Source organism: Diabrotica virgifera, chromosome 1, assembly GCF_917563875.1.
Source record: "Diabrotica virgifera virgifera chromosome 1, PGI_DIABVI_V3a".
NCBI lineage: Eukaryota > Metazoa > Arthropoda > Insecta > Coleoptera > Chrysomelidae > Diabrotica > Diabrotica virgifera.
In genome coordinates, this window is record NC_065443.1 from 140,292,728 (window position 1) to 140,413,453 (window position 120,726).

The 120,726-nt window shown below is 32.8% G+C and overlaps 2 protein-coding genes across 2 annotated transcripts; both read right to left on the reverse strand.

The window, feature by feature from the left end:
• Positions 1 to 215: 215 nt before the first annotated feature.
• Positions 216 to 61,927, reverse strand: LOC126891709 (UDP-glucosyltransferase 2-like). The gene is made up of 6 exons (XM_050660974.1): positions 61,708 to 61,927; positions 50,948 to 51,382; positions 31,846 to 32,018; positions 14,524 to 14,743; positions 9,531 to 9,750; positions 216 to 495 (listed from the first exon to the last, which is right to left on the reverse strand). Exons 1-6 carry the CDS (start codon positions 61,922 to 61,924, stop codon positions 216 to 218), a joined length of 1,545 nt encoding a protein of 514 aa, XP_050516931.1. The 5' UTR covers positions 61,925 to 61,927.
• Positions 61,928 to 67,201: 5,274 nt separating this feature from the next.
• Positions 67,202 to 67,669, reverse strand: LOC126879285 (uncharacterized; the record flags this gene model as incomplete). Its single annotated transcript, XM_050642362.1, has 1 exon — positions 67,202 to 67,669. A coding segment is annotated over one exon (468 nt), but the record flags the coding sequence as incomplete, so codon positions are not given.
• Positions 67,670 to 120,726: the final 53,057 nt, after the last annotated feature.

Sequence of the window (120,726 nt, forward strand, 5' to 3'; positions counted from 1 at the left end):
ACTTTTCCATAAGGAGTGTTGCGGAGTCCTTTGGTTAATTTATTAATATTTTTTATTTCGATAACGATTTCCGAAGTGGAAGTCAAAACGTCAAAAAATTTAATTTCCATCTTAAATTGTGGCTTATTTCTCAAGTAAAATAGTAAATGGCACAAGATGCCACAAAGAAATAGCTTCAATAATAACAATACAATACAATAATAATATTAAATTCTTTATTCATCTTTTAGTTTTTCAGTGTTTCTATAGAGAAAATATTTTATCAAACTCAAAAATTTTAGCATCAACCATAAAATGACAATAATAACACTCGCTAAAAATAAATATATATCCAGAGATGATGTAACAAAATAAGACATATATCTAGAGGCTGGATCCAAAATATGAGTTCCATTATTCCTGATTACAAATTCCACCCAAAATACTGCCCGTTCAAGTGGAGTTTGCGGTTGATCCTTTATAATGTGTGACAGTTTCTTCGCATTCTGAAGATATCTAAAACAGTATAAAAATAATTTTACCTTAATATAATTAATGAATTAAAAATAGGTATTTTTGGTATCAGATACAAAACATTTTAAATTAATACAATTTAGGCTCTTACAATACAAATTATTGATACTGAAACTAAAACTTTTGATTATAATCTTTAGATTAAAATAAATTACTATTAGACAATGTGATATGCATATTCAAACTCTGTTTATTATGTTAACTTAGATTTGTGTCGTCATGTATGATGAGTTGATGAGGTTAGTATGTTCTTCGACTCTTCTTCTTTTTCCTCTTTGTAAACAATTTGCTTGTTTATTGGTGGATTGTTACGTCTTTGGAAGGGAAGCTTGTCACTCCATCTTTGTGTGGTCGTCCGATATTCTTCTGCCTATTGGTAATTTATCTCTTGCTATTTTGACCACAAGGATCTCTCCTTTTATGCTTATGTAGTTATTCCATTCTTTTTTCTGTTTAGTGTCCATTCCTTTATACAATGTACGTTACATTTTATTCTAATGTCTTCACTCGTCTTTCGATCTCTCGACGTACCTATTTCCTGTAATTCTTCTCAGTACTCTCATCTCCAGTGCCGGATTAAGAATCCTGAGGCCCCTAGGCAACCCAAGCTATGAGGCCCCTTAAGAAACCTAGGTTTCTCCGTTTTTAATAATTTTTATTTTTGAAAATGTCCGTTCTCCTGTTGCGAAATAACCTAAAATGACTGTGAAGCAGGAATAAATTGTTTTCCCTGCAAGTTTGAAGCTGGGCTATAAAATATTTGAACTGTTCTAGTTCATTTTCAAGTTCAGATTCAATATCATTAGGATAGTTTTTATGTAGTTTTGAAGCACACTCCTTTATTTGAGTATCACTCAATTTTGGAAAAACAGAAAAGACCAAATACTGAGTTCATTGACCCATACACTGTCAACCGACGACTCAGCTCAGTAATTAGAGTATAGTAGAGAATATTCAGAGTATTGTAGATCGCAGGCCCTCTGCTCGTAATAAGCAAAATTATCTTTTTGGAATTTTAAGAACTCCAAAAGTCAATTTAGAAGCTTAACTGCAGTTTGAAGTTCAATCTCTTCTCTCTGCAATGATTTACTGACAACGTTGATGCGTTCTAAAATTGTTACCCAAAACTCATTCATTATGAACGTTTCTTCTTTTTTTGGCATTTCTTTCAACAAATACTTAGCCTCATGAACTGTTTCAGCTTGCTGATTAGTGTCTTCAGCAAGAGTATGAAGAGCAGATTTGAAAGCGTTTTAACATTTAGGCAAAGGTCTTATGGCATGTGCTGCTTGTTCTTATAAGGACTAGATCGTGGCGAATGAGATCGCTTAAGCATTTGATCATAACTTCCCAACGGTGGGTAGAGGACGAAAAAAAGTTGTACACAGACTGAACAAACCTAAAATACGATATTCTATTTGAGGGAAAATACGTCAGCCAATCTCTTTTAATTTTTGTTCTACTGATTTGTTTTCGAAAAATCATAGATTGTATAAAAATCTTGTAATTCCTTCAAAATTTCTTTTTGTCGCTGAAACACTTCCATCAAGGTTTTTACATTCTGAAGACTTTTCCCAATCCAAAATGTCCATACTTCTTTAGTTAGTGTATTCCGTAATCCTATGCCGTTTTCCGAATTTAGGACCCAATTTATCTGTAACTTCAATTTTTAACGTAGTTTCGGTTTCTGGTTCTTTAACTTCTTGAACTGGAATATAACTGTCGTTACATCTTTTTTCAACTTCTTCAGTTAGGGAAGCTATGTTTACCTCAGTTATTTCTATTCCATCACGTGCATTTTCATTGGTTGCTGCTTCACTATCTATGGATTTCCGTGTGAAACTGAGTTTAAATAAGTTTTGTTTCTGTTTTGGATTTTGTTTAAGGATCTTTTCTTTCTCCTGATTTTTCTTGCGATTTTTATCTCACTTTCGATTCTTGTTTCCATCTGTAGTACTGGTCCTTCTACCAAAGGGCATTCATTAGCGATGTATTCCCACAGCATATACTTTCTATGTGAACAAAAGTATGCATTATAATGTAGCTTTATACGTCCACCATAACTTTTATGGTATTGCGCGATATTTCAACATTTTTTCGTTTTGGACCCCTCGAGGCCCCCTTTGGGGCGGAGGCTCCTAGGCAACTGCCTATTTTGCCTAATGGTTAATCCGGCACTGCTCATCTCTGCCGTTTCCAGTAGTCTACGTGTTGTGACTTTGTCGGGTCTTGTTTCTGATGCATATGTCATTATTGATCTTACATTTGCTTTATAATTTCTAAACTTCATTTGAGTGTTAATATGTCGGTTTCGCCATATAGTGTTATTAAGACATCCTGCCAGTCTATTTGCTTTTTGTACTTGATTTATCAGTTCATTTTCCAGGTCTCCAGCTTGGCGATGTAATAGGGAACTTGCACATTTTTTTTATTACATAATAATGTTCAGTTTTAATTTCGAAAATTTCATGCTTCAAAAACTCATAATAACTTAGAAGTACAAATTTAAGATCTTCTGTGATTTAATAGTTCAAACGACCCGTGACGTCACATAGTTGTACTTTATTTATGTTTATATTTATGGTTATATTTAGGTATATTCTTCTTTTTCTCTAGTTTATTGGCCTCCACCTACTTGGGTATTTGGCCAGTTCATCGTCGCGGAATAAGGGAAAAATATTTATATTCTAATGAAATTTATCGTATGTCATTGTAATAATATATGTTTGTCATGTTTGTTAAGATTGGAATTTGATACAGTTTTTGAAGGAAATGAAAGAAGGTTTACTATGAAAAATAAAAGAAAACACTATAAGTGGTTGTTTAGTGCCATTTTGTAAAAGTACAAGTTTTCTATGTATTTAAAATAGTTAAAACGATCATAAACACTTGTGACTTCACATAGCTGTATTTTCTACTACGTTTATAATGTCTAATGTAAAATTATATATGTACAATTTTGTTTACTTTGTTGGTGCAGAATGTAAACATACAACTATAGGACGTCACGACGCGTTTTGGGCTAGCCAAAAGCGGATCCAGAGAGAGGGCCATGGGGACCATGGCCCCCTCCGAGAATTAAAAAAATATATAAATTTAAATATTTGCAGTTCAAATGATTTTAGTTTCAAACACATACATATATGTACAAAACAAAGGATAAATATATCTTCTGGACTAGAATTGAACAAAAGCAGTAACGGAAGCTTCAAGAATAACATATAGGATGTTTTGTAAATCAAAATGTTGATAATCTTACAAAGTGCAAATTGTTAGAATGACCTTGGCAGCAATCAAAATGATATCAATTTCTATATTCTGTACACAAAAAAGAATAAAGAAGAAAAAATGTGGTCACCATAAAGGAATGACAACCCAAAGCCTTGTCACGAAACCTTCATCTTTCGCCAAACTCATAGGCACAGACGAAGTGCCCATACAAACCCATGAAAAAACATCATACCACAAGGATTCAGGTTGGGCTGGATTTTGTACAAAGTTATCGCAACCTGCAAAATTAATTCATTAACCAGATATACTCTCAGAGGTCTAAACAGATAAAAGAAAATAGGAGAAAGACTACGACCAATATTAGAGTCTATAGTGTTCTTAGGTCGACAAAATATTCCTCTAAGAGGCCATCGTGATGATGTCCTTCTGCTTCTGGACGAAAATGCTGGACCTATCAATGAGGGAAATTTCAGGGAATTGTTAAGGAATAAAATCACATCAGGAGATACACCTATCCACAGCATCTTTCCGAGCAACCTACACATATTGTGGTGAAGAAATAATTGAACAAATAATGAATCAGGTTCAAAGTTCAAATTGTTACTCTGTTATATTTGACAAAACGACCGATGTATCCCACCTTGAACATATTTCTCTAAAATAAATTAACTAATAACGGAAGAATCCCGAGTCCTCCAACAGGAGATGAAAGATGCAGCACAGCCAAGTTTTAAGGAATTTATGTCAGATCAAGCGGAGAGAAAGAGTGCTAGATTCGGCGTGACCACAGAAGTTCAGCAAGATCTGTTTAGTGTTCCAGAAAACGTTTCTCTAGCCCACTGTGTTGCCCAAGACCTCGAGATGACTAAAGGAATCTCGTCCGTATTCAATAGAAAGTTCGGCCGCCTGGACGAGTTAAGAAATCAGCAGCCTAAAATTGGAAGAGTACTGCGATCGGAAGATGGTCTTCGATCTTTGCTGTATATAGTGACCAGGAAGTCTTATACGGACACGCCAAGCTACGAGAACATATGGCGTGCTCTAACTAATTTGAAGAAAATCGTGTGTAATTATGACATCAAAAATTTGGCTTTACCAAAAATAGGCCTTGAGTAGAAAATCTGGATAGGAAGATTGTGAGAAGCATGCTTGAAGTGGTCTTCAGAGAAACTGGCGTACGAGTTACTGTGTGTTGTATGAACCCGAAGACGTCGTACCCTTCAAAGACAGTAGACTGTTATTTCTTCTTGAAGGGTGTATACAGAGCTGGAGAGTCGTGTAGATTCCGCCATCCTGGGCCTTCATCTAGAGTTGCTAATCGGGACGCTCAGATCTTAAGAGGGGAGCAGTGTAACGAAAGAGAACTCTTGACCGACCCCCCGTATAACAGTACACAAAGAATGACGTAATCGAATGTTCCGTGGCGGGGGGAGGGGTAAAGAGCGGTGTTCGAGAACGTACCTCAGGTAGGCGGGCCGAGGCGATAGCTAGAGATGAGTGTGGATTGTTCCAGAATAACGGCTGGGCTATAAATAGGAATATATTTTGTAAATAGAGTTTAGTTTTTAGCTAGCGTTTGTAAAAGAAAACTTGTATAAATACTCGTAAATAATTAATAATGTCTTATATAAATACGAAATCACTCGTTTTATTACAATATTGATGCCATAAATTTGTATTTTACATCTGATTCCTTCTTTGCTGATTACTATTATTTTAGTTTTCTGAGTTGAGATTGAGACACTTTTGATGATTTTGTCCAAGCATAGGGCTCAATAAGTCCCGTCCTATTCCACTGCCTACCCAATATATCTACCCAATAAAACTTCGCCTGTAGTTTTTTTCGGCGGATCCAGTAGCTCGGCAGAACGGGTTGTCGGTGTCAATACCTGGTATGCATCCAGTTTAGCATCCTACTGCTAGACTTTAAACTAATACAACTCATAGAAACGCGATTACGCTTCAAAAAAGCTTCTTCTTCTCGAAAGACTAAATAGAAGAATTATACATCATTCGAGAAAGTTATATTTATCGACCATGTAAATTAGCAATATTGCTAATGATGTTCAGACTGCGGCCTATTTTCATTATTAATTTTTTGTTCAGTACAAGACAATAAGACTTCCGATCGCGTCCAGCTTATTCATTATTTGGACCAATTCCTCTGATTAACGGAGGATTAGGGTATTGTCCGCAAGTACTGTGGCCTCAATGAGAGCCGACAGTATGGTTCTTATGGGTAGTTTTAGGATAAGGATATCCTCTGGTTCAAAACTCAGTTGACCAGTGAATTCCTGCCTTACACCACTTAGCACATTGCAATGGCATAGTATGTGTATGGCAGTTTCGTCTTCCATTTCGTATTTTCTGCACTATGGTTGATTTATCTTACCCAGTTGGTAAGGCAAATACCCCTGTGGTGCACTACAATAGGTGGTTTCTTAAAAGGCAATGTCCAGTCACCATTTCAGTGACCATTTTGATTTCTCGTTTATTGAGGTTCCCGTATGGGTCGAGAATTTTTTTATCGATATTTTTGATTATTCTTTTAGTCTGAATTTTCCCTTGAGTGGCTCTCCATTTCTTTTGATGATTCCTTATATTTAATTTCTGAACCTTGTTTTCATAGCCTCCTTAGTGATGTAACAGAAAGGTTCTGGGCCTTCAAAGGTTTCTTTCGGGCCTTATGTTGCCAACATATTTGATCCTTCATTACCAATTCATTACCCATTGACCCTGCACTTATATTAAATAAACTTAATTTTCTCGTGCCAGGTTGTTAAGGAGATCTGTAGCGGGACTCTGTAACTTTTATAGCGAAAGCGTAAGCGTGATTTCCGAACGCTGTAATCAAGTTATACTCTGTAAACTGCTGTCGGATGACGTCGGCAACACCGAATGGAGTTCGGAAGTACAGCGAAACGTGATTATTTGTGGTTTCGTTTCACCACGTTTAGCGCTTAGAGTGACGTTTAGAAGAAGAATTTGACAATTTTACTTGGTTTTGAGGTTGTTTTTTACTGCGTTTCGTTTTTTTGGCCGTTGTTGTTTATAAATACATAGTGTACTCGAGTTTTCAGTTTTCACAAATACATTTTTTTAACATGGAAATATATATAATGTTATTAATCAACGGTTGCAATTCATTAAAAAGGTAATGGAATAAACCTTTATTTAATCTAAACAACTCTATGAATCGTAAATCCGGCAAACCAAAATAATCACTTCTATCCCTTAAAAATCTACCTTCTTCACGAATCAGCCGTAACTGATCCCTACGTTCTTGTTCGGCGAAAATTATTAAATTTATAGGCAACATTTTATTTAATTTCATCAATAAACACTTGTTTTTGTTTACCTTATGCTTTTTTGGAATTATAGGTTAGTTAAATCTGTCAAATGTGTAGAATCACATCACATTTCCACAGGCCGGAGTTTATCTATGGCATAGAACAAGACAATTATTACAGAACTCTAAAATCTTGAAACGACGTGCTGTGTTGCCGTTAATTTTTACCCAATCTTTCGTTTCAATTCGGTCCAGTTCGTAGAGTATTGCGATAGTATAGCGAAGCGAAGTCACACAATACAGAGTACGATTCGAACTGAACCGTTGCTTTGCTACGCTTCGCTACGACTTGCTTACGCTTTCGCTATAAAAGTTATAGAGTCCCACTGCTGTACGTACAGTGCTTTGTGACGCTGCAGGCTGCTCACGATCTGGCCTATTTATTATAATTTTAATGTAAAGAAGGCCCTTCTTTTATTATGATTTATGATGTTCGATTGTTCTAGACTTCTAAGTTAAATTCTATTAAAGTCGTAAATATTATTTAACCTTTTTCGAGATGTTGTTGTTTATTTCTAGAACATTGTAATAATGTATAAGTTGGGGTTTTTGGAATTAGTAGAGCAGTTGTGAATTTGAAAACGTCGGTGTACTTTGATATGTAACGGGCGCGGTATATTTTTTTAATTTGTAATTAGATAAATTATTAGATTTATTGTAATAAATAAATTAGATATCGTAATTAGATATTGTAAAATAAAGGATATAAATTCTGTGTTTTTCATTTGTTCAGAAGTAATTTATTAAAAATAAATAAAGTCAACTAAAACTAAACATTAGTGCCTAAAAGATCATAGAAAAGTCAGTTTTGTAACATTGGTGTCAGAAGTGGGATAAACCAAATTCGAGAAACACCTGACCTCACGTTTGAGGAGTTCATGGGGCCTATGGAGGTACCGGTAAAGCGAGACATGGTGTTACTAATGAAGAAAAGCGAGATCTACTCGTACTTCCCGATGACTATTCACTGGCCCATACCATCCCGGCCAGTATCAGAGACGCATGAGGGATGGCATCCGCCTTTCGAAGGAAGTTTGGTTGAGTTGCAGAACTTCAATTCTAACTGCCGGCTCCTGGCAAAGCATTGAAACTCCAAGATGCATCACGTTACCTATTCTATCTGGTAACAAAAGACACTGTCCTTGACCAACCTACCTACCAAGATGTATGGGATGCATGAATTCAATTGAGAGAGCACGTGTTGGAGTCCGACGTGCAAAAGTTAGTCATGCCAAAGTTAGAATGCCGCCAACTAGACTGGAGAGTTGTCCGCAACATGGTGAAAGAAATCTTTAAAGACACCGAGGTCCAAGTTTTAGTCTGCTGCAATCCGCATAGTTACTGGTGCGGAGCGAAGACCGTCCCTCGCCACTTTTATACAACTGGGAATTGTAAAAGAGGGTCCAGTTGCAGATACCAGTTGCAGATGATGTTCGATTGTTCTAGACTTCTGAAGTAAATTCTTTTAAACTAGTAAATATTATTTAACCTTTTTCGAGATGTTGTTGTTTATTTGTAGAACATTGTAATAATGTATAAATAGAGGTTTTTTGAATTAGTAGAGCAGTCGTGAATTTGAAAACGTCTATGTACTTTGATATGTGACGGGTGTGGTATATTTTTTGAATTTGTAATTAGATAAATTATTAGATTTAGTGTAATAAATTAATTAGATATCGTAGTTTGTAAAATAAAGGATATAAATTCAGTGTTTTTCATTTGTTTAGAAGTAAGTTATTAAAAATAAATAAAGTCAACTAAAACTAAACATTAGTGCCTAAAAGATCATAGAAAAGTCAGTTTTGTAACAGCTTCTTAGTCCACCTATTTAATATTGATGGAATTTAAAAAGGAAGTAGTCTTATTCTTGTAACGTACCTAGGTTTGACAAAAATTTTATTTATTCTGATTTTTTTTTTAATAATAAAGCTTTAGATATTTTAAAATGAAAACAAAATTAATAATGTCGTGAGAAGAATAAACGTCAATCATTCAATTTCAATATTCTTTCAGTATTCTTTATTTTAAAATAAAAACGGATATTTCCCTGGGTTGGCTGTATACCATATAGTTAAATAAACTCTAATATCGAATTAAAACAACTTCTAAGTAGTAGGTATAATTTAATAAAATGCTATAAAACCCCAATGGATTGCATAAAATATGTTCAGAATGGACGTTTTAGGGCCTTACAACGATTACAACCCGTTTCTGACCTTACAACCCGAAATTACAACCATTGATTGGTTCTGGAACTAGTTAGCAAGTATACGAGTTCACTGATGATGAACTGATAGGTCCGAAAACGTTAGTTCTGAACATATTCTATGCAATTCATTGGGATTTTTTAGAATTTTATTAAATTGTACCTACTACTTAAAAGTTGTTTTACTTCGATGTTAGAGTTTACTTTATTTTAAACTTTTTTATTTCTTACTTAGGATTGTGAAGGATTTCGTTAATTTTATCCAATAAAGTATTTGCAGTCATTGTCACAAAATCGACTCGAACACCAATTCCCTTCTTTTCTATTATGTTAACATTTATATATTGGTCAGCAAAAAATGGTATTCCTACTACTGGGACGCCATGATACGATGCTTCTGCTGTACTCAAAGCTCCACCGTGACTAATAAATAACTTTAAATTGGGATGCGCTAAAATAAACATATTTTAAATTTATTAATATATAATCCAGGGTATATATAATCAAGGTACGAAGAACATATCGGCATGTCTAGTACCTACCAAGGAAGAAAAAACAAAAACAAAATATGTTAAAGATGGAATGCAACCATAGATACGTATTTCTGATTCATTAGTCGTCATCAGTATGGTATAACCAAGTTAGAATAGGTGTATGTTAACTTGGGAAAGGATCATTACAGGAGCAATGCAACCAATTTGTGGCAATAATGTTCGAAGATCCTGAGGATTCCAGAGCAACAACTAACACATCCACCGAGGAAGCTACAGCTGCCTGAGGAAAATAAACGTTTCAAACAATCAAACAAACAACAAGGAAAATAAGGATAACTAAATGTCTTCGACGTTAAACTTAGTTTTGGAGCTCTATCTTCTTCTAAAAGTGCCTCTTCCGGAGATGTTCGCGACCACATTGACCCATCTTATTCTACTTACGGCAGCTCGAAATAGATCAGTTGACGTTAGACCAGTCCAATTTCTAAGATTGGCCAGCCAGGATATACGCCTACGTCCAGGGCCTCTCCCGCCCTCAATCTTGCCTTGTAGAATCAACTGTAGCAGTCGGTATTTTTCATTACGCATAATGTGGCCGAAGTAAGCCAATTTTCTGTTGTTTGCGGTGTTAATTATTTCTTTGTCTTTTCTTAGCCTCTGGAGAATAGTTATATTAGTTGTGTGGTGTATATATGAGATCCTCAACATACGTCGGTAGCACCACATTTTAAACGCCTCTAACCGTTTTATGGCATCTTCTGTCAGGCTCCAGTTTTCAACTCCGTAGAGGAGGACACTAAAGACGTAACATCTAAGAATTCTTATGCGTATGTTGATACTTAAAGAAAGTTGCACAGAATTTTCCTAAGACTGTTAAAGGAGCTTCTGGCTTTTTCAATACGAGTTTTTATTTCATAGCTATGATCCCAAGTATCTCTAATGTTACAGCCGAGATAGCATATTTTCTGTACTCTCTCTAGGGGTGTATTGTTTACGGTAATTTGGGCGTTTATGTTGGTGTTTTTACTAATGATCATTATTTTTGTCTTCTTACAGTTTAGTTTTAGGCCGTATTTGTTACATGCTTCTACAACATTATCCATGATCCTTTGGAGCCCCTGCGCACTATCTGCCAGCAATACTGTATCGTCTGCATAATAATATTATTTATAAGTTGTTCATTTACTGCAATACCATCTTCTGATTCGTCCAAGGCCTCTCTAAAGATTTTTTCAGAGTATATGTTAAACAATGCTGGTGACAGTATGCAACTTTGTCGAACTCCTTTTTCGACCTTGAAGATTTCAGACAGTTCATTTTCGAATCGAACTGTTGCTTTTTTTGGAGATATAAGTTTGAGACGAGTCTTATATCGTTACCATCAGGTCCTTATGTTTTTAGGATATCGATTAGTTTTCCATGTGGGAGTTTATCAAATGCCTTCTCGAAATCTATGAAACATGCATATACATCGCAGTTGACATCCCTGGCTCTCTGTATTAGAACTTGCAAGCTGAAAAGTGCTTCCCTCGTTCCGAGTCCTGCTCTGAATCCAAATTGAACTTCACTCAGCTGTTCTTCTAATTTGGTGTATATGCGCGAGTGAATGATAGTAAGGAGTACTTTAAGTACATGGCTCATCAAACTAATGAATCTATGTTCTTCACATTTTTTAGCGTTGGCTTTTTTGGGAAGTGGAATGAATATTGATAGTAGCCAGTCTTTTGGTAAGTAATCAGTCTCGTATATGTTGTTGAATAACTTCGTAACAGCTGTAATTTGGTGTGCCTCTAATAGCTTTAAAATTTCACCATGCACCTCATCAGGTCCTGGTGATTTCCCATCTTTAATCCGCTTAATGGTCATAGTTACTTCTTCGTTTGTTATTTCTGGGCCGTAGGGATTGTCTATTTCATACGGATTCGTGCAGCATCTTCGAATAATTCTTGCATATATCCCTTTTTATCCCATAAAAATCTTTTTTTTGTTTCTGTATAAGAAATAGTCTGTAATTCATTTGATAAGAGTGAGACAATAAGTTTGAAGATGATAATTTGCTTGTAAAAACTTACCTTGTAGAATCCATATCGCGATTTTCGAGAATGAGTGTCAGTCCTTGTGTTAGTTCAAGTAAATTATTTGTCATCATTGCGTTGTAATTTTCGAAAATTATAAGTCCTGCTTGAAAGACTCCATATAGTTTATTTGATTGTAATAGTTTGAGTTTCTTTGATAATACTCGACATACTATAACAATATTTTTAGTATTAGGTTTGCATCTATTAAGCTTGCCTCTGTTGAGTTTGCTTTTATTGAGTTTGCTTTTGTTTGCTTTGAGTTGATTCTGCTTTAGTCGATTCTATTTTAGTTAGGTTAATATTTATTAATAAGGTTGTTTTTGACATCTTTCTTGTTTTCAAAATATTAACGTTTTAGCTTTAAGTACATTTCTTGTGTTTCTGTGAGTTTCCCGATTTGGGAATTTTCCGCTATGATAAATCCCGGAAGATTTTTACGGAACTGTTGGCAATCCTTTTTTTTACTTTATCGTACTACATACGCAGTATGAGTATAATAGATAAAGTTATAGGATCGTGCAAAAAAAATTTTTTCAGATTTCACTTTTTTTCGACGTTTTGAGTCCCCCTGAGTCTAAAAAGCAAATAAAAAAAACATGTCGGAAGTATGTACGTATGTCGCCACCGCCCAGCAAAAACTACTGGACCGATTTCGATGAAATTCGGTATGAGTAAGTGTAAGAGAATTTTGTCGAGAAACTAAGCTTTTGAAAAAAACCTCTCAAAGGGGGGCCGAAATAGGGGGGTTAATTGGGCCAATTTTTGCAAATTTTGACCGAAACGAATGAAATCTAATTTAAAGTTAGCTCATCGATAGGTAAATAGAAATACGGAATTTGACATTTCCAAATCCAAAATGGCGGCCAGCATGGCCGACCGCCCACCCGATACATTTCCCTACCAATCTAAAAACTTGTTCAAGATAAATTTAATTTGAAAAAAGATTTACATAGCCTAAAGATGGGGCTATAACAAGAATATTATCGTTTTTCAGAAAAAGTTATGGGTTGCCTATATTTAAGGGGTCAAAATTTGACATAAATTTGAACTAAATTTTCTCAAAAATGACTCAAGGAATTTGTTTATTTTTTGATATATTTTTGATGTCCTATCGGTAAATTGAATAACATTGGTCAGATTTCTTAACTCTTCATAGGAGGGGAGTTATGAATTTTTTATAAAAAAATATTCGAGTGCCCGTAACTACCTCTGTAATAGAAACTAAAATTTTAAATTTGGCAGACATATATAGTACTTTGTTATCTATTAGCACAATAAATTTTACCCACAATATGGCTTCCGGTTTAACCGGAAATGAAAAAAAAATCTTAATTTTTTGCATACGCCCTCTATATTTTTACATATTTTGAAATAATGTAGAATTATCTTTCCAATGACATAAAACTCGTTGCTGTAGCTCAAAAACTCGAAAAGTTACATAAAATTGAAATTTTGCTAGAATCTTGTGTGTGTCCCCTCTCACGCGATCATATCAGAGCATTATTATAGGGCAGTCAATGAGGGTATTTGGCTCCGAATTCCATCCTACTACATCGATGTACTTGATATTTTCACAGTAAGTAGGGAATAGCTCAAGAAACAAAATCTACCCTATATACTATGGCGCTTTTATCTTGGGGCAATTCCCACCCCTTCAAGGGGGTGGAAAATTTATTGGTCAAAATAAGGATGGAAGTGGCTAGAGAACCTATTTTTAAGCAAAAACTGATCTATACTTTTTTTTGAGAACTCAATACTTTTTGAGTTATGAGTAGTTGAAAATTGGCTATTTTCATTTAAAAATGACACGTTTTCGGACGTTTTTTTGTGAATACCTTAAAAACTATGCATCAAACTAAAAACACTATATAATTTTTTTTTTAATTATAAATAACAAGGAGATTCGTTCCGTCGTAAATTTTCTATTTATAATACAGAAAGAGATATGGTAGGTAAAAAGAGGTTGTTTTTTGGTGCATGCTCAAAGTGCTCATGCTTTTGTAGTGTTTGAAAAGGCCTTTAAAACGAGCACCGTTAAATGTCGGTTACATTCAAACTAAGCGAGATATGGTGCAAAAAAATATATGACTAATGTACTTTAAGGAAAAATGAGAAGTACATACATTTAACCCTTCATTCACCAGAATTTAAATGCATTGTTTTTCTTTTGCAATACCTCTTAATATAGTGTTATTTCTACTTTCAAAAAGTTGGACGGGTGAAAAAAATAAGATCAAATTATAGAGCGCATTTTTAAATTTTCTTAAAATTCTTCCTTTTGCTCCATGCAATTCGAAAATAAAAATGTTCTATCCCCGAGAAGTGGTGAATAGAAGATAGACTTTGAATTAGGAGATTGGGCTTTGGGCTACTCCCAAAATTTCATTACAATCCATGCAGTAAAATGAAAATATTGTAAACTATTAATTTCTCAGAAAAATGGACTAATTTGAAATGAAAGTATGACTAATATTCTATTGATTTATGCAATAATCTATAGTGTGTCCCCGAACATTTTCTCAAATGCGGAAATTATTTTTTTCATGCTCCACAAACAAGTGGTAGGGTGTTCTAATATTATTTCCAAAAATTGGTTGCATTGCTCCTGTAGCGAACAGTCTCCAAGATATTGTAGTGTTTCAATATACTTACCTAATAAATCCCGTTGTGGTAAAAACTTTTTGATGATAACATTTTTGGGAATATTCTTTAAACCTGCTTCAAATTTCCATAACACTGTTTCTTTTAACTTTCCTAATGCATCTAGGATTGCCTTGCGTTTATCTTCTCTCATTAAAGATGATTTAACGTTTGTTCCAAGTGAAAATAAAATGACACCTTCTTCGGTATTATCCATGATACGTTGAAGATCCTATAACATTTTGCAGGATAAACGTTTAATAAACATCATTTTATTTTTTTTATATCTTTTTTTATACCAGCTCCAGAATGACTGAATCGATTTTGCTAATTTCAATTTTGAAATATTTGTAGTCCAAGGGAGGTTTTAAAAGGTGAGAAAATGTGAGTGAATTGTAAAGAAAATATTAAAAACACCAACGTTACTTTTATACAGTGATGAGCGCGCTAATAACCGACAAAATAACGCAAAAGATGAAAAACACATTAAGATGTGAGACAAAAAGAAATGAAACTAGTGAAGGTGAGAGATTTAGCGATAAAAACCTACAAATTTATATTCTGCTTATAAGGTTTGTTCGTAGAACGATCAGCAACCGTTGCCAACGTAGTCTACGAACTCGAACTGTTAACTGCGCAGCGCTAACTGTTAACTGCGCATGCGTCTGATGGTTGGCAACGGTTGCTGATCGATTGGATCGTACTACGAACAAACCTATTGTTTCCCACCTTTAGACGTATCGGACGAGTTTGGCAACTGTCACTATGGCAGTGACACCTTTAGTTGACATACTCTAATATCGCTAAATTTCCCAGCTCGACTAGTTTCATTTCTTTTTATCTCACAACTAAATATGTTTTCCATCTTTTGGATTAACTTTGGAACAAACACTTATATTAATCAAGTCAAAATAAAATAACTGACCAGTGTATGTTTCCACAATTACTTCATATTTAACACTAGCTGACCCGGCCACGCTTCTCTGCGGTTTGGTTATTAGAAGTACGATTAAGAGCGTAGGCGCAAATATTTTACATCTAGCCCAGCATTTTCTTGCTTTACACGGCAAATTACGTGTAGTAAAATTCTCCCTGGTATTGAGATGTAAACATTACTTGACAATGACATGATCAACATTAACTTAGAGATGGATTTTGAATGTTAATTTCTTGGATAACTGTTACTTGTATAATCGCTTAAATTATTAATTTAGTTAACTAATATGATTATTTTTTCACTAACTATGTATTAAGGGATTACAGTAATTTATATACTATACAATAAAAACTAATATCTAATCGAGAAAAGGTGAAAATGATAATGTGATTATTTAATAATATATTGTTACTATGGAACCCTTAGATACATTTTGAACACCTTAACAAAAAAATACTTGGATCACAGAATATATCCCGGTGTATTCTCTGCTTGGATCTTCCATAAATAATAAACAATAAATATATTTTTATTAATTTCACGTTTGAAATCAAATACAGTCCATCTAATTTACTTACCGTTGCACGTCATTATTTACGTTAGAGATCTAAGTTGACACTGTTGCCCAAATACAAAAAATTATTGAATTCATTTTATATGAAATACATCACACAATTTTTGCGGAAGTGGATTATACAGCAAAACAAATTAATATTCAATGTAAATACATAAAAACTTTAGAAATAGAAAACAAGAATTAAGTTATATTCTTACGTTAAAGTACATAATAAAAACAGTAAATATAATGAAACAAATACTTATAGTAAAGAATATAAACAAATATGAAGTGTCATCACCGCAACTGTCAAATAAATGTTACCAATGTATGCCAAAATATCACCCTCGTTCGATTATAGTTACAGTGTATTCCGAACAAATGTGCTTCATAAAAACGCTTTATGATCCATTTATACAAATTAAATGAAACATATTATTGTGTATTTCTTTAAGTTAACATTAATAGAAATTTTTAAATATTATTTCTACGCGCATATAATAAAATATGCCTAGTGGCTGTAACGCCAGTGTACTCGGCAAAGTGATTCTAAAAAAGAACACACCTACCGCCGAAATATTTCTTGTTGGTATCATGTGACCTCTCGGACTATGACGCGGATGACGTGCAACGGTAAGTAAATTAGATGGAGTATATTTATCAAATAGGTACACTATGAATATTATTTAATAAACAACTCAAAATATTCCTGAAGCAGTGTCAAATATCTAGTAGCCTTGTTTGTCATTGTCTTGTCAGCACATTCTTTTCGACTGAGTGCGTTGTAGCGAATGTTCGATTTGGAAAATATCACCACTGACATGGCTTTCAATTTTTTCGAATCCTGAAAAAACTAATAAATATTTTTGAAAAATTTAAACGCAGAATGAAATACTAAATTATTATCGAGGGCCGAAAGTCGCTTAGAATCAATTAACAGTTATTTGGATGAGATATTTGAAATTAAAAATTACACTAAATTTTCTCTTTTTTTTTCACCCATGTAACTTATCCACAGAGAACGACAGTTCTCACCAGTGGCGCACAACACCCCTACAAGCGACACTATATATACACGAAATTTTCGATTTTCTAAACCTGACTGAATTGAAAATTGGGCCAAATCCCATCTTAAAGTTTAGGAAAAGACTCGTCCATCCATATGTTACCTCTCCATTTTGGTCCAAGGGTGTGGATTTTACGGCCCTTCCCATTTAAAGCCTGTTTTTCGTTCTCGTCCCCAAAACTCCCAAAAATTTCAAAAATTTAAGCCCGACCTTTGCGGCTTCTGATAGCACAGATCATTACCTTTCCAACGCATGTTTAATTTTGAAAATCGGTTATACCATTCAAAAGTTATCGAGCTCAGAAATATGACTCAATTTTTATTTAAAAAATGGAAAATGTTTGTGGATATGTATGTATGTATGTATGTATGTATGTATGTATGTATGTATGTATGTGTGTGGAAAAGTTACACCGATCTGAATTTTTTTTTCTGTGTTTCAAGAAGGTGTGAGGGCCGATTCAGAACCGGTCTAATTTTTGACTTCTGACTACCAGTAAGCCAGCTAGAGGACTAGGTAGATACAAAATAGCATATTTTTTGGGCGTATATATCTTAGGTTCAAGGAAAGACAGGAAAACCGCAAATACACCAAATCAATAGGGTTGAGTTAAGCTTTCAAGTGGCGCTTAAGCGATCAAGCTGAAACATACACACTGCTCGCCATAGCCAAAAAACTGAAAAATTAAACTTTGAAAATTTTGGTTTTTCGACAATTACTCAAAATTTCAACCTACGAATTACACCAATAACTGAGCGTTTGTAGAAGGACTCAGGACGCGTCTAACGGTGTATATCTCATATCTGGCAAAATTCGAATTTTTAAGTTATAGGCTTCATAAATATAATCAAATCTATTTCTTACGGGAAAAACGGTTTTTCAAGCTCAATAATTCCTGTAATACGTTCAGTAATACTCGATCTTGGATGCTGGTCAGATACTACTTGTCAATACGTTTCAAATTCATGTTTAGTGATCAACATCAGGTAAACCGTTCAGAAGTTATAGAGCTCCAAAAGTATAATTAGTCCAGGAACTGAAATTTTTCACTTCGCAATTTTTACAGAATGGATAGATTTGCTTGAAAATTTGACAATAAGTAGTGGATAGTCCAAGGATCAAAATCTATATGATGCCGAAAGACGCTTTTACCATGGGGTTGTTGCCACCTCATCTCGAGGGTGGAAATTTTTTATTATATTTTGACCGCAAATGCTGGTAAAAATATTAATTATAAGCAAAAAATGTTCATTATACATTTTTTTGATAAAATTAATAGTTTTCGATTTATTGGTTATCGAAGCTGTTAGTTTTATATCGAAAAAATTACCAGAGAACGGCAGTTCTCGCCAGTGGCGCAGAAATACGCCCCCCTACACGCGACACTATTATATACACGAAATTTTCAATTTTCTAAATCTGACTGAATTGAAAATTGTGCCAACTCCCATCTTCAAGTTCAGAAAAAGACTCACCCATTCATATGTCAACCATCCATTTTGGTCCAAGGGTGTCGATTTTACGGCCCTTCCTATTTAGGTCTGTTTTTCGTTCTGGAACCCAAAACTCCCAAAAACTTCAAAAATTTAAGTCCGACCTTTGCGGCTTCTAATAGTACTGATCATTACCTTTCCAACGCATGTCTAATTTTGAAAATCGGTTATACCATTCAAAAGTTATAGAGCTTAGAAACGTGACTTAATTTTTATTTAAAAAAGGGAAAATGTTTTTGGATATATATGTATGTGTGTTTGAAAGTTAAACCGATTTGATATTTTTCCTCTGTGTTTGAAGAGGGGATCAGGGCCGATTTAGAACCGGTGTAGTTTGTGACTTTTGACCACCCATAAGCCAGCTATAGGACTTGGTAGGTACAAAACGGCATATGTTTTGGGGGTATATATATTCGGATCAAGAAGAGCCAGGAGAACCGCAAATACATCAAATTAATAGTGTTGACTTAAGCTTTCAAATGGTGTTTAAGCCGTCAGAATCAGACATACACACGGCTCAGTATAGCCGAAAAACTGAAAAACTAAACTTTGAAAATTTTGGTTTTTCGACAATTACTCAACATTTCAACCTACAAATTGCGCCAATAACTTAGCGTTTATAGAAGTACACCAGACGAATTTAACGGTGTATACCTCATATCCCGGAAAATTTGAATTTTTTAGGTTATAGGCTTCATAAGTATGATAAAATCTATTTCCTGTGGGAAAAACGGTTTCTCAAGCTCAATAATTCCTGTAGTAGCTTCAATTTTCATACTTGACTTTGATTCATCAGATACTACTGGTCAATACGTTTCAAACTCATGTTTACTGATCAAAATCGGTTAAGCCGTTTAGAAGTTTTTAAGCTACAAAAGTATAATCCAATTTACGATTATTCCCGAAATGGTTTATGTAGTTGTAGTGGTTACGACGCTAAATTTGATCTGGCAACGGGCAATCCGACTTCATTTACCGGCCATCTCAATTTTTTTTCAATCTATTTCGAATAAAAAAAAATCTAGTGTACATTCGATGGACACTAGATCATTTGGGAGATAATGCAACAAAGGTGACCATTTATAAAGCTTGACGTGTAATAGAAGAACATTGCATTCAACTTCATACATTTAATTTATAAATAACTTTGAAAAACTCCTGATACAAGAATAAAAAACCGCTAAACGCCGTAAAAATGAGTGGCGCATAAAATATTCCAGCTACAAAAGATCTGATATGAATATTACGTGGCGCGAAAATGGATTTTCATTTGATGCAAAACAAAATTCTAGTTTTATTTTAAAAGATTTTTCCATAATATTTGCTAAATTTGAAGTAAACGCGCCACAAAAGAGTAACTTTGATACAGTTTGAATTTTGAAACTCTTTTGTGGCGCGTTTACTTCAAATTTAGCAAATATTATGGAAAAATCTTTTAAAATAAAACTAGAATTTTGTTTTGCATCAAATGAAAATCCATTTTCGCGCCACGTAATATTCATATCAGATCTTTTGTAGCTGGAATATTTTATGCGCCACTCATTTTTACGGCGTTTAGTGGTTTTTTATTCTTGTATCAGGAGTTTTTCAAAGTTATTTATAAATTAAATGTATGAAGTTGAATGCAATGTTCTTCTATTACACGTCAAGCTTTATAAATGGTCACCTTTGTTGCATTATCTCCCAAATGATCTAGTGTCCATCGAATGTACACTAGATTTTTTTTTATTCGAAATAGATTGAAAAAAAATTGAGATGGCCGGTAAATGAAGTCGGATTGCCCGTTGCCAGATCAAATTTAGCGTCGTAACCACTACAACTACATAAACCATTTCGGGAATAATCGTAAATTGGATTATACTTTTGTAGCTTAAAAACTTCTAAACGGCTTAACCGATTTTGATCAGTAAACATGAGTTTGAAACGTATTGACCAGTAGTATCTGATGAATCAAAGTCAAGTATGAAAATTGAAGCTACTACAGGAATTATTGAGCTTGAGAAACCGTTTTTCCCACAGGAAATAGATTTTATCATACTTATGAAGCCTATAACCTAAAAAATTCAAATTTTCCGGGATATGAGGTATACACCGTTAAATTCGTCTGGTGTACTTCTATAAACGCTAAGTTATTGGCGCAATTTGTAGGTTGAAATGTTGAGTAATTGTCGAAAAACCAAAATTTTCAAAGTTTAGTTTTTCAGTTTTTCGGCTATACTGAGCCGTGTGTATGTCTGATTCTGACGGCTTAAACACCATTTGAAAGCTTAAGTCAACACTATTAATTTGATGTATTTGCGGTTCTCCTGGCTCTTCTTGATCCGAATATATATACCCCCAAAAATTCAAACTGTATCAAAGTTACTCTTTTGTGGCGCGTTTACTTCAAATTTAGCAAATATTATGGAAAAATCTTTTAAAATAAAACTAGAATTTTGTTTTGCATCAAATTAAAATCCATTTTCGCGCCACGTAATATTCATATCAGATCTTTTGTAGCTGGAATATTTTATGCGCCACTCATTTTTACGGCGTTTAGCGGTTTTATATTCTTGTTAAACTAAACATTACAGCTACTTTCGGTCCTCGGTAATAACATAACATTTCATTCTGAGTTTTATTTTTATACTTATTAGTTTTTTAAGGATTCGAAAAAAAATAGCAGGGTAGTCTGCTATATCTAGGGCCTACGGTGTACAATGTACAAGGAAGGTAACAGGGCCAGTTGCTACGCTTCAACCGTCTATTATTACCCCTGGTTTTACCCAAGATACTCATTTTATTGAGGCTGAGTCGACCTGGGGCCTATACGCTGTGAGCTCGTACGTAGAGGGGATATTTACAAATTCGCGAGCGCCAGTAGTGGCAAGTCTGTAAACGTTTACCGGAAATTTGACATAAATGTCAAAGTGATTAATTTAAAATTAAAAGTAAAAACATTAATTATAAAAAATATTAGTTGGTCAAAGCTGTGGTATATATTTTTACCTTAAATATACTTACGTTTTAAAAATACTGAATTTAAGTTTTTCTAATGTTCCGTAATATGTAATTATAAATTAATCTATTAATCTTAGCGCCATCTACACGATAATTGTGAAAGTATCCGAAGTAAGAAATTCATATTTTATCAATACAACCTCAAAATGATTAGCAAAATCTTAAAAAAATCGATTACAATTTAATTACTTTTTTGCGTTGTAAATATTAAGCGATAACAATTAAATAATAAATTTAAAAATTACCGGTGAAAGTTGAATTAGTAATCCGGTAGGAGCGCCACCAGCGAAGCTCAGAGCGTATTGGCCATGAGCCGATGGGTAGAGGGGATTTGACAGCTTTCTCCAGCGCTGTTAGTGGCAGTTTTGTGCATTTATCTGATAAATTTAAATGGCGCGCCATGGGTAGAGGAGAGGGGATTTGACGGTTTTCGCCACAGCTGTTAGTGCAACGTTGCCACATTTAGTATATTTCTACTATTTTGGTAGATTTTTGATATTTTTTAAAAAATTCTAGTAGGCAATATTTTTTAGTAGATTTTTGGTATATTTCAACATTTTCTTATGACTAAAATAAAATTTGCTTTTTAATAGTATTTACCCCATTTCTAAATTAATTTTTAGACATTTTGTTACAATTTCCCAATGTCATTACCGAAAATAAGATTCAGGGGTGGGATTCTGTGTACAATCGCTAACACCAGGTTTGTTCCAACACGACCGAGAACCGTCAGGAAACGGTAACGATCCTGCGCAGTAAAGAAAATCCGTTCCAACAAAAATATGATCGTCATCGGATCGTCCTTCCCACTGTTCCAACAAGAATTGTGATCTTTCGGTGACGGTTTCGTGATGATCATTTCAGTAATCGGGCAAATGCATAATGTGCTGGTTGGACTGACTTGAGCACTAGGATTTAATTCTTTAAATTTTTTGAGCCTTTGATCGACTAAAAGCACACAAGCTGTCACCAACAAAAATGACAAATATATGATTACCGTCATGGGACGATAACTGGGCGATACAATTACGAACATGCGCACAACAAACGGTACAAGCAGTTTCGTGACGGTTTTTGGGCCGTCCAAAAGTTTATGATAGAAAGCGAAGTGTAGATATCTACAGTGCACGGAATCTAGCCCCAGGACGTAGATGATGAATATTAAACAGAAATGAAACTGGATTCTGGTGTAACAAACTTGCAGATTTCAAGTAGCAGTGCAATCAGTACCTATTTCAGGTGTTATTGAAGAGTTCTGGTATTCGGTGGTCGGTGAGCCTGTTAGAAGCTAACGATGGAAAACTAAAATATCTAAGGCCCGGTCTTTTCACCTCCGAATAAAAGTTATTCGGAGGTTATTTGACAGATTTACATGTAATCTGCCGGATAAACTTCCTAATAAATATTTATTCGGAGGTGAAAAGACCGGGCCTAATTATAATATATGTAACTTTGCAAAACAACAAATGTTGTGTTTGCGTGTTTCTAATGTAAAATGCGAAATAATTGTTTGAAGAATGTGATCCAGATATGCAGATGTTAAAATCAGTGGATGACAAAATATTATATATAAATATTAAATATGAAACTGATAAAAATTAATTATAGTTGGTCATTTTGTTCCCCAGTTAAAATATAAAAAAGTTTGGTTTTTGTTTACAAACAGTCATATTAATTTCTAGTTAAACTCCCTCTGTGGCTCAGTAGTAAGAGCGCCTACTTTTGGATCGAAAGGTCCGAATGGTCGTGAGTTTGAATTTCACCAGGGTAGAGAATTTTTCGTTTATTATAAATTAATAAATGAAAATAGTTTCTATCCTTGGGGGATCGGTACCCACCGGAGGGACCGCAGACGTTCGGATACAATTAGCGTCTCTGCAAAGACAATGACATCGACTTTCCAAAGTAACAAGACACTTACTCAACACACACACTACACATAAAGTCTACTTTACACTACATGATTTATCACGTGATTTATCATATGATTTTGCCCATGACGAACCGCATGACAATGCTTATGATAAAACACAATGCTTATGGCAAAATCATATGACAAATCACACAGTGTAAACATGTAAATTTTACTCCATGACCAAATCATATGACAAATCACATGATAAATCATGTAATGTAAAGTCGACTTAACACTAGCTACCTAATTGATAAAATCCACTGTACCATCACCATGCCAATGCCCATTAGTTGTCGAGGCATTAGCTAAAAAAAAAAAATTTCTAGTTAGTCAGCTGTTATTTTTATTATAAAAAGTCATAAATTATATACAAATATATTAATAAAGTTTTATAGTATATTTTAGTTTTTGATAAGTAGATTTTAGTAAGCTAAACTTACAGTAGATTTTATAAATAAAATGTGGCAACGCTGTGTTAGTGGCAGTTGGCAGTTTTGTTTTGTGCATTCACAAACTGAAATGGCGGGTAATATGGATTTTTCAAAAAAGAAAACAAGATATTGCAGCTGTTGTATTGATTCATGTAAAAATATTGAATATAACAGTACTGGATGCAGTTATTATATTCGGAAACATTGCGTACATGTCCTGTATCAACTAAATCCTTTCCTTTTTTGGTGTTGCTGATTGAAATTGGATATCATGGGAAATAAGACTGAATCCAGTATAATGTTTAATATCCATTTTGATAGAATTCAAACAAATTACAATTCATACAAATTGCAAATTTTAATAATCAAAGCAGTAAGCACACAAAAATAAACAGAGGTAACCTTTAAAATGTTAAATAATTCATATAAACTTATTCTTTTTCTCAATGGTCTCTTGCGTAAGCAGTCATCCAGTCTCACTAACTTATATATTAAATATTATAATTATAATGAATAAAATAAAAAAACATAATTAATTTTACTATTAATTCTGTGTATTCGTTTAGTAATCAGGTAACAATAATATTTCAGTTCATAATTTCTGTCTTTCTAGATAAGTATCTATTTTTCTCGTTTTGTATATTTCACATACATAAATTTTATCAGAAAAGTATAAGTTTCAAACCGCGAGATAGCGCTACCGTCGAAACTCACAGCCAATAGACATTTTAAAAATGTCTAGTTGTTCTTGCCGGCGAGTCGAGCATACTACCGCCTGAGATACGCTGGCCATATACTTTGCAATTATCAACATTATTAGTTATTAAGGGGAACTGGGGAACGTAGCAAAATGCAAAGTTTTGACGCATGTCAAAATTTTCAATATGCTTTAAATATATTAATTTTTTCGAATCCTGAGAAAACTTATAAATATTTTTGAAAAATTTGAACACAGAATGAGAGATTACATTATTACCGAGGGCCAAAAGTCCCTGAAAACGTATATATGCAGCCGTGTGATGAATTACCGAAGTTATTTTTAACGTTTGCATTAAGAGGATGGGTACGTATTTTCGGCTGCAATGCTATTCAAATGGGGATTCATTTTTTCGGAATCCTGAGAAAACTAATAAGTATTTTTGAAAAATTTAAACGCAGAATGAAAGATTACGTTCTTACCGAGGGCCGAAAGTCCCTGAAAACTTCTATAATGTTTGTACAGAAGTGAGAAACTAAGAGAAAATTTAGTGTGATTTTTAATTTCAAATATCTCATTCAAAATAAACTTTTTATTTATTCTAAGGGACTTTCGGCCCTCGGTAATAATTTAGTCTTTCATTCTGCGTTTAAATTTTTTAAAAGTATTTATTAGTTTTTCCGGATTCGAAAAAAATGGACACCGTGTCCGTGGTAATATTTTCCAAATCTATCTTTGTCTTACAACGCACTCAGTCGAATAGAATATTGTCAGTCAGACACTGACAATCAGTGACAATATTTAAATATTTGACATGGCATCGGGAAAATTTTGAGTTGTTGATTAAATAATATTGATATATAATGTATTTGATAAATAATTGATTTAAGAGGTGAACTTAATAAAAAGTTATTTATTGTGTATTATTTGTAGAAGATCCAAGCAGAGAATACATCAGGATAATTATATTCTGTGATCCAAGTATTTTGTTGTCAAAGATGTTCAAAATTGTAAGCGTTCCATAGTTACAATATATTATTAAAAAATCACTTTAACACTTTTCCTCTTTTCTCGATTGAGCATTAGTTTTTGTTGTACATATAAATGATTACAATCACTGAATACATAGTTAGTGAAAACATTATCACATTTATTAACTGGATTAATAATTTGCAATTATACAAATCACTGTTATCCAAGAACATTCAAAAGCCATCTCTTTAAGTTAGTGATGACATTTTCAAGTAGAATGACATTCTAGTAATGTTTACATATCCATACCAGTGTGAATTTTACTACACGTAATTTGCCGTGTAAAGACAGAAAAAGTAGGGATAGCCGTAAAATATTTGCGAATTATGTACCCATGGCCTTCATACAGCTATCTTCATAACTATAAAACGCAAATTCGGTGTGATGGATCATCCACCGTTATGAGATGAGTTATTTCTTAGACGTTATAGACGGAAGAAAACATTAAGTTGTCTAAAAAGAGAACCTTATGTAGAATCAGTACAAGTTGGAGCGAGAAAGAGAATCACGAGAAGTTGGTATATCTACCTACCGGCTACCGATGACCGAACAGCTGTTCGCTGTTCGGTGTGGTTCGGTGTTGAATCGTAAAAGTAGATAGAAAGAAGTATTTATACTAAATTTACATTCAAGATGCAGTAGAAATAAACAAACCAAGACACGTTAAATGCTACTAGGAGCACTCCCTAATCATAATTTACAATGTGTAAACTTTGGAAATCATGATTTGGGATTTACAATGTATATAAATACATTGTAAATTACGATTCGGGAGTGCTCCTAGTAGCATTTAACGTGTCTTGGTTTGTTTATTTCTACTGCATCTTGATTGTAAATTTAGTATAAAACAGTTGGATTTGGATGTTTATAAATATGTAGAAATTTCAATTTGTATCTCTCGATTTGATTTTTGTATAATTTTTAAAATTGGATTACCCTTCTATTTTTAAATTATTAGCTTTCTTTTTCATTTTTATTATTCTTTTAATTTTATTACCTACGTGTTTTTAATTGTTATCTTAGGTCTATGTTTTTGATAATTTTGTGCTGCTTTATATTTGATATTAAATTTAATTTATTAAAATAAAATGCCGCACAAGGTCCTGGGACAACCTGAAGCAGCGTTCTACGTTAAATATTCACTTGATTTCTATCTAAAAACAAATCAAAACATAAACCTAACCTGACAATCCTTAACATAACTACAGAGTTATCTCATAACTTGAGGTTTAACGTCGCGTTATAAAGTGACAGTTGATATATCAGATAACTCAAGAACTGTCAAGAAATAACGCAAGTAGTTAAGTTAAATATGATACATCACACCAATTCGAGGATTATAACTTAACTGCAGGATAACTTTACGTTAAGGATAAGTACATAATTTCGGTCATCCATGACAGAGCTGGTTGTTTATTTTAATAAGTTACAGGGGTGAAAATAAAAGAGAAAACTTAGTGTGGTTTTTAATTGCAAATATTTCATTCAAAAGAAACTTTTTATTTATTCTAATGGACTTTCGGCCCTCGGTAATAAAGTACTCTTTCATTCTGCGTTTCAACTTTTCAAAAATACGTATTAGTTTTCTCAGGATTCGACAAAATGAATACATTTAAAACACATTTGAATAGCATTAGTCAAAAATTTTGTTCCCATCCCCTTAAACCGTCCAATATTTAGTTATAGTTTGATCTAAATATGGTAAGTTACCATAAATTTAGAATTGTTTCATTAAATTTATAGTTATTAAGATGTATTAAGTTATTAAGATGTTTTGCATTAGGTACTGCACAAATAAAACTTAAATTTTCAACTTTATCGCAGAGAAAATGTTGAAAAATAGTTTTTATTGTTGTAAATAAGAATGTTTTAATAGTTATTTTCCTAACAAGTGCAGAAAGTCATACTTTTCCACACGCGATTGCAGTTTGCCGAACGAAGCGAAGCGGAGTTCGGCAAGCAGTCGAGTGCGGAAAAGAGACTTTCTGCAAGAGTTAGGAACAATATTTTTTCTACGAGCATTTAAAAATGACCAAATCTTGAATTAATATAAAAATACATACACAAATTAAATCTTTGACAAGGTTGTCAAAACCAAACTTTCCATATAATTGGTTAGCATAACGACGATCTAATAACACCGAATTAAATTCAATGCGGTGCCTAAATACCTGTTATGTACAGGTTTTATTATTTTAAAGGCATAGCAACGATGTCAAACAAAGCAATTATTGTCAAGAAGCACGTCACACACTTTAAAATTTATCTTTACTAATTAAAAAATAATTCAGTGATTTCGATGGCATCAAGTGACGAAGAACTACCTCCATCTATCCTCGACGTTGTCAATTATCTTAATTTGTTACCGGAAAAATCAGCAAACAGGTACAAGAAAGAATACAATATTTTTATGAGTTGGTGTAAAGAAAAAAGTGTAAATAGCTTGAAGAAGTGTTTTTGGCTTATTTTATTAGTCTATCCAAAATCTGCAAACCAAATACTTTGTGGTCCCGCTATTCCATGCTCAAGTCAGTATTAAAAATTGAAAAAATGTCAATATAGGCGATTATTTTAAGTTAACAGCATATTTGAAGAAAAAAGCGTAGGATTCAGTTGTACGTTCAATATAAACATTGTAAATAATAAATAAATATAATTAAAATTACATATTTTGTATTTGATAATAATAAAATTGTTAAAAAGTTGACTTAATTCTTTGACAATGTTGTCAAAACCAAACTCTCAATATAATTAGTTAGCATGACGACGATCTTGGTTTCCATGACGGTGGATACGCGTGCGGAAAAGTAAAAACCGCGTGCGGAAAAGTAAACCGCGTGCGGAAAAGTAACACGCGTGCGGAAAAGTAAAACTTTCTAAAACTAAAATGCGTGCGCGAAAGTAGACATTTTTGCACGCTCGTAGAAAAAATTATTTTTAATTATAAACATATTTTCTATTTACGAAATTGTTAGAAAAAACACATTTTTGTTTACACACTTTCTATACAACTATACCCTATTTTTAAACTAGGAGGAGTAAACTCAAAAGCAAATCCACACCCAATAATGTCACTAGAAAAATAACCAGACACATCTTCTATTTTGGTTGATCAATTTGGCCTTCGACGGTAATCCATAAAATATTATATTACTAATACGTGGCTTCTTCTTCTTTACGTGCCATCTCCGGGACCAAGGTTGTAAATTATCATTGCTATTCTAACTTTTCACACTACAGCCCAAAAGAGTTCAGTTGAGCTGCATCCAAACCATTCTCTGAGGTTTCTCAGCCAGGACATTTTTCTTCTACCTATGCTGCGCGCCTTCCTTGAAACTTTCCCTGCACTATTAATTTTAGTTCATATCTGTCACCTCTTGTTATATAACCCAAGTAATGCAGTTTTCGTATTTTGATGGAATCCAGTATCTCCCTGCTGTTCTCTATTCTTCTTAGTACTTCTTCATTGGATATTCTGTCTGTCGGGAAATTCTCAGCATTCTTCTATATGTCCACATTTCAAATGTTTCCAATCTATTGAGACATTGTTTATTAAGAGTCCATGTCTCCACACCATACAAAAGGACAGAAAATACATAACACTTTAGTATGTACTCGTTTTCTAAGATTTAGGCTGAGGTCTCTACTACATAATATTTTTGCTTCATATTATTGAATGCACTTCTAGCCTTTTCTATTCTAACTCTGAGTTATTTGGTATAATCGATTGTTTCATTAATGTTTGTCCCTAAATAGTTATAATTCTGAACTCGTTTTATCGTCATATTATTTACGTGTAGATTGATGTATCTAACATTTTTCTTTGATGTAACCATGATTTTTGTTTTCTTTCTATTTAGTGACAGACCAAATTCTTCACTTGTTGCAAAACCTTATCTAGTACAATTCTTTGTAGATCTGTAATATTTTGTGCTATTAGTACGCCTCTAAAGAGTTCTAAAAATAACTGTTTTTTTATATAAATACAGATAAAAAATCTTAAAATTAAAGGAATAACACAGAAAATAAAAAAGTCGCCGATATAACTTAATTAACCTCTGAATTTTAAGTGTAAATAGTGTCAAATGTCATAAATGTCAATAGTGTCAAATTTTCATAGTGTAGTGGAGTAAACTTGCCTGCGGTTTTTCCAATTACAAACAAGCATTACACCGCTGTGAATTTGAATTGCTCCTCCTAGTTTAAAAACGAGGATAGATTTTTCCCTTTCTGTTCGTTTGGGGTTACCTTCTATTCAGGGCCGTCCTAATCCGGGGGTGTAAGGGGTGCGACTCACCCGGGCGCCAAGTTCAAGGGGCGCAAGCCGAACACTTGCTAGGCTCAAATTTGCGCTTGTCCTTAAAAAACTACAAATAACAAACATGTACAAGTGCACTTTCGGTATTTTTTACAAAGGCTATTAATGCTTACTACACCTACGATATAAGTACAAATGGAATATGAAACCCATTTAGATTATTCTGACATAATTTCAAGAAGGTGACGCGTAGGTACACTATTTTAAGTAATACCAGATAAATTAAGATTATTTCTAACAGAACATGGACCAGTGCAAATTAAAAGATCTAAGTATCCTGTAGATAGCAATAACAGGCCCTTGCAGATACCTATTATACAAAAAGTTTAAAAAATAAACGAAATTATCAAAGGAGATTGTCTTATATATATTCTGTATCTAATAGTGATTCTGTATTTTGTTTTTACTGTAAGCTTTTCAATGCCAATGTCACTGCTTTTAATACCCACATTGGTTTCAAAGACTGGATACATTTCGAGATATTTAAAAGACACGAGAAAAGTTTTGGTCACTTAATTTATGTAAAAAACTATTTATGTCTAAAAAAAGACTTACCTACTATTAGCCATACAATAGACTCTCTGTCAATCAAGCAGCAGTTGAACGCAAAAGAAAAAGGTGGACGGCGGTTTTAGAAAGAATTATCGAAATATTAACATTTTTAGGACACCAAATTTACCATTAAGAGGAACCAGTCAAAGGTTGTATGAATCGGATAACGGTAACTTTTTAAAAATTATAGAATGTATTACCAATTTTGATAATACGCTGACGGAACACATTGCTCGAATTCAAAGTGTTCAGCATCGTATGCCCCATTATCTTGGACATAATATTTAAAATGAATTGATGAAGTGTAATTGGTGAAAAAATTAAATGCACAATTATTGTTGATCTGTTAAAACAATCTAAATATTATTCTATAATTTTAGATTGCACACCTGATATTTCACTCAAGGAACAACTTACTATTGTGTTTAGGTTCGTTTATCTCAATTCGTCAACAAAGCTTGCCGAAGTTAGATTTGCATTGTTAGTTGCATTTTCTAGGTTTTTTACTGGTTACTGATAGTTGATACTACGGGACAAGGATTAGCAAATTATTTGTTAGAATTTTTGAAATGAATGAATATTGATTTAGATGATTTACGAGGCCAAGGGTATGATAATGGGGCAAATACGAGAGAGAAAAAAACCTTAGAATTGTTACCAATATTTTTTATAAATAAAGACACAACTCCACTCGATATTTTAAGTTATATTATACTCTAATAATTGACTTTCTACATGTCTAAGGATATATTTAACACTTCCAGTAACACTAGCTGAAGGAGAAAGGTCTTTTTCTAAACTTAAATTGATCAAAAATTATCTGCGCTCAACAATGGGTCAAGACAGATTAACAAACCTGTCTTTAATAAGTATAGAAAAGCACGTAAATTAGATATCACCGAAGTAATAAAAACTTTTGGCAACTTAAAAGCTAGAAAAGTTGACTTTAATAAATAGTGTTAAAAGATTTATCTTTTTTGAATACTGAAACCATGTTTTTTTAATATATAAATAAAGAAAGCAAACATATTTAGTTTTAATTTTAGCGTACTTATAACCTATATTCCTAAGTATATAATCTTCTGACAAAAGGGGGCGCAAAGTTGAGTCTTGCACCCCGGCGCCGTGTATGCTTAAGACGGCCCTGCTTCTATTATTAGCCTAACCTAGTTTTTTCTATGTTTACTTGCAAATTATTTAGGCTCATTTGTTAGTTTTTTTTATCAAATAAACTTTTTGTATTAAAAAATGTCTCGTTTTTGTTAAACATTATGTTCAATTAAAAAAGGTTTAGTAGGTTACCAGAGAAAACAAAATAAGACACAAGATTGCTTACCTCTGGCAGTGTTTTTGCTGGTTTGATGTGTAAACCACCTACTGGAATTATGTTTGGAGATAGAGGTTGTGGATGGCTAAAACCTTGCATTAAATTACACAAAAGTAGAGAAATAAGATTCTCAAGAGAATCTAAAGAGTCTATTTGTTCTCCAAATATTTCTTTTGCTAAACCTGAAAAAAATATAAATAAAACAATGAGAAGAATAAGAGCTAGCTGTCGGCTAGGTGTCTCAGTCGATTAGCAGATATATTTCGTACTATGTGGTTTACTAATAAAGAAATATTTTCAACTAAACACTATAAAATAACGCAAGGTACGATCGTGATAGATGAACTTAGGTAGTTGCATAATGCAGACGACATAAGGTTTGTTCCAAGACAACGAAAACCGTCATGAAACTATCACGAAACTGCGCGCAGGGAGCAAAATAATACGTTCCATGGGTTATTTTGTTTACTGCGCAGTTTCGTGATCGTTTCATGACGGTATTTCGTTGTCTTGGAACAAACCTATAGTATTGATAACAAGAAAAAAAGAGAACTGTTAAAAGGATTTAACCTTTTTGAAAGAGAAGCTAAGCAGTACGGTCTAACAATTAACGAAAACAAAACAAAATTTATGGAAATGAGAGATACAGCAAATGAAGAACAGGTTTTGAAAATTAGGATAAATAACGACGGAAAAGAATATTGTTTCGAGAAAGTGAAAGAATTTGAATACCTAGGGATGACTGTAACAGAGAAAGGAGATGAAGTTCCAAAAATTGAAAAAAACAATTACGAAGGGATGACGAGAAGGGAGCATTGAGCAAACTTTTAAAAAGTAGTCTTATCTCAAAAGCAGCAAAATTGCGGTTATATAATACGATGATACAACCAGGCCTGCTTTATCCATTTGGCAATATAGGCAGTTGCCTAGGGCGGCAAATTATGGCAGAAGGTGGCAAAAATACTGTACAAAAAATATTTGTATATAAAAATTAAAATCAAATAACATTCGACTGGAATAACAGATCCCTAACAAGTAATAATTTTTCAGAAAAATTTTGAACGGTGAAATGAAGTTCAGGAATTGGCTTTCTACATCGAAAAAGTGTATTTTTTATTCCTTGCCGTCTATTTCAGGTGCAACCAACTTCTTTCACTACAGGTTTCAATTACTGGAAGAATGCTGGCGTCAGATTAAAACAACATGAAGAATCAAAGGACTACACGGCAAATATCTTGAGTTTAGTCAATCGCGGTAAATTAAAAACCAGAATAGACTATTCCATTACAAGTACATTCAGAAACGAAGTACAGTACTGGCGCAACGTTCTGCAACGTGTTGTTACAACAATAATTACACTGACCACAAAGGGACTTGCAGTGGCGTGCGGTGACTTTTTCGAAAGGGGAAGCGATTCAATAAGGATATAAAAATATTTTCTTAAGGGTCGAGGGTCGAGCAACTTTCCACCTGATAACACTCTGATGCGCAGGGGCTCTCTATCAGCAAAGTACTTAATTATGTGAGACGTCCTGCGTACAAGGACTCACACACTAAATCCGTGACGCGTGAATGCGTGAGGCACTCTATTCTCGCTATTTCTAGTGACTAGTGACCTATCATTGATCTGTATTGCTAGCTCGGACCTTGAGTCCTCGCGCCGGGCTTGGTTTTCTAAAGAAGAATGAAACTAAAATGAAACTTATTTATACTCGAGGTCTATTCTCCTATCAACTTCTGATAATTGTTGAATGCAGTCTTTTTTAATGGATAATAGGGCTAACTTTCAAAGTCTGTCTTCGCTTGTTGAATTTCTTTTAAACTCTTAATTTGAAACTTTTAATGCATCTTAATACTGCAAAACTTCGTTCAACTGATGCACTTGTGGTTGGGATAGTTAGTAGTACTAATTCACACAACTTGACCACTTCACACAGCGACTTGTTTAAACCAGTAGTTATAAAGAAATCCCAGATTTCTGGGTATTTCTTTATCATTCATGTCAGTTGTTTCATAAATGATACTTAACTGAGAATGCAAAGCTGGGATATCAAAAAATTTTCATTATTTAATCGTAATGACATAAATTCCTCTGTGGGAAATTTTGATGAATTATAATTAGAAATATTAAGATTATATATAATTCTACAAATTTTAAATCATTAAAATTTTGAAAGCTAGAATTCATTTGTTGTAGAATATTATCAAAAGGTCTCTTTGTTTCCTCTGTTTTCTCTGTCTCTCTGTCTTCGAAATTATCAATCTTCATCATTTTTCTTTCATGTTCAAACCCCATATGTTCAGTTTTATCCCAAATATTTTTAAACTGCTCTCGTTTTTTTAATTATCGTATTAATAAAGTCATCAATTTGTCTTATACAAAATGCAATACCATTTGATTTCTGTAAAATGTCAAATAAAAGATCAGTAAAAGGAAATATCTCTGCAAAAAATTTAAATCGAAATATTCTTTAAGCGAATGTATGTAATATCTAAGCACCCCTTAGCAGCAGTAACAGTCGGAGCATCTCACTTTCGGGAAGGTGATACGACGAGCGCTTCCATGGCATACCAAAATTCGCGCGACTAGTGGGTGCGGTCATTGAACCCTGACCAATTTTAAAAGGGGCAACTGCATGACAAGCGGCGATTTTGAGATGCGCTTCTGCCAGGAGTGGACCAAATAGTTGAATTGTGTGCATATTGAGTTCGTTCGTACGCGATTAATTTTTAATATTTTTCGATGCCTATTGGCTAGGAAATATGTAGATTATTTGGATTAGGGAAAAAATTTTATTATTAAATATTAATTAATAATATATTTTCTTATATCGACGAATAAATAGGGAAGCGGCGCTTCCCCCGCTTCCATGGACCGCACGCCTGGGGACTTGCCATTAGAGGAGAAATTTCAGTTATAGGATCAGTTCAAAATGGCAACTTTTTAGGTTACAGACAACATAGCAGAATTTGATCCTTTTTTACGCGAGCACCTTACTAAATTTGGAAATATTGGTCAAGGGAACTGTAATTATCTGTCAAGCACTATATGCGAGGAACTAATAATTTTGATGGGAAGAAAAGTATGATGAACGATTGTTGGCGAAGTAAAGCAAGAAAAATACTATTCTATAATAGTTGATTCGACACCAGACGTGCCTCATGTTGATCAGCCAGCATTTGTTAGGTGTGCTCAAATAAAACATATAAAAAATAATAAAGAGAAAAAGAAATAATCAATTTGACGAGGTGGTCGATGATGAACTAAACTTTTCAGCTAGTGATGAGATGAAAATCCAAACATTCTATATTATAATCGACACTTTGAAAAAAGACCTGAACAGACCTCTGGAATCTTATCGACTTATTTATCAACCTTTTCGTGTTATATCAGATTTGCCAAAACTAAACAATGAAGAAATTATTAAAGAAGCTGAAAATCTGATACAAATTTATAAAGACGACTTAGATACATCATTCATATATGAATGCATTCACTTAAAGGGTCATTTGGATATCACAATAAAATCAGCAATTGGCATATCTAAATATTTAAAGAAGAGTGGATTGAAAGATATTTTCCCTAATTTTGACATTGCTTTGCGCATTTATTTGTGCATCCCATGTGCTAACGTGTCCGCTGAAAGGTCATTTTCGAATATGTCCAGAATTAAAAATAATTTCCGATCAAGTATGACGCAAGAACGTCTTAACAATTTCTCGATTATGTCAATAGAAAGTGACGTATCAAAGGCGATAAATTATAACGACATTATAGATGATCTTGCAAAAAAAATCAAGAAAGAAATCTATTATGTGATCGAATTGGAGTGACAATTTTTTCTGTTATATGTATAATATAAACATCGTAGTTTAAATCCATTTTTAGTTTATTCTTATTTAAATAAAATATTCTGCTTGCAATTTTTTTTTTCGCATAAATGGTACATGTTTGAAGGGCGGCTACTAGAGAATTTCCTAGGGCGTCAATTGACCTAAATGTGGCCCTGGATACAACCTACAGTACTGTATACTAGTGAGTGTTGGGTTCTGAATAAGAGAGAAGAAAATGCATTGGAAAGATGGGAACGGCGCCGGCGCGTGCTGAGAAACATTTTCGGTGGTGTGAAAGTGGGAGAGAATGAATGGAGAAGACGGACGAATTCGGAAGTTAAACAACTTTTTGGGAAGCCAGTAATCAGCCGTATGGTTAAAACTAGAAGACTTCGCTAGCTGAGACATGTGGAAAAGATGTCAGGGGCCGATGGACAAAGAGTATATTGTTAAGAGGCGAGGAAAGAAGAAGGAGCAGGCGTTGTAAATTGGAAGACAGCTGCGGCTGCCCTGGACAGAGTAAAGTGCAGAAAGACAGCCATGGGCTCCTGATGCCTGCAGTGCTGTTATAATATATAATAAAAAACATTATACAACTCAAAGGATCTGTAACTAATTAGATTGGAATTTCGCGGGCGAAATAGATTCTGCCGATAGATTAGTTGTATGATGAAAGTTAGGACCACACGATAGGTCCCGGTAAATTCTTATTTTTCACACACTTTTTAGCGTAAGTTTTCTAGCTAGAAAATACGAAATATCTTACTCGCACACACTAAATAATAATAAATATCATCACTATTTAAACAATAATCTTATCACAATTTACTTTAACTACAACGTTTTCCATCTGTTCCCATTACATGAAGATTTTCACTGAAAGTTTGATATGAGGCGTTGTCAAAAAATAGATTATGATAATAGTCCATTCAGTGACGGTAAAATATTGCAAAACTTCTGAATTTTAAAGAACCGCTTGGATTGACATGATATTATGTGGTACACACATAGCTAACATGTCAAAGAAAAAAGTGATATTGTGCCGATGTACACTTTTGCTCTGGGGGTGGATACCACCCGTTCTGGGGGTGGGAAAAAACGTACGTTTAAAATAAGTCCGGAAGTGGATAAACTGACTAATTCTAAGCAAATTTTGTTCTATAGAGTTTTTTTCCTAAGTCAACACTTTTCGAGTTATATTATTTGTGAGTGAATATGCTAATTATGTTGGTATGGTTAATTTTTTAAATAAGAGGAGTATATACAAAAGACAGATTCACACCGAATAGTGTCACTTGAAAAATAACCAGATTCATCTTTTTTTTTGTTGATCATGTCGGCCTAAAACAACTGTTTTTATATAAATGTAGAATATGGCGGAAATACAAAAAATCGTCGATATAACTTAATTAACCTATGAATATTAAATGCCATTAATGTCAAAATTTCACAAAAAATGTTAATAGTGTCAAAATTTTATAATTTAGTGGAGCAAACTTGCTTGTGGTTGGACCAATTACAAACAAGCATTACGGTGCGGTAAATTTGAATTACTCCTCCTATTTAAAATCCGAGGTATAGACGGTTTTTCACAAACAATTCAAAAAGTAAAGTATTTTATCGAAAAAGTATTGCTAACAAAATATAGCTTATAAAAAATTGAAAAAAAAATGGTGTATGTATGAAGTCTGTAGATCCAGTAGAACCAAAGTTGTACGTAATGAAAAGTTCAATCGTCAAATACCAAATCGGATATTTCAACGTAAAATAACCCAAAAATGCAGCACCTCTCATCACAATTCTATTAAAGTGTTGAAAAAAGCTTCATTTTTTTGTTTTAAAAAAGATTCTAGAATCAAAAATAAACAAGTTACGCTCAAAATAAAGTTGGTTACTTTTCTTTTGTAAAAAAAAACGTGAAAATCGCACCTTAATTGACATCCCAAAATAAATTAATCGTGACTGCTTCACAAGTTACTTTACTTATGTATTGCTTATACAGTGCGCTGGAATAAGTGTTACCCCCCCCCCCCCCCCACCCTATTAACTTATTAGTTTTTAGCACATTAGCAAAATGCTCGAATAGGTCGATTTTTAAAAGAATCAAAGTTTATTATAGCATCAATGTTTCGAACTTTACGCGATCCCCCTTCAGGTGAGAGGCATAGCTTTGTTTTTTTTTAATGAAAAATACATCACCTCATTTAAAAGCTTTTGAAATATTGATTACAAAAATTTATAATACTTAAATTCTTTTTGAGAGCGTAGCCGCAATATTTCGGCAGAATTCTTTTTAAATGCATTAATTTTTTTCGAATCCTAAGAAAACTAATAAGCATTTTAGAACAATTTAAAACCAGAATGAAAAATTACATTATTTCTGAGGGCTTAAAGTCCCTTAGAATAAACTAAATGTTTATTTTATAGAAGTTCTCGGGGACTTTAGACCCTTGATAAAACTGTGTCTTTCATTATGTGCTTAAATTTTTCAAAAATACTTCAGGATTCGAAAAAAATAAATGCATTTAAAAATAATTCGACTGAAATGTTTCACCCACGCTCTCAAAAGATTACAGTATTATAAATTTTTGTAATCAGTATTTTAAAAGCTTTTAAATGAGGTGTAACATGATGTACTTTTCCAGTTAAAAAAAATCAAAATGATGCCTGTCACCTGAAAAGGGATCGTGTAAAGTTCGAAACATTGGTGCGTTAATATACTATGATTCTTTTAAAAATCGACCTGTCCGAGTGTTTCGCTCATGTGCTAAAAATAAATAAGTTAATAGGGCAGGTAACGTTTATTCCAGTGCACTGTATGATCTGTAAGTTACATCGCGCATCGGTTCAAAGGGCTTAGTTTTGAAAAAAATTGATTTTATAGTAATTTTTTTTAATTAGAAAAGATAATTTTTTTCAAAACAAATTAAAAAGTACTATACTAAAATCACAATAAAGATGCACTAGAAATAAACAAACCAAGACACGTTGAATGTGACAAAGAACACTCATCATGATTCGGGAGTGCTCATCATAACATTCAACATGTCTTAGTTTGTTTACTTCTAGTGGATCTTTATTTTGATTTTAGTATATTGATACCAAAAATCTCAAACAGTAAATAAATATAGGTTTGGCTTTTCTGAACATTTTAGATTTTTTGTTTTTCTGTAAGATAGAAATTGGTTAAGATATGACTGTTTAAAATTTGCATACAACCCTGCTTAGTGACTCGTTTAAAACGTTTTAACTACAGCCCTTTCAAAAATAAGCTCTTTGGCGGCCCCCGTAGGGGTGTTCATTTCAAATATATATCGATGTTTTTTGCGATGCATCAATCGGAAAGCTTGCATCGATGTTTTTCGATAGATGCGCGTGCGCGTGTCAATTATTATGTGACACGCGCATGCGCAGCCGCCATGTTGAATGAAAACGGGTTTGAAGTTAGAAAAATGAGAGAAGAAGAGGTAGTTAATGCCATTATCCGCAATGGATAAGGCAGGAGAGAAAAAAAGAAGACTAAAACAACTCTGCTCTTGAGCTAAAACAGAATGAAACAAAGAGATGATTGGTTGGAAAAGATGACTTGAATATCCCAGCAAACAGACTTGAGCCCAATTACGTGATAATTACGTTAAATTTACGGCAAATTTCAACGAATACGTAACTCGGTGATTTTTGAAGGGAAAAAACGTATTTTAGTGCCAAATCATTCACCTATATATTAGTGCTTTCTTGATACATGTTTGACATTAGAATAATATAAAATCATAATGACGAATATAGTACATGTTTTTTATAATATTTGTGAATTTTGGTTACATCGCAAAGGTACGTTTATTTCACGTAATAATCACGAAACAGAAATAACTTCCTTTGGTTAAATTTTGAGGAATATTTTGGAAACAAAATTTTACAACGGTGTTGGTTAAATACGTATCGCTTGAATTTTACTCATTGTATTTTATGGACGTCGAAAAATTAGATGTATTTCACGTAAAAGTAATGTAAATAATACCAATATTTAAACAAAAAGTTTATGATTTCGCTTTTAAGATCATTTAGCATAACTATTTCAATCCAACCTTGATTTGAAGCTATTTTTTTCTTTAAAAATATCACAGGAGCTAAAATGATATTGAGTCTTATTTTCAAATCGCGCGCGGTGATGAAGTACTACCAAGCCTTTCTCCTCCTTCAAATACCATCACGTGACTAACATAGTTGGTTCGAAAGCTAAATTAATCGATTTATCGAATAATAGATACGTTTCGATAGGGTTATTTTTTTTATATTATTCTGATAATGAAATAGAATTTTAGTAAGACCAATTAGTTAATAGTAGAAGAAATTTAAAAACAAAAAGAAAATTCGTAATACTAATTTAAAGTAAGTAGAATAGTTTAACTGTAATTTAAAAATAATCGATTTTTATAATCGATGATCATTACCTCTAATAGCAGCTTCTCTGGGCGTCTCTGCCAGTCTCTGGCTTCTGAAGGCTTCTCACAACAAAAAGTGAAACGTGAAGAGCTTTATTTCCCTCGTTTTATTTTAGGCGGGTTTATTTATAGTAATGTCTTTCGTATTAACGTTTACCTCACTGCTCGAGGGTTGAAGTGCCATGATGCAATTAGAAAAAACAAGAAAGTGTCGAAGTGTCCTCCTCGAAATAAAAAGTGACCTGTGTTGTGTTTTTTGTTGGCAAATTTTTTAATGTGTCTTTAGGTCGGTACCATCTTTGATTCATTATCTTGTATAATAATTATACAGGACAAATGTTTTAAAGTCTCTAAATTCTAGTAAATAAATACATTGTTAATACTTTATATGCTTGTTTTATTTATATCATATTATGAGGATAATAATTACGTGATTCATAAGTTAATTAAGGTCGAATTATTTACGTGAACCGAGGACGTATCTTTCACGTGAATACTAATATTATATACATTCCCTAAAAGATACGTTAATCAACACGTATTTGCAACGTGAATTTCCCGAAAGATTTTATTGCTATTTAAGGTAAATAACACGTCTCTTGAAGACGAGTTATTCACGTAATTTAAAGACGTATTTTCAATGTGACATTCCAACCAAATTTTCACGTGAAATTCACGTAAGCAATTTACGTATATTGGTGACAAATGTACCCAAAATTCACGTAATTAACACGTCGGTCTGTTTGCTGGGATGACTAGTTTATTCGATGCATCGAAAAAAATACATCGATATATCATAAATATTCACTGTATCCGATGTATCGGATTGATTCGATGCATCGAATGGTAAATATCGATGTTTTTCGATACATCGATGTATATCGAGCATCCCTTTGAACCGATTAAACTTACAGATCATATAAACACTAGCACTGTTACTAATAAAACACTCGTATTCTAAGGTTATTCCGTATTTATATCTAGAATAGTTATTCTAAGTATAAGGTGGATATAGTACGAAAATAATTTGTTACTAATAAACTCTGTATAAGTTAGATATAAGTATTCCAACTTTATTCCGAAATAATAGTTTGGCAACGTCGCAATCTTCTGCAAAAATGCATAGAACAATGATATATTGTGTCAAATATGTCACTTTTGATTTTTCACTGTAACTGACAAACCAAATTAACCTAGGCGAAATGTTTTTTTTAAATCCGTGTAAAAATGAGAGCTTTTCAAATACCAAAGTAGATTTAATCCACAGTCAGTATTAACAGAGTTATTCAAATTGTTTATAAGCCAAAATTGACTCTACTTTTGTAAAATGTTTTCGGAATGATAAAAATGAGCTTTTAATATTGATTGATTTTTTTAAATACGTTTAAAATACCAGTATTCTTTTGTCATCTGGTTTCCACAGAATTGCTGTAATCATTATTATTTTCTGAACAATAACATTGCAAAAAAAGCACTTTGGGATAAACAAATTGAATAAAATTTAAACTAATTGACGAATCATTTTAAATTTTTTGTGCATTCTATGGACTGTTTGACTCAACTTTTCATGCAATATCAAATTCAAAGTGAATCACCTATTAAGTTTTCTAAAAACCTTACACCATCTTTAGAAAAACTGATATTTAATTCTGAATTCCTTATCCTTATCGGTGTATTGTGAAAAGGGATTTATTCTATCTTTGAAGTTTCCTTTTCGTGTATTATCTATCATGTTAATTAAATTATCAACTTCTTTGACAGCCGCAACACCCCTTAAACACATATTTTTAAAACCTTTTTATATACTTGGCTTGGTTGGTGTCACGGACTCCGCAAATTTTGTAATCCATTTTAACAATAGTTCTAGAATTCTAGACTAACTAGGTACTTGAAATTTTCAGGATAGCTAAGAGCTGACTAACAATGCAATATTTAACTGCTATTGTATGGATAAATGGATTCTTTTTTAAATTTCAAACTGTTTTAAAAATGTGATTTTTATGACATTTTATATTATTATATTATAATTACTCACAAAACAAATCAAAAGATAATAAATTTTTGCCTCTGATGACATTGACATTCATAAAATAGGTTATACCAGACTTAAACAAGGGTGTGGGTCGGTATAAACTTATACTAAATTTTTATACCAAGTATAACCTATATCTAAGTTATTCCATGTTTATTGGTAGTGATTTTGCCTATACCTGATATATTCTCAGTATAACTTTTATACTTGGTTTATTAGTAACAGTGTAGGTAAATAAGTAAAGTAACTTGTGGAGCGGTAATGATTAATTTCATTTGGGATGCTAATAGAGAACTTACACATTTTTGTTTTATTACATAATAATGAGTTTAGTTTAAAAATAATAAGATTTTCCAAATTTCACGCCTCAAAAACTTATAATAATTTATAACGATGTAAAAATTAAAAATCTTCTGTGTATTTAGATCATTCCAAACGATCCAAAAAGCAACCCTTGTCTTGTGACGTCATATCGTAATATTTTGTAATGACATTTCTCCTGTCTCATATAAAAGTATATACCATTTTGTTTACTTTGGAGTTTGATACAGTTTTTGAAGAGACATTATTGAGTTGTGTGTATATTTACTATGGAAAATAAAAGTGAATAGGTAGTATAAGTGTTGTTTATTACCATTGTGTTAAAGTACAAGCACAAGCATTAACACTAGAAAGTCGGGCTTAGCTTACCTACCTAGAATGCCGGAAGGGATCATTTTGGCCCCACGTCCTTTAATCAATTAAAACTCAGTTTAAAGAAATTAAATCTACTCTAGACGATAGAATCTGATTTTATTTTTTACTTTCATTGTTTAAGGTGATACAGTAGCGATCAACAGGTAGCCAAAACGCCTTCCAAGATTGCGGCTGTAATTTTGAATATTTTTTCGAGATATTTGGCACATGTATTCGTAATATAATAAAGAATGGCAGTACAGAGCCCAATTTGAAAAATATATTAATATGTGGAAATTACTCTGTAATTAAATACAATATTAAAAAAACGAGCCTGTACCACCATTAAGAAGGACAAAAAAATACACTTTCTTCAAATAAACTTTTTTATCCGATGCCTAGATTTTGTGTCATTTTGGAACTACTAATAAAATAAAAGATTTTATTAGTTCCAAAATGACACAAAATCTAGGCATCGGATAAAAAAGTTTATTTGAAGAAAGTGTAGTTTTTTGTTCTTCTTAATGGCGGTACAGGCTCGTTTTTTTAATATTGTATTTAATTACAGAGTAATTTCCACATATTAATATATTTTTTAAATTGGGCTCTGTATCACCATTCTTTATTATATTACGAATACGTGTGCCAAATATCTCGAAAAAATATTCAAAATAACAGCCGCAATCTTGGAATGCATTTTCGCTACCTGTTGATCGCTACTGTTTCCTCTTAACACATACGGTGCCTATCAAACACATTCGGAACACCATACAGTTTGCAGTTTTTGATATTTGCCACACATTGCCTTGTTACAGTCGCGGCAATGATTGGAAGTATGATTTCCTTTACAAAATATTTTCAACTGATATTTTTGTCGTTTTTGGATAGTAACAGTGATAGTTGTTGGTAGACCTGGTATTGCTAGGCGTAGTTCCAGATTTCGGAAGGCAAGGTATGGGGCCCATAATAGGGATGTTCACAAAAAATTAAAAAGTCATTTCAAACATGTAAAACGATTAAGAAACACCCTAGGAATAATTGTCCAAAATTTCAACAAAATTGAAAAAGCCTTTCTATAAAAAATCTTTATTAGAAATCTAGCATTATTTTAAATTTCAAGAACGCTTCTCTATTGGCCTGACGTCACTAGTTGCATACCCCAAGCGCGCGCCATTCTCATAGTGTTACTGTTTACCTGTTTCACGTTTCAGGTCATTTTATTTTGTTCTCTTCTTGTTTTATCAGGGTTAAAATGGAGTTTTATAGTGAATTTGTTTAGTTTAAAGTGGATAGACTGTTTGTAAGGACATATTTTGGGTTTTACAAAAATAAACAAATAAAATGGAAGAAGGTTTTCAGAAAGCCGATTCGTATAAACTACCGACTGTAGTGTAGATGTAACAATGGTGTATGATTTATTGGCATCTTGTAAAAAAATAAATCTACCACAGCTTTACTGAGTGTATATTCCATATAATTTTCCATGTCTTCTTTAAGCTAAAAAAATAAATGCTTAATACTCCACAAAAAAAATAGAGAAAGTTGTATGCTTGCATTGTACGCATGCATATTGTATACATACATTGGCTGGTTATTACTTTACCTTGGTTAGGTGTATTAAAAATATTTTTATTCTTCTTCATGTGCCTTGTCCGTTGTGGACGTTGGCTATCATCATGGCAATTTTAATTTCATTTGAGGCGTTTCTGAATAACTCGATCGATTTTTGTCCAAATCATTGGCGTAAGTTTTTAAGTCATGAGTGTCTTTTCTTCCGGGTCCGCGTTTGCTCTCTATTTTACCTTGCGTTATCAGTTGGAGTATACGATATTTATCATACCTCATGATATGACCGAAATATTTAAGATTTCGTTTCTTAATTGTAAAAGAGATTTCTTTTTGTTTTCCCATTCGACGCAATACCTGTACGTTGGTGTGGGTCGCCCAGGATATTTTGAGGATACGTAGGTACACCCACATCTCGAATGCCTCTAGCTTTTTCATTAATGTTTCCATTATTGTCCAGGCCTCTGCGCCATATAGCAAGACCGGAAATAATAACATTTTAGCAGCCGCATTTTTAGTGGGAGAGATATTATGTCGCAATGGGTGAAAATATTTCTCATGCATGTTGTTAAATGTTGCTATGTCCTTTTCAACTCTAGATCTTATTTCGGTTGTTTCGTATTTCGAGTTGACAACTGTTCCAAGGTAAAAAATATTTTTGAACTTGGGTATTATACATTTTCATTTCAACCAATATTTTCACTAAATTATTAATGATTTTAATATAATATAAAGTCATACCTACATCCACATGTAGTTATTTCAAGGTTTACTTTTACTGTATGTATTATTAGAATCCCGTTTTTAGGAATATCCCAGTTTAAGGAATACAAATTTGAGGTCCCGAAACTTTTTCATTTACTCTTTAAGGGGGTAGGTGCAAAATCTTGGTCCAATGCTATTTAAATTCATTCATTTTTTTCGAATCCTGAGAAAACTAATAAGTATTTTTGAAAAATGTAAATGCAGAAAGAACAATTACATTATTACCAAGGGCCGAAAGTCGCTGGAAAACTTCTATAATGTTTATTTTATTAAGTTAGTTCTTTAAGTTAGTTATTTTAAGTTCTAGCTGCAACAAACCATTTATTTTTCTGTTTTAAATACTGGAACGGTAATAAAAATCTTGTCAGAACTGTTTTTTGATGTATTTACACACCCAGGAACAAAACACTACTTATTTGGCTTTATTTTTAATAATGAAATACGTAAAAAACTGCGCACATTCAAATACACTGAGTAAATAAGTATACAAAACTAGTCGTCGATCAAAGACGTTACGACTGCTGACGTCACAGACCGTAGCCTCGCTGCAGGGTACCGTTTTTCTAGCCTCCAAGAAAAACAACATTATGAACTTATTTATCTTAAAAAATATACATTTTTAAACAGTTTTATGATTGTTACGTTATTATATACCTTGTAATCTATTGAATTTAACTATATTTAAAAATTAGTGAACATCCCTATTCTTCACACAGTCGAAGAATAAACTTACAAAGACTGAGTCTACTTCCAGTTATTTCTTTATAAATAATCCATGTATTTATTGCTTCCAAGTCAAGAGTATTATAAAACACGTACATAGGCCATCGTCTTGAAGTTACTTTTGTAGTTTAAAGACGCATTATTTGGTCCTCTACACCCACAATTGTATCTTTGTGTTCACCAACAATTTTATCTTTATTACGTAGATGATCAGTACCAGCGTTGATTGAGGTTAATCAATGGTAACCATTTACAATAGACATACATAAATATAATTTTACCCATCCGACAGGAATTTGAAAGAAAGGCTCGTCGAATTTCCCAGAAAACGATAATAATTTACACAGGGCCAATTTGGCCCCTTTAGACTTCTATGGTAGATTTGTTAGAAAAACCATTTAATAAATTTAGTAAACAAAATTTTTTGTGTTAAATAAGTCTTTGTATCAAAATATTAATAGTCATAAAATATGAAATTATTATTGCCTCAAATAAAAAAACTACAATAACTTCAAATCGCAACATGGGTCAAATTGGCCCCTCCGACTTTCTAGTGTTAGAAAACCTAAGATAATATTTATTAGATTACCAGTGGCTAAGAAATGGCATTTAATAAAGTGGTTAATGCATGCTCAAAGGACATTTAACGGGTCTACCCCAAAATCCCGACAACCAAAATTCCGACAGCCACAATTCCGACGGCCAAAATCCCGACACGCCAGAATCCCGACAGGCCAAAATCCCGACAGGCCAGAATCCCGATAGGTTTGATAAGTTTCTTTTTAACATATAATAGAGAGATTTTGCACCTCTTAAAATAACCGCTGATTTTGGCTCCGCTATGGTTAACTTTATTAAGCATAACGATTACGGCAACATTAAAAAGCAGAGTTTTTGCAGCCTGTCAAGTAGGTTTTTCGTGTCATCGTTATCGTTATTTAAACATAACCTCACTTCACAACGTTATTGTAATTTTAAACATATACTTGAACAGTTTTTGATATTTTAATTTATAGGTAATCAAAATTAAAATCTGTAAATGTAATTTTACTGATTTTTTTTTACATTCTGGCAACAAAGCAATTTAACCATTACTATAACGATAACGATAAGCACTACTTTAAACCTCCGTAAATTACGGAATCCCTTATGTTTAATAACGATAACGGATCATATATTCGCTACTGCGCAGACGTAGTATAACGATAACCATAACGGAATTGCAAAATAAGAGGTGCAAAATCTTTCTAATTACATTTATTTTTTGTTTTTTGTTTATGGCCATCTGTTTTTTTATTTTTTGTTACTAAACAAAAGTATTTTGTATTAAAAGTATTAAACAAAAGTCGGAATTTTTACTTATGCGAGGATTGTTGCATGTCGGGATTTTGGCCTGTCGGGATTCTGGCGTGTCGGGATTCTGGCGTGTCGGTGTTTTGGCCGACGGGATTTTGGCTGTCGGGATTTTGGCTGTCGGGATTTTGGGCGGCACCGCATTAAACACATTTTAGTTTATTTTCAAGGTCTTCGTGTATGTGAAAATAATTTTAATGTAAATATTTAATGTCTGTTGTTTGCTTAACAGTTTTTGTAATAAACCAAGTATATTTTGAACAAGAAGAAAATATAATTTTGTTATATTTTTATATATATTTACCTACACAATCTTTTTCTCGAACTATCCACAGAGAACGACAGTTCTCACCAGTGGCGCACAACACCCCTACAAGCGACACTATATATACACGAAATTTTCGATTTTCTAAACCTGACTGAATTGAAAATTGGGCCAAATCCCATCTTAAAGTTTAGGAAAAGACTCGTCCATCCATATGTTACCTCTCCATTTTGGTCCAAGGGTGTGGATTTTACGGCCCTTCCCATTTAAAGCCTGTTTTTCGTTCTCGTCCCCAAAACTCCCAAAAATTTCAAAAATTTAAGCCCGACCTTTGCGGCTTCTGATAGCACAGATCATTACCTTTCCAACGCATGTTTAATTTTGAAAATCGGTTATACCATTCAAAAGTTATCGAGCTCAGAAATATGACTCAATTTTTATTTAAAAAATGGAAAATGTTTGTGGATATGTATGTATGTATGTATGTATGTATGTATGTATGTATGTATGTATGTGTGTGGAAAAGTTACACCGATCTGAATTTTTTTTTCTGTGTTTCAAGAAGGTGTGAGGGCCGATTCAGAACCGGTCTAATTTTTGACTTCTGACTACCCGTAAGCCAGCTAGAGGACTAGGTAGATACAAAATAGCATATTTTTTGGGCGTATATATCTTAGGTTCAAGGAAAGACAGGAAAACCGCAAATACACCAAATCAATAGGGTTGAGTTAAGCTTTCAAGTGGCGCTTAAGCGATCAAGCTGAAACATACACACTGCTCGCCATAGCCAAAAAACTGAAAAATTAAACTTTGAAAATTTTGGTTTTTCGACAATTACTCAAAATTTCAACCTACGAATTACACCAATAACTGAGCGTTTGTAGAAGGACTCAGGACGCGTCTAACGGTGTATATCTCATATCTGGGAAAATTCGAATTTTTAAGTTATAGGCTTCATAAATATAATCAAATCTATTTCTTACGGGAAAAAACGGTTTTTCAAGCTCAATAATTCCTGTAATACGTTCAGTAATACTCGATCTTGGATGCTGGTCAGATACTACTTGTCAATACGTTTCAAATTCATGTTTAGTGATCAACATCAGGTAAACCGTTCAGAAGTTATAGAGCTCCAAAAGTATAATTAGTCCAGGAACTGAAATTTTTCACTTCGCAATTTTTACAGAATGGATAGATTTGCTTGAAAATTTGACAATAAGTAGTGGATAGTCCAAGGATCAAAATCTATATGATGCCGAAAGACGCTTTTACCATGGGGTTGTTGCCACCTCATCTCGAGGGTGGAAATTTTTTATTATATTTTGACCGCAAATGCTGGTAAAAATATTAATTATAAGCAAAAAATGTTCATTATACATTTTTTTGATAAAATTAATAGTTTTCGATTTATTGGTTATCGAAGCTGTTAGTTTTATATCGAAAAAATTACCAGAGAACGGCAGTTCTCGCCAGTGGCGCAGAAATACGCCCCCCTACACGCGACACTATTATATACACGAAATTTTCAATTTTCTAAATCTGACTGAATTGAAAATTGTGCCAACTCCCATCTTCAAGTTCAGAAAAAGACTCACCCATTCATATGTCAACCATCCATTTTGGTCCAAGGGTGTCGATTTTACGGCCCTTCCTATTTAGGTCTGTTTTTCGTTCTGGAACCCAAAACTCCCAAAAACTTCAAAAATTTAAGTCCGACCTTTGCGGCTTCTAATAGTACTGATCATTACCTTTCCAACGCATGTCTAATTTTGAAAATCGGTTATACCATTCAAAAGTTATAGAGCTTAGAAATGTGACTTAATTTTTATTTAAAAAAGGGAAAATGTTTTTGGATATATATGTATGTGTGTTTGAAAGTTAAACCGATTTGATATTTTTCCTCTGTGTTTGAAGAGGGGGTCAGGGCCGATTTAGAACCGGTGTAGTTTGTGACTTTTGACCACCCATAAGCCAGCTATAGGACTTGGTAGGTACAAAACGGCATATGTTTTGGGGGTATATATATTCGGATCAAGAAGAGCCAGGAGAACCGCAAATACATCAAATTAATAGTGTTGACTTAAGCTTTCAAATGGTGTTTAAGCCGTCAGAATCAGACATACACACGGCTCAGTATAGCCGAAAAACTGAAAAACTAAACTTTGAAAATTTTGGTTTTTCGACAATTACTCAACATTTCAACCTACAAATTGCGCCAATAACTTAGCGTTTATAGAAGTACACCAGACGAATTTAACGGTGTATACCTCATATCCCGGAAAATTTGAATTTTTTAGGTTATAGGCTTCATAAGTATGATAAAATCTATTTCCTGTGGGAAAAACGGTTTCTCAAGCTCAATAATTCCTGTAGTAGCTTCAATTTTCATACTTGAACTTAGATTCATCAGATACTACTGGTCAATACGTTTCAAACTCATGTTTACTGATCAAAATCGGTTAAGCCGTTTAGAAGTTTTTAAGCTACAAAAGTATAATCCAATTTACGATTATTCCCGAAATGGTTTATGTAGTTGTAGTGGTTACGACGCTAAATTTGATCTGGCAACGGGCAATCCGACTTCATTTACCGGCCATCTCAATTTTTTTTCAATCTATTTCGAATAAAAAAAAAATCTAGTGTACATTCGATGGACACTAGATCATTTGGGAGATAATGCAACAAAGGTGACCATTTATAAAGCTTGACGTGTAATAGAAGAACATTGCATTCAACTTCATACATTTAATTTATAAATAACTTTGAAAAACTCCTGATACAAGAATAAAAAACCGCTAAACGCCGTAAAAATGAGTGGCGCATAAAATATTCCAGCTACAAAAGATCTGATATGAATATTACGTGGCGCGAAAATGGATTTTCATTTGATGCAAAACAAAATTCTAGTTTTATTTTAAAAGATTTTTCCATAATATTTGCTAAATTTGAAGTAAACGCGCCACAAAAGAGTTTCAAAATTCAAACTGTATCAAAGTTACTCTTTTGTGGCGCGTTTACTTCAAATTTAGCAAATATTATGGAAAAATCTTTTAAAATAAAACTAGAATTTTGTTTTGCATCAAATGAAAATCCATTTTCGCGCCACGTAATATTCATATCAGATCTTTTGTAGCTGGAATATTTGATGCGCCACTCATTTTTACGGCGTTTAGCGGTTTTTTATTCTTGTTTTTACTATACAATTAAAATAAACTAATCATAATAATAAATATTTATGTTCATTATGTTCAAAACTACTTCCGTGCTTGTTTTGGACGTATGTTTTTTACCCCCAAAAAGGGGTGGTACTCATCCCCAGGGCAAAAGCACACATCGGCATAACATCACTTTTCTTTAAATGCCAAATTTCATGTGAATGAAGCGGTTCTTTAAAATTCGGAGCAAAACCCGATAGTAAATGGACTATGATAGATTTTTAAAAAGTTGTACACTTACCCTCGACAACTTTGTTAAAATAGTATTTTCTTACTAGGTCCTCAGCTCTTATCCAATAAAAGGTTATGAGTCGCTGAACAAAAGTAATTTCTTTGCCGTATTCTCCTAAATAATATGGAATATAAGATGGCGCCGCATCGTTTCCAAAAGTTTCCGAAATAAACTGAGGTAGTAGAAAAGCTGTTACTTCCACTGCAGGAGGGTAGTGGAATCTTTGAATTAAGGGCAAAGTACATGGACCGCAGCTATTGTCAAATATAATCAAATCAAATTTATAATCCTTTGGATAGTTTAGAATTATCTTTAGAGCATCTGAGTGCAGTATATAGTTGCAAGTAGTAAGGCAGTAGTCAACATATACCAGCATATGCTTTAAAACTGTCATCTCAAAAAATGATTGGAAATCTGTTTCGGAATTAATCTTATCAACGAGACCTGAAAAATATAATTTGATTCTATCACTTATTTTAAAATTTAAAGTTATCCTACAATAGTAATTGTTTTGCAATGGTTAGGTAATTGTTTTAGTAATTGTTGTATTGCGAACTAAATAATTCTTTGATAGAAAAAAACTAGTTAGTTTAAACTACATTCTTCAGGTACCATCTCCGCGACGGAGGTCGCCAATCATCATAGCTATTCGAACTTTAGAGACAGCTGCTTTGAAAAGTTCATTTGATTTACATCTATACCATTCGCTCAGTTTGCGCAACCATGATATTCTACGTCTCCTTTTGTTTTTTTCCTTGGATCTTTCACCGCATAATGAGTTGGAGCAACTTGTATCTCTCTCCACGTGTAATATGTCCGAGACATTCTGGTTTTGATTGTATTTAATTCTTCTATGTAAGAAAATATTAAGTAAGAAAATTTCTGCATTAAGTTACTTCGATTTAACAATCAAATACTGGTCTAAAAAGCCTCCCCCACCTTATATTCAGATTTTTGTAATACTTGCAATATTAGCAAAATGATTAAAAAACCACCTCAATCGGATTTATTTCAGGCTTTAGAAACATCAATAATTCTAACTCCTTTATATTCTGTACTTCACACACTTGGTAAAACTACCCTTAATGATTATACCCCAAAATACCCTAATCACCTACAAAATATACCGATGCTTCAAAACAAAATGATGGTGTGAGCTGTGTCTTTTATTTATTCTCATTAGATGTTAAAACAAAATTAAACTTAATTCCAACAATATCAATATTTTTAGCACAAACTATTATAGCTATCATAGTTTAAATAAATATCATAAACTGAGAGCAAATCATGCTCTTACTCCATCTTACATGCATAGAATCGGCTTGGCAGATACTCCCTATTGTACTTGTGGCAAAATCGGAGATCTTGACTTAAATGTCATTTACAGATAAATAACATAAACGACCTTTAATGGAATTAAAAAATTTAAAATGTTGTTTCCCAAGTTGTACACTAGGAATAATTTGTTAATTTGGTTTGAAAAAATTAAAAAAAAAATGATATATAAAAAATAACATATAATAAAATAATAATAAAAAATAAATAAACAAAATAATTAAAAAAAAATAGAAACAAAAAAAAAAGAAAACAAAAATAAAGAAGCAAGTAAAAAAATAGAAATAAAGAAAATGATTACCACAAATTAAAATATATAATAAAAAAAATATAATATAATAATATGTTGTATCAAAAAAACAATATTGTAGTACAGTAAAACCTGTCAGTAACGGCCACTAAAAATGAAAGAGCTATTGGCCGATATAGAAAGGTGGCCGCTATTGCCAATTTTTGTAGTCTACATATAATTGGTTTGGGAAATTTTTAAACTGGCCGTTAGGACAGGTGGCCGATGTTGGCAGGTGGCCGTTAACACAGGTTTTACTGTACTTACGTTATGAAATAAGAAATTTATGACTATGAATCTGCAATGAATCACAAACAAGCCTGGCTAATTGGCTCTGCCAAAGCCGTTTTTCAAGCAAAAAAAAAATATATATATAGCTATCATAAAAGCATTAGTCCTGTCGCCAAGGGGGTACAACGGCCTCCTGTATTTAGATGGACTCCAAGTTTTTTTTAATGTATTTTGACCGGTGGAACACGAATTTTTTGGGTAACAGTTGATCCGAATGACGATAAGATTGTTATAAACAAAGAACTTGAGGAATTACATAACAGCGATTTTTCGCAAAACAAAACTTTTTTATATTTTTTGGGTCATTCTAAGCAAAAAATGTTCTTACAAGTTTTTTCGTAGGGTGCACAGTTTTCGAGATAAATGCGGTTGAACTTTCAAAAAAACGAAAAATTTTCAATCAATTTTTGAACCCGAATAACTTTTAATTCAAAAATATAATAGGAATTCTAATTACAGCATTTGAAAGTTCAAGTCAAAGTATACGAGTTTTGATTATTTGCATTGCTAAAAATTAATCTTTATATTGTTAAACAAAGCTATAAACAGATAGTGTTTGAGCGTTTTGACGCATGCTCAATGCATGCGTTGTAATGCATGCTACGTAGAAATTGCCTGTTTGCGGGCGCTTGTCTTGTACCTTCTGGCTCGCTTTTAAATGAGAGATGCATTGAAAATATCACTCAAGCTCTATATGTTTATAGGTTTGTTTAACAAAAAAAAATTAATTATTAGCAATGCAAATAATCAAAACCGGTATAATTTGACTTGGACTTTCAAATGCTGTAAGCAGAATTGCTATTTTATTTTTTAATCAAAAGCTATTCGGGTTCAAAAATTGTAATTTTTTGATTTTTTGAAAGTTCTGCCGCGTTTATATCGAAAACTGTGCATCCTACAAAAAAGCTTGTAAGAACATTTTTTGCTTAGAATGACCCAAAAATACAAAAAGAATGCTTTATTTTGCGAAAAAACGCTGTTATGTAATTCCTCAAGTTATTTGTTTATAATAATCTTATCGACATCCGGATCAACTGTTACCCAAAAATTCGTGTTCTGCGGGTCAAAATACATAAAAAAACTTGGATAAGTCCATCTAAATAAAGGAGGCCGTTGTACCCCCCCCCCTGTCGACAGCACTACATGTCAATCCGCCGAAAATAAAAATCTCAAACAAAGAAACACATTATCCGACTCATTATCTGTCTTCAAAAGTTTGTCTAATCAACTATACGACAATTCTATTAAGGCAAATCCCTACATCAAATAATTAAAAATACTATTATCTAATCTAACAAATACGTGGATAAAAGTTCATATTAATTTTGAAAATAATGAAAAAATAGATCAGTTGGTAAAAGACAGCATTTTCAGCGGCGACGAAACAGTGAAAAAAATTGGATTTCAAGAATGCATAACCATAAGTAAAGCTAGGGCTACATGATAACTGGAAATTTAAATGGAATCAATAATAGAAAAGACTAAGTTTTCACTCTAATGGCATATAACATATCCCACCAGAATGAAAACAATGGGAACCATTTTGATTTACATTTACTCTGTGTGGAGTATGAAGGGAACCAGTCTCGTTGGAACTTTACCGCGCTGAGCAGATGTGACGTGAATTGTAAATTGTAGAATTCCCTCATCTTCCTTAGTCTCAGCATCCGTATGGCTTGCAAATTGTAGAAGCCTCGGAGGTGTAACCAGAGAAGGTTCCCATTGTTTTCATTCTGGTGGGATATGTTATATGCCATTAGAGTGAAAACTTAGTCTTTTGCTAGCAGTTGCCGCTAGGGCATCTATGCCATTTCTTTCGTTGCAGTTCGGGACTGCACGCTGGGGTTTGTTTTGGTTGGATCAGGGAGAGCAGCATATGTGCCTCCTGATGAGAGACTAATAAGTTTCGAAACCGGTAGAGGTGCTTGCAGCACTCTCTGATTGGACTGGAATATGGTTCGGCTGTATTTTCGTTTTGCAACGAAATTGAAAATGGTTATTCCTTTTTGATTTACATTTACTCTGTGTGGAGTATGAAGGGAACCAGTCTCGTTGGAACTTTACCGCGCTGAGCAGATGTGACGTGAATTGTAAATTGTAGAATTCCCTCATCTTCCTTAGTCTCAGCATCCGTATGGCTTGCAAATTGTAGAAGCCTCGGAGGTGTAACCAGAGAAGGTTCCCATTGTTTTCATTCTGGTGGGATATGTTATATGCCATTAGAGTGAAAACTTAGTCTTTTGCTAGCAGTTGCCGCTAGGGCATCTATGCCATTTCGTTCGTTGCAGTTCGGGACTGCACGCTGGGGTTTGTTTTGGTTGGATCAGGGAGAGCAGCATATGTGCCTCCTGATGAGAGACTAATAAGTTTCGAAACCGGTAGAGGTGCTTGCAGCACTCTCTGATTGGACTGGAATATGGTTCGGCTGTATTTTCGTTTTGCAACGAAATTGAAAATGGTTATTCCTTTTTGATTTACATTTACTCTGTGTGGAGTATGAAGGGAACCAGTCTCGTTGGAACTTTACCGCGCTGAGCAGATGTGACGTGAATTGTAAATTGTAGAATTCCCTCATCTTCCTTAGTCTCAGCATCCGTATGGCTTGAAAATTGTAGAAGCCTCGGAGGTGTAACCAGAGAAGGTTCCCATTGTTTTCATTCTGGTGGGATATGTTATATGCCATTAGAGTGAAAACTTAGTCTTTTGCTAGCAGTTGCCGCTAGGGCATCTATGCCATTTCGTTCGTTGCAGTTCGGGACTGCACGCTGGGGTTTGTTTTGGTTGGATCAGGGAGAGCAGCATATGTGCCTCCTGATGAGAGACTAATAAGTTTCGAAACCGGTAGAGGTGCTTGCAGCACTCTCTGATTGGACTGGAATATGGTTCGGCTGTATTTTCGTTTTGCAACGAAATTGAAAATGGTTATTCAATTTTGGAATCAATAATGTCTAAATTGTCTGAAGGTACACTTTTTTAGATACATCTGAAAATCCCGCGATATTGTTCTTCTATCTCTCGAGTAAAATTTGGCCACGTCTGTTGCCCCGCACATCTATATAAAATCAATTTAATACAGTCGGATTTGTGCGAAAATTACAATGCAACAAGTGACTTGGATCATATATTTTTGCGTGTGACCAATATGTGATACAAAGAAATCTATCAATATTCAGATATTGCAAGAAAACTTTTATCCATCGTATAATCTTATGAAAATACTAGCTTTGAACAAACCGTAAAATGTAAGTATTCTTCTAGATTATGTCCAGTCATGTAAATTGAAACTTTAGATTAGGTCTAGATTTGCAACCTTTGTCTTTTAGGGCCAAACCAGACGGACCACTCTGCAGCGCTACTCTGTGGATCCACAAAGCAGCTTCCGATGAATGGCCGTGGGTTCTTATGTGAAGTGGACGTTGCACCCCAGACGAGCGACTGTGGCCAGCCACAGTCGCCGACCGTCACTGCTAGTGGCGTCCACTAGTGGCAAAACCCATTCAGACGGACCACTTTTGTAGCTGCCGCAAATGTTTACGAGAGTTTATAGGGTGAGCACCTAAAATGAATTTCGATGCGGAACGGTTTTTGATTGAAGTGCAAAACAGACCGGCTATATGAGATACTAGAACCCGAGGGCAGATTAGTAGGGTATTAAAAGGAAAAGCGTGGGACGTCATCTTTGAATTATTTGTTTCTAATTTTAAAGAGGGTAGCCCTATCGAAAAGAATAAATCCCGTAAGCAATGTTTTCTCTATTTATATTTACATTTTATTATATATTGGATGCATTTGAACTGAACAAAACAAATACTCACAATCTTGTTTGTTTATTTATGTTAAATAGTGGGGTTCCATGCTAGGCCAAAACAGGTTTTATTGTTTGTTGTTGAAAACAAAACGATAAGATATCAGTTAAAAGAGGGTTGCAAGCTATCATGTTTAGATATATTCAATGTCATCATCTCCTTAAGGGCCTCTTTCACTCAGTTGTCAGGTTGTAACAAACCATTTTCCGCCTGTAGGATACCAGATGTACTGGTTGATTTTTTATGTGCTTCTTTCTGTGATATAGCTGTTTTTGTCTGGTTCTTCTTAATTACATTTATGGAGTTTATTGGTATCTTTTCAAAAGCGTTGAAATTTTATAAAATATTTGAAACTATGGACATTAAAAACACTGATTTTCACGAACTCACTTTAAAAAAAAAATAAGCGGGCAAGTTTTTAATCATTTGAACAAACTTACTGTTTTTTCTCATCCATTACATTAAACGCCGCACCCTTCGAAACGATTCACTTCACAGCGTAGTCACCGGCGCTAGAAAATCGCCTGTTTCAGCCACTCTGTGGATGCACAGAGTAGCGCTGCAGAGTGGTCCGTCTGGTTTGGCCCTTATCCCTGGTAACAATACCCCTTATTCCTACTAAGTCTGTGGTTAGTCACCCTGAACGACCCCTAGGTGCGAAAATTTTTTCACTGCTCTTCCCTTGATTGTTCGATTAGATTCGCTAATAGTATTTATTAGTCCAGGGTAATAAGGATTTTCTCGGAACACTCAAAGATCCAGGAAGCTGATTACTTTTTTAGTTATTGTAGACCTATAGGAAGAAAACCTACCTGTTTCCTGCCTAGAGTTCGCGTCCGTTTTTTAATTATTAACAATTTAGTGCAAAAATCGCGATTTTTTCGATTTTTTGCACTCTATTCAAAAACTAAATAGTTGACATAAAATTACAAAATTCAGTTTTTTAGAACATTGAAAAACCTAAAAAATGCCGATTATTGAAAGTTAAAAAGTTAATTTGTTGCTACGCAAACTGCAAAATAAGTGAAAATGGTTATTTGTTAATACCTTTTAATAAAACTGCCTTAGAACTTTAGTGTTTCACCCAAAGGTGGACATTGGGGTACTTAACAAACTCTCAAAATTTGAGACCGATCCATTAATTAGTTTAAGAGTTATTCTATTTGTTTATCCCAGAGACCTTTATTTTGCAATAAGATAAGACAGAAAATAATGAAGATAGTGCAATTCGGAGTATGCGAAATGAAAGTAGAAGAGCGATAGTATCAAAATGTATTAAAGAGAGATAAAAAAATAATTAACATAGTCAAAAATCCTAATGCCAAATTTTTAAAATTTTGTAGTTTATAAACATTTAGAAAACTTTAAAAATGTTGTCCGTAGAAACAATCTTTTTATACAATGCGTCCATAAAGTAACGCATAAATTCATTATTTCGTAAACCGGCGACTTTGAGGAAAAATACCGAAACAGGTAGATTTTTATTTTTAATTTCCGAGTTTTTGGCATATATATCATACTAGTGACGTCATCTATCTGGGCGCGATGACGTAATCGATGATTTTTTTTAAATTAGAATAGGGGTCATGTAATAGCTCATTTGAAAGGGTATTCAATTCTATATTCAATAGTGTAAAGATTAACATAATTATTTATACAGGGTGTTCAAAAAACATTTTTTTAATTAAAATAATTTAGACAAAAAGAAGAATGTATGTAATTTATTTAATTCAAAATGCGTTTTACTACTGTCAGAAAAGAGGAACAAAAAATTATTTGACAAATAAACATTGATTTTCGCTTAAACGAAATGTTCAAACTGGCAAGAGGCAAGAGGCAAGTAGGTGGCAGCTTTAATATTGAATTTAAGCGAAAAGCAATATTTATTTGTCAAATAAACATTTTTTCCTGTTTATTTGACAAGATTAACACGTATTTTGAATTAGAAAAATTACATACATTCTTCTTTTTGTCTCAATTATTTTAATTAAAAAAAATGTTTTTCTGAACACCTTGTATAAATAATTATGTTAATGTTTATATTAGGGAATAGATAATTGAATACCCTTTCAAATGAGCTATCACATGACCCCTATTCTCATTTAAAGAAATCATCGATTACGTCATCACGCCCCGATGGATGACGTCACTAGTATGATATATATGCCAAAAAATCGGAAATTAAAAATAAAAATCGACCTGTTTCGGGATTTTTCTATAAAGTCGCCGGTTTAGGAGTAATTAATTGATGCGTTACTTTATGGACGCACTGTATATGCGAAAAGATAGTATTTTAACACGAATTTTCAAATAAAAAAATTTAGCCTGGGCTTATTTGGGACAAAGTTAGCCATATGTTTTTTTTTTTAATTCACAGCTAATTTGTTTATAATACTTAAGAAATCTCATTAATGCCATTTTAAAGAATGGGATTTGTATTTTTTCTTAAAAAATTTGCACAAACATTATACGCTCTGAGCTTCGCTGGTGTCGCTCCTAGCGGTTACTAATTCAACTTTTACGGGTAATTTTTAAATTTATTATTTAATTGTTATCGCTTAATATTTACAACGAAAAAAAAATAATTAAATTGTAATCGATTTTTTTAAGATTTTTCTAATCATTTTGACGTTCTATTGATAAAATATCAATTTCTTACTTCGGATACTTTGACAATAATCGTGTAGATGACGCTAAGATTATAATAGATTATTTATAATTAGATATTACGGAACATTAAAAAAACTTAAATTCAGTATTTAAAACGTAAGTATATTTAAGGTAAAAATATATACCACAGCTTTGACCAACTAATATTGTTTATAATTAATGTTTTTAATTTTAATTTTAAATTAATCACTTTGACATTTATGTCAAATTTCCAGTAAACGTTTACAAACTTGTCACTACTGGCGTTCGCGAATTTGTATATATCCCCTCTACGTACGAGCTCACAGCGTATACCTTCACAGCACCCTCTACGATTTTTCAAAAATGTAGTGCAAACGATTACTAGGGGGAATCTACAAATCCAGCGAGTTAAAATACCGAAAAAGCAATTTCAAACGAATATAATTTGCTGTATCTTCAGATCAACTCAATGGATTTTGATCTTTCTTTTTTTAATTGGTATGTAATTTTTACGTAGGTACATTACAAATATGCAATTTGTTTATAAATTTATTAATTAATAAACAGTCCAATTTGTTTAAACAATTCTTGAAAAAATATTTTTTTACAAAAATCTATTTTTTTAATCATAGTATCATTAATGATTACAGAAAAAGTTAAAGTACACTTTAATAAATAAATGATTTTTATTTGATAATTATTTAACTTTTTCTATGATTAATAGGGATAGTATGATTCAAATCATGGATTTTTGGTAAAAAACTATTTTTTCAAAAATTGTTTAAACAAATTAGACTGTTTATTAATTAATAAATGTCTAGACAAATTGCATATTTGTAATGTACAGAAAAATTATATACAAATTAAAAAAAGAACGATCAAAATATATTCAGTAGATCCCGAGATATAGATAATGATCTTAGTTTTAAGTTGCTTCTTATAGTTTTTGAACTCGTGCATTTGTTGGCTCCCAGCTCCCCCTTCACTTACCACGACTAGTCACCAATTAAACTACATTTTTAAAAATTCGTGTATAATGCCAGTTTTTCTAATATGTAAAATGACTTTTTCTACAGACAATATTTTTAAAGTTATTCTAAATGTTTTTAAACTAAAAAATTTCACAAATTTGGCATTAGGATTTTTGACTACATTAGATAATCTTTTTATCGTTTTTTAGTACATTTTGATAGTATCAGTTTTCTACTTTCATTTGGGATACTCAGAATTGCCCTATCTTCATTATTTTCTGTCTTATGTTATTGCAAAATAAAGGTCTCTGGGATAAACAATTAGAATAACTCTTAAACTAATTAATGGATCGGTCTCAAATTTTGAGGGTTTGTTAAGTACCCCAATACCCAATTTTGGGTGAAACACTGAAGTTCTAGGGTAGTTTTTGTAAAAGTTATTAACAAATAACGATTTTCACTTATTTTGTAGTTTGCGTAGCAACAAATTAACTTATTAACTGTCAAAAATCGGCATTTTGAATGTTTTTTTAATGTTCTAAAAAATGAAATTTTGTAATTTTATGTCAACTATTTAGCTTTTGAATGGGGTGCCAAAAATCGAAAAAATCACGATTTTTGCACTAAATTGTTAATAATTAAAAAAGGGACGCGAACTCTAGGCAGGAAACAGGTAGGTTTTCATCCTATAGGTATACGATAACTAAAAAAGTAGTCAGCTACCTGGATCTTTGAGTGTCCCGAACATGGTCTATTTCTAGCTTATTACCCTGGTCTAACTGGTGTATGGTAGGTTTCTTGTTCACTGCCTTTTTTGTGAGTGTTAATGTTGAACAAGATTCGAATAGCTCAGAGGGCTATGGAGCGCCAGATGTTGGGTGTCTCCCTGAGGGATCGAATCCCAAACGAAGAAATACGTCGTAGAACAAAATCAACAGACGCTGTCAAAAAAATCGCGTCGCTAAAGTGAAATTGGGCAGGACACGTCGCCATATTGTAAGATGGACCGATGGACAAAACGTACTGTCGAATGGAAGCCACGAGAAGAAGCACTGCGGAGCAGAGGACGGCCACCAACCAGATGGGCCGACGATATGAAGTATGTTATCGGTAACTGGATGAAAGCCGCGCACAGAACAGAGACAGATGAAAAGAGCTGAGGGACACCTATGTCCAGCAGTAGACGCGTACAGGTTGATGATGATGATGATGGTAGGTTTAGTTGGAGGAAATATTGCTGGCTAAATGGGCACAGTTCCCAAAGGCCATGAAAGAAGAAAAAAGCGAACCATTTGTTTATTCCAATAGTAGTTGAAGAAATAGAAGAGAATGTGAGATAAAAGTGTCTAGCAAATGTGAATAGTAATAGGTAACATCTAATACTTTATACTATGTATAACTTTATACTGTTTTTCCTAAAGTCACAAGTATTTTTATTAAATTTACCTTTGACATCGATGGGATGATAGTTTTTGAATAATTTGTTCTCCACTGGTGATCCAGCTAACATGGTTATATTGTGTCCTTTTTTTAAAAGGCCTTCCGATAGTTCGTAATTCCATATTTGATGACTTGGACTCGGATTATTACTAACGAAGAGAATATTTGAGCCAAAAACTGAATTCAAACTAAATAGTAAAGAGACGAGCTGTTTGAACTGCATACTTTAAACTGCAGGAGCTGATAAGAAATGATTTAAAAGTGTTTTTGCGAAGGCTATTTATTAAATTGTGGAACCATGGACGTACGTGAAATATTAATGTTAATAAATATTAATGGAATCTTAAGTTTTGGACTAGGGGATGATGGGGTAGTTTTTGAGGATTGGTGGATTGATCAGTGTATCACTCTGACATTCATTGTCGTTACAATTAACACATTCCCTTCCAGCTATATTTTAATATATAAGTCTTCTACGTGCCACATATACTGTAGGTTTTTTGTATACAAAGCCTTGCTTTTTGGTTGTTTCGTTAAAATTAATGTATATTTAAGAAACCAATCTTACATATATCTTCTAATCCACGTTGGTCTTTTGTGTGTATTTTAAATACAATACAAAATACTTTTCTTAATTAAAAATTTTGGATATAATGAAATATAACGGTACTTTAAGAATATCACAAGGAAAAATTCGTGTAACTAGCTGTATACCATAAATCACAAAAAATAAAAACCTTATCTTTTAAAAAGTACCTATATTTAAAATCTCTAAAAAGGGTAATATCACAACAAAGCGTTTTCGGGATCAATATTCCATCATTAGTGTTATCACCTAAAATAAGTATAGCTCTATAAGTAAAGCAAACGTGAGGTTAAATTTTCACTAAGGTAAAAAAGGTTAATAGATAGACAGTAATTCTTACAGGTTAACATGCTCTAAGCAACCAAAATATAAATACTCAAGGGTAAATACCCTTGTAAAAAATATATGGGTAAAAAAAATCTGACTATATAATATAACGTCAACATTTTAAAACAATTCAAGGGTATTTAGCCGTATATTTTGGTGGCTTAAAGCATGTAAACTTGTAAGTATAACTAGGTATCTATTAACCTTTTTACCTTAGTCAAAATTTAACCTCACGTTTGCTTTACTTATAGAGCTACACTTATTTTAGGTGATAACACTGATGAAGGAATATTGATTCCGAAAATGTTTTGTTGTGATATAATCCTTTTTAGGGATTTTAAATATACCTTCTACAAGATAAGATTTTTATTTTTTAAAGGTACTTTACACTTGAGCGAGATTAATATTTTTTAACATACCTCGTATACGGTTGATAAAATTTGATAACTGATGATTGCATTTTAGGTTTTAGACTATACAGAGCAGTTTATGAAGAATAACTTTTTTTTGTAAAATTGATAATAAAAAAGTTTCCCATATGGTTCTAAGTTACGCAGACACACTGTATAATTATACAGTTTGTCCCTGTAAGTTGTATCCATATGGAAAACTTTTTTATTATTAATTTTACGAAAAAAAGTTATTCTTCATAAAAGGCTCTGCATGGTCCAAAATCTAAGATTCAACCATCAGATATCAAATTTTATGAATATTATACGAGGTATGTCAAAAAGTTTGAATTTCACTCAAGAGTAAAGTCGCTTTATTTTTCACAATATTGAAAATTGCTTTTATGAAAAGTTGTTTGGAGTTAAAAACTATATTCTAATATGTAATTACATCCTTCTAATTGATTTTTTTTTTAAATTATGGATAACTAACATTATTTTCAGTAATTTTAATTCTAAGTCTTTTATTATTAATTTTACGAAAAAAGTGATTCTTAATAAAAAGTTCTGCATGGTCTAAAATACTCTAAATCCTAAAATACAACCATCTTATGTCAATTTTATACGAGGTATGTCAAAAAAGATAAATTTAGATCAAAAGTAAAGTACCTTTATAGTTCAAAATATTTCAATTAGAAGGATGTAATTACATACTGAAACATGGTTTTTAATTCTTAATACCTTTTCATAATAACAATTTTCGATATTGTGAAAAATAAAGGTATTTTACTCTCGAGCCAAATTCATATTTTTTGACATACCTTGTCATTGACTTGATAAAATTTGACATAAGATGGTTGTATTTTAGGTTTCAGACCATGCAAAACTTTTTATTAAGAATCACTTTTTTTCGTAAAATTAATAATAAAAGAGTTATCAGAATTGAAATAACTGAAAATAATGTTAGTTATCCATAATTTTTCAAAAAAATGGTTTTCAATTAGAAGGATTTAATTGCATATTAGAATATAGTTTTTGATTCCAAGCAACTTTTCATAATGACAATTTTAAATATTGTGAAAAATAAAGCTACTTTACTCTTGAGTGAAATTCAAACTTTTTGACATACCTCGTATAATATTCATAAAATTTTATATCTGATGGTTGCATCTTAGGTTTTGGACCATGCAGAGCTTTTTATGAAGAATAACTTTTTTTCGTAAAATTAATAATAAAAAAGTTTTCCATATGGATACAACTTACATGGACATACTGTATAAAATCGAATGAAAACAAAGTTGCTCGTTCCGTAGTGATTGTGAAACTGAGTTAAGAAAGATTAACAGATTACAAAAAATATATTCCTCGTGTAAGCATTTTGTCAACCTTCACCTGAAAAATGTTTTCGATGATCATGAACGATGTTTTAAATTAATGCCATGCTCATCCTGTAATGACTGATATAAATAAAAGAAAGAATCGTGAAGAATATTTCACAGAAGTGTCAGTGCCTTGGGACTTGGGATTTCCAAGCCAGTTCCTGTTCACACAGCGCTCAAAAAAATTTAAATGAATGAAACGATTCGATCTAATTAATGGAATTTCCTCTTATCATAATACGTAAATAAAATGGTGGAAAAAAATTAACAAAAAATAACTACAGGAAAATTGTACCATTTTACTCACTTATCAGATTTGATGAGATCAGATTATAATTTTTACGATTGTACAATGTTGCCATATCTTCGGACTTTCTTAGGTTATTTCGTGTGAAGGGAGGTAATAAGATAAAAAAAAGATGACAATGAGAAGTAACTATGTTTAAATTAGTCAGAACCCTATAGAATATTATTTTTTAAGCTGTCAAAAACTAGATTTTAAAATCGTTTAAAGAAAATAATTGAATCGATTAATTCTGAAAGGGCCTAAGTGCAATTTCCGCCATTTTTTATTATGCTAAATTAATTATTGGTCTAAATCCTAGCGTTTGGTGAAGAAAAGAACTAAATTCGATTATTCCTTACTTGTATTTCTGGGTGAGAAAATAATGGTTTAGTACAGAAAGGACCTAAGTAAACTAACTTAGCCCCTTTAAGAAATAAATATTAAAACTGTGTGTCGTGCTGTAGTTGATCTTGCGCTATGTTTTGTTTTGAAATGCATCCCTTGTGTGTCGAAATAATTTTAGTGATTTAGTGGCTTCGATACTGTGTCTTTAAGAGTAATATAATATTCGCATTTTGTGGCAATATGTCTAGATGGGACGAAAATACGAACCTTCACTGAAAGTGAAGATGAGCTGTCTCAATCAGATAATCTTAGAAAAAGACAGCGAAGTGTGAGACCTAATGATAATTATCAACGAAATTTAACCAAAAAAGCTAGATTAAAATTCAGAAGTACCCACACAGAAATTATTGCTAATTCAAGTGAAAAAAAAGCAAGTTGACTGTAAAATAAACTAAAACTAGTGAAATACTGGATTTGCAAAGGCTATTTGCAAAACCTTAACCAGATAATCTTAGAAAAAGACAGTGAGATGTGAGAAATGGCGATAATTGTCAAAGAAATTTAACCAAAAATCTAGAGTGAGCAGTATTTGAAATTCAGAAGTACCTACACAGAAATTATTGCTAATTCAAGTTCCAAAAGCAAGTTTACTGTAAAAGAAGTTAAAACTAGTGAAATTCTTGATTATAAGCAATGGTGGCCTAAGTACCTAATATAAAAAGACAAGCCTGTCCACTAAATCTCAAAAAAAAATATTGCTCGATGTCAAAATACTTCTTTTGCTATTTAGATCTTTAATCATTATGTATATAGCTCCGAAACTTCAGGTTATGTAAGGGCGTCGGAATATAGCAATAGGATTTTTGGTGTTAATCACTTTCATTTGGCTTTACCGAAACACAACAGCCAATTTAATATCGAATGGACCAAAATACCAGTATATCCTGAAGACATGGTGCCAATTTTGGAAGCATAGATAATGAAATTCCTGGAACACCAAGAAATCCAAAGACAATTTATCTTAATAGAACTGAAAACCATTTTTTTCGATTTTGTTTTAAACTCTGTAAAATAATGTTTTATATCCATGTTGTATGTTATATTATTACTTCAGTTTTGGTTAAATATATTTTTGTGGCTCTTTTACACAATAAAATTACTATGTTAGAGGATTGATTATATAAAAACCTATAAAATTAAATTTGTTTTATAAAATGTATATTTCCGAAAGGATCTAAGTTAATTTTTTTGAAAAATTCGTACAATAAAGAAAATTAAAAATTTTAGATTAATTTGAGTAATACAAACCTTTAACCGAACCATACTAATGAAAAAAAGAATAAAAATTTTAAAATATCAAGAGGTTCAAAAGTAAACAACATTTTCTGTTTGTCTCAAAACTTCCTAATATCACTTAGTCCCTTTAATAAATAATTGATTCAATTATTATAACATTCATTTAAACATAAATATGTACTTCTCATTGTCCTCTTTTATCGTATTTTTATCTCATTACCCCTCTTCACACGAAATAACTTAAGAAAGTCCGAAGATATGGCAACATTGTACCTAAAGAACCTATAGACATAGGCAGCGGAATAATACAGGGAGACTCATTAAGTCCTATGCTCTTCAATTTAATCATGAATGAAATCATAAAAGCGTAAACAAAGGAAGAGAAGATAGAAGTAAAAATACTCTGTTGCGCAAACGACAAAACATTGATACCCCAGAATGAAGATAGCCTCCAAAGATTAGTCCACAGATTTAACATAAGAGCAAAAGAATTCAATATGACACTTTCATCTCAGAAAACATAGAACATTATAGTCTGGGCAGATTATCGGGGAATATGCCATTTTTGGGAAAAGTTATTTACAAGCAATTTTATTACTGGAATTGAACCTTATTATTCTATATATTAATATTATAAGTACGCAAAGTCTGCAGATAGTATGCTACTTTTTTTATACACAAAACGGCGCCCTCAAATCGTGTTTTTTTTCAATTATTGCTCTATAACTCCAAAGATTTTAACTTTACACCATCATCATTCTCTTTGCCTTATCCCTATGCGGGGTCGGCTTCCCTAATTGCATTTCTCCACACAATTCTATCTTGGGTCATATCAATGTCAATCCCCTTTATCAACATGTCCTGCCATTATCGTCTCCCCCCAGGTCTTCTTTGGTCTTCCTCTCCTACTCCTTCCAGGAATCTGCACTTCAGCTATTCTTCGTATTGGGTGATTAACGTCTCGACGTTGAACATGACCAAACCATCTTAACTTATGCTCTCTCATTTTGGCAACAATTGGTGCCACACCTAGACTTCCCCTAATATACTCATTTCTAATTTTATCCTTCTTTGTCACTCCACTCATCCATCTAAGCATTCTCATTTCCGCCACATGCATTCGTTGTTCCTCTTTATTCTTCACTATCCAACATTCAGTTCCGTAGATCATAGCCGGTCTTATGGCTGTTTTATAGAATTTTCCCTTCAGCTTCATTGGAATTTTTCTGTCACACAACACACCACTCGCTTCTTTCCACTTCATCCATCCAGCCCTAATTCTACTGCATGCATCTCCATCTATTTCTTCATTCCCCTGTATTACCGATCCCAGGTACTTAAAACTATTGCTTTTTACAATTAGTTCACCATCCAAAGATACCATTTTATTTGTAATAACTCCATCTTTAAATGAACATTCCAAATACTCTGTTTTTGCCCTACTAAGTTTTAAACCTTTTCCTCCAGAGCTTGCCTCCACTGTTCCAGTTTTTGTTCCAGTCTCTTTCACTATTTCCTACTAACACGACATCATCAGCATACATTAAGCACCATGGAATGTTACCCTGAAGTTTCGCTGTTATCTGGTCAAAAGCTAATGAGAATAAATACGGACTAAGCACCGAGCCTTGGTGCAATCCTACTTTCACATGAAATTTATCAGTCTCTCCCACACCTGCCCTAACACTAGTCATTACTTCCTCATACATATCTCTCACAATCTTTACATATTCGCCAGGGACTCCTTTCTTATTGATTGCCCACCACAGTATCTCTCGAGGAACTCTATCATATGCTTTCTCAAGATCAATGAATACCGTATGAGCGTTTGTTTCTTTACTCCTGTATTTTTCCATCAACTGCATTATAATGAAAATTGCATCTGTTGTTGATCTGCCCTGCATAAAGCCAAATTGATTCTCGGATATTTCGGTCACTTCGCGTATCCGTCTATCAATTTCTCTTTCCCATATTTTCATGGTGTGGCTAAGCCCTGTAGTTTGTACATTGTTGTATATCTCCCTTGTTTTTGTAAACAGGTACCATTATACTGCTTCTCCATTCGTCTGCCATTTATCTAACTTCCATGATTCTATTAAATAGACCTGTTAGCCACCTTGTTCCTGTCTCTCCCAATGCTCTCCATACTTCCCCAGGAATATCATCTGGTCCTACCGCTTTTCCTTTCTTTATTTTTTGAAGCGCTTGAGCCACTTCCTCGTTTGTTATTTTGGTGACCATTGCTGCTACGGTCTCTGTTGACTCTACAGGCTGTCTGTCACATTCTTCATTTAATAAGCTGTCAAAGTACTTTCTCCATCTCTTTTTGACATCCCTTTCGTGAACTAGTATTTTATTATTTTCATCTCAGATACATCTAATCTGATTAAAATCTTTTGCTTTCTTTGCTCTCTGTTTGGCTAATTTATATATCTTCGTTTCGATTTCCCTGGTATCAAGTTGATCGTAAAGGTTTGAATACGCTTCTGCTTTGGCTTTTGCTACTACTACTTTCGCTCCCTTTTTCGCCACCATATAGTTTTGAAGATCTGTGTCGGATCTGGTTTCTTGCGACTTTTTATATAATTTTCTCTTCTATTTTATTTTTCCTTGTACTTCGTTTGACCACCACCAAGTCTCTTTATCCTCAAACTTTTTTCCTGACGTTTTCCCAAGTATTTCAATAGCGGTCTCTCTAATACTACTGGCCATTTTTCTCCAAATTGTATTAGGGCTTCCTTTCATGTTCCAACATATTTTTTCTACTATTCTTCTCCTGAATAGACTATCTTTCTCATCTTTTATCACCCACCATTTTTTGTGGTCCTCTCCGATATTTTTGTTTAGTTTCTCTTTTTACTTCGATGACCAGAATAGCTTATGTTGTTGGCTTACTGTCTCACTAACTATTACCTTGCAGTCCTTGCATTCACGTATGTCTTCTTTCCTTATCATGAAGTAGTCTATTTGGGATTGATGTTCTCCACCTTTTTATCCAATTTGTTAACAATCGCCATATCCAATGCTGTTGCTAATTCAAGCATGTCAACTCCAGCTTCATTTCTAGTTGCAAAGCCTAATCCCCCATGTATTGCTTCGTATCCTGCCATGGCTTGGGCCACATGTGCATTGAAATCACCTCCTATTATAACTTTCGCCTCTGACGGAATATCACTCAGGACGTCTCCTAATTGGTCATAGAAAGCTCTTCTTTCATTCTCACCCAGACCTGTGTGAGGAGCATACACACACAACATTCAATACCTCTTTATCAATTACAAATTTCACTGACATCATTCTATCACTCGTTCTTACAACTTCCACTACGTTATCTTTCATTTCACTATCAGCAATTATGTATACCAACTCCATTTCTAGTGTTACTACTCCCTGCATACCACAATTTGTAACCTTCACCTAGTTCTTTCGCCCTTTGTCCTTTCCACCTAGTTTTTTGAATACAAGCAATTTGAACTCGTTTTCATTTGAGCGCATCCACTAACTCCAGACTCTTACTTGTAAGACTACCAAGATTCCAAGACCCTATCCTGATTTTTCCTGTAATGGTGTAACCTGTAATGGTGTTCCCCCTGAGATAGTCCTCACCCGAAAATCCGAACGGAGGCTCATTTTACTTCCGGAATATTTTACCTCAGGAGATGCCATAATTTCAGTATAAGTTTTTATTGCGTTGGAGAAGGTCTTTTTATTATTATGACCTGAAAAGATTTTTTTTTTTTTGGTTATTTGATGCCTGAATGCCTTTTCTATCAGCACCATACCCTGCCCTCCACTTTTAGCCAATACACCACCAATGCAACCAAAGTGCAGTATTACCCCACACCCGCCTGCATTTTTCTGTATAGGCCAGGATCCCTACTGTAAGGACTGCCCTATAAGCCAATGTATTGTTGCCCGTATCCCGCCACTAGGAGGCACGTACTTTATTCGGGATACTGTTCGGGATACTATTCGGGATAACTTTACACCAAAAACACGTAAATAAAAATTCACCGTCATTAAATTATGCCTAGAGACATGTTTTTCCCGATTTACTTCGACGAAAATTTTTTTCGGAAAATGCGGGTTTCTCCAACAAGATCTTTAATTTTCAACTAAAATTTTAGGTAAGTAGTTATTTATCAATAATTAAATATCTTGGATGGACCAAGTTTCTTCATGTTTTTTGTTGCCAAGTAACTCGAGTAGAGCCATATAACTAACGCATTATCAAATGTCAAAGTTGCTTTGTTTTGTTATAAAAAATTAATTTATTTATAAGAAAATAAAACTACATGTTTTTCCAGTTGTAGATTTTTTTTAGATAAACAGAAAACTGTATAATTATTTAACAGTCTTTGTTTAAACAAATTAAAAATTTTTGTTATAATAAATAAATTAATTTTTTATAACAAAACAAAAGCAACTGTGACCTTTAGTAATGCGTTAGTTAGGTGGCTCTACTCGAGTTAGTGTAAAACAAAAAAATAATAAAGAAAATTGCTCCATGGGAAGCTAAGAAAATCCATTTTTGTAACGTATACCTATTTTGAACTTTGAGATTCCATTTTCTCCAACTTGATTTTTGATTGAAATTTTGGTATTTTTGGCATTTTTCACTCGTAATACCGATAGTTTTTATTATTATACTATAATGTATTATTTATTTATTTATTTATTATTATATTATTATATTATATATTATATATTATATATTATATATTATATATTATATATTATATATTATATATTATATATTATATATTATATATTATATATTATATATTACATATTACATATTATATATTATATATTATACAGGGTGTTTGGTAAAGAATGGGCCATAGCTTAACCTCAGGTTCCTGAGGTTAAAATAGGCAGATTTAAGCTAACTTACCTTAGTACAAAGTTTATAATAACCGAGATACAGGGTGTCAAAGTTAAACTTTTTTAAATTTATTATTGAATATTTCCTGACAGTTATGAGATAACAACATGAAATTTGGTATGTGGGGGTTTTTTGGGTCGAGAAAACTAAATTCCCTACCAAAAATTATGTATTGCCGAGAGGGCGCCACATACGCCTTTCAGTACTCATTTATTACGTTCAATTTTTTTTATCCGTCACTCTGTATAATTTTAACATTAAAATTTTTATTCTATTAGTTTTACTTAAAAAAGGTGTACTCCTTTCATCTCCCTAAACTCAACCGTTTTCGAGATAAATGCATTTTAAATCTGCGATACACCATCATTTTTAGCATAATATCATTTTAGTTACACCCGAAAATTAACTCAAAACCATAAAATTATCCAAAAATGTATCGCAAATTTCTTCAAATGGAATTTGCGATGCAATGACATAAATTTGAGAACTGGCACAATTATTATTGTTTTAAGTTATTTTTCGGGTGTAACTACAATGATATTATGCTAAAAATGATGGTGTATCGCAGATTTAAAATGCGTTTATCTCGAAAACGGTTGAGTTTAGGGAGATGAAAGAAGTATACCTTTTTTAAGTAAAACTAATAGGAGAATAAAAATTTTAATGTCAAAATTATACAGAGTGAGGGATAAAAAAATTGAACGTAATAAATGAGTGCTGAAAGGCGTATGTGGCGCCCTCTGGGCAATACATAATTTTTGGTAGGGAATTTAGTTTTCTCGGCCCAAAAAACCCCAATATACCGAATTTCATCTTGTTATCTCATACCGGTCAGGAAATATTCAATAATAAATAAAAAAAGTTTAACTTTGACACCCTGTATCTCGGTTATTAAAACTTTGTACTAAGGTAAGTTAGCTTAAATCGGCCTATTTTAACCTCAGGAACCTGAGGTTAAGCTATGGCCCATTCTTTACCAAACACCCTGTATATTATATATTATATATTATATATTACATATTATATATTATATATTATATATTATATATTATATATTATATATTATATATTATATATTATATATTATATATTATATATTATATATTATATATTATATATTATATATTATATATTATATATTATATATTATATATTATATTATAATTTATTATTAATTTTTGAACATATTCTGATATGAATCTTATATAATTATTATAGCCAAAGATATGAAAATTTGTGTGGAGAAAGAGGACCGAAATAAAAAGGTGACGGTTCAAAAATTACCATCCTATTGTTTATATCTTCGCCGTACATGTCGGTCTACTTTGACTGGTTGTATCTCAGGAAACACTCATCGCAACTAAACGTTTTTTCATTTAAAAGAAGCGTGCGGCCGCGTTCTTTCCAATACCGTTTTCATAATTTAGTTGCCGAGATATTCTATTTGTTTACAAGCCAAAAAATTGTTTGTAATTTTAAAATATTCCTGAGGCCGCTTAAATAGTACAATTTCAATTCCTGTAAAGAACATTGGATAGGTATAGTGCCTGTTTATATAAAAATCATAGTTATTCTAATGTATCATAATTATTATGGTTATGATAGCGACCGTAAATTGTTAATTAACAATTTAATTATTGCTAAACTGTTCATTCAATTTCTATCTGCTTCTGAAAATTTAATCTATACCAAAAGGGCTTTTATTGCAGCAAGTTATTTAATTATTGATAAATAATTACTTACCCAAAATTTTAGTTGAAAATTAAAGATTTTGGTGGAAAAACCGAAGTAAATCGGGAAAACATGTCTCTATGCAGAATTTAATTACGGTGAATGTTCAGTAGTGTTTTTGGAGTAAAGTTAAAATCTTTGGAGTTATAGAGCAATAATTGAAAAAAACTTGATTTGGGGGAGCCATTTTGTTTATAAAAAAAGTAGCACATTAGAGAGATATCGAAACCGTCGTTTGGTAATAAAAGATCCTTTATTTTGACACTTTTGACATATAAGCATGGTTATTTATGTCAAAATAAAGGATCTTTTATTAAAGGACGATATTAAATAGGGTTTCGATATCTCTCTAATATCTACGGACTTTGTATACCTATATTATTAATATGTAGGATCATAATATTCGATTCCAGCAATAAAATTGCTGGTAAATAACTTTTATCTCCAACCGTCACTAAAGTCATTCATTATTGTACTCATTTGCGGCTGTAAAGTAAAACTTTATTGTACTGAAAGAAGAATTTTACTTTACCTGCTGCGATTAAACGAGATTGAATGTAAGTGGTCGATGGCAGTAATCGATTATTTATTTGAGTAAACTTACAATTTATTTACTTTAATTATTAAAAATATTGTACAACATTTACGACATTGTTAATTAAATTTACGTCTAAAAGTGAAATTCTGTAGTATTTTGTAATTATATTCATATAAAATAAATCAAAACTTTACCGATTTAGTAATTATTCAATATTGATAACTATCGATTAAAAATCGAAAGCGGCCATCATGCAAAAGTGATCTGTCATAACTGTCATGAAATCTTTATTACGTCTAAAATTTAAAAAAATCTTAAATTGTAAAATTGTAAGTGTTAAAACCAATATCAAATTTTTGGCGATAAAATTTTGTATGCACCACGTCAGTAAAGACTCTTTATCGAACTCGTCTGTTATTCGCCTCGCTCCCTAAGCTCGCTCTGCTCATAATAGCAGACTCGTTCGATAAAGAGTAACTTTACTGGCTTGGTACATAAATAACTATTCCCAAAAATGGCCTATTCTCCGATAATCTGTCAAGACTAGATAGAATTCGGAGTCAACATCCTATTTTTGCTCTCATTCACTGGCGTATCTGCTAAACTACACTTAGCTTCCCGTTTAAATATTTATAATCTTTCATGCCTAACAGTGATAATTAGCCAGGTAGATGCCAACGGAGTTAATAACCGTATTAAATAAAATTTATGTACCAGCTATTTTTAAATTATACCAGTTTGTGAAAACCCAAGACACAATTTTATTTCTATTTAAAGCAAATAACCAACTTCTTAAAGAAAAATTTGGCTTTTAAAATGTAATCACATCGACATCGTGAATGTCGATGTTAAACTTTTGACCCTTTCCCAAACTATTTTAACCTAGTATTTGCTGAACATTTCCAACATTATGTATCCACCATTCTTCAATATACTTATTCAATATGTGGCGTTTAAGAAAGCTTAGTTGTCATAATATGTCGTATAATCCACTAAGCGGCAAAATTAACACCTTAAAAATGGGACATATTAGATGTCTCGAATTTCCTTAACCTGCTGTCCGATTTGAGTGATTTTTTTAGTATGTTATAGCTTTATTATTTAAGAAAATCAATTAATAATATTTTTGCTAGATAGGTAAATGTCAGTTTATATCGGGTGCAAAAATCATACTGTGTTTTTTCCTTAAAGTTCGGAACATTCTGTGGAATATTCTAGCACATATAACATATTTAAATTAAAACTCAAATTGTAGCCCTAGGCTTTGTTAACATTCTCTTTTTTATTCATTTGCTTATGTTGAATAATAAAAAAGTTAGGTACGTTAACAACTAGCCATGTTTTTCATCAATAAATCCTCATTGTCTGCTTAGTTTAACTACCAAGCCGAAAGTAGACTATGAGAAATTACCTACTTAATAGATGTCAAATTGTTAACAGTAAAAAGTGTCTGGTGTCTAATCTTCGTGGCTCAGTGGAGGATGCTCTTCAGATTATTGAAACACCAATAGCACTTTAGAGAATTTATTTGTAACGACATACACTAGGGTAGTTACCCCGGGAGAATGATTGAGTACTGATATGGCTTGTACGCGATTTAGTTGAAGACTCTTTTTGATGCTACATATTGATTTTAGTGAATGAAGGTAAAGGCACCTCTGGCCTGGTTGATGTATTATCTCTTGTTGGCAACATGAATTGGTCATAGCCCTCACGCCAAAAATAACAAAGGTTTTTAATTAGTCAGCTAAAATTATGTCCATTGCCAAAATATTGTTTATAAATTGCAACAATTAAACAAATGAAATATCCCGCACATGTTTAAATCGGGTAACAAATTGGCTCGTGTGATGTACGGGGTGATAAAAATATACTGTTCAATATCGGATATTAATTCTGAATATTTGGTATTGGACACTGGTTTGTTGTGAAAATTAGTATATTTATTATTTAAAGTTTCAATTAAGTCCGTATTTTTTGTTGTTCCAGTTCCAGTTCCAGTTTTGGCGTTCCAGTGGAACTGGAACGCGCTACAAGGAATTTGACCCGCGATGAGTGTGTTCAAGCAGTGATCTTACATAGCAAAGGACTTAACTAATGTGCTATCGGCTCCTTATATTGTTAACAATTTTTTACTAATGCACGATAATGCAATATCTCACGTTCACAAACTGTAATCGAATATTTACAACAGGTAAATCTTCGGACTTTGAATTGGCCATAGCATAGTTCAGATCTTAACCCGATCGAACATTTGTGTGCCATAATTGGCAGAAGACTACGACAGCGTTTGCGACCTTCTAGAACCTTACAAGAGGTAGGAACAGTAGCTCTCGAGATTTAAAATGATATTTTGATCAAGACCAAATATCATACCTCATTTGTAATAAATATTGTATAAACAACATAATATACATTATAAAGAACATATATTATCGAACATAAGCGAATAAATTAAAAATCAAAATGTTAAGAAAGCCGAAGGCGACAATTGAGTTTAATTTCATTATTTTATACATAATATATTATATGCTAGAATACACTACAAGGTGTTCCAAACTTTAAGGAAAAAACACAGTATGATTGTTACACCCGGTATAAAATGACACTCAGATGTTTAGCAACAATATCATTACACCGATTTTCTTAAATAATAAGGCTATAACATACTTAAAAAATCACTCAAATTGGACAACAGGTTTAGGAAATTCGAGACATCTAACATGTCCTGTTTTTAAGGTGTTCCATTAATTTTGCCACTCTGTGTATATACAGTGTGTCAATTTGAAAACGTACCACCCTTTATAATTCGGTCCCTATTTGCTCCGTGCGTGACCGTGACCATGGTAGTGATACACGAAACTATGCTAGCTCCCGTAGCGGCGAAATATGACAACTTTGGCGAATAATGATTGAATAATAATTTTCAATAAATATTTCGCTTACCTGATTATTGGCGTTTTGATTTTTATTATTTATCTCTCTTATATTTATCTTAAACTCTCGTTGTTGGTCACTTGGAGTATGGAGCAGCAGGCCTACGTCTCTCCGATGAGACTCCAATAAGAGTCGAAAATTGTCGATTCAGGTTCTGGCTGAAAGACTTCGGTCGATGGCCTTTTGGTACATTGTATCAATAAAGTACGTCTCTCTCTCTCCCTCGTCGATTCAGAGTGCTGGATTGCGCTCCGTATTCTAAGTGAAAAATAAGATTGTTTTGTCTTCGCATTGCTACTGAATAAAAATGGTATACATTTTTTGTTTTATATTAGTATTACTCCTATAGAGTAACTAGGTCCATTTTCCGTTGAAACTTTACCAAGCTGCAGACGGGGGTTGTGAATTGCATAGTGTAGAATTCCTTCCCTTTTGTCTTCACTCCAGATTGTAGACGCCTTGGAGGTGTCATCAGGGAAATGGACCAATAAGTTTTCAATTTAAAAATCTTTTAGTAATATTTTTAATATTTTTCAATATTATTAATGTCGCTATTAGGATTGAAAACTTTACCTTTCAATTGCCAGATGACGCTAGTCACCTAATCCATTCACGTCAGTTGCGGTGTGGGGGATAAACTCTCGTTGTTGGTCACTTAGAGTATGGAGCAGCAGGCCTACGTCTCTCCGTTGAGACTCCAATAAGAGTCGAAAATCGTCGATTTAGAGTGCTGGACTGCGCTCCGTAATTGCCTTCGCATTGCAACTGAATAAAAAATGGTATACATTTTTAGTTTTATATTAGTATTACTCCTATAGAGTAACTAGATCCATTTTCCATTGGAACTTTACCAAGCTGCAGGCGGGGGTTGTGAATTGCATAGTGTAGAATTCCTTCCCTTTTGTCTTCACTGCAGCATCCATTTGGCTTGCATATTATAGAAGCCTTGGAGGTGTCACCAAGAAAATGGGCCAATAAATTTTCAAATTAAAAATCTTTTAGTAATATTTTTAATATTTTTCAATATTATTAATGCCGCTATTAGGATTGAAAACTTTACCTTTATTATTTATATTTATATTATCATACTGACTTTCTTTCCTTCCCCGATCTGGTGGTATATTCATATCGTCATCTATTTCCATTTTGTGTTACCCACACACACCACAAAATTAATAGTTCAATAGACCCAGCTAATATTAAAATCTGTTAATAATATTTCACACTGTCTAGTTGCTTTCGATGTACACTTAATTAATGTTAACATCGACAACTAAACTATAACGAAAAAGTGAAGAAAACCCCTTAAAATTGATATTGCCGTCAATATATCCTTTCAGAGAACTTCAAATATCTGCTTTTTTATTTGACGTTTATTTGACACTTATACTTATTGTTTGTATAATAAATTTTATCAAAAATGGTAAATAAAATATTAGATTAACGTCAAATATGTCATATATTTATCATATGTTTAACGTCAAATTGTGTTCGCCAAAAATTTCAGGCCACTCCACTAGGTGTCGCAGTCATGCACGGAGCGAATAGAAAATCTAAAAATATGCAAAAACACGTCAAATTTATTTGTAAGGTGGACATATACTAATTTTTAACTAAATTAAATTAACCCTCTAGCGGCGGCGGACATAACTCCCAGAATGTTTAATGGAAAGAGAGGCTGAGTGATAGCTCATTTTAAAGGTCGTTCAACAATACCTTTTCAAAATACCACATACATCATATTTCTTTTTAGTACTTTTGGAAAAATCACGTAAAATCATGAAGATAGTATAAAATGTTTAGCAATAAAACATAAAAATTCAATGAAAAATAACTTATTTTGCTAGATGTTCGAAATGTTTTCCGTTATTTTGTAAACAGTGATAAAACCTGTTCTCAATGTCCTCTCTAACATTTCTTTCGCTTAAATCTTCCTAACTTCGAGCATGTGTTTTATAGATAATTTACTTTAGGTGACCAGTATCCCCATTGGAAAAATCTAGAGGTGACAGATCGGGTTTTCATGGTGGCCATTTTATTATTCCTCCTTTATGCAACTCCCAAATCTTTAATAAAAAGGGGGGTTGAATGATACCTCATTTTAAAAGTCGTCAATTTTTTTTATATTTCAAGAGGGGGTCGGGGCCAATTCAGAACCGGTATAGTTTGTGACATTTGATCATCCATAAGCTAGGTATAGGACTGGGCAGGTAGAACAGGGCATATTTTTGGGTGAATGTATTTTAGGTTCAAAGGGTGATGAGAAAACCGCAAATATACTAAATCGGTAGCGGTTGAGTCCAGCTTTCAAACAGCGCCTAAGTGGTCAGGATCAGATATATACACTACCCAGTTAAGCAGAAAAACTGAAAAATTGAACTTTGAAAATTTTGGTTTTTCGACAGTTACTCAAAATTTACACCTAGAAACTGCGCCAATAACTGGGCGTTTGCAGGGGCTCCAGACGAATATAACGGCGTATACCTGCTATCTGGGAAAATTCGAATTTCAATTAATAGGTTTTATTACTGTAATCAAATGGATTTCCCATGGGAAAAAAAGGTTTTTCAAGCACATTAAATCAAAAAATTAAGCTCATTAAATTGCAAAAAGCCAAATTTCTCAGGAGAGCAAAAAAACGAGTTTTAAATATTTAAAATATTTATTAAATGAGAACTAATCGTTTAGGAGCATTTGTATGGCATTTATTTTTACAATGATGGCTTTTATTATTATCCCTATTAGTTCGAATTTCATTATCTTAATTTAATCCCCCCATTTCAACCCTTTTTACAATTGCGTCGTTCTTTATCTAAATTTTTTTAAATATTTAAAATAGTGATTAAATAAAGAGTAACCGTCCGGAGCATCGATATGGCTTTCTTTCGTACATATCCGGACTATCGATATACCTACGTCATTCTTGATCTTAAAATTTTTCTGTACATAAAACTATATTTAAATATTTAGTATGCCGTTTATTATCACAGCGATAGCTTTTATTTTCATCCCTATTAGTCCCCCCATTTTCAACCCTATTTACAGTTGCGTCGTTATTCATCTGGAACAAAGTCTAAAATGGTGCGTATTTCAATAAAGACGCAACTACCCTGTAGTGGCTCATCACATAGTTGCAGTTTTGTCGCTTTTGTATCATCTGTACAGAGTATTTTAGAAGTTAATTACGCAATAAACAGGAATTGACAAAATTTGAAGTTACGTCAATGTTAATCCGGACCGGCGAAATAGTTTCAGATATCCTATTTGACCTTCAACAGATACTACTTGTCAATACCTTTCAAACGCGTGTTTAGTGATCAAAGTCCGTTAAACCGTTTAGAAGTTATTGAGCTCCAAAATTTACACAAATTTACGATGCTAAACATGTGATCGGCCAGCCATTTGCCAACCCTCCTAATAGGTTTTTTCAATCTATTTTTAATAAAAAAATCTATTGTATATTCGATGATCACAAAAAAAATTGTGTTGATGATCACAAGTTTAGCGTCGTTAACACTAGACCATTTCGGCGATAATGGTTTAGTAGTTTATAACGCTTAACGTGTAATGGGAGAAACATTAGATTCAAGTTCTTACATTTAATTCATAAAAAACTTTGAAAACCTCATAATAGAAGAATAAAAAACCACTAAACTTAGTAAAATAGGTGGTTCATACAATATCCAGTTACAAAAGAGCTGATATGAATAGTATAATAATAAAAATAAAATTCTAGGTTTAATTTGAAAGATTTTTCCATAATATTTGCTAGATTTTCCACAAAACTTAAATTTTCCACCTTCGATAAATCTTTTAAAATAAAACTATAATTTTACTTTTCATCAATATGAAAATACATTTTTGCGCCACGTTATATTCACATCTGCTCTTTTGTAGCTGGAATATTGTGTGCGTCACTCAGTTTTACCACGTTTATCTGTTTTTTATTCTTGTAAATTATTAAACGATATAATACAAGGGTTGATAATCTCTATATTGACAGACGTGAAATGAATTGATCAGCTCTCTGACTACTATACTACGACTTCATGTAAATTTGATGCTGTCATGACGAGACTATAAATGGAAAGAAATGTTTTGTCCTCGTAAAGCTAGTGGGGCACTCCCAGTTTTCTTAATTTTATTTCGAATTACGTCTAGCCTGAATTGGAATCATGTTGGAAACGTTGCCGATAATACGCGCCTGAAACAACGGTATTTTTCCAATGACGTTAATAAGTGTAGAATCTACCACTATACGTGATCTTCTAATCAGAGATATTAGAATTTTACATAATTTGTTTATCGTGATTTTTTTCATAACGGAATCCAAGAAAATAAGTGAATCAAAAAAACTTTCTACCATATAATAGTGTATTGGTAATTGTGTATTTTTTTATGAGAGGAAGAACGAATCCCCAATACCTACGGAAACAGGACTACCTATACTAGTGGCAGAAATAAGAGCAGCCATAATATGACTAGAAGAAGGGAGGGCTCCAGGATCAGACGGAGTACAATCTGAATTTCTTAAACTTCTTGATGTTGAATATTTAAGAATACGATATAAAATCTTCAATAATATCTATCACACAGGCAATATCCCAAAAGAATGGCGAGTTTCAGAATTAATTACGTTACCAAAGAAACTGGGAGCAAAAAAATGCGGAGAATATAGGCTAATGAGCCATACATTAAAACTTTTTCTTAAAATTATACATCGCAGAATATACAAGCTTGCAAAGAGAGAATATAAGACACACAGTTTGGATTCATAAAAGGCGTAGGTACAAGAGATTCACTGGTTAGTCTTCAGGTAATATTTCAAAGATGCAGAGATATGCCGCGATATTTACACCTGCTTTGTGGACTACCAAAAAGCATTTTGCAAATGGATGATAAAGACCGGCGTATAATACAAAATTGATACTGGAACCAATCAGCCACAATAAGAACAAATCTTAGAGACGAACCAACGGAAGCGATCCAGATTCTACGAGGCGTTAGACAAGGATGTATACTATCACCTATGTTATTAATTTAACCTATATTCAGGGTAAATATTTAGTGAAGGAAAATGGCTAACATGGAACACTTGTAAATGGATAACGCCTAAACAACATCCGCTATGCAGACGACACCGTTATTTTTGCTGCCAGTTTGAACAGTATACAGCAACTAGTAAACAAAGTAAATGAAGTATGTAAGTGAAAGATTTGGACTTCAAGTAAATATCAAAACTAAATTTATGGTCATCAGCAAAAATAAAATTAGAGACGCCCAACTGCTTATCAAGAATACACCAGTGGAACGGGTAAAACAGTATACCTATCTCGGACCAATAATACATAAACGAGCAATCGGATCACTCACAAAAAATAAAATGTAGAATAGAGAAGAGAATAGATGCTAGGTGTGCATTCAATAACATGACCAAACTCTTTAAAAGCCACAACCTTAATCTGGAGATAAAAGTAAGGCTCCTACGATGTTATATCCTCTCAATATTATATACGGAGTTATTATATACGGATATACAGAGTTAAATCCTGGACACTCACTGAAGCGATGGAGAAAAGACTTGAAGCCTTGTGATGGGTAGTTCTTCTAAGACGACAGACTCAGTAAAACACAGGTTAAAACAAAATAAATTTATTCAGTCTAATTATTTACAAAACAAATAAAAATAATGTATCTCATTTTATTCGTCGCAGCGAAGTCCTAATCCGGGTAGACGTCTGGAAAAGAAGAACAAAATTATTAATGTTATTCAAATATATGCGTTTATCGGGGGCTCGCTCACTACGCGTGCCTCCGTTTACTTATGAGCCGCAAATCACTTCACTATGGTGCACCTTGCGGCTCGAGTTGGCCTGCCTAAGCTTGCGAATCACGTCAGTACGGTGCACTTCGCTACTCAGGTCGGCCTGCCTAGCTCACCTCGCTTGGCTGGTATTTCGAGCCCAGAACTGTCGTTTCCGGACTGTCGAATCTCTGCTTGTGGCTCTCTTAAATATCCTTCTGCCGGTGTTGGTTCGGAGAGGTGGAACTGAGTGGCGCTATCTACGCGATTTGAAAGAATCGCACGGTTCCAAGTGTCGATGCTTGTTCGGCGTCTCACCGTATCATTACACCCTTTGAGATGTGGCTATACAGGCGAATCCTAAAGATATCATGGAGGGAAAAGATAACCAACGAAACCGTATCATGAAGAATAGGGAAAGAAAGGTGATGTGTACCATTAAAAGGAGAAAGTTAGAATATATCGGGCACATAATGAGAAACCGCACTACATACAGATTACTGAATGTAATCCTTCAAGGCAAAGTATTAGGAAAGCTAGGAATTGGAAGAAAAAGAATATCATGGTTAAATAATCTCAGGAAATGGTTCTCCACAACAACAACTAATCTATTTAAAGCATCAGTTAAAAAAAAGCTATAGCCAGAAGGATCGCCAATATTCGAAACGAATAGACATCAAAAGAAGAAGAATGGGGTATAGTCCAGGAACCGAAGCTTTTCACCCCTCAATTTTTACAGAATGGATCGATTTGCTTGAAAATTTGAGAATAACTAGTGGATGTTCCAAGGATCAAAATCTATATGATGCCGAAAGGCGCTATTATTATGGGGATGTTTGCCACCCCATCTCGGGGGTGGAAATTTTTTATTATATTTTGACAGCAAAAGTTGATAAAAACATTAATTCTAAGCAAAAAATGTTGTATACATTTTTTTCATAAAACTAATAGTTTTCGATTTATTCGATATCGAAAATATTAATTTTATATGGAAAAAATCAATGTTCTTCTATAGTATACTCATTTACTATTCACTCAATTTTTGTAGCAGACAATAATTTTTTACACCAAGTTCTTAAGAATTAAATAACCTATAATTTCATATTTAAACATTTTTTCTTATCTTTGATGCTAATCTTTCTATTCTGAAGAAAATGGCATTTTTTACAAAACTACAAAAATTCTTTATTCGCTTTTAACTTCAGTTTTTTAAAAACTAATCATTTTAAGCCAGTCAAACTTCTAGAATCTATTAATAATACACAAATAAAGAAGAATGAATAAGGCCAATGACTAAAAACACCGCTACCTTACATTATTATGCTTACAATTGGATTTCTCCTTTTTTTTCTCAAAAAAATATGTTGATTTTTTAACCGTAACTTTTTTATTTTGTATCTTACAAAGTTTGGTATAAAATAATTTTGTAGGTTTTTACAAGATCTACAAGCGTATTAATATTAAATCGTACTTAAATTTTTAGTCACAAAAAGAGGTGACTTTGAATGGGTTATTAAAGGTGGTTTTTGCATGCTATTACAAGTTTTAATTGTCAATAGCTCACTTAATTTTTGTCATAGAAAAATTTTTTTCATACCAAATTCTTGGGAATTAAATTAGCTACAATTTAATATTTAAACATTTTTTCACATCTCTGATGCTAATCTTTCTATTCAGAAGAAAATGCCAAAATTCGTTAATCGCTGTTAACTTCATTTTTTTAAAAACAAATCATTCTAAGCCGGTCAAACTTCTCGAACCTATTAATAATACATAAATAAATAAGACTAAATAAAGTCAATGACTAGTTTTAATTAGGGTGGTAATTACGGGGTTGCTTCCGACCACTTTTGCGCTGAAAAAAATAGGGACTGACATTCTTTTCATTATAAGTCACTTAATTTTTGAGCTAGAGACTTCTTTTTTATTTCTAGAGATAGATATTTTTAAATTATTTAAATTAGTTTTAACAAATTATTCTCGAAAAATGCATATTTTTCCCGTCTTTTGACTTTGAAACTACAATATTTAACATTTGACAAAGGAGAGCTAACATATAATAAAGTATATCTTGATTACTGTTGGTCTTAAAGAAAATTAAAAAACACAGTTTTGTTTATTTTTTCAAATAGTACATTTTTGTTAAGTAAGGTTGTTCTGATAAAACGAAAACTTTTGGAGTTATTAGCAGAAAAATGATTAAAAACATTGATTTTTCGATATAATACTAACACTTTCGGTAGCGAATAAATCGAAAACTATTAATTTTATCAAAAAAATGTATAGAACATTTTTTGCTTAGAATGAACGTTTTTACCAACTTTTGCGGTCAAAATATAATAAAAAATTTCCACCCCCAACAGGGGGTGCAAACCACCCCCATGGTAAAAGCGCCTTTCGGCATCATATAGATTTTGATCCTTGGACTATCCACTACTTATTTTCAAATTTTCAAGCAAATCGATCCATTCTGTAAAAATTGCGAGGTTTTGTCCTATTTCAAGCTTCATTACTTGGACTAGTAAGATTTATTTTCTTCTTACCTCTTATCCTTGTCAATATTTTTGCGTCTGTCCATGTCACTCCTCCTCTGTCCAGTATATTTCAGATTACTTCATGCATGTCTGTCTTGGTGTTTCTCTTTTTTTTTTGATATTTTTGCTTCCCACGCTCTTCTCGCTGGTATTGTATCTTTCATCCAGTGTACATGACCCCACCAACTCAGCTTTTTCTGTTATACAAACTCCAATGTGGATTGTATTTTCAGTTCGTTATTATTAACATTCACTTTTTGTATCTCTTGTTATGCATTTTGGTATTTCGCAATAATTTCGCGCATATGTAGTAGAAATAGTGTTGGAATATGTGCTCCTCCCTCTCTTAAACCTCCACTTATTGTTAACGTATCTGCTGTTGAATTTTTACTAATTATGTTGTTGTTCTCATTGTATATTTTTGTATCATTCTTAGTAGCTTATTGTCCACTCCTCTTTCTCTTAGTTTTTTTCAATAGTTTCTGTCTTGGTACTTTATTGAAGACTTTTTCTAGGTCAAAAAATGCTACGTGTTTTGATGCTACGTGTAATTGATATATTAATATTAAGCAAGTAATGGAAATAAAATACCTTGGAATTACATTGTCAAGTTACGGAGACCTGGACAAAGAAGTGAGAAATCAAGTACAAAGAGCAAATAGACTGGCAGGATGCCTTAATCACATTATATGGCCAAACCGACATATTAACATTGAGATGAAGTCAAGAATTTATAAAGCCAGTGTAAGACCAATAATGACATATGCATCAGAAAACACAAAGACTACTGGAAACGGCAGAGATGAGAGTACTGAAGAGAATTATAGAATAGAATAGAATAGAAATATGCTTTATTGTCACTGAAAATTATACAAATTTTATGGACAAAGCTTAATATAAAGTCAGAAAAAATAAATAAATAATATCTAACAATAACAATAACAAATACAATTTTCTGAAATTTGATAAATCGTCAATATAAAAAAAATACAAAAATACAAAATATAAGTTAATAAAGTAAAGAAAAAAAAACAAAATCGATATATTTCAACAATTTATAGAAATTGCAAAGTGAACATACAACAAAGTAAACTATAGACATAGGAACTAATAAGTTTAAGCTGCTGCATGTGACACCCAAATATAGATAAGTTTGGTTACTTGTACATTACTGTAATTTCTTAGTTAGTCATTAAGAAACTCTTCTACTAAATAATATGGTCTTTGAGATAGATGCGCTTTTGTCATTTTACGGAACTTGGGGAGAGATGTTGCAGATTTGAGTTGTAAAGGAAGATGTTTGTATAGTTTTTTGCGGAATATAATATAGATTTCTTTACTAACTCAGAGGACGGGATCGGTAAATAGACATCAAAATTTGAATTTCTGGTGGAGTAGTCATAATGAGGCCTTGCTGGAAAGACATGCATGTGTTTACGAATTAAGCAAATAGTTTCTAAAATATATAAAGTTGTAAGGGTTAAAATTCCGTGATCTTTGAAGTAACTTCTGCAATGTGTTGTTCTTCTGAGGCCAAACAGATACCTTATTGCTCTTTTTTGTAATTTAAAAATAACATCTAATTGGGCAGCTGTACTAGAACCCCAAAAAGGAAGACCATATCGAAGATGAGACTCGAACAAGGAAAAATATGTTAGTTTAGAAGATGCTAAATTGAGTTCTTTCGAAACAGATCTTATAGCATAGCAGGCTGAGGCGAGTTTCTTACTTAAAAAATGGATATGAAGGGACCATTTGAGGTTGCTGTCTAAAAAAATACCAAGAAATTTTACAAAATCAACGGTAGAGATCTGGCTGTTATTAACAAGCAGGGGTTGAAGAGCACTTTTATAGGATAATGCTACTGTCTTATCCACGTTAAAAGAGAGTAAATTAGAGTCAGACCAGGTTTTTATCGTAAGCAAATCAGAAGTTATAGTTGCATGAAGAGATGCAATTCAAATAAATACCTCGAATCCCATAGAAATTTAGTTTTTTAATCAAAATGTCGTGATTTACACCATTAAAAGCTTTGGCATAGTCACAGAAAACAGTGGCAGTATAAAGATTATTGTTTAGTGCTTGGTAAACCTCATGAAGCACAGAAAACATGGCATCAGTGGTACATTTATTAGTTAAAAAGCCGAACTGATTTTGGGATAAGATGTTGTTATCAATGAGAAAGGACATAAGATGGGTTTTTATGAGTCTCTCAATAATTTTTGAAAGTACCGGTAGTAAGGCAATAGGTCTATAGTTGCAAGCAATAGATTTTTCACCACCCTTATGAAGGAGAATAATAATGGCTATCTTTAGGCACTCTGGGAATTTGCCTCTTTCAAAGGAATCATTAATTAGTGAGACGAGAATTTCTAACACATTTTCTGTGAGATTTGAGAAGATTTTTATGGATCAGTTACCATTTACAGGAAATACACTGGGAGATCGAAAGAGGAGTGAAGATATCAGAAGACAATGTAACGTACAGTGTATAAACGAATGGACACTAAATCGAAAAACAGAATGAAACAACCACATAACCAGAATGGGGGAGACACGTGTGGTCAAAATAGCAAGAGATAAATCACCAATCGGTAGAAGAAATATCGGCCGACCGCGCAAAAGATGGAGTGACAAACTTCCATAGAGGTATCAATCCGTTAATAAACAAGCAGAATTGCTTATAAAGAGGAAGAAGAAGAAGAACAAAAAGAAGAAGAAGAAGAAAAAGAAGAAGAAGAAGAAGGAGAAGAAGAAGAAGAAGAAGAAGAAGAAGAAGAAGAAGAAATGCTACGTAAATATTCTTTTTCTCGTATCGTCTTCAGCGTTCTGAAGACGATATGAGAATAAGGCTTGGTTACTTTTGTTATCTTCTTCCATTTTATCTCCGAATTTTTCCCAAATATTTCTCTTTGCTGCTGTTACTAATATTTTTACCCTTTTTCTTTCATTTTATTGTTATTGTAAATCTCGTTTGTTTTATCTTTGAGATATTCTTTCCATGCTTTTTCTTCACTTTGACTGGCTTTTCATTTCTTCGGGCCACCTCGCTGTGTGTTTCTTTGTTGAGTTTTTTTACTAACACCTTCCATAAACTACCAAATTACTATATCAGGAAGGAAAATGCGTTTCGAAAGTGCAGCATAGAACATAAAAAATTTCAACTCGGAAATTATGAGTTCAATTTTGTTCCTTAAGAGTTTTCGAAGTCGCTGGACATAAATTTTTTAACCATGATGGTTTTCGAACTAGCTGATGCCAAGGGTGGACCCCGTCTGCTGGAGTTTTAGTCCAGGTAATGAAGCTTAAAATAGGATAAAACCTCGCAATTTTTACAGAATGGATCGAGTTGCTTGAAAATTTGAGAATAAGTAGTAGATAGTCCAAGGATCAAAATCTATATGATGCCGAAAGGCGCTTTTACCATGGGGGTGGTTGCCACCCCATCTCGGGGGTGGAAATTTTTTTATTATATTTTGACCGCAAAAGTTAGTAAAAACATTCATTCTAAGCAAAAAGCGTTCTATACATTTTTTTTGATAAAATTAATAGTTTTCGATTTATTCGCTATCGAAAGTGTTAGTGTTATATCGAAAAGATCAATGTTTTTAATAGGTTTTCTGCTAATAACTTCAAAAGTTTTCGTTTTATCAAAACAACTTTACTTAAAAAAATGTACATTTTGAAAAAAGAAACAAAACCGTTTTTTTAGCAATAGTAATCGAGCTATACTTTATTATATGTTAGCTCTTCTTGGTCAAATGCTAAATATTGTAGTTCCAAAGTCAAAAGACGGGAAAACTGTGCATTTTTCGAGGATATAACTTGTTCAAACTAATTTAAAGTATTTAGAAATATCTATCTCCAGAAATAAAACAAAAAGTCTCTAGCTCAAAAATTAAGTGACTTTAATGAAAAGAATGTCAGTCCCTATTTTTTTTTCAGCGAAAAAGTGATCAGAAGCAACCCCCTAATCACCACCCTAATTAAAATTAGTCACTAACCTTATTTGGTCTTCTTTAATTATGTATTTTTAATAGGTTCTAGAAGTTTGACGGGCTTAAAATGATTAGTTAAAAAAAATGGAATTAAAAGCGATTAACGAATTTTTGTAGTTTAAAAAAATGGCCTTTCCTTCAGAATAGAAAGATTAGCATTAGAGATACGAAAAAATGTTTAAACATAAAATTGTAGCTTATTTAATTGCCAAGAAACTGATTTGCAAAAAATTTTTCGGGGGCAAAAATTGAGTGAGCTATTGACAATTAAAACTTGTAATAACATACGAAAACTACCTTTACCAACCCTTTCAAAGTCTCCTCTTGTTGTGACTGAGGATTTTAAAAAGATTTAGCATCAATAGGCTTATAGACCTTGTAAAAACCTACAAAATTTTTTTTACCAAACTTTTTAAGATAAAAAATAAAAATTAGGTTAAAAAATTCATATATTTTTTTTGAAAAAAAGAGAGGGAAATCCAATTGGAAGCATAATAATGTCAGTTAGCGGTGTTTTTAGTCATTGGCCTTATTGATTCTTCTTTATTTGTGTAATAATAGATTTTAGAAGTTTGACTGGCTTAGAATGATTAGTTTTTGAAAAACTGTAGTTTAAAGCGAATAACGAAATTTGTATTTTGGTAAAAAATGTCATTTTCTTCAGAATAGAAAGATTAAAATCACAGATACGAAAAAATGTTTAAATATGAAATTGTAGGTTATTTAATTCCCAAGAACTTGGTTTGGAAAAATTTTTTCTACCGCAAAAATTGAGTGAATCGTAAATGAGTATATATCGAAAAAAAAAGATTTTTTCGATATAAAACTAACACTTTCGATAGCGAATAAATCGAAAACTATTAATTTTATCAAAAAAATGTATGTAACATTTTTTGCTTATAATGAATGTTTTTATCAACTTTTGCGGTAAAAATATAATAAAAAAGTTCCTCTCCCGAGTTGGGGTGGCAACCGCCACCATGGTAATAGCGCCTTTCGGCATCATATAGAATTGGATTCTTGGACTATACACTACTTAGTCTCAAATTTTCAAGCAAATTCATCCATTCTGTAAAAATTGCGAGGTGAAAAGCTTCGGTTCTTTGACTATTTTGTTATTTTCATTCGAAATCAGTCGACAGTCATGATTATGTGAGTTTTAGTTATTTTATTTACTTGAAATTTCTTTTTTTATTATTTCGTTCAATTATATTAAATATGTTGAACTGTTGTCACCTTATCACACTGGATAGCGAAAGGTAATTTTTTTAGTAATTTTATGTAATTAGATAGTAGACGTCGTGTTTTAATAAATTTTTTAAATTATATATGAATTCATACATGAATTACTTTTAAAATTTTAGTTAATTAGGTTTAAGATAATCAAAATTATTTTCCAACATAATAACATAATATTAGGATTATTAGTACTTGCTAATAATTATTGGTCTACATTTTCTTAATATGGAAGAAGTATATAGGTATAGGTATTATTATTTCCTAAATTATTATTATTTTATTTAGACTTATATCTTTTTAAATGAGCAAAATTGGTGTATCGGCGAATGAGCCTTAATCAGCCTTAATGAACCTTAAAGGCCCGTAGTCATAGAACTCCAACAAACAATATTCCGTCAACTTTTTTTAAGAGTTAGAAATTGATGAGCTTGCCTTAATTTAATTTAGCAATATATTAAAGTTATTAAACTCTTAAAAAATCAAGAAACTTAATTGAATATAAATTCAATTGGTATTCTATTATTATTTAACATTATTAATATGGCGAAATGATTAATTTTAGTATACAGGGTTGGTCGAAATTCGGAATTATTATTTTCTGAGTTTTCTTAAATATAACACCGTGTATTGTAGTATTGTAATAAAATAATCAAGGTCAGCTTTCTCTTGATTGAGAGGAGTTAGAACGGGTAAATCATTTCAAGTACCTTGGCAGCTGGTTAAATGTAAATTGTGACTCTGATGAAGAGAAAATAACTAGGATCGAAATGAAATATCACGGAAGTCTTGTATGACCTGGAAACCAGTTTTATGTAACAGAAACCTGTCGATGAATATTCGAAAGAAGGTGCTGAAATGTTATGTGTGGTCTATCCTATTGTATGGTTGTGAGACATTGACGTTAAAAACCACAATGCTAAACAAAATAGAAGCATTCGAATTGTAGTGCTATCGACGAATCCTAAAGATATCGTGAGTTTCGCACACTTCCAATGAAGATGTTCTTCAAATGCTGAATTCAGAACGTCTGCTCATAAGCATCATAAAGAGGAGAAAAACAGAATACTTCGGCCATATAATTAGAGGACCTAAATACCATCTGATTCGCCTTATAATACAAGGAAAAGTGGAGGGAAAGAGATGGATTGGTCGAAAGAAACTTTCATGGCTGTGTAATATTAGACAATGGTGTGGCTGCACAGTAGAAGAATTATTTCGCGCAGCAGCCGATAGAGAGAGATTTCATGAAATTGTAAACATGATGACGGCCAACGTCTGAATACAGACACGGCACCTAAAGAAGAAGAATAAAATAATATGTTATGGTACTTCTTTATTTCTTATGCATTTCCTATACCTAAGTGCTTTAATTTGTAAGTTATTTGTGATTATATAAGCCAAACATTAATTGCAACAAAAATTAAGAGAACTTTTTTTAGGATGCCGTAAAAATATTCAATAAATCAAAAATAATTTTTCGAATAAAAGTACAATATGTCATATTAATGTAGACTGATCCTTAATTTTAACTTCCTTAATTTAAAAGATGGTTTTGCTTGTTTTCGATTCAGAGAGATGCACAATCCCTGGACAGCTGTTTCTGCCATTGCAGGCTTCCTCAACAGAGCTAGCGTGCACACCTTTGAAGCAAAAACCAGCTAGCACATCTATTTGAGGAAAATTTCAAAGATCATTAAAATCTCCATTCCGACGAAATCCAGCGACATTTCTTAAACAAACTGAAAAGTCTAAGATGCAGAATTCACCATTATAATAAAAATTAAAATGGTAAATAGTTATTTAAATCTGAAACTTTTCTTGTTGAAAGTTCTTTCTGGTACATCCTTAATCTGCGACTTTTACAATTTATAAGACAGCAGACGACGAATATAGAAAACAAAAAGGACTCTACTGTATGCAGTCACGTTCCGTTTTCATTCGTCTAGGAAAAAGGACAGAAAGAAACTTCCTAGTACTTAAATCTGAGTAAAGATAGAAATGTTTGAGATGGTTTTGCTTGTTTTTGATTCAGAGAGATGCACAATCCCTGAACAGCTGTTTCTGCCATTGCAGGCTTCTTCAATAGAGCTAGCGTGCACAACTCTGAAGCAAAAAACCACCTAGCCCATCTATTTAAGGGAAATTTCAAAAATCATTAAAATCCCCATTGGGACGCAATCCAGCGACATCTTTTAAACAAACTGAAAAGACTCAGATGCAAAATTCAGCATTATAATAATGCGACTTTTACAATTTATAAGACAGCAGACGACGAATATAGAAAGCAAGAGAAGAGTAGAATCCTTTTTGTTTTCTATATTCGTCGTCTGCTGTCTTATAAATTGTAAAAGTCGCAAATTAAGGATGTACCAGAAAGAACTTTCAACTAGAAAAGTTTCAGATTTAAATAACTATTTACCTACCATTTTAATTTTTATTATTATTAAACGCTTTTCTTTACTTCAATAGTTTACATCAAATCTTTAGACGTTAATTTGACTGACTTTTCTTTAATGCAAATGAAAGAAAATTTGCAGACATATGCATTCGCGGGAACAATACACGAATAGTCAATAAATTATTTTTTATAATTATTAATTATTGATGTAGAAACTTGAAACTTTTACGGATTGTAGCTAATGATATGAACTATACATAATTTCACTTTTTACGTTAACTGTTTACGTTTACGTTATGCTTCATAAATAAACAATAAAGTTTCAAATTTTGAACGCTCATATATTTGTTTATATATAAATCGGCGTTTATTCGTGTCAAATTTCAATACGATACGAAACAAAACTTCAACCAAAACTCGAATTCAAAAAATTCGTGTTTTTATCGTAGTCTTAGAAAAACCACCGGTAGAGACGTTTTGTGCTACAATTAACATTAGAATTCGTTTTGTCGTATTAATTAATTAAACGCTTTTCTTTAGTTCAATCGTTTGGGTCAAATCTTTGGATGTCAATTTGACTGCCTTTTCTTCTATGCAAATGACTAAAAATTTGCAGACATATGCATTTGCGGGAACAATACACGAATAGTCAATAAAAAATTTTTTTGGTTATTAATTGTTTAAATGAAAAAAAAAAACGATTTTAACGGAAAATGATTAAATTCTCTTGTTTTTTACAATGAAGAAACTTGAAACTTTTACAGATTGTAACTATGTAATTATATGAACTATACATAATTTTACTTTTTACGTTAATTGTTTACGTTATGATTCATAAATAAACAATAAAGTTTCAAATTTTTTGCCGATTCCGACTACTTTTCATGTTTGTACATCATGTTTTATACATATTTTAATAAACATGACCATATATTTTATTGTTTGAAAAGTGTAAGACTAAAAAGTAAAAAATAAAAAAATATAAAAAAAATATTTTTAAGAAACGCTTTTCTTTAGTTACCAGTGACTAAAATTAAACATAATATTATAAAAAAATCAACCAAAAAGCAAAAAATAAAAAAAATTGAAAAAATCTAACACATTCGTTAAAGAAAAGCGTGGTGCGAAAACCGTTTATTCGATGAAGACGCGCCACGCTTTTCTTTGACGAAAGTGGTAGATTTTTTCAATTTTTCTTTTTTGCTATTTAGTTCATTTTTTATAATATTATGTTTAATTTTAGTCACTTGTAACTAAAGAAAAGCGTTTCCTAAAAATATTTTTTTCATATTTTTTTATTATAATGGTGAATTCTGCATCTGAGACTTTTCAGTTTGATCCCAATTTATTAATATTGGATGAGATATCCAAATACCTACGTAGTTAAGATTGTTGGAGCATAAAATATTAATAAAAATATACAATATTATTCCTAGTTGGCAATGACCAGTTGCTTTGTTAACCATTACTAATATGAATTTTTCTAATGAGGAACTGATTAAAATGGTTTTCATGCTAGAAGAGCATAACAAAAATGATCTACTAGCAATAAGAAATTTTATCAACAATTCCCTGATAGACGACAGCCTAGCTGAGAAACTTTAGAAAGTAAACTAGAACGGTTTCAACGGACTGGACACTTAGATTACGATAAATCTGATCGAACAAAAACGATTGTAAGTGAAAAAAAAAGGAATTAAATGTAATCCTTAGTGTAACTGAGAATCTGCATATTAGTACGACCATTCTTATAATTTGAGTCTAGTCTGTTGAAAACGTTTTAGTATACTTTCAAAAGTTTCTCTTCTTGTTTGTCGTCTATCGGAATTGCTGATGATAAATTCTTATTGCTAATAGCAGCACATTTTTGTTATACTCTTGCACAAAAACCATTTTAATCAGTTTCTCATTAGAATAATTCATATTAGTAATGGTATCAAAGCAACTGGAACTATAAAAATAGTGTATTGTCAAATTGTTAAGCAAATTTAATGTCATAGCCAACTAAGTAGAGCATTGTAAGTTTTTATTAATATTTTACGCACCAACAATCTTAACTTCATAGGTAATTGGATATCTCATCCAATATTATTAAATTAAGGATCAGATTATTAAATATTAGATTAATCTAACAATAAAATACTGAAAACGTTTGTTTTCTATACTTCCACAAGATTTATTACAACTATGTGACTACAGCTGTTTCGGCAAAGTGCCTTTCTCAAGTAATTTAGTTTACTATGTGTTTGCCTTTTTAAAGTCCTTAACTGAAGAGGCTGAGGAGTGGCGAGCTATTTGTCTCGAGTTGGTCATTCAGAATTATATCTTTATTTTTCAATTGATTAATTTCCATATATTCTAATAAAGATAGCTTAAGACCTTTATTTTGAATATGCAGAATTTGAAACTGTTCATTAAAAGAATGATTATGATCTAGAAGGTGAAGTGCGTATGTAGAAGTGTCTGTTTTTCTATTGTTGAAAGCCCTTTTGTGTTCTGCTAGCCGTTTGTCAAAGGTTCTGCAGTTTGACCGATGTAAGTTTTCGGACAGTCACCACAAGTTAGTTTGTAAACACCACTCTGTAGTTGTTTTCTCTTTCGGCTCTTATTGTTCTTAATATATTTGCTTAAGTTGTTGTTAGTTCTGAAAACTGGTGTTACTCATTTTTTATGTATCTAGGTATCCTTGTTGTTATCTTTCCAGTATATGTGATAGAGCAGAAGGTACTGGGTTCTTTTTGTGGTGGTGGATAGACTAATTTCAGGGCTTTCTTATGGAGTTTTTGATTAATGATGTTCAGTTCTCTCTCGAAGTTATTTTTTGGCATAGGAATTTCTGTCAGTATATGTAACATGCTATGGTAGGCTGCTAATTTGTGTTGTGTAGGATGGGATGATGAATTGTGTATAGTTGTATCAGTATGGGTAGGTTTATGATATACGGAGAACTAATGTTTGTTGTGTAGTCTGGTAATTGTTACATCTAGAAAGTTTATGGATTATTCTGTTCTGTTTTTATTGTAAACTCAATATTACTATGAAGTGAATTAATGTATGATAGAAATTGTTCAAGTTGCCTGTTAGTTCCTGTAAAGCATACTAGTACATCATCCACGTATCTCCACTCTCCACCGATATAAGAACTGTTTAAATACGTGATGCTTAGAAATTGTTGTTGTAAGCTGGTTCATGAATATATCTGATAGCAATGGGCTTAGAGAATTACCAATAATAAGTTCTGCACTGTTGTTTGTGTATAGTTGACTATTGAATTCAAAATAGTCTTGATTTATGCAAATTTCAAGGTGTAAAATTTGTATAAATCAAGACTATTTTGAATTCAATAATCAAATATACACAAACAACAGTGCAAGAATTTTATGGGTAATCCTATAAGCCCATTGCTATCAGATATATTCATGAACCAGCTTGAAACAACAATTTCTAAACACCCCGTATTTAAACAGTTCTTATATTGGTGGAGATACGTGGATGATATACTAGTATGCTTTACAGGAACTAACAGGCAACTTGACCAATTTCTATCATACATTAATTCACTTCATAGTAATATTGAGTTTATAATAGAAACAGAACAGAATAAGTCCATAAACTTTCTAGATGTAACAATTACCAGACTACACAACAAACATGAGTTTTCCGTATATCATAAACCTACCCATACTGATACAACTATACATAATTCATAATTCATCATCCCATCCTACACAACACAAATTAGCAGCCTACCATAGCATGATACATAGACTGACAGAAATTCCCATGTCAAAAAATAACTTCAAAATAGAACTGAACATCATTAAACAAATAGCAGTAAACAATGGCTATAACGAACAAAGAACTAACGAAACCAAAGAAATTAAGACACGTATTGAAATAGCACGTGCATCATTCATTAAACTTAAAAAGTTTCTTTGTTGTCGGAATATAAGGTTAGAACTACGCCTAAGGATGCTTCGATGTTACGTGTTCTCTACTCTTCTTTATGGCTTGGAAGCGTGGACGTTGAAACAAGTCCATTTGAATAAGTTGGCCGCCTTTGAATTTTGGTGTTACAGAAGAATCCTACGAATATCACGGATTCAAAGAATGTCGAACGTGGAAGTAACAAGAAGGATAGGAAATCAACCGGAAATAATACTAACTATCAAAAGACGAAAACTTGAGTACTTGGGACATGTGATGAGAGGGCAAAAATACTCATTATTACAACTTATTATGCAAGGCAAAATCCGAGGAAAGCGAAATGTGGGAAGACGAAGAACATCCTGGATTAAGAACTTACGGGAATGTTTCGAATGCAGTAGTGCAGAGATATTTAGAGCGGCAGTCAACAGGGTCCGCATTGCCATGATGATTTCCAACCTTCGATAGAAGATGGAACTTAAAGAAGAAGATAACGAACAAAAAATTAACAAAATTTTAAACCAAAAACTCCATAAGAAAGCCCTGAAATTAATCTATCCACCAATACAGAAGGAACCCAGTACCTTCTGCTCTATCACATATACAACAAAAATAGCCAGATACATAAAAAAAAGAAATAACACCAGCTTTCAGAACTAACAATAACTTAAGCAAATATATTAAGAACAATAAGAGCCGAATGAGAAAAGAACTACAGAGTGGTGTTTACAAACTAACTTGTGGTGACTGTCCGAAAACTTACATCGGTCAAACTGGCAGAACCTTTGACAAACGGATAGCAGAATACAAAATAGCTTTCAAAAATAGAAAAACAGACACTTCTACATACGCACTTTATTTTCTAGATCATAATCATTCTTTTAATGATCAGTTTCAAATTCTGCATATTCAAAATAAAGGCCTTAAGCTATCTTTATTAGAATCTATGGAAATTAATAAATTGAAAAATAAAGATATAATTCTGAATGAACAACTCGAGACAAACAGCTCCCCACTCCTCAACCTCTTCAGTTAAAGACTTTAAAAAGGCAAACACATAGTAAACTAAATTACTTGAGAAAGGCACTTTGCCGAAACAGCTGTAGTCACATAGTTGTAATAAATTTTGTGGAAGTATAGAAAACAAACCTTTTCAGTGTTTTATTGTTAGATAAAATGAACTTCCATCAAGTAACGGTCGAATCCATCAATTATTCTTAGATTAATATGTAGTTTAAAAAAAAATTAATGGATATTTTTACAGCCACTTAATAGAACTTCACGTAATTTTTGTTGCAATTTATGTTTGGCTTAAAGAATCACGAATAACTCACAAAAAAAGCACTTAGGTATAGGGAATGCTTAAGATATAAAAAAATACCGTAAAATGTTATTTTATTACAATAACAAAGTATAGGGTGCTTTATTTAAGAAAGCTCAGAAAATACTAGCTCATATTAATGAAAATTATGTATAAGTAAAATAATCTTTGCGAAACAAGAACCACTTTAAAGTTATAAATGTAAATATGAAATTAGTTGTAATAAATTGCATCAAACTAATTTACCTGTAAGTCTTTTAAATAAGTTACCGCATCCAGTACTGCGTTGTATTTAATTTTTCCTTCATTATGCTGCATTACGGTGTTTGCACTTACCCTACTTACCGTCCTGTCTAATTAGATGAAAAATTCATCAATGTCTCTGTCACCGCACTTCATCAGGCTTTGCTCATTTTTCTATTCTTCCTACCACGCCGGTATTCCTAGCTAATGTTTTATCCTGCTGCTTATCCATCCCGTAATTTTATTCTTTCCTTCACCATTAGGTGAATGGGTAATGCATGCCTGATAACTTGTATAGTCACCGTTGATAATGTTATTTAAGCACGTGCTACCTTCAGTAGTGCTTTTCTTTAGACTTTCTCGAGAATCATCCTGTATTTTTTCATGTTAAGCACTTGCTGCCATGTCGGCGACGCGTATAGTACTCCAATAAAATTCTCCTTTTAGCAGTCCGTCCCTGGTCCTCTCACGATGAGCATAATCTGTGTCAACGCCACAGTTTTCTCCTCTGCCCTACGAACGACGTATTTAACGTGTTCACCGAAAGTTTTCCTCCATCTAGGACTGCTCCAAAGTACTTTACTTTTTTGGCAGGTATGATCATGCTCCCTCTAGGAACAAAGCTCTATAGTTTCTGACACTTGGAGCCTTGAGTATCATAGCCTTAGTCTTCTCGTCCGCCAGCATGAGGTCTCTGCTCCCCATTCACGTATTTACTTTGTTGAGGGCTCGGTTCCCTCTATGCATGAATGACCAGTTGCTCTACTAGCACTACCAGGTCACCTGCATATGCTATCACGTTTACACCAATGCCCAGGCCAGTCTCAAAAACCTCAATTTGCAGAACATTCCAGGGTAACGGTTCCAGAACAGAGCCCTGCGGCACTTCCGCCGTGGTCTTCATAGAGCTACCACTCGCTATGTTGATCTATTTATCTGTAAGGTAGCCACTCATCAAGTTCTGCTGATAGGAATATATTCCCAAGAGTCTGATGATAATTTTCCAGTTATTTCCAGCACTATTAAAATCAATTCTTATATCAATGAAGAAATCGGACATAAATCAGAATAAGTCGAACACCATTCCTCTGCTCCTATATTATGGATATCTCCCTCTTGATCAGGCTTATTGCATTAACCGCAGATTTTGCTTTTTTGATACCATACTGGCGGTTGGATATGCCATCTCTCTCCATTATCTCCTTCTCTATCCCTGTCTTCACAAACATTTTAAGAACCTTATCTAAGGTATTTAATAGGCATATAGCTATGTAGGCTACTCTATTGCTTTTCTAGTTCGGGATTAATATGAGATTTAACGAAAAGACAAAAGCTTCGTGTGATAACAAAGCTTTGATAACAAAGCTTCCAAAAGACAAAAAATATAAATCCTTTCTTATGCAGACGGCGCAAGCCTGACCTCAGATAAGAAAGAGAACGTGCATCGAATAGTACAAACATTCAAAACAGAAGCTGAGACATACTCTTCTTCATGTGCCATCTTCTCTAAGATGGTCGGCAACCATCACCGCAATTCGCACTTTCGACACCGCTGCTCTAAAGAGAGTGCAAGAGAGTGCAGTTAAACCAAGCTTTCAAATTCTTTAACCAGGCGATGCGTCTTCCTCCACGACTCCTTCTACCCTGTATTCTTCTTTGTATTATTAACTGCTACAAGTTATAACGCTTTCTCCTCATGGCATGTCCCAGATATTGTAGTTTTCTAACTTTAATTGACCATCGACCACACATATTATGTATGTGTGGAAGAGAAGAGACAAAATCTATTAACCATAGTAGTGCGAGAAGGAGAACTATATGGCCATAAGGTGAATGTAAAAAAAAACTAAAAAAATGGTAATTTTAAAAAAACACACATCAGCTTTAAACATACTAGAAGGCAACAATCTCGTTGAACAAGTGAAAAACTTTAAGCACATAGGATGTTGGATACATGAAACCTTGGACCAAGAACAAGAGGTTAAATGTAGAATAGAACAGGCAAGAAACACCTTCTTAAAGATGCGACAGATACTCACTACCCGTAATCTTGATCTGTCCCTACGATTCCGCATAACAAAGTGCTATGTATATATAGTGTACTATTACATGGCATGAAAGCTTGGACTTTAACAGTCTGATCGTTACGACATTTATAGAGATTTCAGATGTAGGTATTTACATCAGAAAGTAAAAGATTGTTTAGAGTGTCGAAAATGGGAGCCTAGAGATTAATTGCTGGGAAACATTAAGTCGATGCTGTCAAATACACGCTGTACGCAGCCTACGGAGTCTATTGAATGCCACCGGCTAAGTCGGTGGTCACTTCAATTTATCCCGTAATTTTAATTTATTTTAGAATTATTAGAATTACTCTTTTTTAACTATTTTCGGTTGTAAGATAGTTTTTGTCCGTCAAGTTTATTAAGAGTAACGAAAATGAACAATTTTCCTACGGAGTGACGTTATACGCAGCCTACAGCGTCTATTGGAGACCACCGGCCAAGGCATAGAACAACGAATAATGAAATAAAAGATCTCTGTAAAATACAGGATATTTTACGATGGGGAGAACACACAAGGCGAGAAAGGAACCAGCATGTTACACAAATGATAATGGGGAAGAAGCTCCAAAAGCAAGAGATTTCAGATTAACACACATAATAGAGCCTTTAGATCGAATAAGAACAGGTCTAACATAAGAAAAATATTATTAACTACAGATGATTGTTGACTCTCTAGTTATAATGCTGATACCATTTTAGTAGGTAGACAAAATATATTTGATAAAGTTTGGCAACCCTGTGTGCAAACTCTTGATGATTCACTATTATTGTTAAATAGAATTAATTGTTTTGGTATTACATATGCTTGTGTGAAATTATTCAACTTATATTATTTACAAATGGTAAATATTAAAAAACTGATTTTAAAGCGGATATAGTATGCATGGAGCGAATTTGTAACGTCATACGCGCTAATTATAGAACTAGTCAAGAACAATCCATTAATAAAAAAATGAAAGGGATCGAGAAATGTAATATGTATTTTTCTGTGAATTATGGTGTCTAAGAATGATTTAATTCTTTAGATTCAATGAAGATTTTGCTTACGCAAAAATTTAAAAAGATAGAACTTTTTGTAATTTTATTAAGACATGTATAATAAACAACATATCAAAAAGTTCTACTCCAAAAATGGGTGCTTCACTTTTTATTAAACAAATGAACTGCAAAATTAGTTGTTTTTTTAAATACCTACGACAATATTATATTTTAGAAAAAAAACTGAGCTACCCCTGAAAAATTCAGAAAATTTAACACAAAAAACCTTTCATAAAGATTTTTCTAAAATTAAACCTACAGCTTCTATATTTTGTTATTTATAACGCTCAAGTCATCCCTCTCATAAACATTGACGCACTGTATAGTAGCGTTCGACGCGGCGCGCGTTTGTGTTAATTTATTATAATTTCTTAACTAATTGATCAAATTAAATTTTACAAATTGGAAATGAAAGAAGAACATTAAAGCTATCTTATAGTTGTAATAGGAAGAAAACACCTTATGGGCATAAGTACGGTGTGGACGGAAAATGAGACTTGCATGAATTGTGTTTAAAAATTATTTAAAAAGGTATAAATAACACAGCCCAACAAAAAAAAATTTGTCTTGCTGCCGAAAAACATCAACTGATTTTAGTTCATTCATCTGTGCTGATTCCAAAAATACAAACCTTTTCTTTGTATCAGCTCTAGTTTTCGAGATATAACAGACTTATCAAATATTTAAATATTCTTACATTTCTGAATATTCCACCACTATAATTGCAATATGTTTATAAACAAACTTAACAAATTCTAAGACAAATGGGCAAATTAATAAAAGGGCCTATTTTGGTGTTCATTTAGTATTGAAAACTTGCGACAGTGGACGAAAGGACAACGAAAATGTTTAAATTTGGTTTTCCAATGGTATGGAGGGAACCAAAAAATCATTTTGACGATTGCTATTTCTGTTTTGTGAATATAAAGGGCATTAATCTAACAATCGACATACGTGAACATATCTCAACCTGGATTCAGCAATAAGACCAATTCCACATCAGCTCGAGCAGATACCCATTCCAATATTTAGCAGTCTCCTATGTTACCAGAGGATAATTCCGAAACGTTATTTGACGAACTGCAGACTAATAGATTTGAGGAAAACGACAGTGATTTTGAAGGGGATTCAACACGTCCTGAGCGCTTTACTCAGGAAGAGCTAAGCGATCTTATCAGAAATTTGAACCTCCCAAAGGATTCTTCCGAGTTGCTTACCTCCAGACTAAAAGAAAATAATGTTCTTCACCCAGACACCAAAATTACGTACTATCGTAATAGAGATAACAGATCTTTTGCCTTTTTTCTCAGTAAGATGATATGGTTTTTTATAACAATATTAAAGGACTGTTAGAGAAAATGGGTGTATCGGAGTATACACCAGATCACTGGCGTCTTTTTATGGACAGTTCCAAACGAAGTTTAAAGTGTGTCCTTCTATATAATGGCAACAAATATGGAAGTATACCAATTGGGCATTAGAGTGGAATAAATGCTCAACAAGTTTAACAAACACGGTTGTCCTATGAGTATTAAAATTCATTACCTCCTCAGCCACTTAGACCGTTTCCCAGAAAATCTTCACCAAGATATCAAAACGATGGAAGAGGGGTATCAGGGAGATGGGGCTATCACATGATGGCGGATTACTGCTGGAGTCTTCAAAGGGACTGTCCTTTTAAAGCCTTTGCAAGAAAATCATATAAAAGGAAGTTTTTAGGTGACGCCGAATTGGACGAATAACACATTTTTGTTGCGACGCTGCCGGTTAGGTTAGATGAAAAGTTAAGTTTTTTTGGCAGATATGTGTGATGATTTTTGTAAGTACATTATTGTACAATAAATATCTTACTTTTTATTCGTATTTGGTTTATTTCATGGGTAGCAGCACTACATATATGTAGGCAGTGCTGCGTTAAATTACCCTATATGTTAGAAATGTGATCTGGTGTCGTATTTTCTGAAAACGATCTGATGGAGCAAATCTGGTGGCATTTTTGTATTCAGCAGACCCAAATTACCAAGAAACAGTAAAAAAATTTCCGGCAGGAAACTGTGTGTTTACCAGTGTAATAGATAAAGTAATTTTACCTGTAAAGCTCTAAAATGCAGAACTTACTTTTCAAACATCTTCTTAAAATTTAAGAAGATTTAAGAAGAAAACATCATTTTAATGATGTTTCATTTAAAAAAATCTCAAAAATTTAATTCAAATGATATCTACAACGTCTCAAAAAATGCAATTTTTGAAATCTTCGTAGTTTTACAGAATTACTAAAAATTTAAGATATTTAAGAGGATATTGCTTAAGTTTAAACGGATTTCTCACAACTTTATAAAGCTGTTTTTTAAAGCTTAAGATATATCTTTAAAATGCACTAAACTATTTTACTTTAAGAATGACATAAACAATTTCTTTTTGAGAAAATTCAGAGACATAAAAAATGTAATACAAAAGCCGAAAATTATCAGTTAAAAAACTATTTATACAAAATCATCAAAATTTTTCTCTGTACAACTTAGATAAAATATATTTAAGAACACGACTAAACAATAATAAACGTTCAAAAAAATTCTGGAGACATTCTGCATAAGAGCTCAATTTTTTTTTTAATTTTTACATTGTAATGTCAGATTCGGATTCAGTATAATCAAAAACAAAATAGAAACATTTTTGATCAAGGTAAAATGATAAATTCAACGATATTTTTAAAATTATTTAGACAAAACCATTGTTATTGTTTAAACAATTAACAAAATAATTAGGGGCTGAATCTATGAGTAGAACTTTTTACTTTAACTTATACAGAGTTTCAAAATTATGGATTTTTTTTCTGTGAGTATAACTTTTTACTTTAACTTATACAGAGGTTAATTTTTTCAAAAATAGGACTTTGGACGTTAGTTCCATTCTATTTTCTAAGTTAAGTGCGAATTCTATTAAAATCCATAGTCTATTTAGATAGTTAGGGGTTTTTTCCTGTCATAATTTTTCTACACCTTTTCTTTTCATTATTACTGAGGAGTTATCTAATACCATAATATTATCTATCCCTTCTTCTATTATAGCTTTATGGGATTTTTCTAACAATATAGAAATTCAATAAATTTTGTATCGCATTATTATCTCTAACCATTAGTGTCCATTAGCATTCCAAGCTATTAGCTTAATGTCTTGCAGAGCCATATCTATTTATTTTTCTTCTTCTTCAGCCTGTTTACATCCACTCCTGGAGAAAGGCCTCCCCATTAGTTCTCCACTCTTCACTGTTTTGTACTATTTGGTGCCAATTTCTCCCCACTTTTGCTTTGATGTCGTCTAGCCATCGTTTTTGTGGTCTTCCTCTACTACGACTGTGCTCGCGTAGTCTCTAATATACAATGTTTCTTGTCTACCTTTCTTTGCTTTGCCATGACACGTGTCCTAGCCAGTTCCATTTCATTTCGTTAGCGCAATTCTTCTAATTACATCTTCCACCCTCGTCCTGCTTCGCACGTCCTCGTTTCACATAATATGTTCTTTAAGAGATACTCCTAACATAGCTTGTTCGATGGCCCTCTGTGTTTTTCCTAATCTATTGGCTAATAACTTTGTAAATAAGGCGTGTAGAAGCCAAGGGATACAAGTGCATTTTTGGTACTTTTGAGAAAATCAAGTTTGAAGTTAACACCTTTCCTAAATTCTACCGTTTATTTTTCAAAATAGTTAGTGATTGTCTGGTCTTTTTAACTTTAAAAACTTTTATGTAATAGTATATTTATATGAGATTGAAAAAAAGTTAGCATTTTATAAGATATTTTAGAATAAGAAACAGCACTTATACCCATTGTCTTCTAATGAAATACTTGGACTGTACTCAGTGCCGGCGCTAGGGTATAAGGTGCCCGCCTGCAATACTAGCACAGGCGCCCCCCATCCCACACACATACACACAGATACTCGTACAACCCAGCCTCGGGAACATTATGTGTGTTCAAATGGAACAGTGAGACCCACATGTCCGAAGATCAAACCGGTCACACTGCGTAACCTGACCCCGTATCTATCTGACCACCCAAGCTGTACCACCACCCCTCCCCATCGCAGTACATAACGAATAAGGGTAAAAACATGCCGAAGATACATGAATGAGCGCGGTGTAGGTCGCGATCGCGGTCGCTACATCGATATCAAAACAAACCTTCATTTTCTTATGAGATCACACATACCAAGGATGTGTCACCCGTTCACCCTCGCGACATTGCATCGCGGTTTACAGCGATGTCGATGCCAAAATAGGATACGGAAAGTATCTTCGGTATGTTCTGCCAGTCATCGATGTAAAGCTCGACCGCGATCGCGACCTACACCGCGCTCATCCATGTATCTTCGGAATGTTTTTACCCTTACCGAAGATACTTTCCGTATCCTGTTTTGGCATCGACATCGCTGTAAACCGCGATAAAAGGTCGCGAGGGTAAACGGGTGACACATCCTTGGTATGTGTGATCTCATAAGAAAATGAAGGTTTGTTTTGATATCGATGTAGCGACCGCGATCGCGACCTACACCGCGCTCAGCCATGTATCTTCGGCATGTTTTTACCCTTAGGAGGCTTTGTACTGAACGTTACCTTGGATGCACTGGGTAATGGAACACATCCTCTGTATAACTTTATGTGGTTAAACCATCTGATTTTAGGTGTAGCTAGAAGAGCTTTTCTCCCTATTAATGACTTGATTTTGGACTTGTGTCCTAAATATGTGTGTTCCGGGCAGCGAGGCACCGACTTAAGTCGGTGTCCCGCTATCCGCAAATGTCCCCGGTAAATAAAGTTCGGTTACAGTTTTATTGGACCCCTCACCTGACAAAACAACTTCATTTTAACTTTTTTAAGAAGTTGGCTAAGAGAACTAAGATTGTTTTTTTGTGTCATTTCTTCTTTTTCAGCTTTTATTTTTCGATTTGTGCCCCAGATATTTTTTTAATCCATTTTTATTTAACTAAATAAAAATAATAACTTAACCGTAAATTATTAATAGTACTGAGTAGTACTTAAATATAATTTTATATTAATTGACTAGATTCTTTAACTGCAGAGTACAACTTATTCTGTATTATAATCACATGAAATAATACTAAATCTAAAGAGCTCTAAACTAAATTTTATGTAAAATGTTTAGTTTAAATATTATGTTTTTATGGGATTATAATTAACTTGATACCTATTAATAGGTACATAATACTAAAATAATTAGACAGGCGCAAGCGGCAAGCGGCAAGAAAACAGAATTACAATCTTGTTTATTTTACTAGAAATCATTCATTTCCTCTCATAACTGCTGATACAAAACTAACAACTTACAAGACATTTGAAGAACATAACCAAAGCATTCTCATTAAGAGCAAAGTTGTTTGGTTCTTTGACCAATAAATTACATTACTACATGTTAATAAGAATTCTATGCCGCATTGCATATTTTTGTATATTATGTGATATGCAAAACTAACAAACACAGATTAGGGTATTATGATGAATTTAAACCACATTTAAAAAATGAATTTTTCTATTTTAGTATTTTACATAAAACCAGCAGAAAAAGAAGCTCATTTTGGCGCCCCCCAAACAGGGGCGCCCGCCTGCAATGCATCCCTTGCAGGCCCGTTATCGCCGGCCCTGACTGTACTTGTACCTTTATTCTTTTAAATACAATTTAATTAACGAGACACCGAATTTTTGTAAAAAAAGTGAACAATTGCCATATAAAATATAAAAAGTAGGAAACACACTAGAAATAAACTTAACTAGTCATCATCGCTTTCAAAGCAGTTATTTGGTTCGTCGGGTTCTTCCTGAATATTATCCTGAGTACCTTGATCTGGAATTTGTTGTCTTTCCCGTTGTTGGTAAGGCAAATTTCTGTAGAAGTTGTGATGGATGGGAGGCACAAACTGCACTAATTCCATAAGATTACCATATGTTGCCTGTTTTAATAATGGCTTTCTAGGTTCACGTGGTAGATTATTTTGTAATATTTGAGGTTTTCCCCGACGATTCGGTTTCATGCTCAAAGTTTCGAAAAGAGATTCAGTTCCTACACTATTCTTGTAAAACAATGTATCAGGATGATCTTTATATATTATATATTATTTATTAATCAACGTAAGATTTTTGTTATTTACGTTGGTTTACTCTTAATATTGGTTATGAACAAGTGTGCTCGGTGGTACAGTAATTTCCAGCCACGTATAAAATGTAACTAACTTCGCAAAAATATAATTTACTAAAATTACTAGATAGGTATAGACAATAGATTTAGTTTAAAATTACTAACAAGTATTAACGAGCTGGTTGCCAAACGATATAACTAACACTTGTTTGGATGCCAAGGAATATAAGCGTATTCATATCCAATGGCTGCCAAATGATAAACAAACTATTTTCAGGATATAAGTGAAATATCCATAGATGTCACTACTGGTTTTTAAATTCACTTGTATCCTTTGTCCACAACATTAAAATGGGTATTGACTATCTATATTACTGTAATTATCTCAAACTTGACCAAAATTGCACTCATACCCCTTGGCTTTTAGACGCCTCAAATGTCACGGTCTCTATTCCATAGGTCATTAACTGGTAGAATAAAACAGTTGTTTGATACCCTTTTTTTAGATTTCTAAAAAAAATGTAGTTAACATTTGTTCTATGTAGTTAACACATATATATTATTGGAGTTATCCTTTTCGGACCTTGACATTTATTTCTGTGATGTTTTCCAGCACAATTTACGCGCAACGCCTTATTTAATGACAAAAAAGTGTTTATGGAAAATTCTTAACATCAATACGTCCGTTTACTTCAATACAGCAAGCCATATCTTTCAAACTTAGTGATACATTTTGCAACATACAGTAATTCTTCTTATCCGTAAGGTAATCCTTCCTTTTAGTTTCTGAATATTGGTAGGTTTTGTTTTATAACTGGTGTTTTTTAAGCCATTCAATAAAACCACGCCTTCTAATCCATCTTCCTTCCTGGAAAACACTGTACTTATGTATGTATTGCTATTGCCTAACTTAACGCGTGCAGTAAAGTGGAGCTCCATCATGTTACAGTTAAATTTGGGGTACTGTTGTCTGAAAATTTTAAGTAATGAAATTTCTACATTAAAAATCCAATGGAAAATACCTGTTTGAGTTTTTGGTAGGCGAGCTCAAGCGGGGATTTTTGCAGTTACTCGAGCGGAGCGCGTCAGATTATCACTTGGGGAGAAACCTTGTACCATGTATATGTACCTCTACCATATATTGGCTCTTAATACAGGGGAGTTCGTTAAGGGCGGCCCTAAAAATAATATATCTTTAGAAAAAGTCGATATCGTCGGATTAAGATAAGGTAAGTTAAGTATGTACATGCAAAACAGTGTATATTTCAAAAATCTGACGATTTGAGCAGGGAGTAAGGAAATGGGTGAGTCACAAAATTTCACAAGAAAAAAGCGAATATTTCGCGAAATGAACCTCAGATCGAAAAACTGAAAAATACACGTATTCAATGTTTTTGAAAAATCTATCGAATGGCACCGAACACGACCCCCCACTCGGGTGGGGGGGGGGGTGGTTACTTTAAAATCTTAAATAGGAACCTTGATTTTTTAATGCAGATTTGGATCCCTTACGTAAAAAAAACTTTTATTCGAGACATTTTTTCGAATCATGGATAGATGGCGCTATATTCGGAAAAAACTATACGTCCATGGTAAAAACGATTGTTGGAAATGGAAAATTAAATTAAAAAAATAGAAAGTCCCCACTAAAATGGAAAATCCTAATTACCTTTTTTTGGTTTTAGGACCTAATCTTCACAACCCAATAGGTCCCCATAACGCTCGATTGACTGCACATTTAGCATACTTTCCTCGCCTACTATTTGAACTAACCCTACTCAGATTATGTTTTTAAATGTTTTCCAATAAATTTAAATCCGTTTGATGATTTTCTTCGATGAAAAAGAATATAATTCTGATTTGGATAACTCTTTTACCAGACTAATAGTTCGTTTACCTTTTCTGCCAACTTACTTGTAGTAGATTTTGTTATCAAATTTGGTTAGGATATAAATTATTAAATTCATTACACGTTTCTTTTTGATTTGTACGCGTATCACCATACCCTATCATTGAAATCTCAATCAGTTTTTTATCAGATAAAGACTGCATCGTTACTTTCAATAAACATCAAAAAAATTGTTTATTGAAACGTCTAAGTTGTTATTGTTGCAGTCACACCCATCTTAATGTATTTTTTAAACTTGTCCGGATCTAATATCAATTTAGCTACTCGCTACTGAACTTATGGCGTTTAGATATAGGCGTACCTACTACATAAAAAATATTCAGTATTTTTATTAGGGATTTCAAAAAGAAAAAATATATACAGGGTGATACGATGTAAAATTGGAAATACCACAGAAAGTGTGGGGTTAATGTATAACAATAAAACTCGAACGGATTATGGGAGCCGATTGTGTTAGATTTCATCTAGCTCAGTCACTCAGGTATAAGTTCTTCTTCTTCTTCTTCTACGGCACTACAGCCCAAATTGAGCCTTGGCCTCCTTTATTTTTTGCCTCCAGTGCCTTCACCCTTGCTTGTTTGTGGCTGCTCTTCTCCATACACGGACTCCTAAAAGGGCTTGTGCGTCGCTGTTTACTGTGTCTTCCCAGCGCTTTCTTGGCTTTCCAACCGGTCTCTTTCTAATCCAGGGTAATAAGGATTTTCTCGGGACACTCAAAGATCCAGGTAGCTGACTACTTTTTTAGGTATTGTAGACCTATAGGAAGAAAACCTACCTATTTCCTGCCTAGAGTTCGCGTCCGTTTTTTAATTATTAACAATTTAGTACAAAAATCGCGATCTTTCTATTTGTTGCACCCCATTTAAAAGCTAAATAGTTGACATAAAATTATAAAATTCAATTTTTTAGAACATTGAATAATCCTCAAAATGCCGATTTTTGAAAGTAAAATAGTTAATTTGCTGCTGCGCAAACTGCAAAATAGGTGAAAATCCTTATTTGTTAATAACTATTACTAAAACTACCATAGAAATTTAGTGTTTCACCAAAAGTTGGGTATTGGATACTTAACAAACCTTTAAAATTTGAGACCGATCTATTTAGAGAATATCAATGTGGGTTCAGAAAAGGCAGAAGTACTGTGGATCAGGTCTTCAGACTACGAGAAATACAGGCTGAAAGTTACGAATATAATAAAGACATCATGGTTCTTTTCATTGACTTTAGACAGGCTTTCGATCGAGTGAAAAGAAGCGAATTATTCACAGCATTGCAAGACGTGGACGTTTCTCCAAAGCTTATTAGAATTATAAAATTAACTCTCCAAAGAACAATGAATAAAGTCAAGATAAACAATACTATAACAGAAAGCTTTGAGGTCAATCAAGGAGTGCGGCAGGGTGATCCATTATCGTCTACAATGTTTAGCATATTACTAGAAAAGGTTATACAGGAAGCAAACATTAATAGAACAGGTCTGATCTACCACAAAAAACATCAGTGCTTGGCATTCGCAGACGATTTGGTAATCTTGGCTAGGAGCAAAATAGAACTTACAGAAACAGTCATGAAACTCGAGGAGAGGGCAGCAACCAAAGGATTGTATATAAATGAAGCAAAAACAAAGTATATGGAATGGACAAATAAGCAATTCGTTCGGGGGCAATACATAACAATGACAACAGCGAAGGGAACACAGTATAAATTCGAAGAAGTTGAGAAATTTGAGTACCTAGGAACTGTCTTCACAAGAGATCCTAACTGTGAAGAAGAAATACAAAAGAGAATTATGTCGGGCAACCGCGCTATATTTGCTCTTAATGGGTTGTTAAGAAGTAAACATATATCACGAAGAGCAAAACTAAGAACATACAAGACCGTAATAAGGCCGATAGTAACGTATGCTTCTGAAACATGGGTCACAACAAAAAAACACCAACAGTTGTTATTAGTTTGGGAGAAGAAAATACTGCGCAAAATCTTCGGTGGGAAAAATTTAAATGGTCAATGGGTAAGAAGAACAAATAAGGAACTAACTGAGCTTTATCAAGATCCTAACATACTAGCAGTAATTAAGGCGCAAAGACTTAGATGGTTGGGCCATGTGCAGAGGATAATTCCATCTAGAATATTCCCAGAATGGCACTATCTAGTGCATTGGCAGGGAAAAGGCGAAGAGGAAGACCTCACGATGGAGTAATGGAGTTAGAGAAGATATGAGAAGAATTAACGTAATGAACTGGGAAAGAAAAGCGACTGACAAAAGGGAGTGGAAAAGAATAGTACATCAAGCCATGGGCCTACTAGGCTCCTAGTGCTTACCTATTATTATTATTAAAAAAAATGAATCAATATAATCAAAAATCCTAATGCCAAATTTTTGAAATTTTGTAGTTTATAAACATTTAGAATAACTTTACAAATATTGTCCGTAGGAACAATATTTTTATATATGCGAAAAGCTAGTATTTTAACACGAATTTTCAAATAAAAAAATTTAGTCTGGGTTCATTAGGGACAAAGTTAGCCATGTGTTTTCTTTAATTCACAGCTAATTTGTTTATAATATATAAGGAATTTCATTGATGCCATTTTAAATAAGGGGATTTGTATTTTTCGTTAAAAAATTTGCATAAACATTGTATCTTCACAGCACCCTCTACGATTTTTCAAAATTGTAGTTTAAACGGTTACTAGGGAGAACCTACAAATCTACTGAGTTAAAATACCGAAAAAGCAATTTCAGACTAATATACAATTTTCTGTATCTCCGAATCAACTCAATGGATTTTCATCTTTCTTTTTTTAATTTGAATATACATAATTTCTACGTACATTACAAATATGCAATTTGTTTATAAATTTATTAATTAATAATCAGTCTAATTTGTTTAAACAATTCTTGAAAAATATTTTTTTACAAAAATCTATTTTTTATCATAGTATCATTAATGATCATACAAAAAGTTAAAGTTCACTTTAATAAATAAATTATTTTTATTAGATAATTATTTATTGAAGATAATTGATTTATTAAAGTATACCTTAAATGTTTGTATGATTAATAATGATAGTCTGATTAAAAACATGAATTTTTGGGAAAAAATTATTTTTTCAAAAATTGTTTAAACAAATTAAACTTTTTATTAATTAATAAATGTCAAATTTCAAATAGAGAAATTACACATTTGTAATGTACAGAAAAATTACATACAAATTAAAAAAAGAAAGATCAAAATATATTCAGTAGATCCCGAGATATAGAAAATGATACTTAGTAGTTTTAAGTTTAGTCCAGAAAGCCACTGCGCATCCGCTAGGAAAAATATTCTAATTCAGATTTTTTGCACAATCTTACTCAAAAAGGACTCCTTTTAACAAATTTGCATGTTGCAAGGACCAAAAGGTGGTCAAAAATTTTTTAAACGTTTTTTTTTTTTTGTTTTTTCCTAAAATTATTTTTTTTGCATGGAAAAAAGTTTTTTTAGGTTTTTTGGATCATTCCAAAGAGAACAGGTCTTTATTGACTTTTCTCTAAAAATGATAGTTTTTGACATATAAGCGATTAAAAATTGAAAAATTGCGAAATCGGCCATTTTTGACCCTCAAAAACTATGTGAAAAACTGAAAATTTGAATGATACCAAGGTAGGTAGATATTCTTTAAACATCGATTGATGAAATCCCGAACAGTTTTTTGCAATACAATATTCAAAACTCCTTTGTTTTTTAATTGCTAATCAAGCGTGCGCGACACTATTTTCCACCGACAGTATGGTGCAAATGAAAGGAATAAATTCGTTATTTCGTAAACCAGCGACTTTAAGGAAAAATCCCAAAACAGGTCGATTTTTATTTTTTAAGTTAAGATATTGTGGCATATATGGTATACTAGTAACGTCATCCATCTGGACCTGATGACGTAATCGATGATTTTTTTAAATGAGAATAGGGGTCGTGTGCTAGCTCATTTGAAAGGTTCTTCAATTCTCTATTTAGTAATATAAACATTTACATAATTATTTATACGGGGTGTCCAAAAAAAATTTATTAAATTAAATTATTTGACAAAAAAAGAAGTAGAAGGAGACCCTGTATACCTAATTATGTAAATATTTACATTACTGAATAGAGAATTGAAGAACCTTTCAAATGAGCTACCACACGACCCCTATTCTCATTTAAAAAAAATCATCAATTACGTCATCACGCCCAGACGGATGACGTCACTGGTATACCATATATGCCACAATATCATAACTTAAAAATAAAAATCGACCGGTTTCGGGATTTTTCCTTAAAGTCGCTGGTTTACGATATAACGAATTTATTCCTTTCACTTGCACCATACTGTCGGTGGAAAATAGTGTCGCGCACGCTTGATTAGCAATTAAAAAACAAAGGAGTTTTGAATATTGTATTGCAAAAAACTCTTCGGGATTTCATCAATCGATGTTTAAAGAATATCCATCTACCTTGGCAACATTCAAATTTTCAGTTTTTCACATAGTTTTTGAGGGTTAAAAATGGCCGATTTCGCAATTTTTCAATTTTTAATCTCTTATATGTCAAAAACTATCATTTTTAGAGAAAAGTCACTAAAGACCTTTTCTGTTTGGAATGATCCAAAAAACCTAAAAAAACTTTTTTCCATGCAAAAAAAAATAATTTTAGGAAAAAAACAAAAAAAAAACGTTTAAAAAATTTTTGACCACCTTTTGGTCCTGGTAACATGCAAATTTGTTAAAAGGAGTCCTTTTTGAGTAAGATTGTGCAAAAAATCCGAATTAGAATATTTTTCCTAGCGGATGCGCAGTGGCTTTCTGGACTATTTGCCTTTTTTAGTTTTTGATCTCGTGCATTTGTCGGTTCCCAGCTCCCCCTTCAGTTACCACGTCTAGTCACCAACGGAACAACATTTTTAAAAATTCATGTAAAATACCAACTTTTCGAATATGTACAATGATTTTTTCTACGGACAATATTTTTAAAGTTGTTCTAAATGTTTATAAACTACAAAATTTCAAAAATTTGGCATTAGTATTTTTTACTATATTAGAAATTTTTTTTTATATTTTTTTAAGTACATTTTAATAGTATCACTTTTCTACTTTCGTTTAACATACGCAGAATTGCCTTATCTTCATTATTTTCTGTCTTATGTTAATGCAAAATAAAGGTCTCTGGGGTATACAAATAGAATAACTTTTAAACTAATTAATGGATCGGTCTCAAATTTTGAGGGTTTGTTAAGTATCCCAATACAAACTTTGGGCGAATCACTAAAGTTTTAAAATAGTATTAAGTAAAAGTTATTAACAAATAACGATTTTCACTTTTTTGAAGTTTGCGTAGCAACAAATTAATTTTTTAAATTTAAAAAATCGGCATTTTGAAGGGTTTTTAATGTTCTAAAAAATTAAATTTTGTAGTTTTTTGTCAACTGTTTAGCTTTTGAATGGAGTGCAAAAAAATCGAAAAAATCGTGATTTTTGCACTAAATTGTTATTAATTAAAAAACGGACGCAAACTCTAGGCAGGAAACAGGAATGTTTTTTCCTGTAGGTCTACAATAACTAAAAAAGTAGTCAGCTACCTGGATTTTTGAGTGTCCCGAACATGGTCTATTTCTAGCTTATCACCCTGGAGTATTCCCTACATTCTAGCATTCAGTGCTCTTTTTGGTAGCCTATCCTCTCCCATTCTCATCACATGTCTGGCCATTTGCAATCTTTGTATTCTAATGAAGTCTGACAAGGGTGTTTCCTTATAAAGTTGATAAAGCTCGTTGTTGTATCGACTTCTGAAGATTCCGTTTTCCCTCACAGGTACTACTATTCTCCTCAGTACCAGGTGTACGTTAGTTTTATCTTAATCGAAAAAATGAACACCGAGTCTTAAAAGGGCAAAATAAAACATAAAATTAACTAATCATATTAATTTTACATTAAGGCGATAGGCGCAAAATTTGGGGCCAATGGTTTTTAAATAGATTATATTTTTTTTTCGGATCCTGTGAAAACTAATAAGTATTTTTGAAAAATTTTAACGCAGAATGAAAGATTACATTATTGCCGAGGGCTGAAAGTCCCTGAAAAACTTCTATAATGTTTATTTTAATAAGTTACCGGGGTGAAGGCGAAAGAAAAAAAGATAAAATTGAGTGTGATTTTTAATTTCAAATATCTCATTCAAAAAAAACCTTTTGTTTATTCTAAGAGACTTTTGGCCCTCGGTAATAATGTAATTTTATATTCTGCGTTTAAAGGTTAAGATAGGCAAAATGCCCTCACTCCCAGATTTCAATTGTTTTCATTTTTTTTATACGTTCTATGCAATTAAAAAATGAGATTACGCGGATTTTTAGCTCGCCACCCCTTACCCCTCCCCACAGCCAAAAACGTAGAATTTTAATTTTTTAGTTGGGTTGCAACTGATTTAAAAATTTCAAAAAATTTACACTTGTAGCTGAGGCTTTTATAAAACATCTCCATTTTTTATGGAATCGTAGGTCGAGTGTACATATCCTCAATTTTTTTTATTTTTTTTAAGCTTATAATTTTTTTTGGAGCTGGCTGCAGGTCCAATTTTTTTGAATTTTGTATATTTCATCAAAAACTATCTCTCTGGATTTTTTTCAGATTTTTCCGTCAACTGTGCCATCTTGAAAAATCTGGAAAACTGTTTTTTAGGGGGTTTTTGGGGATTTTCTCAATTTTATAGACTTCAAAATAGATCAACTGAAGGTTTTGTTGATAGATTATGTATAATTTGAAATAACTGAGTATTTTAAGATATTCAAAAATTCGGCGAAACACTTTTAAACCTTCCAAAAACCATGTTTTATTAAAGTTTTGTAAGGGTTTTTGCGGGTCTAATCATATTTTTTGAGGTCGATACAGTCTGAATATTTTTTTTTTATTTTCTTACGTTCTATGTGATAAAAAAAATTAAGACTCACCGCAATTTTAACCCACCACCCCTTCCCCCTCCCCCACAGCCAAAAACGTCAATTTTTCGATTTTATATTTTTTTAAGTTGGTTTTCAACTAAATTATATATTACAAAAAATTCACAAGCACAGCTGAAGCTTTTACAAAACATATATTTTTATGGACTCGAAGGTCGAGTGTACATAACCTCAATTTTTTTTGTTTTTTTTTACTGACTTTTTTCAAATTTTTCCGTAAGGTGCGCCATCTTCAAAAATCCGCAAAACTGGTTTTTTCGGTGGTTTTTAGGGATTTTCTCCATTTTATATACTTCAAAATAGACAAACTCAAGGTTTTTTATAGGTTACATATAATTTGAAATAACTGAGTTTTTAGGGATATTCAAAAATTGTGCAAAACACCTCTAAACCCCCCAAAAACTATGTTTTTTCAAAATTTTTAAAGGTTTTTCAGTGGTTACTCATACAGGCCTGGATCCCGTGTATCAAAAACAAGTTTATTAATAGCAAACTGAAAATTTGTTAATATAGCTTAACGGTCTGACACTTTTTGATGTACGGGAACACTGGAACAGGCGAAGTTTTAATTGTTGAACAGGTTACAAGTTTCGAACGCCAGACTACAAAACGTCCCATGTATTCTGTTGGACAGAACTTCCAGTTGATTTGTTAGCCTTTCATTAAACCCTCATGCAAAAATCAAACTGCTATTTACCACCAATATAATTACTGTCATTTGACATATTCTACGTGTCGGACTTATTAAAAATGCTCAACATATTTGTCGGACAAACATTTTTTCATATATTATATAAAGTTTGCTATTGAATAAACTTAAAAACAACCTGCTAGTTTTCACAATCATAAACTTGTCAGGATGGCACCTTCCAAAATTAAAATTACGTTTCACAATTAAAACTTCCCCTGTTCCAGTGTTCCCATACCTACATCAAAGTTTGTCCAATTAGACACCGTTAAACTATTAACAAATTTTCAGCTTGCTATTAATCAACTTTTTTTTTGTTACGTGGGTTTTCACCTTCTACCCCCCCCCCCCCCCCAACCTGTCCACAAAAACATAATTTTTTCGTTTTATTTTTCTTTTCTCTTTTTTTGCACAGACTTACTCAAAAACAGGCCCTTATAACAAATCCGCAAATTGCCAGGTAGTACCGCAGTCTAAAAATTGTTTAAACAATTTTTTAAACAAATTCAAAAAATCAATTTTTCACTTCGGACAATTTGTTTTCGATTCTCTGGATCAATCTGAGTAAAAAAGGTCTCTTGTGATTTTTCTCTAAAATTGACTATTGTTGAGTTATACGCGATTTAAAATTTGAAAAACCCGAATTAATAACTCGAGTAAAAATTATTATTGAGAGTCAGATATATTATATGAAAGTCAGAAAGTGACCAAACCAAATTTTAAAGCTCCCCATCCCTACAAGAGGCTGGAGAAATTTTTGTCATTATTTTATTACTAAGCTATTATTTTTAATAATTAACTAAGCACGTATTGAGGCGGCCGTCCGCGAGAGAGATGTACCATTTATTTGACGTTTTAAAAAAATATCGATTGGAAGTCAAAAATACGTTTTAAAAAAATAAAAAAGGAATTTTGAGGTCATAATATGTACCTACCTACACTCGATCTACAGGTCCATAAAAAATAGACATGTTTTGTAGAAGCCTTGTAGAACCCTAGACGTTTTTGTGGGGGCAGGGGGAGGAGGTGGTGGGCTAAAAATGCGATAAGTCGTATTTTTGAATCACATATAACGTAAAAAAATGAAATAAAAATATTAAGGCTGTATCGATCTCAAAAAAATCATTAAAATCGCAAAAACCCTTACATAACTTGAAAAAACTAGATTTTGGGGGGTTTACAGCTGTTTTGCCAAATTTGTAAATATCCTAAAATACTCAGTTATTTCAAACCATATTCTATTAAAAAAACCTTGAGTTGATCTATTTTGAAGTCTATAAAATGGAGAACATCCCCAAAAACCCCCTAAAAAACAGTTTTCCGGATTTTTCAAGATGGCGCAGTTGACGGAAAAATCTGAAAAAATCAGAGAGATAGTTTTTGATAAAATACACAAAATTAAAAAAAATTGGACCTGCAGCCATTTAAAAAAAAGTTATAAGCTTTAAAAAAAATTAAAAAAAAATTGAGGTTGTGTACACTTGATCCACGAGTCCATAAAAAGTGAACATGTTTTGTAAAAGCCTCAGCTACACGTGTGAATTTTTTGAAATTTTTAGATCGATTGCAACCCAACCAAAAAAAAATTAAATATAAAAATCTACGTTTTTGGCCATGGGGGGAGGGCTAAGGGGGGTGGCGAAGTAAAAAATCCACGTACTCTTATTTTTTAATCGCATAGAACGTAAAAAAATGAAAAAAAATGAATTTTTGAGTAAGGGCATTTTGCCTATCTTAAAAAGGTACCCTTTTTCAAAAATATTTATTAATTTTCTCAGGACTCGAAAAAAATGAATGTATTTAAAATGCATTGGTCTGAGATAAATATGAAACAAAATGAGATTTTAATAATAACAAGCAACTCCTGCCTATAGATTTACAAGAGATTTAAGTGATACTTATGGCACTGTTGGATTGCGTGTTGAACGTGGATGATCTAGAGGTTTGCCATGTAAGTATCTTCAAGTAGCCGTTGTGCTTTTAAAGGCAGCTGCAGTTTCAATTTGTGGTATTATTCCACGTGTCTGCATCGTCAACGATGTGTTGTAGAAGGCTTCAGGAAGTCCATGTCGAAAAGGGGAACAAAAATATTTATACTAAAGCCAAAAAACTAGAATGATAAACTTTGTATTAGAAACATCATACATTTTAAAATTTCTTTGCTATATTTTTGACGATTACTATTTTAGGTTATAAGGTTACAAGGTTATATAAAATAACCTTGTAACCATGTAAAAAATCGAGTCAAAAAGAATGTCAAAATTATCAAAAAAGGTTTGAATAATTATCAACTACAAGTGAAAAATAAAACACTACTCACCTCAAGAAGTTTTAACAAAATAATATAATATTGGACACAATCCTCAACTTAAATAGATAACAGACATGAATCAAAAAACGTTCCCTTCCAGTTAATTTGAGACTGACGTGACAGAACTGAAGTCAAGACAAATATTTGCCAACTGACAAATATTTTATATCCACTTGCGAGTGGACACAGAAACCACAGAAATTTTATATGCCCATGATTAAGTTAGCTATTGCCTTTGAATATGGGTAAAAGATAAGGATAGAACGTAATTGGAAGATCAAACAGGATATTTAGTTGATAAAAAATGGTGCGCCAACCATTTTTAGAAGAAAAATAGTAAAACAAAACAGAAAGTTATGAAATGAATACAATCAACCGAATTTGGAAGAAAATAATTATTTAAATATAAATATCAAACATGTCACGTTTATAACGTTACAACGTTCCTGTAAATGTGTGATTCCCTCGTATTGACAGAAGTAGAGAACAATATTTTTAATTCTACTTTTACGGCGAACCGGAATCAATCTAAATTTGGTACACACGTCATGTTTAGGATTTTTGAAATGTAATCGATAAATCACGAAGATAATAAATAAAGGATAGTAAGGAATTACTCATACGTTTTTATTGAATGTGGAGATTGTTACATATTCATAAATTTCGATATGAACACAACCTGGTTAGCATTGAAATATTAATTCTTTGAAATTTAGCCTATAGTGTTTTAATCTTTTTAGATTTGTAAGTATTATTATATCCTAGACCAGGCTATCTAGACCAAAGAAACACCGGAATAAATCGATTTTTAAATACACCACACAGAGACTTACAACTTTTTGCATTGTGTTCTGGATGGCACCAGGAAAAAATTCTAAAAAAAAGTAGATAACTGAATGGAAATGTATAACTGTATTTGTATTGCATAAAATGCATCCAAAAGTACATGTAATTTTTGGGGACATATCGAATGTTATGAAAACATGTCAAAATCAGTAGATATATTTAGTTAGATATATTATATCTAGGCCAGATTTTATTATTCGGGGTGATTGTGGTCACCCACCCATATTGATGCAAACAGATTACTCGGGGATTCTTGAGGATGTTGAACACGAATATGACATCAGAATGACTCTCGAAGCACCTTGTGCCCAGACTGACTGATATCAGTGATATGCAGGCCATCTTCTGGAATTTCGACAATTTTCGACACTTAAATGAAAAAACATATTTTTTAACTTTCAGCGTTTCAAGTTTCAACTTTCAAGTTTAAGATAGTAGAGCCAATATATATATATATATTATTTCCTGTTACTCCGTAAAGGAGCATAGGGCATCCACGAAGCTTCTCCATTGGACTCTGTCTCTAGCCATACCTGCTACCTCTCCCCAGCTCTTTCTCATACGTTTGTAGTCAGCTTCAATTGTTCTTCTCCAGGTCGTTGCGGGTCGTCCTTGCTGTCTTCGTCCTGCTACTGTCCATTTTAGAGCTTTCTTTGTTATATCTGCGTTGTCCTTTCTCAGGGTGTGTCCCAGCCAATTCCATATTTTCCTTTTAATTGCAATTTAAATTGGCTCTTGTTTGGTTTTCTTCCAGAGTTCCTGATTTGTAATGATGTTGGACCAGTATACTTTTAAAATTTTTCGGAGGCACCTATTTACAAATACTTGGAGTTTTTTTACAAGTTCCGTCTGTTATTGCCCAGGTCTCGCATCCATACAATAAT

Bases quoted from the DNA above. Each gene is read 5' to 3' on its own strand.
- LOC126891709 (XM_050660974.1), bottom strand. From the start codon at position 61,924: ATGCAGTTCAAACAGCTCGTCTCTTTACTATTTAGTTTGAATTCAGTT. The intron at 14,744-31,845 runs GTAAGCAATCTT...AAAATGTTATAG, and splicing joins CAGCAAAAACACTGCCAGAG to GATCTTCAACGTATCATGGA. The intron at 9,751-14,523 runs GTAAGTATATTG...TGTTTATTTTAG, and splicing joins ACCACAACGGGATTTATTAG to CGCATCCCAATTTAAAGTTA.